Consider the following 133,885-nt stretch of genomic DNA (forward strand, 5'->3'; position numbering starts at 1 on the left):
CTGCAAGGAAGCTGAAATTGGTATGCTGGAGGCATGAATAAAAGTTACATTCTTAAATATTAACCTTTTAGCAAATGTGACTGTCAAAATCACATGGAACTGAAGCTTGATATACAAGTTGTCATTGCTAAGGTAAATCTTGTTCTCTTGTGATATACTTCATAACACCTTGAATTAAGCCTCTAGAACCTTTAGGAGGAGTGGTGGGCTTACAGCTTTCTTGGTATCTAGTTGACTCATCTCCTTGACCATTTTCAGTCTGGTTTCTTACCTAGGTGTGGACTGGAGACTACACTAGTTGCTCTGGTGGGTGATCTAAGGATGGGAGATCAGGTGTCAGTGCTTTTAATTACAGCTATAGCTGTCCTTGGTATCTTATCAGAGTGGTGTCTGCTTATTGGCAGATAAATTGGGGGATAGGGCTTGACAGGGCTACTGTAAAGTGGCTTTGTACTTCCCTTGCAGTGTTCTGTTAACCAGATGGTAAAACTGCTCCCATCTGGGAGTGTCTTGGGGAACTCCGGCAGAGCTCCTGTCACTCTGGTGCAGTATGTACACGATGCTCTTGGGAGGACAGTGAGGGGCTTAACTGTGTTCCTGCACCTTTTTCCAGTCTGGCCCAAATGGTTGAGTGACACTTGATGCCTGGGTGGCATCAGGGCCTGCAATGACACCCTGAACCTCTTTCCAGAAGAGAGATGGGGATGCAAATACCAAGAATATCAGCCTTTCTACTAGTTTTTTTACTTGTTTGGGTTTGCAAACTATAGATCTGTTTGCAACTCCAAGTACTACTAAATATCAGATAGCCATAATAGGACAACCACCTCACTTAAATGTGTCTAGGAGGCTGCAACTATTCATCTTAAAGGCAAACCTTTGCAATGGTCACCTTCTAATGTTCAGGCTAGACTGACATGAACTCTGAAGGAGCTATAACTTGACAATGTAGAAACTGAAGCTGGCACAGAATGCAGTGGTCAGCAGGGTAAGTGAAGTGTCACGCCATGACCAATAAGATTTCTGTGCTCCAGGACCCACCCTGGCTGTCAGTTGATGAGTGGAGTTCAAGGTGCACAAGGACTTTTTGACCTATAAAACCCTACTAACAGGATCTACCTGCCAAAGACCATCTCTAGACATGGCATGCTACTAGAGCGGAGAACGTTGTCTTAAGTGCCTTGGCTTCACTGGCATAAAGAATGAGCTTTGTGGCAGAGCATTTTCTGGGGCAGTCACAGCCTTGGAATGTGAGGTTTCTTCCCTGGTCCAAAATTTCCTAAAATCTTTCACAGTGGAAAGCTCATCAGATTTGAAGAAGGGTGGGGAATAGTTGGAGAAGTTGCTGCTGGTCTGTTTGCTTTTTAAGTCCTTATACTATCTTGCTGGTGAGATTATATTCTAGTCCATTTTAGTTATGCTGGATAGTATTGATCATTATCAAGAGTGCTGAGAGCATATGGATATGTACCCTTCTTGGCACTTGTGATAAAATGTTCAACCATACTTGGTTCCGGACACTGGTTTAAACCAAGTGATGACTCCTTTTGTATCAAGTTGAATCATCATCACTTTGCCTAACAATGGTAGTCCTCAAGACTAGTTTTTAAGGGTATGGCCTATAGTGTAATTAGACAACCATCACTGACCCATGCCAGCTGATTCAGGCTTAACACTGGGGGCTGTTCAACTGTGGTGTAGAGGTTCAGGCTTCAGATGGAGCCTAAGCTCTAGGATCCTCCCTTCACCCTAGAGCCTGGGCTCCAGCCTGATCCCAAACATTTACATTGCAATCAAACAGTACCTTAGCCAAAGCCAGAATCAGCTGCCCTGGGCCAGCTGCAGGTTTTGTAATTCTAGGGTAGATGTACCCTAGATTACCTCTCACTTTGGTTCCTGGGTGGATTTACTGAGTTGCATAATTAATGATTTTTCTCATCTTCTGTCTACACTGCAGAACAGTGCAAACTAAGTGTTTGAATTAGAACAGCAGTGGAAACATGGCCACTGTACCAGCTACTGACTGAAATTCAACCCTGGGATGCGTGTTAAGTTTGAATTTGAGTTGCTATCAGGAAGTGTGGGGTTGAAGATGAACTGAAAGCACTGCATCTTAATTCATGTTAGCTAACCTGAGTTAACTGTGTGTGTGCGCGCAGTTATATCCTAAATCTCGGTCCTGTTGTGGTAGTGATATACTGCACTTCTGTAATAGAAACAGCCTAATAACTAAGTGCCTTTTGAGAGGTGGGGAGTTCTGCTTACCCACAGGGACAAATGTTTCAACTGTATTCTACATTCACTTTGTTTATTTTTTAGGGCTGTTGATTGCTGTTAGCTCATACGCTTCTCAAATTAATCCACTAATCTCAGTTTTAATCACACTGTTAAACAATAGAATACCAATTGACATAAATATTTTTGCAAGTTTGTCTACAATTTCAGATTTTTCAATTACAACACAAAGCTCACTTTGTGTATTTGATCACAATTTGCACTGTAAAAATGAGTTTTTTCAATTCACCTCATACAAGTACTGTAGTGCAATCTCTTTATCATGAAAGTGCAACTTAAAAATCTAGATTTTGTTACATAACTGCACTCAAAAATGCAAAACTTTAGAGCCTACAAGTCCACTCAGTCCTAATTCTTGTTCAACCAATTGTTAAAACAAGCAACAAAGTTCAAGATTAACATGGCTACCCCTCTGATACTAAGACAAACAAGTCATCATAGAAGATAATGCTGCCTACTTCTTATTTACAGTGTCGCCAAAAGTGAGAGGGACTCTTGTATCCAGCATTGCAAGGTGTTTACATGCCAGATGTGCTAAAGATTCATATGCCCCTTCATGCTTCTGCCTCCGTTCCAGAGGACATGCTTCCATGCTGAAGATGTTCATTTAAAAACAAAATGCATTTTAAATACACTGACTGAGCTCCTTGAGGGAGAATTGTCTCCATCTTTTACCTACATTCTGCTGTATATTTCATGTGCTCAGTAATCATCTGAGAGAGTACTATAACATATTCATTTTAAGAACTTTCACTGCTGATTTGACTAAACACAAAGGTACCAATGTGAAATTTTTAAAGAGAGCTACAGCACTCGACCCAAGATTTAAGAATCTGAAGTGCCTTTCAAAATCTGAAAGGGATGAGGTGTGAAGCATGCTTTCAGAAGCCTTAAAAGAGCAACACACTGATGGGGAAACTATAGAACCCAAACCACCAAAAAAGAATCAATCTTCTGCTGGTGGTATCTGACTCAGATGATGATGAACATGTCGCTCTGCACTGCTTTGGATTGTTATCGAGCAGAAGCCTTATCAGCATGGACACATGTCCCCTGGAATGGTGGCTGAAGCATGAAGGAAATATGAATCTTTAGCGCACCTGGCATGTAAATATCTTGCAATACAAATCTACAACAGTGCCATCAGAACACCAGTTCTCACTTTCAGGTGACAATGTAAACAAACTTGTTTGGCTGAGTGACTGAACAAGAAAGCAGGACTGAGTAGACTTGTAGATTCTAAATCTGTGTTTTTAAATGCAGTTATTTTGTATACATGAACTTACAAATGTAGAATTCTTTCATGATAGAGATTGCACTAGAGTACTTGAATTGAAATACAAATATGTGCACTGTAAAATAGTAGTAAAAATATACATGTATTATAACTGAAATTGACCTATTTTAAAATGTAGAAAACATCCAAAAATGTAAATAGCTACTACTATTTAACAGTGTAACAAATTGCATGACACCAGTTTTTTGGAATCGTGACTAAAACTGCATTCACCTGTTTAATCACTTTCTTCCCTACATCTCCTTTTGTGCATCACTAACATTTTATTAACCAAACTTGAATCAGACCAAATTTTGCCTACTTTTAGACCTGTCGTCATATAGGGAGGTAAGGATGTGCAGAGATGACTAAAACTAGTAAGCTTTCCCCATTGTTAGGGAAGGTAGAATATATTTACTCTAAGAGAAACCTATCCATCATGAAGTAAAAGTCTACTATAGCCACTTCATGACTAGCTGTCTGACACTTCATGTCAGAATGTTCATCTCAGAAAAAAATGTAATGGGTGGTGTAGACAGTCTATTGCACCCCCATTCACCTAGTAGATGGGGATAATACATCACAGCTGACTACCCCATCAGAATAAGTGGATACAAGAGCTGTATTCTAAGATCTTTAAGGTATCACTGCATTTAGTTTGTTTGCAATGAAACTAGAGCAGGAGAATAGTATAGTCCAATTACTATATGCAAGTCTCTCTTTACTGGTTGAAGCACAGATTCTGAAATCTGTCAAAATGGAAGCATGGAGCTCTGTTCATCTATCACTGATGTCAAGATTTTATTTGGAAACAAATCAAATACCAATATGGGTGCGAGTGGCAGCCTTGCAGCTCAAGGAAGTGGGGGGAGGAAGGATAAATTACGTTCAGCTGTGATGTGAAATGTGAAGTAGCTTCAAGACTTGTATAAATCTTCTCTTATTCAAGACTAAACTTGAATTATGGCAAAATGGAGATGAAGTTACTCCTTACATTTGTTTTTACTCCTTGCTTTGAAAAGGGCACCCAGTTGTTGGTGGTTTGCTACATTAGGCATAGGCTCTAGTCTAGTACTGTGTGAATTGACAGGGCAGTCTTAATCAGAGTTGGAAGCATTCAAAAACTGACTTACCACCAGAGGGAGATGTTTAAGTAAAATCTGCTTATGGAAACTAATTTCAAAACTATTGCCTGTTTAAATAATTTACAAGTGACATACTTAAGACAGTGAAACAGCTGCTACTAATTTTCAAAATTAATCTCAATTACATTCTAAAACTCAGAAATAGGCCATCAAACTACAAGCTGAAATACATTAATCCTTTTTTGCTAGTAGCTCCCTGGATTACTTTTGGGAGAATAGCTGAGTTCATAGCTTGTACCAGTGGGATGATTCAGAGTTAGACATCTAACTCCCATCAGCTTTTTTTTTCAAGGGATAAGAGAGAAATGCTTGACTATCCCTAGTCAGAGGGGGAACAGCAGGCCCAGGGCAGCTTGGTCTATAGGCCTGCCCCAGCCCAGAGCCCCTTTCTGCACCCAAACTCTCTCCCAAAGCACCTCCCCCTGCACCCAGTGGTGCAAGCAGAAATCATTTTTTGCCAGTACTGCACTCATGGGAGGCACATGACCCTCAATGACTCCTCCTGCCCCTGCCCCCAGCCTAGGGTCCCCATACTCTGTCTGCCCCCTTACCTGTCTAAAATTTTACAAGTGTAGTTGTAAAATGATGCTTTGGGCCCCTACTGCCACCTGGATCTCCAGGTGTGATTGAAGATCCAGCAGCACTCCAAATTGTCCTTTCATTAAGTTTTCAATCACCCTGCTTTCCCGTAGCATTCCCTTATGTCTAAACTAAACTTCTTAGCCTGCCAAATTACCTTTTATCTATGTCTTCACTACCAAGGTTAAAGCACTGCCGTGGAAGTACTTTAACATGGCTGTGCTGTCATCGAACCAGTGCTGGGAAAGAGCTCTCCCTGGGTGGTGGTACACCCATCCCCACAAGGTTTTTCATGCCTCTGCGTGAGAACATTTCAGCACTGCACAGTGGTGCCTTTTAGAGAAGGTACTAGGAAAGCAAAGATGCTGTGCCATCTGGGTTTGATGGAAAAGAGGCACAGAACTGTGTGTGCTATGTGCATCTTGATAGACCTGCAGTCCAACTTGTGTTGTTTTTTCTTCAGCATGACATACAGGAGGAGCAATCAAAATCAGCTTGGCAGAACGTGCATGAGTAATCTCTGGACAGATAAGCAATTGCTCAAAATCACATTTTCTGATCTCTTTGGGCCAAATCCTGTTCCTATTGAAATCAAAAGTAGTTTTCCTATTTGGTTCTATGGGAATAGCCTTTGACCTTTAGAGAGGCAAGAACAAAACCAAGGGCTATGTTGCTTGTACCACAGGTATCAAAGGCTGCTGACTTGTGAGAAAGTTAGCAGACATCCAGAGGTGAAAGCAAGCTGGTCCGGTCCAGTACAGTGTACTGGCAAGAGCCAGTATGCAATGCCAGACTGCACCAGCTTCCAGGATAGGGATTTAAAGAGCTCTAGGCTGCCTGCAGCTGTGGGCAGCCCAGAGGCCTTTAAATCTCATCTGTGGCCCTGGTGGCTAAGCAGGGGCTGGGATTTAAAGGGCTCAGAGCTCCCACTGCTAGGGGCAGCCTAGAGCCTTTTGAATCCTGCCTGTGGCTCGGGTGGCCAGACTGGGGCTGAGATTTAAAGGGCTCAGATACCCCCCCCCCCCCCCCGCAAGCATGCTAGAGCCCTTTAACTCCTGCCCATGAGGCTCCAGCAGCCACGATGGGGCTGCATTTAAAGGGCTCAGAGCTCACTGCAGTGGCAGGCACTCTGGCCCCTTTAAATCCCAGCCCTAGCCTGGCAAAGCTCAGGGTTCCTGGTGCTGGCTGGAACCCTGGGCCTTTTAATTTTCCCCTGAACTCCAAGGGCCTCCAGCCACTTCCTCAGCGGGGAGCCTTTGGTTGATTTAAAGGCCCTAGGGCTTCTAGCCACAGCTGGTGCCCCAGGGCCTTTTAATCTCAAGAGGCCCCACCTCTTCTGCTAGAGGTCATGCCTCCCTCCAGATGCCAGCAGTACTGGTAAATCCTGTAAGTTACTTTCACCCCTGCAGATATCTGATCTTTGTCCAGTGCAGGGGAGAAATCAGCACTCAATGAGGCTCTAAGTGTCTCTGTATCACCGTCCAACTCCAAAGTCCATCTGCAAAGGCTCAAGGGAATATGAAGGCTTCAGGTTACGTTGAAGTCCTCAGACCCTTTGTTAGCATGCTCCCATCAGTATATGGCCAGAGGCCTGAGGCTGGAGCAGGAATCAAAAATACTGTTTAAACACCTTCTATCCCCATTTCCCCCCGACTCCTGACCAGCTATGCTAACAAAGCCTTGGTTTCAGGTGGTGGTAAAGCCCTGGAAAGACTGAATGTCCTCCCTAGCCGAGCGAGCTCGCGAGGCGGGCGCGCGCCTTGCCTCAGGTCTGCCCGGTACCCCCTACCCACTAACGCTCTCTTGGCAGTACGGCCTGCGGGCGGGTAGCGCCCCGTCTGCACCCCAGCCCCGGGAACGTGATGAGGGTGGGGGGAGAAATGGCGGGACCAAGCGGGGCCTCGGCGCCCAGGCGGGGCTAGATAACATCTAGGAAACGCAGCCGGCTCCGGGGTCGTCCCTCCAGCGGGTGCCTGGGGCCAACACCGCAGCACGGGACCGGCTCTCATCCGCCTGCCGGCGCCTGCAGCGGCGCTTCCCCCTCCTGTCGCAGGAGGGCGCTAGTCCCCAGCGCGCCCCCGTGCGGATCAGACCATTTACGCTGCGGAGGGAGGGGGCATTTCACTCCCACAGCCACCACCGGACGCTCTAGCCAGCGACGGGTTAATAGGTCCCCCCTCGGTGGGGCGGGGCTGTGAGTAGCGCCAGCGCCGGAAGTGAGTCACCCGCGTCAGGGCGGTTAGAATTGTCGCGGGAAGATTCTGAGTCAGGAGTGCGCGCCGCGGGGTCGGTTACTGAACGCGCGCACCCCGGCCCCTGGCGCGACTACTGAGTCTACCCCGAGCGCCGCCGCTCCCCTCCCCCCCCGCCCACCTACAGAACGCGGACGGGCTGCCGGCGGCCGATTTACTCCTCGGTTGGTGCGTGTCCCGCAGCCGCCTGATCACGAGCGGCCCGGCCTGGGCGGGGCGGGAGGGTAGTGGGGGTGTCGGAGTGGGGCTGCGTGCTGGGGCAGTAGGAATGATGGGGCGGGGCTGGAGCCTGGGAGGGGGCAGGGCAATGGCGGTGGTTGAGGAGGTGAGGGGCGGGCGGAGGCTGTGGCTGTGGCTGGGTCGTTATCCCAGCATCTTGTTCCAAGCCCCAGTCAGGCCCTGGTCGTGTCACATATTTGGCTATAGGGTGATCAGACAGCAAATGTGAAAAATAGGCACAAGGGGTGGGGAGTAATAGGATCCTGTATAAAAAAAAGAGCCAAAAATCCAGACTGTCCCTGTAAAATCGGGACATCTGGTCACCCTATTCGGCTACATCAACTGGATGCAAGTGTTTGCCCAGGCTCTTCCCATTAGCATTTGGGGTCCATGCTCAGCTTCCACTTCCATGTTGCAGCCAGTCTTTGCCACCCCAGCTCTCACCTGAGGCTGAGTACTCCAGCGTTTGTGTTCCAGGTCACTGCCTGGGGCAGTTGTTCCAAAGGAACCCAGGTTCTCCAAGATCATCAGCTTTCCTGCCTTGTTGTTAGTCTATAGCCTTCCAAAGCAGTTTTTCAGGGAAAGGGACATTTAGAGGCAAAGTTCTTTTTGGACTTCCACGTATTGGATGGTGTCCATGCAGTGGTTGTCTTGGATCATGCACCTGTTTTTTGTTTCTTTCTACTGAGGGAATCCTGCCTAATGGTAGTGCAGTCCCTGTGAAGTGGTATAGCGACAGATGAGAAGTCAGTTTCAAGGAATCTGTGATGATCCTACTCACTGATTAAGTTTGCCATTTTGTTTGCGTGGCTCAAGTGTGAGCATACTGGGGCACAGTACTCTGTAGTTGAGAAACACAGGGTGAGATTGTTTGCTTGGAGTCTTTGGGGTTAGTTTCCCATGTTATGCTGGCCAGTTTCTGGAGTACATAATTCCTGGAATTCACTTTTGTTTTTCATAGATTCATAGACTCTAGGACTGGAAGGGACCTCGAGAGGTCATCGAGTCCAGTCCCCTGCCTTCATGGCAGGACCAAATACGGTCTAGACCATCCCTGATAGACATTTATCTAACCTACTCTTAAATAACTCCAGAGATGGAGATTCCACAACCTCCCTAGGCAATTTATTCCAGTGTTCAACCACCCTGACAGTTAGGAACTTTTTCCTAATGTCCAACCTAAATCTCTCTTGCTGCAGTTTAAGCCCATTGCCTCTTGTTCTATCATTAGAGGGTAAGGTGAACAAGTTTTCTCCCTCCTCCTAATGACACCTTTTTAGATACCTGAAAACTGCTATCATGTCCCATCTCAGTCTTCTCTTTTCCAAACTAAACAAACCCAATTCTTTCAGCCTTCCTTCATAGGTCATGTTCTCAATACCTTTAATCATTCTTGTTGCTCTTCTCTGGACCCTCTCCAATTTCTCCACATGTTTCTTGAAATGCGGTGCTATCATAACCTAGTCCCAGATTTGGACCTTAGCGTCCAAACTATGGGGGCTAGCATGAAAACCTCCAAGCTTAGTTACCAGCTTGGACCTGGTAAAGCTGCCACCACCCGAAAAATTAGAGTGTTTTGGGGCACTTTGGTCCCCCCAAAAACCTTCCCTGGGGACCCCAAGACCCAAATCCCTTGAGTCTCACAACAAAGGGAAATAAACCTTTTCCCTCCCCCCCCCCCCAGGTGTTCCTGGAGAGATGCACAGAAGCAAGCTCCGTGAATCTAAACAGGGATTCCACCCTCCCTGTTTCCAGCCTTGGAAAACAGAAGTACCGAGAGCTAATCTCTCTTCCCCCGTCACCCAGAGGGAATGCAAAGTCAGGCTAGTAAATCTAACACACACAGATTTCCCCCTGACTTCTTCCTCCCACCAATTCCCTGGTGAGCACAGACTCAATTCCCTGGAGTTCCCCACTAAAGAAAAACTCCAACAGGTTTTAAAAAGAAAGCTTTATATAAAAAGAAAGAAAAATACATAAAAATGGTCTCTCTGTATTAAGGTGACAAATATAGGGTCAATTGCTTAAAGGAAATATGAATAAACAGCCTTATTCAAAAAGAATACAATTCAGAACACTCCAGCAACTACACACATGTAAAATACAAAAAAACACATAAATCACTATCTGATCTTTTGTACTTGCAACTGGGAAACAGAAGATTAGAAAGCAAGAGACAGAAATCCTCCCATAGCCGAGAGAGAGACAGGCAGAAGACCAAGAACAAAGGACTCACACACAAACTCCCCTCCACCCAGATTTGAAAAAGTCTTGTTTCCTGATTGGTCCTCTGGTCAGATGTTTCAGATTACTTCTTTCCAGGTGAAAGAGACGTTAACCCTTAGCTATCTGTTTATGACAGGTGCCCAGAACTGGACAGCTTCCTTTTGTGCTCTTTGAATGTCAGCATTTAGTCTAATGTGACCTCAAGGTATGCTGGATGTTTATAATGCTCAAGGATAGAAGCATCCTACATTATCTGGAGTTTTTACTTAGGCCGATGGTGTTTCAGGGCCCATACGTATGTCTTACTAGGGTTGGCATTCAAGAGCTATGTATGATGGCTTTCTCCAGGTACACTCAGGGAGCCAGCTAGAATGTGTTCAGTGTCCTCAGATCTTTCTGATTGGGTAGCAGCAAAGCAAGGATCATCTGCATAAATGAATCTTTGCAAGTCAGGGGATTCTGGTTGGTCATTTGTGAAGACATATTAAAAAAGAGAGGATGATAGCACTGAACCTTGGGGCAATCCATTCCGTTGAGTACTCCATTGACATTTCTGACTATCTCAACAGAGAATGTTGATTCTCAAGCAGAGAAGAGATGACCTGGACCATCTTGCTATTTCTCAAAATTCTTGCAGTTTTCAGTAGAAGTGCAGATGGTTCAGTGTCATAAGCTACTGACAGCCTCTGTAATTTTGTGGGTTTCAAAGTCATTTTGGGTTTATTGGGGTAAGTTTGCAACTTGACCACAGTATTGACTGTTAAGGAGCTTATTCCTTCACCCTCTCACTTCCCTGGTCCTTCTCGCATGAACAGAGAGCAACAATACCCGAAGTCCAAAGGCGCAAACAATTCGATGTTTATTGGAGTGAACTTCCAGCAAGCATGATTCCAGTTTCCTTCCTTAGTGTCCCCCTTCCCAGCTCTGATACCACAGAGCCATGCCTGTGTCCCTGTTCCTGTTCCCGTTCCCATTTTCCCCTTTAGCAAGACATGATTTTAATTCCCCTATCCCCAGTCCCTGTTCCCATTCCCCCCTCTTCCTGATTGACTGCAGACTATATAGTAAAACCTGAGTTTTGCTTAGCTATTCCTTAACCAATCATTTTACTGAAATTTAACTAATCAATCCTAACATATTGTAACATTGTTTATTTAACCAATTATGTTCCACTACCTTCATTGGTTTACACCCAGCAAAATTAATTATCCAGCAGACAGAAACAATTACAGAACCAGACAGAGACCGTGCAAGTAAACATACAAAACAATATAGAAGTAAGGATTTCACAACTGCATCTATACAGACATAAGGATTTTCCAGCTGTGTCTATTGATAAGTGAGTTCTTGCCAGACAGGATGCTATTAAAGTAAGTTTTCTTTTACATCTTCTAGGCTCTTCCCTTTCTCTGGAGGTGATAGAAATGTCAGGGCAGGATTGTATTCCTAATAGCCCAATAGCACCTGATTTCAATGTGACTAGTTTGGAATGTGAGGATGTGACCATACACTTCCCAGCTTATGGTTGCCTAACTACATCTTAGCTGAAGGCCTTAGCCTGTCACAGTAAGACAAGGCTATTACACAGACAGTGATTTTGATTCTTTCTTTTATGCCTCTATAGCTAGCTAAGTGATAAGAATACACCTAAATTCTTGAAGTATAGGCCTTTGCAGACAGGCCTGAATATCTATATCCTAACATTGACATCCTCGGTGGAAACCAGCTTGGTCATCAGGCTGCTGCCCTTCTGCTATTGGTGCTATTCCGCCGTTATCATCTGCTTTTATAGCTTGTAGGCTGAGCAGAGTAGGGATAGTTGTTGGTAGATCTTTGGATTTAATGTCTTCATGTGGTTTGAGTAGCACAACCACTTCAACTTGTCTCCACAGCCTGAGTTTCTGCGTTGTCTCCATGCAAGAATTAAAGATATCAAGTAGCCACTTCTATACTCTTATCCCAGAAGTGTAGTAATAGTACATGAGATATCTAGCTGCCTTTCAACATTTCAGAGTTTTTGAGACTGTTGTCAGCTCCTTGATGTTAGGCTGCTCATTGCGGATTTTTGTGATCCTGAGGAGCAAGCAAAGTACCTGCTTGACTTGTTTCATTATGTGCTTTGCTTTGTGGGCTGGTTAACTATTTCGAAGGAGTTGCTGTGCCAGTTGGTTGAGAGAGACTTCAGTAATACACTTTGATTGTTGCCCATTAGGGTTCAGCTCACAAATGATGGCCTGTGCTTTTTTGCTGATATGGCACAGGTTTGTTGTTTCAATCAGCTTGCTCCAGCTGTTGCACCACTTCTTTCTGATCTCTTTTTTTCTGAGCCCAATAGTTCACTGAAGGGATCTGAGTCAAATAGTCCTAAATATCTTTTTTATATTGTTGGAATGTTTGCTCTGAAAGCCCAGGTACACCTCTATCCCAATAGAACGGGACCCAATATAACATGAACTCGGATATGACATGGTAAAGCAGCAGGGAGCCTCGGGCCCTTTAAAGTGCCACCTGAGCCCTGCTGCTTTACCGCATTATATCCAAATTTGTGTGGAGCCCGGGGCCCTTTAAATCACTGCCCAAGCCCTGGGACTCTGGCAGTACTGTGCTATCATAGGGGCTGCTTTCAACCTTTGCAGCAATGTGCATGCCAGGGATGTTTAATGGGGTTGTCTTTTCCCTGCCAGAGATTCAAGTTTAAGCCAGAAGGGACCTGCCATAAACAGATAGTTAAGGGTTAATGTCTCTTTTACCTGTAAAGGGTTAACAAACAGGGAACCGAACACCTGACCAGGGGACCAATCAGGAGACAAGATACTTTCAAATCTCGGTGGAGGGAAGCCTTTGTTTGTGTTTTTGGGGTTTGGCTTTGTTCTCTCTGGGATCTGAGAGGGACCAGATGTACTACAGGCTCTAATTTTCTGTTCAAGTAGTAAGTGCAAATAGAAAGGCGGTTTAGTCTTTTTAATTGGTTTTCTTTATTTGCAAATGTGTATCTGGCTGGTAGAGTTCTAATGTGTATTTGGCTGGAAGTATTTTAAATTGTATTTCTGCTGGAGGAGGCTTTTTCTCCAGTTTCTATAAGCTGACAGACCCTGTAACTTTTACCATCTAAATTACAGAGATAACTTTTACCTTTTTCTTTCTTTTTTTATGAAAAGTTTTGTTTTTAAGACCTGTTTGATTTTTTCCCCTTGTTGAGGCTCAAGGGAATTGAATCTGTACTTAACAGGGAAAGGGAAGGGAGGGGAGAAGGGAGAATCCCTTTGTTTTAGATTCACAGAGCTTAAATCTGTATTGCCTCTGGGTGAGGGAGAAAGAGGAGGGGGGGAAGGAACATTCCTCCCTGTTTTAAGATTCAAGAAGTTTGAATCACGGTAATCTCCCAGGGTAACCCAGGGAGGGAAATCCTAGAAGAGGCATGGGTGAGGGAAAGAGTTTACTTTCCTTGTGTTAAGATCCAGGGGATCTGGGTCTTGGGGGTCCCCAGGGAAGGTTTTGAGGGGACCAGAGTGTATCAGGCACTAGAATTCCTGATTGGTGGCAGCTTATCAGATCTAAGCAGGTAATTAAGCTTAGAGGAATTCATGCTAGTACCCTGACTTTTGGACTCTAAGGTTCAGATTGAGGAAAGATACTATGACAGGACCACAGGATCATTTAGTCTGATTGCCTGTATATCACAGACCATCAGTACCACCTCATGAAACACAACAACTGAAATGAGACCCAAGTATTACAGCCCCCAGGAAGGACTGAAGCATACCAACACACAAGGCCTCCTCAATGGCAGGGACATGATTAAGTGAGATGCTTCAGAGGAAGGAGATCCCAACTCCCACACCTAGAATATGTATGGGAGGGGAATCCCTTCCTGACCCCTGCGAGTGTCTCTTGCAGGCATGTGGTATCTGCTTTATTCCAGACAGGATGTCAGCCTTCTCTACACAGAATTCTTACACTTTGAAACTATTTCCTTTGTCTGAGGCTCTCAAAGGATCTGTTTATGTCAAGGATTATATCTGGCAGTGCAAGGGGTTGGCAACTGGGTGTTGGAGTGTGTTGGCTGGTATGTGTGTGTCAGATATGTTCACATTATGACCCTGCTAATATCCCATTGCCACTAACTATGTGAGAAACCAAATCTATTCTTGTCTCAGTGCATATTGGGAGAAGGGGTGGGGCTGAGTGAGGGGGAAAGGGCTGAGGTGGGGGGGAACTGATTCTGTTTTCTTGCCTAGCTAAATCTGAGGTACTGGCTGCCTTTGGCAAAATCGCTCTGAACTCCCCATCCTGGCCCCTGCAGCAGCAGCTTGGATTAACTCCCTCTCCCCCCACTACCCTCACTCCCCTGGGCCCCAGTACTACCCTGTGCTGCATGGGTCTATGGACTACCTTGATTCTGTAGTGCGCTGTTATTGATGTACAGGTAACTTTATAGACACACATTGCGTTCCATGTACTCTTTTTAAAGGACAGGTCCCACGTTAAATGGAGACTAACGTGTCATTTCAGAAAAGGCATTTGAATACAAAACTTCTGCAAGTGATATGGATAAGAAAAGGAAGATGCATGGTAAAAGCCATATGCCTGCTCTGTAAGTAAACGATGCTGTAAATTTTCCTTTACCAATGAACTCCCATTTCTTTAACGTGAACTGAAACAATTCACCTGCACACACCTGAATTGAGACTGCTGAGGCTAAGCTTTTTTTTTTTTAATGGGTGCCTAAAGTCAATGGGTGCTGCTAAGTGCTCAGCACTTTTGAAAATCAGGCAATTTATTTAGGAGCTTTATGGCCTGATCCGGTGGCTTTTTCCTTATAGGCATAGGGGCTGCCCACATACAACCAGTTGCTGAGTCAGGGCCTAAATAAGGTGTTACGGTCCCTGTCGTGCAATTGGCTGTGCTTGGGTGAACTGCTGTATGCATGCATAGCCTTATTGACTTATGTTGGGCTCTTCTACACTGAAATGTAAGATCAAAACCTAACTTTAGTACCTATTTTAAAAAAATCTCGACCTTTGTTGCTTGTTCTGTAGTTGACAACTTAATTGCTACCTCTCACAGATATCACTGGGTTTTAGATAAAACACACTACTCTGAATTCTAACTTTGGAAGACAAGTTAAAAAAAAGATTTTTCAGCAATTTTTACTTAAGTATAAATTTGAAGACTATATTTTATATTAATAATTTGCAACTGAAAGCATTTATTAATGTAAATACTTTAACACTGTGTGGTAACAGTTCTCTTTTGCAAATGGAAAAACTATAAAAAATGCTGTGTGTATATGTATATAGTATGAAAATATAGGTGTTGTACATTATTTTTTTTAAAAGAACAGGAGTACTTGTGACGCCTGTTCTTTTTACGGATACAGACTAACATGGTTGCTACTCTGAAACCTGTCATTAATTTTTTAAGCATGAAATGGAACTTTTTCATACAACATACTTCTCTTAAACTAGTTAATTTTTAAAATTAAAATCGCCTGGCAAATATTAAGTAGAAAACAAACTATCAGAAAACCCTGCTCAAACAATGTTGCCACTAACTAGTGGAGGTAATGGACCATTTGTAATATACCTCTTTCCTACAAGTGCCCCAATTAGCATGACATTCAGATCATCAGTCAAATTGAAAATCCTATTCCAAATCCACAGGTAATAATTTTCAGAGACATGCTAACTATGAACAGTCTTGTAAGTGCTGACTGTTCAGATGTTCTGAATTAGCATATTGTATTAAGGTATTTTTGATTATTATGGCTTGCGTTCAAATTTAATTTTCTTTAACAAAAAAGTGCTAGTTTGTTTTTTTCCCTTTCATGTATGAAATTCACTTTGAAACTGCTATTTAATCATCATCTGTAGCAGCGGTAGAGTTTTCTTTTGTGGGGTAATAGAAGTGGTCCTAAATTTAATGCAAAATATCCAATGCCTAATTTTGGGCTAGACTGTGACTTGGATGAGACACCCAATACTATGCAGGCTACCTAGACCTTAGGTTTAGTCACGTAGAAGTAAGCAGGGCTACTCTCTCACTTGCTTTTTCTCTGCAGGGTGTGGGTAGGGAATAGGAGGTGAGAGATGGCTCTAATCCCCACTAATAACTGGCCAGATTATCTTAATCAAGAAAAGAGCAGTTAACTTCTTTCTGACAAATGCCCTCTGTAAACTGTTTACCCTTTGGAGAAACCCTTAGCACTGGGTTTATGCCGTTCATGCCCCTCCTCTTATTAAGTATTGCCTAAATAGAAGTCTGTTGAGAAGTAAGTCCTGGTTTTTTTTCCTTTAAAAAGTAAATATATAACATTAAATTAACTTATATTTGAGCATTTCCCTTGTCATTTGGGTTAAGCTCTGTTGTTGATAAGCAGCTAGACATGGGTGATGTAATAATGTAATGTAGCCCTGATTCTGATGCAGGAATGAAGAGTTAAAGAGAGTAGGTTTATAGTGGAGTAATTTTTAAATAACTTCAGTATATTCAACTGTACATTTAATTTCTTTTATACATATTTAATAGTGAGAAGACCTCAAAGAAAAAATTGAAAAGAAATAAACTGGATGTAAGTTACCTTAATTTTGCAGTCAATTAAAAAGAATAAAGTATAAATGTGCCATGCTGTTGAAGGTCTAGATCAGAGGAGGGCAAAGTACGGTCCACAGGCTGGATCTGGCCTACCAGCTGTTTTAAGCTGGCCCTCAAGTTCCCGCTGGGGAGTGGGGTCTGGGGCTTGCCCTGCTCCAGCTGGGGAGCAGGGTCAGGGGCTGCTTCACACAGCTCCTGGAAGCAGTGGCATGGCTTCCCTCTGGTTCCTATGTGCTCCAGTAGCCCCCTCCGGCACTCCAGTGGAAGCTGCAAGGGCAGTGCCTGTGGATGGGGCAACATGCAGAGCCTCCTGGCTGCGCATCTGCGTAGGAGCTGGAGTGGGGACATGGCTGCTGCTTCTGGAAGCCGCTTCAGGTAAGCGCTGCCCAGAGCCTGCACCCCTGAGCCTCTCCCCAGACTCTGCCCCAGCCCTGATCCCTTTCCTGCCCTCCGAACCCCTTGATCCCAGCCCAGAGCACTCTCCTGCAACCCAGCCCCACCCCAAAGCCTGCACCCCCGGCTGGAGCCTACAGCCCAACCCCTGCCCCAGCCCTGATCCGCCCTCTGAACCCCTCTGTCCCAGCCCAGAGCACCCTTCTACACCCCAAACTCCTCATCCCCAGCCCCACCCCAGAGCCCGTAACCCCAGCTGGAGCCTACACACACCCCGCCACATCCCACTCCCGTACCCTGAACTCCTCATTTCTGGCCCCACCCTTGAGCCTGCACCTCTTCCCGCACCCCAACCCCAATTTTGTGAGCATTCATGGCCCACCATACAATTTCTATTCCCAGATATGGCCCTGGTCTCACTGCTGGTCTAGATCCTGAAAGCTAACCCTTATGTGTGGGCATAGGGGTCTGCCTGCATGGATGAGCTTTCATCCTCTGTGGGAACTGTGTTTTGTAATCTTGCTGCTTTGCAGCTTTTGTGAGAGTGATGTGCCTTGTGGTAAAATGGACAGTTTGCTTGAAAATGTGATGCTAGTTTTCAGATCCTGACAAACATTTGATAACTATCCCATGATAAAAATAGAGACCATCCAGAACATGAATATTCAGTGCATTTATTTTCGTTGCCAAAGTGAAAACCTTAAAGTTTGACTTGGGGAACTATATTATGCTTGTAGACTAGAAATGCAGGTGATTGATGTTCCTTCATTCCCTGATCTTCATTTGAACCTGAACAACTCTTACTGAAATCAATGGGACATATATAAAACTGGCAGGCTGGTTGGGCCAACGAATTCAGCCTATAGGTGACTTTTAAGCATGCCTTTTCCTCTGTTCTCCTAATATAGAGCAGCTTGTGCTGAATGATCTACTTAGACTTGCTGTTTGGAACTTTAAGCAAATTAAAATAATTTCATTCTTTAACGTGCAAGTTTTGCAGCAGCGGAAATCCATGATTAGACACACAATAGTAATATGAATAACAAGGGGGTGGCTGAAAATGTCCCTCCTTGTCTGAAGAAAAAAAAATCCGATTTTTGAAAAGACATTAGTTCTTAGAAAGTGCTGATCTTTTGTGTCTTCTTACAAGTTTTATAATGTACTACTAAAACTAATAATATATGGAGATATACCTATCTCCTAGAACTGGAAGGGACCCCGAAAGGTCATCGAGTCCAGCCCCCTGCCTCCACTAACAGGACCAAGTACTGATTTTTTGCCCCAGATCCCTAAGTGCCCCCCTCAAGGACTGAACTCACAACCCTTGGTTTAGCAGGCCAATGCTCAAACCATAGCATAATACAAAATAGTAATATGTATCACTTCATTTTACCTACATTTTTCTCACAAAAAATAAGTGTAAAAAAGAAAATGCATGCATGTCCCCTTTCAAGTGTTTTGCATCATAGTTCAGTATCATGGATTCTATTTTAAATTTGAATTCTAAATACTATTCAAGTATTTTAAATTTGTTGTCATTATATTTAATTTGTTTTACATTGGAAAGTTGGATGTAGAAGACGTTGCTTTAATCCCCCCCAGGAATACAAAGCCAAGTCCCATCCTCGTGGTAAATTACTTCCATGTGAGGAACCAGATGTCTCAAGGATATTGAAGATAACTGAGACTGGGCAAGTTGAGGAGCCTGATGATTCATTTGGTTAGTATTTAACTGTTTAAAATTGTTTAATACATTATTTTTACAAGTTATCTTGCACATAAGTTATTTTAAAAACCATAAACAAAAGCCTCAGTGTCACTCCTTGCCTATGGGAATGATAAGGGAAAATTACCTCTTTGTTTTGGGCTTTTGTATTCTTTAATTTTGAGTAGTGCTTATCTACCACAGTGAAAGGTGCTATATAAAAGTTTAAGATAGTGAACCTGGAAGTGCATAGCAGAACATCCCTTGTAAGGTGGTGGTATATAAAACAGCAGTGTTTTCATGGTTCTTGGGTGTTTGTCATCTTCCTCCATTCTTGTGCTTGTAGGTGGTGAGAACTGTGAAGAGAAACTGTTCTGCAATCCTAAAAATATATGTGGAGATATTTTTAAACATTTGCAAGGAGAAGAGGCATTGTCTTAAAAAGGAAAGATCTTATTCTCAACCATGTATAAATTATTTTCTGGTGAAATATTAAAATCACTTTTCATGCTTCATGTGAGGCCCATTGATAGACACCCCTTGCTCTCCCCAAGTTTCTTCTCTCAAAAATTTTAAAGTGTATTTTTAAATAAGACTTTATTTGAAAAAGACACATAGTAGACATACAAATCATAACAATGCCCAATTGTATGAGAAATAGCAAAACATTGCTAGTGTAGCCAAGTGCTTTGCCTAAGCAGACAAAGTTGCAAACTTCTGTGTTTGTTTTTTCTGTTATATATAGATCACCCTTTACACAGCACTGCTGTAGACGCTGGAGGGAATGTGGAATTGCAGGAAGAGGAGCACGACATGTCAGCTAGTCATTCTTCTGATTCATTTCCACAAGAGAAAAATGCAGAAGCAAGGTGCAGTGAAAATAAAATATTTTCCAGTCCTGGAAAACTGTTAGACAATGTTTGGAAAACTTATGCTTTTTTTTGTATGTTTGTGTGATCTCAGGATCATCCCATTATTTCAAGAGAGACTTTAAATGGTGAAAAATGTCCTCATTCTATCTCAATTGCTGTCTTTTAAAATGCCCTTGTTTAAAACCTTCCAAGTAAGAAGCCAAAGCCCAAATCAGTCAGCAGGTCGGAGGGAAAAGAATTCTAGTTTGCATTATGCCAACCATGTACTGCTTATAATTTACATCTGTGTATGATAAAACTTTCTTACTGTAATGTTGTGGGTGTCAGGATTATGTTGGAGGAATTGAAAGGCTTTTTAAAAAAATTGATCCATTAGTGAGACTTCTAGTTGCAAATGTCTACTATTCAGCAAAAATGGCAAAGAAAATATTAGAAAAAACAATTGAAAGGGAATCCGATTTGCTTTGAGTCTGATATAGTTTCTTTGAATAATTCCTCTTCATTTCAAATTATTGTAAAACATTTTTTGTTCATACACTTCTGCTTTGTTAAAACAGATTTGGTATAAATAGGAAGTAATGCTTGCTTGAATGAACTTATCAAGACAAAACAAAAATAGTGGGTTTGCTCTTTCAGGGAACCTTTTGCATCCCTGTTAAACTCCTGAAGATCATTTTTCCCTAGGCTCTCCATCCCAGTTTCCCAAGTGTGCCCCATCTGCTTTTGGGGCCCAGGCAACACAGGCATCTTTATGGCCAGTCAGCACCAAGCTGAACTCTTTCAGAGCCTTTTAACTCTGTTTCTTAAACTGACGGTGGGGGTTTCTATTGAGGGATATGTGGCTGCCGCAGCACTTCTTGAAGCTGATGACCTGGGAACTGAAAACTGAGAAGAAATGAAACCTGGGATTCCTGCAAGGTTGTACAGAACCACCTCTATTATGTCACCAATGAACCCTTGGTTTTGTTGTTTAAATAAAGCATGTTGAGGACAAATGTGCAACCCATTGGTTAGCATGTAATGGGTTACACATGGATACAGATTTATTTATTTTTTTAATTATGTGTCAGGAAAGTTTTTTTTATTGCTCCATCTTTATTCTAGAAAAAATCAGTGTAGCTTGAAAATGCCTGAAGATAACAAATCAGAGACAGAGGATTCTGAAGATGAATCACTGAAGGAGAATAAGATACAGAAAAAGGTTTGTAAGAATATATCAAAACTTTTATTTAGAACATATTCTATGCCATATTCAGATTAGACAGAGGAAAGAGTTTACAACAGACTTGTAAGAGTAGAATTTTCAGTTAATTACTAAAACTAATTTTTAAAATTTATATTGGTGCTAATCAACTTCACACACTTATGAGTGGCTTTCCTTCAAAGCGCATACGCATTGCATTTCCACCACACTTAGTCTCTTGATACTTAAAAGTTCTCTTGTCACATTTTCTATCTTATCTTCTGTCAGCCTGGAAGCTCTCTATTAAAGTGGCAGATTTCTGCCAGTCAGTTTTTAATGAGAGAAGCTATGCTGTAGTGCACCATATAAGTCTTACATGTTAACCTGACTGGTGTGTTAAATTCACTACCTCACACAATCCTAGTGTCTTTCACGCTGAGAACTTCCTGTGTGGAGCCCTACTGTGTAGTTACTGCTGGCCTTCCAGAAAAGAGTCAAAACTAATGTTGACTTTTAGTGTTCAGAAGTATGTAGTGTGAATAATTGTTTTTTTTAAAAGACCTTCAAATGTCGTTTTGAAACCATCACAGGATACTGTAGTAGTTTTGATTGCTCATGACATCTCAAACTTCTAAAGGAAGTTCTTATTATAGTTTTAAAGCAGTAGAGTTTAGATCTTTCAGACTGTTACTGTTCATGCCTTTTTTCTTTTGCATTTTTTTAAAATGTGAAGATTTACTTTAAATTATTCTTTATATAGATATCAGGAAACGCCAAGACCAATGTGGAGGAATCTAAGTTACCATCTGCATTAGCATTGAGGAACAGCTCTTCAGAAAGCAGCATATCAAATAAGGTTACAGATTTAGTGAAGAAGTTGAATGCACAAAAGGTAAAAGTTGTCTCAACTACAAAATCTATCAAAAATGCCTCTAAAATCTTGTTTCTCCTTAGAATTAAGCACTAAAACACATAGTGATCTTCTCATCTGTTTAAAAAGAGGGAGAATGTATTCAAGAAAGAATAATAATTTTGGGCGTGAGGGGTAGGACAGAGGGAAAACTGAACACAGAGGTCTTGTCTACTCTAGCATTTCTCTTCAAAATACTCTCACCTGTGCAGCTTCATGTGTGATACCTGTCATAGTTCAAGATAACTGCACCCGTATTCCCCCTCTGTGATCCCTCAAGGCCTCAGTGCTAAGCTTCTGGCTTCTCAGCTGTCACCTTCTTGGGCAGAGATCCACATCTCTTCCCTCCTGACTGGGTTTTTTCAAGATGTCACAGTTCCCTGCCTACACTCTGATATCCTCAGCAAGCCAAACTGCCTAAACTGGCCAGTGTCTGTGCTTTGCTTTCTCTCCAGAGGTTATGCCCAGTGTATTGCCTGCAGTCATAAGTTACCACACAACTCTTTATAAGTACATTTATTCTTAAGGGGAAAGCATTACAGAGAAAACATGAAAAACAATAAAAGAACCTACACACATGCTGAAAAGATTAGCTGAGGTCACCCCAACTCCAACTTTGGGCTTAGTGGGTGTCAGTCCTTGAAAACCCACAACTAGGTTATCCCTGGGTCTACAACTTCAGAACTGTCTCAGATTCAGAACTGCCATGAATAGTTCAGTTAGCCCCTTGATCTTGGTCTCATGCAATAGGTTATCAGCAGACAGTGGCCCGCTCCTCAGGACTTAGCTTCAGAAGGCTAGGTTTTTGCATAACCAGGTGCCCCTAGAGCAGTAGTTTTCAAACTATTTTCTGGCGACCCAGTTGAAGAACATTGTTGATGTCTATGACCCAGTGGAGCTAGGGATGAGGGATTTGGTGTGTGGGAGGGGCTCAGGGCTGAGGCAGAAGGTTGGGGTGAGGCTGGGAATGAGGGATTCAGGGTGGGGGGGGCTCTGGGCTAGGGCAGGGGGTTGGGGTGCAGGAGGGGGTCAGGGCTGTGTGTGCAGACTCTGGGCTGGGGCCAGGGATGAGGAGTTTGTGGTGTAGGAGGGGGCTTCGGATTGAGCGGGGGCTGTCTCAGGCTGTGGCCGGGGGCTGGAGTGCAGGAGGGGACAGAGCTCTGGGCTGGGGGTGCAGACTCTGGGCTGGGGCCAGGGATGAGAGGTTTAGGGTGTAAGGGGGGCTCTGGGTTTGGAGGGTGTGGGAGGGGGCAGGGCTCCAGGCTGGGGGAGGCAGGCTCGGGTGGGGCCGGAGGTGAGGGGTTTGGGATGCAGGAAAGGGCTCTGGGTTTGCGGGGGGTGCTCAGGCCTGGGGCAGGGGATTGGGGCACAGGCTTACCTTAGGTGGCTTCTGGTCAACGGCACAGCAGGGGGTGCAGAGGCAGGCCTCCTGCCTGTCCTGGAAGCGGCCAGCAGCAAGTCTGACTCCTAGGTGGAAGTGTGCAATAGACTCTACATGGCTCTCACTCGCAGGCACTGCCCCTCCCCCAAACTCCTATTGACTGGTAACTGGCCGATGGGAGTGTGGAGCTGGTGCTTGGGGCGGGGGCATCATGCAGAGTGCTGTGGACCCCCCCACCTAGGAGCCAGCCCTGCTGCTGGCCGCTTCTAGGGCGCAACATGGTGTTGGAACAAGTAGGATCTAACTTGGCTTAGCTGGGCAGCACTGTCGATGGGACTTTTAACAGCCCAATTGGCGGTGCTGACCAGAGCTGCTGCAACCCAGTCCTTCCATTCCACAATCCAGTTCTGGGTTGTGACCCACGCTTTGAAAACCACGGCCCTAGAGAATCCCCAGGAAAACTACTTAACGCTCTTTGTTCCAAAAGTCTCTTATCTGATGCTTTGTTCAGTATTGTCCTCTGAACCCCCAGGTGCCACATCTCCACCCCTCAAGAGTGACATACACTTCTGGACCACAATAATAAATAAACCATTCATTTAATACAAGGGACCCCAAAGATGCATTCATTTCAATAAGGTCACCCAATAATATTGCCAGCTGCATTTCTCTTCAAAATATTCCCACTGATGCAACTTCAGCATTCCCACTGTTGATATCACTGATAATGCAATCTGGCATCTCTTGTTCACTGGCAGCATTATCAATGTTGTCAAAACTCTGCACAGAGCTAATCTAGACTACACAGTTGTTAAAACACCTGTGGTTGTTCTACACTAGTATTACTACCAATTGCTATAATTAGAAATAGTTAATTATATTTATGGGTTTAAAATGGTTGAACGTAATTGTTCTTGAAAGTTAATCTGCTGCATTTTGTATTGCAGAAGCCCAGGAACAGTGCTAAATCCCATGTGAAACCTAAGAAGTCTTCACAAAAGAGTGCATTAGAGCCTTCCGGTAAAAGGAATTTTGATACTTTTCTCTTCATAATTTTAAACTTCCTTGTAACTTTTCCTCATTAGCCATTAATGAGTTTTCCTAAAAATAGTTTTGATATCTGGTATTTTGCATCCCAATAAGGCTAGAAATGGGAGCCTTATAATTGGAATAGGGAGATTCTTATATAGTTGGACTCAGCACTCAGTCACTAGCACTGTAACATCAGGAGATACTGAGTTTCAAGATTGTGACCATTTTAGCTATAGACAAACTATTTGATATTGTTTTCAGATGTTTTTCTGACTCCCTCTAGATTCTGTCCAGTTGGGGTTATGCAGTTAGCTTCATATATGGAGATAAATATGTTCCAAGTTCAGTTCTTGAGAACCCTCTAAAATATTCATAAAGTAGTTTTCCCTTAACAAATGCAATATATATATGATGGTATGATATAAAGACTTCATCAGCATGAGTTTGGGAGGGCTATATTACTCATAGTGGCCAAGAGTGGTTTGTCCCAAATAAGTGTCTATATACCCTTCATACAACATTGTGCATGTTTCAGAAAAACTATAGACTTTAAGCTTTATATTAAATGCCTTGAGTGTAATAATGCAGACTTTCTTGCAAAGTAAAATATGTGCATCAGACCTTTTGTATATTTCAGGATTTTGTATTTTACTATCGAGCAGAGTTGGTGACATTCAGAATGTTGGATGTAAAAGTAAAATTTATTTTTAACAATCACCAATGTACCTTAGTTATTTATGCAAAACCCACCTTAAGGTTCCCTTACTGAATATCACTTGACTATGAAATAAGATGTATGTTACTTTTTCACACATTGTTTTAATTTAAAATTTGCATAATAAATTCTAGGTAGCTGGCATATATCTTAGACAAGTGAAATAACTACCATTTTAGAAAATTCAAATTTGTTAAAAGGTTAATACGCAAGTCAGTTTGTGTAGCATTACATTCTTTTCAAACACTTTGATTTCATATTTATTTTAACTAGTCATTTATTTTGTTTCAGCTGATGATAGTCCATTTTCTATACAGATTTGGTGCCCCAAAGGGCTGAGAAGATTTTCCCAAGATATTACAGAATTGGATGTTGTTCTGGCTGAGAATGAGAAGATAACTGCAGACTACAAGTAAGTATCTTGCTTTCCTTGTACTGAAAACTCCAAATTGACACAATGTATTTAGTTTGCTTGAAACCAGGGGATGTATTAGATGACTGTCTATAGTTTCTGTGATACAAATGGCATTTTCTTTAAGATGTGATCCTAGGGAGGTTGGCCTCAGATTTGGCATTGCCCAAATATAAATAATATTGCCATTATGGATAGCTGTTGTGATTGGGGTGCAATTTCTGAACACAATATATCTCAATATCTGCTTGAAGATGCACATTGATCTGTCAAGACCCAGGAGAGGCTGGAAATATCCTTCATTTGTTAAGCTGGTTTCATGGGCTCTGTTTGTTTGATTTCCATTGAAGCAGTCAGCTTTGAGGCTCACTTAATATGCGATTATTATTATTTTTTGTCTTAACAGGATTTTGATGTTCTCAATCTGCTGTTTAGGTCTCTTAATCAGAATTGAAGTGCTTATTCAATATAAAACATCTATCCTGTAGTTAATTAATAACTGTATAACTTCTTAATTCCTAGCATTTGTGGAAAAACACTGGTAGTGGTCCCACAAGTCAGCTAAATTCTACGTATTAGACTTGCAAGCTTGGGTGGATTTACCCCTAAAAAGAAGTGCTTCGTGATGTATTGTTTCACTAGGCAAGTTAGAAAAAGTGCAGAAGGGAAGCTCTATATGTAGTTTATTATTGGCATTACCTCCTGCTGCCCCGAAAGTCTCATTACTCTTAAAATCCCAGTGCTAATTTCTGTTGACCTTGCCTCCCTGAAGAATAGGAAACTTTTCTTTCTTCAAGTAGCAATGTCCAAAGAACTAACCAGTCCCAGGTGAACTTGGGATGAACAAAACAAACGAAAATGTTTGATTTAAAAACCAACCCAGTGTTTTATTTCCTTAGCTCTGCAGTAGGCATATGCGAATCATAAAAAAGGGCGGTAGGGGGAAACCTGAATGCACTAAAATTCTTGGCTGCAGAAGTCATCACAACTGGTAAACTCTTCAAGGGGAAGAGTTAGGCTGTTGCCAGTAACTGACAAGTCTGTCTCTGCCTCCTATGCGGAAAGTCCAATGTTAGTATCTGTAGATCTTGCTACTTGAAGAAGGGAAATACTCAGATAAGCACAGATAGCTTTTTCCTATACTAACCCAACTGTGGTTTTATTTTACTCCCTTCCTCCCCAACTTCCAGACAAAGGGTGGAGTCTAGGATTTGCAGAGAAGCTATTGCGGTCTTCTATTCCGGCTTCAAGGAGCAACTCACTAATACTGTAAGTATAGTAGTAAATATAAAAACATTTGTGTAGAGGTGGTTGTAAAATTTTAGTCAGAATACTTATACATATTCATATATAGTCTTCATATATAGTCTTACTGATGCATCTCAAGGCATTTTAAAATTAATCCACCTTGTGAGATATGAATGAATGAAGAAATAAAACTTTTAATCACTATTGCTCCAACTTGCTGCACATGGACAGACTACTGCACCTGTGCAAGAACTCCAGTGGGGTTCCACCTGGGCACAGCGGTTTGCTCACAGACAATAAATTACAGGATTGGATTAGCTTTTGGGAGACAAGGACCTTCTCTTGTGCAGTTACCAATGAGCAAGAAGTTCTGCAAAGTGGATGCAAGTTGAAGGGGTGAGACTTATAGAGCTGAATGTCTGCCAAGATACACACAGTACGTCTTCTATATCTACCTCAGAAGCCTTGTATTTGTGAAATACCTTTCCTGGTGCCTGCAGGGGGGCCATGTTCAGGGTTTTAAATTAGGGGTTTTTTTAAGGGGCCTCTGACGTACATCACATGGAGAACAGACTTTTGCAATATCATTATTCAGACCTATCCACTGACTGGAGAGAACAGTAATTATAACTGTGGAGATTAAGATTTAAAATAAAGATATATTTAGTGAAATAAATTGAGAATTTTGGTCTTTACTTATGACCATTGCCACAATCAATATTAAAATTATAATTGAACGTTAAACTTGTCCATGCTAATAAATCATTTGAAACAACAAAACTTCATGCATTTCTATAACAAGGTGGTAAAGAACCTGGGATTTTTAGATAGGGAACTAGAGAGTGATAGCTTTGCCTCCTGATGCTGGAGAGATTAGCGTTTTATAACAGTCCTTGTTCTGGGCTGGGGAAAGGACATGCCAGACAGAATTACCAGTGACTAATTTCTTTAAGCCAAAATGTTTCAAAAGTAATTCTAATAGCAGTGATTATAGAGTAAAAGGATGGGGAAGAAAAGATCAGAAAGGTTTTTCTGTCAGTACACAATATTTTCCTTTACCTGTAGATAACAGAAGTCCAGGAACTGAAGGATTTGAAAAGAAAAAATGCTAAGGTAAAATAGAGCAATGATATCTCTTTATAGTGTTTAAATGATGCTATGTTTTATTTAGAAACAGAAATGTACAGAGCCAATGTTCAGCTGCAAAACCAAACTTGGATGTTTGTTTTTTAAATTATTAGAATACAAATATACCTAGATAAAGTTTGTGAAACACATTTTATCTGGGAATAACACTGTCTGTAATATACTTAAAAAAATCAAACAGAACAAAAATCCAGTTTGAAGCTGTTTTTTGCCAGACTTGCTAGACTGTTAATCCGTTGTGCTAGTTCAGTAACCAGTGAGCAAACTGTATAAACCAAGAATTACTGAAAAGCTGTAAATATGCCAGATTCTGATCTCTGCTAACAATCTTGGGTGTGGGGTACAGTAAAAAAAAAAAAAAGTACAGTAAATAAATTGACACACACTATTAAGTATTTATTTCACAGCAGTGGTGTCAAAGTATCATTTAAAAGGAAAGCCAAAATGTATGCTTAAACTCCATTCAGTCACGATTGGGGCTGCCATTGATTTGCTACTGATGCATGCTGTGACTACAACTAAATGAAAAAAAAAAAACTATAATCAGAGTACTCATTGCTTAAGGTGGCGAGTTTGTCCGTGACCTCCATGACTTCTGCAGCTACTGGTGCACCTGGTGCAGGGGCAGCTCAGATGCAGTGGCTGCTGCGGGGTCAGTTTAAGCCCCCATCCTCCAGGAGCAGCAGAATGGGTGTGAGAGGGCGCAGGGCCACTGGATGGGGTGAGACAGACTCTGGGCAGTGCTTACCTTGGCGGGTTTGCCGGAAGCAGTGACATCCCCCTTGCTCAACTGCTAGGCAGAGGCGTGGCCAGGCAGCTCTCTACGCATTGTCTCCACCCAGAGCGCTGGCTTTGCAGCTCCCATTGGCCGGGAACCTGTCCATGAGTTTTTCTAAAAATACCTGTGACTAAAACATAGCCTTAATTATAGTATGGTACTCTGTTTTGCCTTGTGCTTCATTTATATGAAGGTGTACTCTTATTTGAGAGAAAGCGTGAGCACTACTGAACTGTGAATTGCCACTAATGAATAATTATTGGGACAGAGTGAGAATGACTTTATAGCTGTGATACTCAGACTGAGGCTCATGAGCTGCTTTAATGTGTCTCCTGCAGCTCATTGGAGCACATGATATTACACATTCTGATTGTAATTATTAACCAGTTGGGATGCTTTTACTATGTTATAACCAATAGTAGTTGATAAAATAATACTTGGTCAGTTCTTTTGCTGTGAGAATAATATCTATTTCCCCGTCATACTGTTTAAATATGAATATATAGTACTATACTAAATGAAACAATGAATTCGCACTACTGTGGCTCTTTTGGGTAGTGTTCATCGCTAATTTGACTCCTGAACCACTGAGATCCAAGTATCATTGCTTTATAGCTTGTAGTTTAGGGTGCTCATTTAGGAGAGATGGGAGACCTACATTCAAGTTCCTGTTCCAGTGGCTATTTAATTATTTATACAAAGTGGAACAGTTTCAGTACAAGAGGCAGAGAGACCTAAAATATCCCATTGGCCAGTGGTAAGGGCATTTTTCTTAATGTAGGATACCTGATTTCAAATATGCCCCATTGTTACTCAGGGTTCTTTCAACCCAAAGCTCTTGGTAACTTTTACTCTGTGCGAAGCGGTGTCAGGAAATAAATCAGGGGAGACAAGGCCATCTGACCGATAGATGGCTGACACAAACAGGACAACACGAGTGCTTTCACTTAAAGCTACATTTTACTTAGTGTCAAGCACTTACATATATAGATTCATAGATTGTAGGGTTGGAAGGGACCACGAGACATCATCGAGTCCAGTCCCCTGCCCTCATGGCAGGAGCACATGTCCGCAACAGATTAGTAAAACACCCCAACCCTTGATAATTACCAAAGCTGAGTGTGGCTCTTGAGTGAAACAGCAGCAGGCTTCTGGTGACCAAATCTTCCATCTGCTGGTGGGGATCGCCAGATGTATCCAGAGGGAAAGTCCAAAAGGAGTCCCCAAACAAGTCCAACTATCTCAAGCTTTTTCCGTTTATTTATACATTAGTAATAGAATGAAATGTCCCTTAAAGAAAACTTGTTAAGCAAGCAGTTCCAATGGGCAAGCAAGAGGCTCCTTCTAATTGAATTATCTAGGTGTGGGTTTTTCCAGAGTTTGGAGCCCTGAGACCCCAATAAACATTCATGAGGCACATCTTGCTCTTTTAAAATGCAGGTAGCAGCAACTTCAACACAATTCTTATCAAGAAGGACGCAGGGTCAAGCTGCCCTTTCTGTGGCACCCCAAAACTCCCCCCTCTTCTGCCTTGGTCATGCTGAGACTGCTGAATGGCCAATTTACAGCTTGCTGACTTGGCTGCCTTCAACAATAAGTCATAGTGCTTTTAGGCACTTTACTGGTTTGCCAAAGTTTCCCTGTACACCGACACACAGAAGGTGGAATTGATCCTGCGTCTCCCATGTTCCCAGTGAGTGCTCTAACCATTGGGCTAAAGTTTATAAGAGATGCCTCCTTCTCCTGGCATTTAAGTCCCAAAAAATATTCTAGGCAGAAACTACTTGATGAATTCACATCAAATTCACAAATAGTTTTGGGTTGATCAAAACTGCATTTGTTGTTAAGCTATTTGTCCTAAAAACGTTTCCCACCTCTAATTCACAAGCATGTTTTAGTCCAGCCCTGAAAGCAGCAGATCAATCTCACCCAGCAATTCTAGTATATTTGAATCGTCGTCTTTCCTTTGCGTTTTCTCATCAAGTGGAGCCAGCAGCTCTTGTTCTTTGTCTCCCAGCATTCTTGTAAAGTTCATCTTCCAGACACTGATGGCAACCTTCTCTGTGTCCTCCATCAGTGTCTCAAACCACCGTTTTCTAGGTCTTCCTTCTAGTCTTTGAATGTAAATTCAATATTTTTTGGAGAAGGAGGTTACTAGTGGAGTTCCTAAGGGATCGGTTTTGGGACCAATCTTATTTAATCTTTTTTTATTACTGACCTTGGCACAAAAAGTGGGAATGTGCTAATAAAGTTTGTGGATGACACAAAGCTGGGAGGTATTGCTAACACAGAGAAGGACCGGGATATCATACAGGAAGATCTGGATGACCTTGTAAACTGGAGTAATAATAATAATAAGTGCAAAGTCATGCATTTAGGGATTAATAACAAGAATTTTGGTTATAAACTGGGGAGACATCAGTTGGAAGTAACAGAGGAGGAGAAGGACCTTGGAGTATTGGTTGATCACAGGGTGACTATGAGCCACCAATGTGATATGGCTTTAGAAAAGCTAATGCGGTTTTAGGATGCCTCAGGCGAGGTATTTCCAGTAAAGATAAGGAGGTGTTAGTACCGTTATACAAGGCACTGGTGAGACCTCATCTGGAATACTCTGTGCAGTTCTGGCCTCCCATGTTTCAGAAGGATGAATTCAAACTGGAAGAGGTACAGAGAAGGGCTACTAGGATGATCCGAGGAATGGAATACCTGTCTTATGAAAGGAGACTCAAAGAGCTTGGCTTGTTTAGCCTAACCAAAAGAAGGCTGAGGGGAGATTTGATTGCTCTTCATAAATATATCAGAGGGACAAATATCAGGGAGGGAGAGGAATTATTTAAGCTTAGTACCAATGTAGACAAAAGAACAAATGGATATGAACTGGACACTAGGAAGTTTAGACTTGAAATTAGATGAAGGTTTCTGACCATCAGAGGAGTGAAGTTCTGGAACAGCCTTCCAAGGGGAGTAGAGGGGGCAAAAGACATATCTGACTTCAAGACTAAGCTTGATAAGTTTATGGAGGGGATGGTATGATGGGATAGCCTAATTTTGGCAAATAATTGATCTTTGATTATTAGCAGGTAAATATGCCCGATGGGATGGGATGGGATGGGAGTTACTACAGAGAATTCTTTCCTGGGTGCTGGCTGGTGAGTCTTGCCCACATGCTCAGGGATTAACTGATCACCCTGTTTGGGGTCAGGAAGGAATTTTCCTCCAGGGAAGATTGGCAGAGGCACTGGAGGTTTTTTGCCTTTCTCTGCAGTATGGGGCACAGGTCACTTGCTGGAGGATTCTCTGCACCTTGAGGTCTTTAAATCACAATTTAAGGACTTCGATAACTCAGACATAGGTTAGGGGTTTGTTACAGGAGTGGGTGGGTGAGATTCTGGCCTGCATTGTGCAGGCGGTCAGACTAGATGACCATAATGGTCCCTTCTGACCACCACCTATCTATGAAGGAGATTTGAGAGGGGAAAACAGGAAGGGATTCCTGGTAAAATTACATTTAATAATTTGGTAGATTAAAAATGTTTTTAATCATACTGTTTTTAAATAGTGATTATCAGTCCAAGTTGCATATTGCATGCAAGCTTTCTCATTTAAACTTTATAAAATCAAATTCTAAATCAGAACTTTTCTATGAGGTCATCTAGAACTTAGGCCCCAATGCTAAAAAGCTGTTCTGTGCAGAGCAACCTGCAGGATTAGGGCTGTAGTTTTAAGTACTTTAAATAACTGAATTAAAGAATATAGAAAAATCTTAAATGTACAGCACACCTTTCGTTCTGAAGGATCCTAAAGTACTACATAAACAACATCATGCTATTCTTACATGTAAAAAAAAAAAATCTGTGAAAGCATATGTAAGTGTATATACTGTGGTGTAAAGGTTTTTATAGATGAGAATGTGGGGTGCCTATATTATGATTGGCTTTGCAACTCCTGAGTTAGAGATCCTCCCAAATAAGTATTAGTAAAAAACAAATTTCTACACTAGTGTCTTATGCCAAATATTACTGAAAAGCTTGAAATTCTTAAAAAATGTTTGGATTTACGTGCCTGGATGAACAAGGATCCTGTACTACAGTGAGTTCAACAGTACACGTTATGGAGGAAGAGAGAAAATTCTAACAAATGTTAGAGACTTTATTGAAAAAAATACCTAAAATAGCACTTCCATATATTACATTGTCATGAATTGTAAGACTTGGTATCTCAAGATTTCCCATGTCTTGAACCCAGAGCATTGTCAATTCAGAATGCAGAGTTTGGGGCATGGGGAAAATCTACCTTGTCATTTAACTGTCTTACTCTTGAAAGACTGCTGTTTCACTTAATTATATTATAGGTGATCACAGACATCAATAAGAAAAGACGGCGTTTGCTGGAAGTTAGAGAAGAACTAATTCGGTAAGTTTCCATTTGCTGAAATTTATATTGATTATATTGATTTAAAGCATACAATAATAGCCTATCAGTGAAAATTGAGTCCTGTTACTGTCCAGAAAATCTAAGGTAACTCTTGCTTTTGTCATTAACTGACTTTATTTGTGTAAATAGCAGATGAAACATTTATGGCCTTCACCAGCTGAACATATGTATTCCTTCCTATTTGCAAAAGCTAAAATTAACCACTCCATCTCCACAGGAGTTGTGGAACTGCCTAATAGAAACAGGCAGTCATTTTCACAGACTATCTCCAGCTACTCTAAATTCTTGGGATAATGTCTGCCAGTTGGGCTACATGTTCCATAAGAAATACACCAGCTGCATGACTGGAGATGAGAACATGATCAGATAGGTTAAGATTACTTAAAATTTAACACACTCTGAGCATGGAACAGTGTGTGTGGCATTGTTCCCACCCCCAGTATAGCTCACCTTAATCTTGTTGGGTAAACTTCCTGATTCCCTTAATAGAACTCGGCCTTGAAAATGTGCACTACATTCTGATTTTAACAGCCCCTACAGGGGTAGGATATTTCCCAAGATAGTACATGCAGCAATCTGGTATGGTGAAGTCACAGAATGCCTAATGCCATATTCCATTACTATAAGAAATACGATATTTCTCAAAACAGAGGAAGAATACTGTTGGCTCTGTTTTACTTAAATGTAATGTGTAAGTCCATTTTAAATTATACTCCTTGGCAAAACCCATCTCCTAGAATCCCCTTGATCACAGATGTGATCACTGGATTCCTGTCAGAAGAATTACTGTATTATTGACAAGATTAAATATCTGTGTTCTTAATAGATAAAAATGTAAACGGTATGCACAATTTAAAGGACTATGTTGCTATCAATTAGTTACCAAAGATTTATCCTAATTGAGAAAAATACTAGGCTGTTGCACTGTCTGCATTTTACACTTTTATGACCCCATTAAGTCATGTTCAGTAGAAACAGTACATTCAAAGTAACTCCTGAAAGAGAAAAATTCACAACACAGTCCTTAAGTATTGATGTTTTTTAAGGACTGGACCACAACTGAAGCAACTACAAAGAGAATATGTTGAGCTACAAGAGAGAGAATCTTCTCTCAGGAACGCAACCCAGTTCCTAACTGATTTAAAGGAGATGCAGCAACAATATATAAATTGCAGAGAAGACCACCCACAAGAAAAAGTAGTTGTAAGTACATCTTGATTCTACAACGTTGTACTAGCTAATTCAAGTTTTGTCTCTTTAGGAGAAGAAACTAAATGATGATTGAGGGCAGACAGCAATATCATCATTATGTTGGTGTCTGTCAAGGCATTGTACCGCATGGCAAAAACTTTGGTGCTCTTGTATCCAGGACACACATGTAGTGTACTACTTTTTAAAAGTTCAGTGAGAAACAAAGTCAGTTTATTTTCTTATAGATGTAGGTCAAACCCTGGTGCCCAGGAGCTTCCCTGCATACAAGATGGTAGTGTTTGCTAACTTTCAAACCTCACAGTGAATTTTGTAACCCTCTAACGTCTGTTCAGCAGCATAGCACTGATAGTGAGCTTCTCAAGTATGTACTTTAAGTAGTGTAGGAGACTATATTCCAGTACAGGTCTCCTCTCTTCTAGGGCACTGCTGACCTCCCAGTCTAAGGAAGCCATCCACTTTAGGACATACTGCACCTCTACCCTGATATAACGCGGTAAAGCAGTGCTCCGTGGGGGTGGGGCTGTGCACTCTGGTGGATCAAAGCAAGTTCGATATAATGTGGTTTCACCTATACTGCAGTAAGATATTTTTGGCTCCCGAGGACAGCGTTATATCGGGGTAGAGGTGTATCAGTTTATGCTTAGTATAGCCAAACTTTAACTTGACTTAAACATGCAGAATAGAACATTTGAAGAGAGTGACATCAAATTATAATCCACTCTTTCAAATATGTCCAGTATGAGAGACAAATGGAAGACTTTGGGATAATAGGCAAGTAATTGGACAATATTTATTTGCAAAGAGTTAAAAGTAAAGCCTTGTAATTTTTTTCCTCCAACAACAGTACGGAACTTCCAGCATTCCTGCTCTTCTGGTGGAATCTCAACGAATTTTAAGAGCTGAAAGTCATTTTCAAAATATCAGCACAAGATTACAAGAGTGTCTGAATTTGCAGAAAAAGGAGCTGCCAGGGAAATTGTAAATGCTTTATACAATATACTTTCTTCTTGCAACTAAGCACAGTTAACATCAGTTAAGCGTATTCACATTCATATACAGATAGCTACTTCTTGTGGTAAGGTGCTAAATATACATGGTTATGACATTCCTACTCCATTTAGATTTTGGTATTTTGTGTTTGCACTCTAATTTCTGATAACAGAAGCAGCAATTTAACTACTACCATATGCATTTAATAAAACAAAGCACTGTGTTTAAATTGCTTTTGACTTAAATCTTTCACCTCTATAAATAAGTGATGTGAGCCTCTTGTGAGAAAAGTCGATAGTAAATCTTTAGAAACATAATTGTGAAGGGAACATGTGGTTTTTCACTTTGATGTATAGTAAGTTTGAGGTGAACATTTTTGTGCTACCTCATACATCGCATGTGTGGCAGCCTGGAATAGAGATAGTATGACAAACCATTAATGATCTCTCTGAATCAGTGATAAATCTAGTGCTTTAAAATTAATAGGATTTTATTATTGGATTACCAGAGTAATCATTTGGAAATACCAAAGTGACAGGAGTAGCCATTTTCTTTAGAATGAGCAATAACAGGTTTTTCACTAAATATCAGTTGTAATTCCAACTAAAGTAGCATAAAGATAAGCTTGTAACAGGCAACTTACAAATAGACATGTCTCAATTCTTAGCAGTGGCTTCCATAAATTATGGCACCATTATGAGTACTGAATAAAATATTTCTAAAACTAGTATGTGGAGTTTTTAAAACAGCTTAGTTATAACAAGTCATACAGAAGGTGGTGAGCATAATGAAATTCTCAAAAGATAAATCCATACTTTAGATACAAACTTTTGGCAGGCCCACTTATAAGTAAGAGAGCCTGCTTGCCCTTTGTAAAGTACAGTACAGACTGTAGGCAAAATCCTAAACATTTGGACATATGGGAAGAAACATGTTTTAACCACACTTCATCCCTCAGTAAGTGAATTATAACTGAATCATTGTCCATGAAGTTTCTTGAGTGTGTTAACACTGTCTGCTTAGCATCCTTTAAAATTTTGAATTTAGTGCTCCTGAGAAGTACCAGCTTGATAGCCTGTGTTTAGCTTTAGAACATTGCACAACACAGGTACCACTAGGGTAAACTGATCTACTTGGGTCTTCCATGGTGCTTCTTTCCTGTCCAGCAGCAGCTATTTCTAGGGGTGAGAGGATAGTTCAGTTTCTGTAGCTATTCAGTCTTTGGCCTCTGCAAAGAGAGGATGGCTTTTGTGCCATATGTACCGCTGCAGGTGGCAGAACCACCATTGCCTAAGCTAGAATTTAAAGCAAAAATTAAAAGTTGTATCCTCTTAAACTATGTAAACCCAATGTACAAAAACACAGCTAATGGCAAGTTTACTATGCACCTTCATATAAAGAGAGGATTCTGGCATGGTTCTGTCAGTTTCTTTTGGCAGTGTAAACAGCACTTCTGACAAACTTTGGGTAAATCAACTATGTCTTAATTAATCTAAACAGCTGACCTTAGCTGACAGCTAGTTGTATGCCTTGTTACCACAAACTTCTTGTTTTCTTAAAACCTCTATGAGCAGCTCATCAGGTATTTCTTCCAGGTCATAGTTCTGCTTAGTCAGATTATTGTCTGCAGCTTCTGCAAGTTCAGCATCCTCAATAGCTTCCAGAAAACAGGCATCATCAGTCACATTGTCCCATTCTGTATTTGAACAGAGCTTGTCAGGAGACTCCGTATTTTCTTGATGCATCCTTAATGATGTCCTTTCTGAGAAGTCTGTAAGGTTAGGTGACTTTTCTTTTTCTTCTATGTTCCCCCACTCATCCATTAAAAGTACATATTCTTCCTTTAAAAAAAAAAAAATTACTTATTCAACATGTAAGTGTTCATTATTTTTGGGGGGAGATCTTATTGTTGGCTTCATCATGGGAGCAGAGTTGGGCTAAGGCTGAGCACTTTTGAAAATGTCACCTCTAATGAACACTGTATAGGTCAGCTGGCAAGGCAAGTTTCTTGTGGTTTTGGATTGTGTGCATTTACCAAACAGCTAAACCCTAATCTTTTGAAAGTCAGTTTAATAGGACCAAAATTTAGTTCTTAAAAGCAGTGCCTTGTAACTGGCAAGCTTTTGAAAATCATGCTGCAAGAGCACTACTGAGTTTGCTCTCTAGCTGCATCTGTAGGGAGCTAACACATTTACATGCACCCAGAGTACGAGTATGGCCCTGGGAATGTTACATGAGCCATAGCTGTGTGCTGACTGGGCCTTAGGTGGCCCAAGGGCTGAGAACCACTGCTTTAAGTAGTGATGATTCGCTTACTAAGAATTTTTTGCCAAATAGGTGTAATTTACCAATAATCAGTTCTGCTTCAGGTAGGACTTCAAACTTGCAGTATACAGAGCAATAAACCATGAAAAGTTTGGTTGAGAGGTAATGCCAGCTATTAAAAAGCTGTTTTCTCTAGAGCTCCAGGTAGGGGTTGCATCACCAATAGTCTTATCTACAAAGGCTGACTATTTACATTAAACATTTTTTATTGCTTTACTACACTACACAAGCATTTTTCTAAATGAAGATTAACTTCAGTCTTCAAAGTCAGTGACATTTAATTGCCATTTAAAAAATGTGAATCAGTTGTTTCAGAATACTAAACCACTAATGCTAAGACAATAGGATTTACAATTGACTATGTATTAACTATGCTACCATCATATTGTGTGCTGCAAACACCAGTTGAAGTTTGACTTGTATTTGCCTAAGCATCAGAAAAATGGAAAACTGAATATTCTGTGAATCCTCCATGAAGTTTAAAGGTGACACGCATGTATTGGGCCAGTTAGACAGCATAGATGCAGCCAGGGAGATTAAAAGATTTTGTGCTAGACCACAAGGAAGATTTGCCTTAGTCTAAGTGAGATCTTGGTAACCTTGCCTAAAGCCACTCTATATTACCACTTCCCTTGGTGGTAGGAGTATTAATAGGAGAATTCTGAAATATGTGGTGCCCAATTATACAGTCACTACACTTGATGAGTCCCATTGCCATTCATGGAACTACTCACAAGTGAGTAAAGATTGCACTATCAATCAGTCCCTTAGCGTAGGCAAGACTTTTAAAGGGCTACCAGAGAGGACAGTTTGGAACACGCTTGAGTTACCATTTAGCCTTTTCTTTTTTTGTATGGGGAAGGGGAAAAGGAACAAACACTACATACCTCTTTGAAAAGAAAAGGGAGGCATATCTCAGGAGGTAATGGAATACCTAAATCAAATACACTGTGTTTATATTTTGTTTAAAGTTATTGTTTCTGAAATGGTTAAGTGTAATTTTATTGAAAACATACTTACTTTCTGATTTGAAGTTTTTAGCTCTGCAGACAGGGTCATAACATTTTTGATAGTAAACTTCTTTTTTTAGATCTACCAGAATCCTTAAAATACAGATGCACATGTTGGCTATCACTTAAGAACAGCATTAGCTACATTATACATATAGGGCAAGGATTTCACCCAGAGAATGAAGACACTATGTCCCTCCAGTTTCTAAAATAGTCTTTGTACATGCACTCTGGCCCATTTGCAACTGAAATTACATATAATATGCAATGTAAAAAAGAAATACACAATCTTACTGTAAATTTTACAGTAAGATTGTGTATCTTAAATGTACAGGGTTTTGGTATGTTGTTTTAAAGCCACGGTTTGGAAAGTGAGATACAATTATCTTGAGGCTACATTAATTCTGAACAAAGATAGATTACCTTAAAAGATAGTTATGACTTAAAACCCTCCCTTCTGCAATGAGTTTAACTAAAGCACTCATACAAACTCTGGTACTTACTGCAAATCTAGGTTATGCAATTGTGTTATGGGACAAATCTACCACATAATTTGATACTATACCATTTTAGCTGTGGTTGATAACAACAAAAGATGCACAATAATTTAAGTCATTCTTTTGAAAAATATTTACATTTAGAAATAGGATCCAATTGGAAAGTGTTTTGGGTTTTTTTTTAAAGCATGCATTTAATTATTCTCACAGTCAAGAGGAGACTGGCTGTTAATTTCTATTCAGAATAAAACGACAACTTACATTTAGAATTTGTAACCTAAAAAACTGTTAGTAAACTAAATATTGATGTGAGAGACTAAGTAAGATTAACTAAACATTTTGAGTGAAATGCTGACCCCACTGAGGTCCATACCTCCCATTATTGTTTGCCATTAGAACTAACTCCCTCAACAGGTATAAATGTATGTTCAGTTAAAGAGTAAACTGAACAAATTCTTTCCATTTCCAGTGAATAGCACCCAGTAAGGGTTGGGACGCTGTTGTACGAGGTGCTGTAAAAACACACTCCCTTCCTTGAACAGTTTTCAGTTCAAGCATTTCTGGATATTATAGTTGCATAATGAAAAATTCCTTATTAAAAGGTTAATTTGAAGCCTTTCAAAGTATAAGTGCCTATTAAAACTTTTGTAGAGAATGCTACATACTTAAAGAACATACATTATATTGTTACTTTTGTGGGCTCTTCCAATATTTTTACACCAGCGATATCTGGATATGTCATAAACAAGGAGTTCTTCCAAGGAAAAATAATTCCATCGTCGTATCCCTGGAAAATTAAGTACCCTTTTTAAAAATAATTTGTAACAGCTTGAGAGTATATGTCTGTGTGTCTTTAAAAAAAAAAAAAAAAGGGTGGTAGTCTGTACCTCCATGATTATCCTCTTTATTAACTAAAGAAAGGACAAAACAATCAATTTCTGGATAGGGTGAATATTGATATCCTTCTATGGGATCTGTTTAAAAACACAAAAATGAATTACAGTTACAGATTATACAAACTCAAACAAAATAAAAATAAGTGTACTTGAATCTCACTAACCATGAAGGGTCTACTTCTAGTCCTATTACCATCAGTAAAGCAGGACTGGGGCCAGTGTGTGACTGGTATACATCTTGGAAAGCATTTTTCATTATAGAAGAAGTTGCCCTTGCTCAGGAACTTTGGAGCCAGATCCCTACTTTTGGGAATGGCAGGTTACAATTAGCACATGCTCCCATACTTTGGAGATTGGTCAATGCTTACTAGTCCTGTGACCAAGAAAACTCTGCACTGTGGACTAGATTCTGACTTTTATTGAATACTCACTTCCACTACAAACAGCCCTATTGATTTCAATGGGGCTTTGGTGGAGTATGGTATTATGCAGGATGAATTAGGCTAGCAGATTCTGATCCTTTATTAATTTCGAGCTTTACTCTACATCCTGAATATAAAACACCTAAGTTGTTGCTCATGTAACTTATGCTAGAAGGGTCTGTAGACCAAGAAAAGAAACACACTCGCTCCTGCAGGCTCCCAATTTACTAGTGCATGAGTAAATAATTAGGCAGTCTCCCTAGAAAATGAAGGGCATGACTCAGCTAAAGGATATTGCCTAAATAAGCTGCAGCAGAAAGTTTCCACTGATGTGTAAGAACAACAGCCCAACAAGGATGCAATTTATCAGATGTACAATTTGAGATATAGTCCATAATTAGATCAGGTGCACTATAATACATATAGCAAATTCATGACAAACACTTAAGATAAATTTTTCTATTCAGTAAAGTCACATATTCAAAAGATGGCTATGAAGTACCTGAAGTGCTACTGGCAACTCTCCTGTCTGTTTGTTTAGGCATTTTTTCCTTCCCTTCTGGGCTGTCACAAGTTAGGGCTCTTTCAATTTCTGAGAACCTGATGGAGAGAGACAGTGGGGAGAAATAAGTTATAATTCTCAGACTTCTGGACATACCATACTTCCTTTTCACATTTACACGGCCCCTTTATTTCTTGTTCAGACATAAAGGATTCATTTTGACTTAGAAGTTTACTCTGATATATTGCAGCAGAGGGCAAAGTTTCCTCCTTTCTCAGCAGAGGCAGGAAGATCTACCCTCACCAAACCCAGGATCCTCTGCACTACTTCTAGCCCTATTTGCTATATATGTAGTGCTTGAAAAGTATTGTTTACTTTTGGATGGCTTTTAGTAGTCTTGCACTTTACCCTTTTAGAGTTAGAATCATCATTTGCAAAGAATTATGTTTTTTCTTTGCTGTGTTTCTGGCATGAAGACAAACCATATAGGGCCAAATTCTACAACAGATCATTTCTTGTCCTTAGGAATGAATCCACTGAAGTCTGGTTTGTTTGTTTTTTAATTATACTATAGGATATAGGCCTCAATTCAGCAAGATATTTAGGCACATGCTTAGAATCATAGAACTGGAAGGGACGTCGAGAGGTCATCTAATCTAGTCCCCTGCACTCAAGGCAGGACTAAGTATTATCTAGACCATCCCTAACAGGTGCTTAACTATTGTTGAATGGTGGAGGCCCATGACAACCAAAGAGTTACAGGAATTCTGAATGTAATATGCATCTTTAAAATATATTTAGGGGAAAATTACAATCAAAAGTCCAAAATAAATGTAGCTCAACTGAGGCTCAGTCCTGTGAGGTGCTGAGCACTGAAGTCATTAGCAATTTTGGTTGCCTCACATCTCTCAAAAAACACTCAGTATGTTGCAGGATTAGGTCCTTAAACTTTAGCCTCTTTTGATAATAGATTGTGTTGCATATATTTGTGCAGCACTAAAGAAAACTGTTGCTCACTAAAGTTTACACACAAAATAATGCTTTTCACTTTCTTCTGTGTTTAGAATGAGTGTCTAGAGTGGAGTTATTCTCTCTTAAATGGTTTGGTGGGGGCAGTTTTGGATTTTGGTCCATTTCAGAGTCCTACCTAATTTACAGTGATAGAAATGTAGCACTTCTCAGCTGAATAACCTTGAACAAGTCAAATTCTTCATCTCAAACAAAAATTAAAGAAACCCCAAAACACGACCTCCCTCCCCATAGAGTGCAGTTCAGAAACCATCACCAATGGCACAAGTTCTCTGAACTTATTGCACATTTGAAGTTAGGTGCAGCAGATTGGATGTCTGACAAATCTTTGCTTCAAGGAATAACCATCAGAAAATGTTACCTGCTGACCCCAATAGTTGAACTTTCTTAAAGCAGAAAGCATCAGTCTCAGTGGAATGTCAGTCCTCCCCTCCCCCACCCCCCTCACAACAGTAGTGGTTGCTACTGAAGTCTACATTTTAAAGTACTTTAAATACCACTGTAATTAAATTGTTACCTAATATTACAGACCAAAGAGGAAAGGAAATATTGCTCCTCAACAGAAATATTCTTTTGAGGTTTAGGAACAAACTTGTTATCTTCGGCTATTTTCAAAGTCACATGCTTTCCTGCTTTTGATGACTTATACAGCCGGAAATTTCTATTCTTTGTATAAACTCCTACAGGGAGAGAGAGGAAGGTTTCATAATGTATTTACAATTGGCTAGGTTCCCTCATATGTACTGTTTATACACTACATTTGGGTGTCTGAGGGAAAAAAGCATTTAAAGGAGTAAACAAATGGTTATATTTATCCTAGTTCATTTCTCACAGTAGGAGTTATATAGCAGAGTAAAAATGAATCATGCAGCCATATATTTATCCATAATATTCAAGTATAAGGACAATCACTTTAAACTGCTGTACAGGCATTTTAAGTAAATACTACAGTCATTTGGTACTATTTCAAAATCTCTGCAGATCATTCTCCAGTCTAATTGTTCTTTTTCCTAGAATGAAAGACCATGTAACTATTTTACATTGTAAACATGGTTTGGCAATTTATCAGTTTCCTGTTCTCTGTGTGACTATATCATAGTCGCACTTCAACAACAAGAGTGGTAGTTAGAAAAATGCAATTCACTTCACAATCTCAAAACACATATGGGTTGGCAAGTATGAGCAATTCTGCTAGAGAGAGAGAGAGAGTGTGTGTGTGTGTGTGTGTGTGTGTGTGTGTGTGTGTGTGTGTGTGTGCGCGTGCTGTTTAACTCTGAAGCTGAATTTAGTTCTCATGAAAGTTTAAGGACTAAGAGCATTGGGATGACCGATATATTCTACTCCAATTTTGTCTTGCAATATCCTGCTCCAGTTTGTTCTTGGTCTCTCTCTACCAATCATTTTGTAATTTAGGGTGGTAAGCGCACCATGTTCTAGTTCACTGTGAACTAAAAATAAAAATGGAAGTAAAAAGCCACATGTTATCAGCTTAGTGTGCCACATAACTGCACCCACCCACCTTATTTTTTATTCACTAGTCTCCACAGGAGTTACTGTTCTTAACATAGTTACAGTCACAGTGCACTTTGTTACTCTAGTTTTGGGGAACCAATGTAACAGTGCAAGCGAACTCCTGGAAGTTAGGTACCTGCTATTCAGGAAGAAAACTACTGAAAGTAGTTACAAAATAACGTTTCTGTGGCAAATACAAAAATAGATATGTCCAGAACACTGTATTATTGTCGCTGTACTCACCTGAGCCACCTACTAATAAGTAAAAACAAACAAACAAACCACAACACCCAGATTACCACCAATAAGCCAGTCTTCCAAAACTTCACAGGGAAAGATAACATAGTAAAGCAATTCAGAAGCCAAAATGAAAACTGTGGAAAAAAGTCATTGTTGACCTGTCTGTGCTTTCCAATTAATTTGAAGTTGTATTTTTTAAGAGAAAAAATGCTGCTCAATATACAGGAATTGCACACAGATCTTCACTTTTTTGAGGGTAGGGCAATTTACAAGCTACGTGTATGCCACTGACTGTGAATATATTTGAACAAGGCATTTCTTGTTGGTCATTATTTGATTTTATTCACATGAATTTTCTAGACCATTCAAAATGCAGCAGCTTGTTTGCTTACTAAAATTATGGATTCTGCGGTTTCTATTCAATAGGTTCTAATGGATTAGGCCTTAACTTTAAATTATCTCTAGATGATGTTCAGAATCATACATTCTTTATACTTATACACACCATTAAAAAGAAGTACCCATCCCTTGCTTTAGGCAGTCTGTGACAAAATCTTAAATACACAACTATCAAACAGCCTGCCCCTCTAGCCCCCATCTTCGTGATCAAGCCACTTCCCATTGAACTGAACCAATGACCCTGTGCAACTATTGCCCCCTTATCATCAAGGAGTGAGAGTTCCTAAAGATAAACTGAAGTCTCTAAGGGACAGAGTTTTTATTTACTGTGGAACAACATTATGAAACTCAAGTAATATTAAAAGTTCCACAAGCATGTCAATATTTAAGGTCAAATTTAAAATACACCTTTTAAGATCATTTGTTTGATTTTTATTGAAGTGTGTCCTGCATTTTGTTGTATGTTTAGTACTTTATATTACTGTACATTAAGCAGGAAACAGAACACTGTGCAAACAGTACTGTGATCAAAGCATAAATCATCTCTGGTTACTTAACCTTTCTTGCATTCCAGTACACAACCTAAACAGAAATACAATACACACAATATGGAGCTAAATTCTCACTTAAGATGTGCATGCAAATGCCTCCTTCCTGCAGGCCCCATTTTATGTGCATGCCTCAGATGGCAGAATTTGGCTCAGAATTCTGTCAGTAACTAACTTTTATATTTACCCAGATCGATGATAAGTTGCTTGCCTCCCTCCTTATCATTCACAACTAGAAAGGAAAGATCGAGATTTTCTTTCTGTTGCAGTTTTCCATTTTCCAGCGTTTTGTGCATATTAGATTGCCATTTCCCAGAAGCCTCCTTCACTGCACCAAGGTTTACAACAGTACCATCTATTTCAACTGTTGCTTTGGAAGACTGGGAAGCAACACTGTCCGCCCCTTCTTCCAGAATCAGAGCATCAGCTTTATTTTCAGTTAAAACAAGAGCAGGTTGCAAAACTGTTTTCACAAAATTACCTTAAAATAATAATAAGAAGAAAAGAAATGGATCAGGGTCTGTTTTAGTCACAAGTTAAAAAGGCATTTAATATGTTTTGTGCAAAGACTTTCAAATGAAAAACCAGGATAGAGTTTCTCTCTTTTTCCTAAGTCTGGTGCACAACCAATGCTTTAAACTGCTAAATGGGAGGCCCAAGTTTTGGCATTAATTTTAGTTGAAACTAAAGTTTGTGCTGCTGTTTTTTAAGACACCTCACTATGTTAAAACAGGTATGTAAGAACTGTCCATATTTCGGTTGTATCATTCTCTCACACCCTTCACCATCTTAATGGCTGTGAGCTCCTCAGGGAAAGAGACATGTGTTTCTATATATTTGTACAGCACCAAGCACAAGTGGGCCCTGGTCCTACTTGAGCCTCTTGGTACTACCTCAAAACAAACAAAATAATAATGAAAACTGAACATGCTGTGAATGACAAATGTGTAGTAATGTCACTACAGCATCTCTAACCAAAGTTTCACATTGAAGAAAAAATCTTGGATACCTGTTCAAAGTCTTAGTAAACAAGCCTTGTGCAGGGTTTCAAAGGAGAACCATATTCTTCTCTACCAACCTGACAGCAGGCCACAGGACACCCATGCTATTGCCCAAAGATTGTTACTACTAGTGATAAGAGTCACGGTTTGGTACTTCATCCATGATTAGAGCACATATGGTGCTGCTTTTAGTAATGAATGACTTTACCAATGATCAGCATGAGCCAGAATTTTGGATTTGACATCTGACTATGGACTTGGATCTCCCATTAGACTGCCAGATTCCCAGTGAGTAAAAGTGATGCTCCACTCTCTTAGACAACTGGAGTCTCATTGTGCGAACGCTTATACATATCACTTACAGTAATGTCAGTGGGACTACTCACATGCATAAGTGCAGGACTGGACAACAGGTCAGTACGGTGGCATATGAGGGAGCATCAGCCACTTCAGTTTGGAGGCTGAACAACAGGAGTTTTATTTGCATGAATGAGTGCAAGTCCACTGATATCAATGGAGTTGAACTTGCTTAAACCAGCTGTGAATTTAATCCCTTTGCTTTAATTGCTTCTTAGAGGTTGGAAGAAGAGTAACGTACTTAATATGTTAGGATATTACTTATTTTGCAGAATTTCTGACATAGAAAAATTCTAATAAAATTCTCATTACTTTTATTAGGATAAGATTGCAGTTTCATTTTCAAGTTTGTCCCAGAGAACACACAGGTTGTGATTATTTATACTGTAAACATAATGGATTAAATAATTAGTCATTAACTGCTATTCCACAATAAAGACTTGATTTAAAAAAAAGAGAGAGAAAATTGCTTATAGCTTTAATATCACTGGACAGTATATTTGAACTGTTAACCTTCCTCTCCTGTTCATATACAAAAATTCCTGATCGATATTTAGATGCTTGGATATCACTGTATCAAGCAAACTGAATTCATAGATGTTTTCTATGTAAAAATCCGTAGATAATTAGGCATTTTGCCCAGCATTTAAAAATTGAATTATTCAAACTATAAAGCTGCTAATCTTCAAGAGACAATCAACCAGTTTTGACATGTATATTATGAGATTAACTAAAGTTTAACTTCAGATTAACTGAGTTTCATATTTAATGTGATAAAGAGTAATATTGTTTACAAAACTGACACTTTGTATCACAAGCAAATTTAGTTTCCTATTACTGCTAGGAAGGCAAAATAATAATAAATAAACCATTTACTACTTACCCTGCCTACTGTCCTTATAAATCTATTATAACTATGACTGATTTTAAACACAAACATTTACTGTCCAGCAGCGTTAATAATTTAGTTCACAATGGTGATAGGAAACCAATGGGCTGGAAGCAATAGCTCAAGTGCTGTTATTGAAAGGGAATAGCTGATGTAATAAACTGAAAGAGTATGGCTTTTGTTCTACACTTAGCTATCTAGAGCACAAGGCTAAAATTAGTTTTAAATAAAATACTTTTGAGCCACACATTCTTTAATAACTAAGAAAGAGGTTACAGAATCAAACTTTTAGACTGATAAAGAGTTTAATGATCATATTTAATCATTTTGTTTCTGTGGTTGCAGTAGAAGAGTCACAGAGGGGGAGGTGAAGGGGAACATGGAGAAGAAATGGTTTTATTTGTTTCTACTAATCTTAATGAAAATAATGAGCAATATACTGCTTATGCTATATGCTGGGTGAGGCTAGTAGCACTGCCTAACATTAAGGTTGCCCAACACTTCCCATTGTAGGAATCTGTTTGCAGTTGTTTATAACTTTGCCAGTCTTTTATCTGTTTGGTTTGAAATTTTCCATATGAGGTGTCTGCCTCAAGCTGGTTTCTTGTTTTTTCTTTTTTTCTCTTTTGGAGTGGGGGAAAGAAGTTTCAGCCAAAACGATTTAGCTTATGAAACTGAGGTTAGGGGAAAATACGTTGTTGTGCAATATTAAAAAAAATTATGTTGTCCTTTTCTCTGAGAAGCTCTAGCACCCCCGTGTTTGGATCAGGGACTTGAAATTTGGCAGGGTGTGGCCTTTGAGCCAGGGTTGGTACTGTGAAAAATTTGGCCAAGTTATAACCTCTGAAAAAAATCTAAGTTCATTCATGCTCAGTAGACACATCTTACGGTTTTATTGCTAAATTTGCCAAAGATTCTGTCTTTGCTGAGCATGCTCCATCCCCTCGCAGTTCTCAGTGCTGACCAGACTGTATGTACTGTCTTCACAGAGTGACAGCACATGCTCCAGCCCAGGGCTGCAGGGGCAAAGTCAGACTTTCTCTGAAATTGTTGCTTTAGGCTAGGGTGAGGCCATGCACTTGACACTGAGAGCAAGGAGCTTGTCTCTCCTGTGCTCTCAAATCACTCCCAGGCAGCTTTTCTTACTCTTACTAAATGAAGAATTTTATTCTAATCCCACTGGTGTCAATAGCAAAACTCCCAGTGAGTTCAATGGGTGCAAGATAAGGGCCAACAGGGGCATTTAGGGCCAGATTCTTTGTTCCAGTCTGGCTTCTTTGTATCGTTCCGAGCAGTTAGTCACAAAGCTTCCCTGAAGGACAGCTGAATATGTTCCCCTTGCAGAACAAACATACTGGCTAGCCCAAAGCTAGCTATGGAAGCACTACACCACTTCCTCCAAGCCCCATAAGAGTAAGTGGCATGAGTGTGGCTGGAGTCCGCTGTGCTTTGGCAATCCTGGGTTGGCAAAATGGTCCATTAGGGGCTGTTGTAGCCTAGAAGACATTCCAACTTATGTCAAGAACCAGAGAGCTTCCCACTGTTTCCTAGATCAGGCTAATGCAAAGGCAGCTTTAAGCTATGCCTTTGCCCTTTCACTAAGGTCTTGGACTGAATATAGCTCAGCTGGACTCAAGAATCTGGCCAATAAAGTTTAACTTAGGCCAATTAAAAAAAACAAAAACAAAAAACCATACCTTAACCTACAAAATAAGTAAGCAACTGTAAAACCACCATCAAGCCTTTTACCAGCTTTTGTGATGTCTTTGTTCTGTAAATACAGCATATACGCACACACACACACACAGATAGTAGCTGTTTCCTTGAAGTAGAAGGCTGACGAGAAATTGCACAACTAGTCACAGAAAATAAAAGAAAATACATGAGCAGGAAATCAGTTGAAGCACAATAAAACACAAATATTTAACTGGAAATATATATTTGTTTCCACCTATGGTCCCCATTACCATAATATCTGAGTGCTTGACTGTACTATTAAGATATAAAAATTGCACACATTTCCTTTTTATGTACTAGAAATAAGAAAATATGCTTACCAACATGAATATTGTCCTTAAATGCTGTCTTGTAAAGCAGAAATATTAAGTGATGGCTAAATTTTTCATCAGTGCTGGAATCTAAGTTCAAGACATCTTCAATTGAACATTTAACTCCATAAAGTTCTTCCAGCTTTTTACTAACAAGCTGAAAAATAAAAATAATTAGGCTATTTTTTTTATTTTTTTAATAACTAAAAAGGTACTCAGATCGTAACAGAAGGGCAGATTTTATGTCTTCATTCATTTCAAAGATATTTTTGGTTTTGAACATACAGTTTTTTTAGACTATGAAGTTTCATGGCTTATTAAATTGTAACCAAAATACAAACACATATTTTACCTCATAAATTGCATAAGCGTGTGATTATGGTACCAGTAGCAGACTGTTGCAGATTTCCAGTTTATTGCCTAAAAGCCTAATATACCACCTCATCTATAATTTTTCTGTTACACTGCTTCCCAAGTACAGTTTACAGCTCCAGTGAAAACCAGCACTGAAGACTCTACAATCCAGACCTATGACAATTTAGTCACATTATATTTAGGGCCAGAGTGAAGACCTTAGATCCAAGGAGTCCAAAAGCTTCAGATCCTAGGACCTCAGATCCCTCCTTTTGGATCCAACAATCTTCTTTAATTTTGAGGATCCCTTAGATTTCAGAACTGTCTCTCATGCCTACAATGGAGGTGGATCCTCTAAGGACTCCTCCAAGAGAAAAGACCTCATTCAGTGTGTGGCTTCTCTCCTTTCTATCGAGAGGCATGCACATGGCTCTGAGGATGATGAACGCTCTTAAACCTCTGTACTTATCTGAGACAGGATATTTTACTAGAGAGGGAGGTGTATTTCTGAAAGTTCGTTTTAGTCTCTTTGTCTGCCACATTGGAGATAATGTCCTGACCCACCATAAACCAAACCAAATCCATATGAAAACATTTGTGCTAATTAATAAAACCAATAACTAACAAGGAGTGACTCTATATAACAATCAGAAAAGGCCTAAGCTTAATAAAAATCACACTGGGGAAAAAAGGGACTTGAAACAATTGGAAAAAGAAGAATTGAGGGAAAAATAGAGGGTGAAATCTTTTGTTAGAGCCCAGGAGCATGCCTGTATGCTTCCTAACAATTTTACTGCTTTCTTTGGTTCTATGGCTCTTGTATCAGGGCACATAATCCACCAGTGACTCTAAAGAGGCAATATCATGAAAGAGAAATTACTATGTCACAGGCCTATGGCGAACATGCTGTCATACCAACCACCATTTGCCTCTTGTTCCTCTAAAGCGGGAAAACCAGAAAAACTTTGCTTTAACTAGCAATATCTAAACACGTGTTTCTAATGTTCTCTAAAAATGTGTAATCAATTTTCATTTTAATTGTGACAACTTAAGAATAACTATAAGGAAAATTTGTTCACTTTATTCTCTCTTTGATCCACATTAAGGCCCATAACAAGACAGACAGACGTACAATATGTTATATTCTAATTATTGTTCCAGTTTTACCTCAATTAACTTTGCAATCATCTTTTTGCCATCAGCTTCAGGATTCACTGGTTTATAGAACTCCAAATCAAAATACAGTTTGCAAACAGCTTTTTCAGGAATAACTTCATAGCAATGCATAAGATTTGTTTTCTGTTCTTTGCTAAACAGAAAGTAGTGAAGAATCATCACGCATGTTTGTGAACAATAATTAAAAAAACTTGTTGAAATGTTTTAAAAAGACTAGCCCTACTATGTTCTGAACAACTTAAAGTATGAATTTTGTGACTAATTAAAGAAACACCATAAATATACATTTGGCTTAAAATTTAGATTTCGTAAAAAAATAAATTCTTACAAACACCTAAGACCAACAGATATGTTTTCATGAATAAAAATGGAAACAGTAATTTTACACAATAAATCCACTAGTGCTGAGAATCTTAAAGTAAAACTACACGTGAAAGTGAAACCAACTTCTTTGAATTTTGATATCCAAACTGAGAGAAATGCAAAATGTAAAGAGCTTAAATAAAAAAATTGGATTTTAGAAATCTGTCACTTAATAATCAGATGCTTTATTGCTAAAACATTTAAGATTTTTTTTTAATTATTTTTTAAGTTGACTGTAGACCTTTACTAGACATTTACTAGACCTTTACTAGACATTTCAATATCTGAACTTGATCATGTCGTATGTTTCTGTTAAATGACTATTAAGAATTATATATAAAATGGTTCATGGAGATGTAATTATTTTATCGGCTGATGCACCAGAATGATGATGATTGTTCACTATGGATACCAGTTCTCTTCAATGGTCAAGCACTGTAGAACATTTGAGGGGATCAGTGTCAGGGAGCCAGTTATGGTGCCCTGCTTTCTGAGAGCTGGTCTATACAAGCCCCAGCCCTGATGAAGTTTAAAGCAGCTGAGAGGTACTTTTTTTCAAAATACTCACTTGTAATAAAACCAAAACTCTGTATATGTGGTCACAAGATAATACCTTTGTCCATCTTCTGTGTTCATTTCCAAAGCAAATACATGAACATCCTTTTTAAATTAAAAGAAAGAGTTAACTTTTCCTTTTCAGATCACTAATCAAAATCTTTTGCTTGAAATTAATTTCTCAGATCAAAGGTTAGTAATTATTTTCTAATTAGTAACCTATCAAAGGATGGCTTAGGCTTTTTTTTCTTTAAAACGTAAGTACATTTTATTGTTTCTTAAGAGCCTGCTTCTTATTTAAATTATACCAGCGTAACTCTTGAGCAGCTGACTGAAGTAAATAAAGCTATTATGGATTTGCATTGATGTAACTGAGATCTGAATCAAACCCTCAAGTGGTATTTGCCTAGTAAAATCTTATTTTGATCAGCAGCACGGTAACATCAATGGGAAGAGAAACTGTGTACAGAGAAGAGGATTCTCACTGAAGAGAGAACCAGCATATGGCCCAAATCAAGCAAAATGATGTCCAAACCATCCTTTTGATTATATACTATATGTAAAACCAGAGTTGACCCTACAGAGAAATATGCTCCCAAACTGCAACATAATTAGGAAACAGCTTTGACACAGTCATAACTTCAATAATGAAATTCATGACATTTGAAGAGTTGGTTAGTAACACCTGTCTCAAAATATTTTACTTTGCACTTTGTCATATGCACTGTTCCCTGCTATAGTGAGTCAGACCCTGAACCTGCAGTGAGCTGCAGACCCTTGCACCAAGCTCCCTTTAAGTCAATGGGGCTTCTCAGAGAATCAGTCTGCATGGAACTAACTGCAGGATAGGATCCTTAGTCAGCTCTCCCTGCTATCTGTGTGGGTTTGATCTGCAGGTAAGAGTGGAGAGGAAAAAAGTCTTAAAATAAGATTGTAAAAGCAACAAAAACGGGGGGATTGAAGGAGAGATGTAATGCCAAAAACACTTGTGGCAAACTTGCCATGCCAATTGTGGCATTGCAGCAGCTGTGCCTCAGTTTCCTGTCCCCTACACATACATACTGTCCTGTGGCCTCTGACCATCAGAGTGATTTGGCCCTGCAGTCATATCACTTTACAGGGTCACAAAGTCCCCTATTAAAGAAGAACAATAACAAAATGTATTGAAAGCAAACCTTCAGCCTGGCTGTGTTCAGCAGACAGCAGCAACAGAGGTACACCTGTGCTGAGGACTGCTGCTCTTTATTGCTGTGAGCCATGCTCCCGGCGATAAACCTACAACCGCTTGTTCGGGTTGTTTTTTTCTTTTAATCACCATGAGAGCTGTCCCCTGGCGATAAAGCATGTCTACACTGCCCACGCCACAGTGCTGCCGTGGCCATGCTGTAACATGGGTAGTGTAGACACACTCTTAGTTAGTCCTGAACCATGCCCCCCGGTGCACCCCATCACATTACCTCCCCCTCAAGACTACATTCTGTCTGGTGCCAGAAGGGTCAAATGAGCTCTTCTCGATTACCTGTGCCTGCTGATAGGTGGGCAGCAGCGCTGGTAGCTACTCCCCTCATGGAGGTGGGTTTTTTATAGCGCTGGGAGAGCTCTCTCCCAGTGCTATGCCACGAATACACAAGCCACGTTAAGGCACTGCTGCTAGACTTCAGATCAAGCCAGGACTTCTCATGCTACAAAAACAGGGTGGGTGGAGATTTTCATTTAACTGCCATTCGTGTTTTTGACACTTTCTCCCTCGGTCTTTAGAAGGACAGATATAAATATTACCTGAAGTTTGTTACTTTGACTAAGAAAGTCAAGGTAATTCACCCAACATGGTACTTTAATACAAAATCCCTATTTTTAAATATAGTGAACTTTGGCTTCTTTCTGCCTTTCTTCCCCTTGCTGATTTTAAAGTAGTTAATGATCTACAATTCCTTACTACAATCGCCATGTGACAGGGACACCTGTTTGAATCACAACATTCCTTATCCCCTCTTCCACAGACCTGTTAGGGCTCCTCAAGAGCCTACATATGCCCTCATGCCTCCTATCACAACATAGCATCATTTCTTCGTTTAAGGTAAGGAGATGACTGTGTTGCTTTATGGAGCAACAAGAACTGGGCACAGAGTGTTGCAAATTCTTTCAACACCACTGGGTGCTTTTACTGGATATCGTTGACAGGCATTAAATGTTAGTGTAATGTACAGAAATAGGTCAGACCTGCAGAGTAATTGGGATAGCTGAAATGGCAGAAGGAAATTGCACATTCCACAGTTCTTTTTAAAAACAGGCAATCAAGTTGCAAAGTATGAAATGCAGGTAATTACAAATAAATAATTAGCTCATTCTTTCAAAAATGGTTACCCCTTAGGCTGAAGGTTCATTTCAGGTGATCTGGTTCTTCTTTTTCACTTCTTTGTGCCTGAGCAGTTGCCTGTCTATTGTGGGATATATTTTTGCCTTTATTTTCATTCATCTCTACCTCTTTTATATCTTACCTTCTTTGTTTTTCCTCTTCCTTCCTCATTCTCTGTCCTCTTCTCTCTCCTTCCTTCCTTCCTACTTGATTTTTACTTCTTTCCCATTCTTCTGCTACCTCTTGCCATTTTGGCTCTTTCCCTCACCTACATCATTTGCCAGATCTTCCTTGTCACATCCCACCACTTTGGTCTTTCTTTCCCACAAGCACTTCTACTATTACACGTTAAAAACACATCTAGAGTCATATGTTACAACTAACCCTCATTACATCTAATAACACAGTCTAATGTTGGAGCTACTGCGTATTATAACTTATGCATCATGTTGGCTTGTAAGGGAAAATAATTGCCTGATGTATCAGGACCGCACAACATAAGCATCCTGAAGCCTGAAGTGAACTTTGTAGGTCAACAAAACTTTACCAATGACGTTTCTAAATAGTGAAGACACCCTTCTAACAATTTAATATCTTACCTCCTTACAGGTTTTTGCATAGTTAAAAGCTTGAGCTTGTCGATGAAACAGCTTCCAAACAGAGCACGGTTGCCATATTTTGGACAGCTGTGGCCTGTAAACAGGGCAAAGTGGCTTTCTTTTATATCGAGATGCTAGTTCATCAACATTCTTCAGTCTTTCTTCCCATTTTCTCTTCATTTGTCCTAAAGCAGTCAGGAAATGAACCCTTAGTACTACATTAAAAATAACCAAATCATAAGCATTTTGTAGGTGCTTCAATTTCTCATATACCTGTGCATATCAATGTGGGTGATCTGCTGTATTTGAGCATACTCGGACTCTTTCATGACTAAGGGGAGCCTGTACTCCAAATCAGCACACAACTTAGCTGTGAAACACCCTTTAATACTAAGTTCCCTGTGCTGTTTTGAGAAAATATGAGAACATCAAGAATCAAGTTATGAATGCCCAGGCCTACTTTATTATCAACACAACTGAAACAATTTAGAATAGGGGAAAATCTCAGGATAATGAATGATATTTTGTTTATAGAACAGTATTTAATAATGCTTATATTTTCAAAATAATGTACACATTTATATTAATTCATTTTCACACCATCCTGTGGAGGTAGGTAAATATCAGACCCATTTTATAGATGAGGAAATCAACCAAGAGAAGTTAAATGACTTATCTGGGCCCACACAGCAAGTCAGTACCTGAGTGAGGATTAGATCTCAGTAGCTTCTAGCTCCCAGCCCTATGCCCACAAGGCTCCATTGCCACTCAAATAGATAACGCAAAACAATTCAAAACCAAGGGGCATCCTCAGACTATGACCCATATCAGCCATGCTTTCAACTGCTTAATAATCTCAATACTCTAATTTACTTATTCAATTGTCTATGTGTTCACTGTCAGAATTTTCAGGACTTTGAAATAGTTAACTTACCGGTACTCAGTAAAGACATTTTGCCCAGCAGTGCTCCCTGTCACTCAACCTTTGGACTTCTAATCACATAAAGTAAGCACATGGTAGGAACTCTGAAAATCAATGCAGAGTCAAAAAGCTACATTAAATGTAACATTAACATAACTACAGACAAGCTCCAATTCATTAATTTTTGTTCAGGGAAATTCCTTCCCCGTCAAAATTCTTCCAGATGGATAAACGTTAAGATTCTCGGGAAGCAGAGAGAATGGGAGGAAGGGAATTGGGGAAGATGTTAATACAGAAGTTGTTTATCTAGTCTACATGACCAATTACCAGTACTACTTTCTGTCCCCCACCCTTTGATTATTCATCTGCATTTTCCTCCCCCGGTTTCTCCACATCTCTTCTTCCCTTGGATTATCCCTCACTGACCGCCTCCCACCTGAGTCTATCTCACAGCAATTTCTCAAAGGCAGCAGTTGTAGGGGACAGAACAGTTTCCAGAAGGAATTTAGATGCAGTAGTAGAGAAATCATATCTTAAAAGCCACAAAATACAAATGTGTAGTTAATGTGGTTTCCAGCAGATAGAAGGAACTAAATGTAATCTCTCACACTTGTTGCTGAGTCACACTACAAAGTATAAGTTTTAGCCAGAAACAACCTGCTAGTTTTCAGGCTCAGTACAGCTAAGCAGTGGGAGATAAAACACATCATGAAGTGAAAACCCCACACTGTTATATTTGGACATATACATATTTACTTAGATTTACAGAAACCAGAGAAGGTGCTCGTCTCATACTCCAGAGACCCCTAACAATTATTTAAGATCATAATCAATACAAACAGAGAGGAAAGTAGCAATCCCACAAAATATAACAATAACTAAATAAACCAAAAATAAAGACGTACCCCATGCTCTTAAAACATCACTTCTCAAGCAGCACACAATATAAAAAAATTATCTCACAGTGCTGAACATAGTTTGACCTTGTCTACATTTGTGGCTAAATTTAATCTTAATTAATTAGGTCCTGTCTGAACTACATAAATTACCACGTTTAGTTTAGAGAGACAAGGTGGGTGAGGTAATCTTTTATTGGATCAACCTCTGGTGGTGAAAGAGAGAAGCTCTTTGCATTAGCACTTAGCATGTTTCAAGGGACTGTTCAATATAAATTGGCCCATTATCACCCATCCAGTCACAGGGAGAAAAGGAAGGGTAAGGGAAAAAGAGAGAGGGTGTAAGGGAAAAAGAGAGAGGGTGTGTGGGAGTAGGTGTGAGGTGAGTTACAGATAGTTGTAATAAGCCATAAATCCAGTGCCTCTATTCAGTCCATGCTTTTTCATGTCTGAATGGCTCCTTGAAATGTGTTAAATATTTATCCCAAACAATCTGTCCACCTTGTATTTAGCAATGACATTGAGAGCTAGTCTACACTAGGGGCTTGGCTACACTGGAGAGTTGCAGCGCTGGTGAGGGGGTTACAGCGCTGCAACTCAGGATGTGGCCACATTGCAAAGCACAGCCAGCGCTGCAACTCCCTGGTTGCAGCGCTGGCTGTACACCTGGTCTGCCTCGGGTGTAGCGATTGCAGTGCTGGTCATCAGGTGTGGACACCAACAGCGCTTTTATTGGCCTCCAGGGTATAAGGAGGTATCCCAGCATACCTTTTCAGCCACTCTGGTAATCGTTTCACACTCCACTGCCCTGGGCTCAGCTGACCCCCCCTTTAAATGCCCTGGGAATTTTAAAAATCCCCTTCCTGTTTACTCAGCCAGGTGTGGAATGCAATCAATCAATCAATCAGCGACCATGCCTCCACGCCCCAAATGAGCCCCAGCATGGAACAGTTCCGAGCTGCAGGACCTCATCAGTGTTTGGGGTGAGGAAGCTGTGCAATCACAGCTGTGCTCCAGCCGGAGAAATTATGATACCTATGGGCAGATATCAAAGTCCTTGCTGCTAAGGGGCCATGAACGGGACGCGTTGCAGTGCAGGGTAAAAATAAAGGAGCTGCGCAGTGCCTATTGCAAAGCCCATGAGGGAAATCGCCGCTCAGGAGCTGCCCCCACGACCTGCCGTTTTTACAAGGAGCTGGATGCCATACTTGGGTGTGACCCCACTGCCAATCCGAGGAGCACGATGGAGAGTTCAGAGAAGTGGGGGAGGGTGTAGAGGAAGCGGAGAGTGAGGCTACTGGGGTGGAGGGAGACACCCCGGAGTCCCAGGAGGCATGCAGCCAGGAGCTCTTCTCAAGCCAGGAGGAGGCTAGCCAGTCGCAGCAGCTGGAAGTTGTTGGTGAAGAAGAAGCAGAGGAGCGTGTTTCGGGTAAGCAGATTTTATGTTTTGGGAGAGGAGGGTTGGGGTTATGGCTGCCTGCCTGCATGCCTAAATGTGGAATAGCCCATTGATTTGCTCTATCACGTCTCTGTAATCGGCCTCGGTAATCTCTTGAAAACTTGCAGCCAGAGCGTGGGCAATGTGCTTGCGCAAGTTTATAGGGAGAGCCACCGTGGTCCTTGTCCCGGTCAGGCTAACTCGTCTGAGCCACTGTGCCGCGAGGGGTGGGGGGACCATTGGTGCACACAGGCAAGCTGCATAGGGACCAGGGCAGAATCCACATTGCTGTAGAAGACCCTCCCTCTCTTCCCAGGTAACACGCAGCAGTGATATATCTGGCAGTAGGAAACCCTGTTGAGAATGTAGGGATTCTGCTCAGTGCAGGGCCCCAGGTTCGCGGTCCTCCCCCCCCCCTTGCAGGTCGGCAGCTTCCCGGCCTGCCCCCCCCTTGCAGGTCGGCAGCTTCGCGCCCCCCCCCCCTTGCAGGTCGGCAGCTTCGCAGTCCACCCTGCCCCCCGCAGGTCGGCAGCTTCGTGGTTCCCCCGCCCCTTGCAGGTCGCCAGCTTCCTGTTCCCTCCTGTCCCCTGTGCAGGCCCCCAGCTCCTTCCTCTACCCAGTGCAGAGAAACCCCAGTGAGCCATCAGGCAGTTCCCCTTCCCAGATGAAGTCGGGGCAGAAACACTCACCCCATTGCTCGTCATGCCTTTGCTTCCGTGGCCTCTCTGTGCTATGTTAGGTATGTGGGAATGATGCTACAAAAAGTCTACAAACTCCTTCACTGTGTGATAATAAACAATGTAGCCTCTGTGTATTACATGTTTCTATCTATGTTTTTTTAAGTGACCTTGAATAATGCAGCCGGATCACTGCCTGCCCGTTGCTTGCAGAACTTGAGGAAAAATCCGCGAAAATCAAAAGAAGAATTGATCAAAGCAGTTATGAATCAGTACGCCAGAGAAAGTAGGAAGACGCAGGAATGGAGAGAGAAAATGCATGAGTGGAGGCAAACACAAAGCAGGAGAAAGGAACTGGCTACCAGAAAAACCTCGAAGCAGTTGATAAGCCTCCTCGCTCGCCAAACTGACTCTTTCCAGTCTCTTGTAGCCATGCAGGCAGATCTGTACCGTGGTAACCCTCACCCCTCCCAAAGCTCTCTTTCTTGTTCCCCAGTATTTGCACAAAACACCCTTCTCCAGCAGCCTGTTTCTTACTACCCCCAGCTGCCCCCAACATCTGTACGATCACCTACTAGCCCTGATAACTACAATCCTTACCCTGTGCACTCCACCCCCATGACGCTGCAGCATATTAATCCTGAAGTGCAGCAGACATTGAACAGCAATCCAAACAGGACATATTCAAACCTCTGAATGTACAGTCCACTACCCTACCCCCCTGCCCTTTTATGTACTGTATTTTGAGTAAAGGATTTCATGGCTTTTACGATAGTTTTTATTATTTCAGAAAGTGGTAAATACTGTACCCCAAGGGAAAAACGAGCATAGCAAAGGCACCAAACATTATTGTTGGCTCTCAGCATCAAATTGCTCCCTTAAGGCATCCCTAATCCTTGAAGCCCTTTGCTGGGCCTCTCTAGTAGCCCTGCTCTCTGGCTGTGCAAATTCAGCCTGTAGGCATCGAACCTCGGAGGTCCATTCCTCACTGAATCTTTCACACTTCCCTTCACAAATATTATGGAGGGTACAGCACGCGGATATAACAGTGGAGATGCTGCTTTCCCCCAAATCTAGCTTCCCATAAAGACAACGCCAGCGGGCTTTCAAAACGGCCAAAAGCACACTCCACAGTCATTCTGCACTGGCTCAGCCTGTAGTTGAACCGGTCCTTGCTCCTGTCAAGCTTCCCTGTATACGGTTTCATGAGCCATGGCATTAAGGGGTAAGCGGGGTCTCCAAGGATCACAGTGGGCATTTCGACGTCCCCTACTGTGATCTTGCGGTCTGGGAAAAAAGTCCCGGCCATCAGCTTCCTGAACAGGGCACTGTTCCGAAAGATGCGTGCATCATGCACCTTTCCAGGCCATCCTGAGTAAATGTCAGTGAAACGCCCACGGTGATCCACAAGCACTTGGAAAACCACGGAGAAATACCCCTTGCGATTAATGTACTCTGATGCCAGGTGGGGTGGTGTCAGAATAGGAATATGCATCCCATCTATTGCCCCTCCACAGTTAGGGAAACCCATTTTCGCAAAGCCATCCACAATGTCCTGTACGTTCCCCAGAGTCACAGTTCTTCTTAGCAGGGTGCGATTAATGGCTGTGCAAACTTGCATCAACACCATTCCAACGGTGGACTTTCCCACTCCAAACTGGTTCGCCACCGATCGGTAGCTGTCTGGAGTTGCCAGCTTCCAGATTGCAATAGCCACTCGCTTCTCCACTGGCAGGGCAGCTCTCAATCTCATGTCCCTGCGCCACAGGATAGGGGTGAGCTCAGCACACAGTCCCATGAAAGTGGCTTTTCTCATCCGAAAGTTCTGCAGCCACTGCTCGTCATCCCAGGCTTGCAGGATGATGTGATCCCACCACTCAGTGCTCGTTTCCCGAACCCAAAGGCGCCGTTCCATGGTGCTGAGCACGTCTGTTACTGCCACAAGCAATTTAGTGTCTTGAGTGTCAGGCAAATCAATATCATCATCTGACTCCTCACTGTCACTTTGCAGCTAAAGGAATAGCTCCACTGCCATACGTGATGTGCTGGCAACATTCATCAGCAAGGTCCTCAGCAGCTCGGGCTCCATTTGTAACAGAAATCGCGCTGCAGACTCACAATGCCGCCAAACTGCTCGGAATGTGTAGCAAAGCACCACGGGGCGTTGGAACAGGAAGCGGAAAGACCCACACCCTTCCGTCCCCTTCCCACAAGCCACAGCGCCAAAATGGGACGAGGTGCTCTGTGGGATAGCTGCCCACAATGCACCACTCCCAACAGCGCTGCAAGTGCTGCAAATGTGGCCACACTGCAGTCCTGGTAGCTGTCAGTGTGGCCACACTGCAGCGCTGGCCCTACACAGCTGTACGAACACAGCTGTAACTACCAGCGCTGCAGAACTGTAAGTGTAGCCATGGCCTAGAATTTCTACAGTGGCACAGCTGTACAGATGTAGCTGTGCTGCTGTAGCACTACTAATGCTGATGCTCTATGCTGATGGGAGATCTCTCTCCCCTGTGGGAATAATTACTCCACCTCCTCAAGCAGCGGTAGCTATGTTGGCAGGAAACACTCCCACCAACCTTGCACTGTCCACACTGGTGCTTAGATCAGTGTAACTTATGTCATTCAGGGGAGTGTCTTTCCCACGCCCTTGAGCGACTTAAGCTATACCAAAGTAAGCACTAGTGTGTACCATCCCTGTAGTACACACTACAGCCTATGTCAGCATAATGTATGATGCTTAGGGTGTGAATAAACCACCTCCCCACGTGACATAAGTTACATTGACATAAGCATTCATGTGCACAGTGCTGTTGGCAGGAGAGCTTCTCTCACTACACAACTTCTGTCATTAACAGAGGTGTTTTTTATGCCAGTGGGAGAGTTCTCTTCCTTCAGCATAGAACATCTTCACAAGTGCGGCAGCAGCACAGCTTCATTGATAAGCTCCGCAGCTGTGGCTCTGTATGTATAGACATAGCCTACAAGTTAATTGCCTAGACTTGAAAAAGAACTCTGTGTAAGCTTGAAAGCTTGTCCTTTCACCAAGAGAAGCTGGTCCAATAAAGATATTACATCACTCACCTTGTCTCTCTAATATCCTGGGACCAAGAGGGCTACAACACCACTGCAAATGTTTAATTTAAACATTTATAAAACATGACTGTTGCCAAATCATGTCATAAAATGCTCAGGAATTATGTTTAGCCTACGCAATATTATTTACACTAACAAACTAAGGACCTGTAATTTACCAGCAGTGCAGCGCTGGCGATAGCAACAGGAGTATTGCCAGCTCCATACATAAAATCATGAAACTGTCTTAAAAATTATGATTTATATATTTATTTGGGATTTTTTTTGTTTGCACCTTTTAGTTTTTAAGCTTTAGGGTACATTCAGGTCATACTTTCAGGCTTTGTCTGCAACTCTGAAGGCCAGAAATTGCCTTTTATTTTAATGAAAGCTGAAATTCTCACATAATTCCATGACTCCAGGAGCTTGGACTTTAAGAAAAACATCAAATATCACAAGACTAGCTATAAAATCCCAAGAATTGGCTTCAAGCTGTGACAGAGACAGGGTTCAGACATTAACATACTCATTTATCCCAGACTCATGAGCCCTATCTACATTATAGCATCCACCATCAAAGAATTTCAGCTATGACATTTATTAGCACAGATACAAAGAGGCTGCTGGGAAAGAAACCTATATGATAGGAAGTTAGCCTGTTGCTGAAAACAGTTCTCAGCAACATACACCTGAGCCTCATCGACACTGGAGACTTGTGTGTTTAAAGTGTTAGTATTGGACCATGTGTAGCTGACATGTTAACACTCACTATCTCTATTCACCATCAACCCTATTTCACTTATATTTATCCCCACATCTTACACATGCAGTTGTATAGTAAAGAGGGACAAACACATTGCCACCAGGGAAATTATTTCATAGCTCCCAGCAGGACTGATACGTGCAGTGGATTGTGGAGGATGTGACTGGTCCACTGTGTGAGGCAATAGGCGGAGGACTAACTGTACTGTGCTGAGGAAGTGTAATAAATAAAATTTGTCCCTGGCACAATTTGGTATTGGTAGCACATACGGACATACAACATGCCCTCTCAGATTTTTCTAACCCTCCCCTTTCTCCATTTGCTTGTTAGGTAGCTGTTTCCCTGTCATAATTTGCTGCTCTCCCCATCTTTCTCCATTCACTTGTTCACAGTAGCAAACTCTGATAGAGGGTGATCTTCCTTGTCATAATTTGCTACTCACCTTTCCTCATTCTCTAGACCAGGAGTGAGCAAACTACAGCTCATGATCTGATCCACCAGCTGTTTTAAGCTGGCCCTCAAGGTCCCACTGGGGAGTGGGGTCTTGGGCTTGCCCGCTCCAGTGTTCTAGCTGGGGAGGATTGGGGGCTGCTCCACGCCGCTCCAGGAAGAGACGATATGGCCCCGCTCAGGCTCCTACGTGTCAGAGGAGCCAGGGATGCTGCCAGGAATGCAGCCAGGCATACTGCCCCCACCCTGGGGAACTGTGGCCAATGGGAGCTACGGTGGCAGCACCTGGCGGACGGGGCAGCATGCAGAGCCGCCTGGCTGTGGCTCCGCGTAGGAACCAGAGTGGGGACATGGCCACTGCTTCTAGGAGCCGTTTAAGGTAAGTGCTGCCCAGAGCCTGCACCCCTGAGCCTCTCCTCATGCCCCAACCCTCCCCTACTCTCCAAACCCCTCAATCCCAGCCCAGAGCAACTTCCTGCACCCCAAAATCCTCATCCCCAGCACTACCCCAGAGCCCACATCCCCAGCCAGAGCCTGCACCCCTTCCCACACCACAACCCCATGTCCCAGCCCTGATCCCACTTCCACCTTCCAAACCCCTCGGTCCCAGCCCACAGCACCATCCTGCACCCCAAACTCCTCATCCCCAGCCCCACCCCAGAGCCCACACCCCCAGTTGGAGCTCTCACTCCTCCTCCAGCATCCTATTCCCTCACCCCAGCCGGAGCCCCTCCTGCACCCTGAAATCCTCATTTCTGGCCTCACCGTGGAGCCCGCACCCCCAGCCAGAGCCCTCACCCCCCTCCCACACCCGAACTCCAATTTTGGAGCATCGATGGCCCTCCATACAATTTCTATTCCCAGATGTGGCCTTCCTGTCAAAAAGTTTGCCCACCCCGCTCTAGACGAGTGATTCTCAAACTGTGGGTTGGGACCCCAAATTGGGTTGCAATCCCATTTTAATAAGGTCACCAAGGCTGGCGTTAAGCCCACACCCCACCACACAGAGCCAAAGCCCCAGAGCTCAAGTTTTAGGCCCCCCACTCGATGCTGAAACCCTTGGGCTTTCATCCCCCACCCAGGGCAGCAGGGCTTGGGCACTCCCACCTGGGGTGGCAAGGCTTGGGCATGCTCAGTCCCCACTCCTAGGGTCATGCAGCAACTTTTCTCAGAAGGGGCTTGTGGTGCAATGAAGTTTGAGAACCCCTGCTCTAGACCTGATGCCAGTTTTGAATTCAGTTTGACTAAACTCTGTCTCTCAATGCTCACAATAGCTACTGGGAATGGTGCAGTAGCAGTATTGCCATTATAAGACGACATGAGGCAGGTCTGCAAGACTGTGCCATTGTTTGTGTTGTGTTCCAGATTGGAATCCCAGCATTTATCCACATGCTCTAAGTGCCATTAACAGTGTTCAATGTCAGTGTATTAAATGGTTGAGGGATTAGTAGGAGCAGGCTGGCAGATCTGTCACCATGATACGAGGAGTAGTACATGTGTACAGGGAATGGATCACTTGATGATTACCTATTCTGTTCATTCCCTCTGGAGCACTTGGCATTGGCAACTGTCAGAAGACAGGATACTGGGCTAGATGGACCTTTGGTCTGACCCAGAGTGGCCATTCTTATGTTATCAGTTATGCTTTGAGCACTGAGTTCTGTAGGCTATGTCAATACAGAAGCACATGGTTCTCTTCTTGCTATAGGGACTATCAGCAGGCTGGTAGCATAGAGAACAGTGGCTTCCAGGACTTTGTGAGGGGTAAGTGAAGGCTGTGTCTCACAGGGAACCCTTGGAGAAGAGGTAGTGCCATTTCGCAAAGCAGGAGTGGTTTGTATGGAGTAGGCTTAGTTTTTGAGTGTAACCCAGCTTCTGTTTGCTACATATAGCTGATTTAAATCCAAATTCTGCTAGAGCAAAAATAAATGGAGTGAAACTACATTTACAGAGGATTACAGGAAACAGAGTATTACTGAGGCAATCAGAGCACCAGCTAAAAGAAATGTAGGAGCTGGCTATGAAGTTCTGTCCAGACGTTACCCTACATAACCTGACAAGGAATTCTTTTCACACCAAAGCCAGGCAGGATGCGTGTGAAGAGTTTTCGGATGGTGGGTGTGAAATACTGCACTCAGTCAAGTCTCCTCTGGCCAGGGGCAGCTCTCGGCATTTTGCCGCCCCAAGCACGGCAGGCAGGCAGGCAGCCTTCGGGAGGTCCGCCGAAGCCGCGGGACCAGCGGACCCTCCGCAGGCAGCCTGCCCGCCGCCCTCACGGCGATCGGCAGAACCCGCCGGCCCTTGGCGTGCTGGGGCCTGGAGCCGCCCCTGCCTCTGGCAGCTCTCGAGAGAGCGAGTCAGCTAAAGCCAAACCAGACGGCTGGGGCTGGGGCTGGGGCTACGCTGTACCTTCAGGACCAGGCTGGCGCGGGGCGGCGCTGGGAGGCTCCAGCCTGCGGGCGGAGGAAGAGCCCCTCTGCCCCTCACACCCTGTTGGGGCCGCCAGGGCAGCCCGCTCGCTCCACTTGGGGTCATTTTGGCGCCTCCCCGGCACAGTCCGGCCGCGCGTCTCCCCATTTCTTAGCCCCGCCTCCTGCCCCTGGGGCCGGGTTTTGTCCATCCCTCTCCCCGCCCGCCCGCCCTAGGGGACACCGCCAGCCCGACTGCTGGGGGCGGGGGACGCGCTGCCAGGCCGGCTCCCGGCGCGACCGAACGGGGCCCACCCCGCCAGGAGCGGGCGGCGGTAACACCGGCCTGTGCCCGGGGCTCCCGCTCCCGCTCCCGCTCCCGCTCCCCACTCGGCGCACACTCACCGCAAGGGGGGAATAGACTCACCCACCAGTCCTGCGCTCAGAGCCCGCCTGGCTGCGTTTGAACCTGCCGCCGCCCTGTGCCCGCCCCCCCCACCGTAAGGCGGGGCCGGGGCCGAGCGAACGGCCGTGTCCAACGGACATCCAGCCCGGCGCGCATGCGCAATCTCCTTTAGCCCGCTAGAGCGGGGAGGGGGAGGAGGCGGCGGCGGCAGGTCGGTGGCTGTGCTGGACGGGGAGCGCCTGGCAGGTACCGGGGCGTGGTGGGAGCAGCGATCGAGGCGTGGGGTCCCCGCGGGGTATGGGGGGTTGCCGGAGCCTGGCTGCTCGCAGGGTGGCGCTGCCCCCCCGCTTAGCCCGGGCAGGTCCCAGCCTCGCTGCCTTCGGGCGAACAAAGAGCCCGGGTGGCTCCGGCTGCCCTGCTCCCGGGCCGGGCTCTGAGCGGAGCAGCGGGGCTCGCTCAGGAAAGGGGGCTTGGCTCGTTCTCGCTGTCTGGCGTGGAAGCAACAGACGATCCGAGGTTACTGCCCGAGGCACCTTCCCCCCTCGCCCTTCCCGAGCCGATAGGCGCTGCGAGCCTGGCACCCGCCGCCGACATGCAGCCACTTCTGCGGAGCGGCAGGGTGGGGTTAACAGGGTTCCGGGGCTGCGCTTGTTGTCAAGTCCCCTATAGCTCTTCCGTAATAATTATGTGTTGTCGGTAGTTATTTCTGTATTAGGCGCTCTTATTCCAGTCCCAGCCCGTGAGAGCCTTTGTCCGGGTTCGCTTAACTCGTCTAGACAAGCCCGTACCCATAATGCCTACAGTGTCAAAATATGAAAGTAAAGTTCTATTAAAAGTTAAAATATAGATGCAATATGAATTAATGAATACGATTTTTTTTACTGCAGTGCAAGATGCTTTCTTGTAATGCAATGCAAGATGCTTTCTTTTCCCTCCTGCATGCACAGCTAGAATAGACTAACCATTTTCAGTTTCCTAGAGTTTGTTTCTGACTCTCCTGTTCTTACACGGTGCTGTGGGAGAATGTTGAAAGAAATCTAATTTAATTTACTTTAAGGTTTTGTATGGAAATAGTAATAGTAATTAATTAAACTCGCAGTCGAATCTTTCAGCTCCTCTCACTGTCAGCATATAGTAATACGAAATTGGAGTATATATGCCTGAGGGCATTCGGTAGGTTGAGAGGGATCTGGATGTGGGTAGCTCTGGGGATCCGGGTGCACAGGGGCTTGTTGTGGGGTTCTAGGTGTAACAGTAATGGGACTCTGTAGAGGGTCCAGGTGAAGGTGGTTGGGCTCAGTGGTGGGGGAATATTGGGGGGATAGAGTTCAGCATGGCTATCTGGGTGTGGGAGGCTCAGTGAGGGGTTCAGATGCTAGAGGTGTGGAGCTCAGTGGGGTTGGGATCCAGGTGCAGCTGGTTCTGGCTCAGAGGGGTGGAGATCTGGGTGTGGATGTCTCGTTGGGGTGGGCCAGGTGCCTGGGGAATGGGACTCATAGCAAGGGGAGGGGGGTGTCAGCTGAAGGATCTGAGTATGAGAGGGTCTGTATGCATGGGGGTTGGGTGGATGGGGAAAAGCTCCCTGTACAGGAATCGCTCCCCCTGCAGCTGAGGAGCAATGGTTGCAGGAACTGTTGGGGAGTGCAGGGGTTTGCAGAGATTCCTGCAGCTTAGGGAGAAATCTGAGGGTGGGTCTGACAGGCCCTAGATGCTGTGCAGGGGCAAGAGGAAGTCCCGTCCTCCCCAGCCCAGCCAGGACTAGCAGCTGAGCCTGGTGCAAGGTAGGAGCCACCAGCTGGGTCTTCCCAAGTTTCGCCTCTTGCTCCCCAGTGATTTACCTGTCTGCCAGCTGCCCTGGGCACCCAAAACATACTGCTGGGGAGGGTTGTATGACCACACTTGTGGCTTCCCTTTGTTTCCCTGTCAGAAAGTCATTTTTCTGCAGGGAAGCAAAGCAGTCTCTGCGGGGGACATAAATTTTGTGCATGTGCAGTGGCACAGAATTCCCCAAAGAGTTAAGTGTAGGACAGAAAACTGGCAGTGGCATTTACCCAAGTTGTTTACTAGAGAATCTTCAGTGACCACTGCTGGTCAGCTCCGCACATCAGTTTTAAGTCTTACCTGAAAAATGGTACCGCCTCAACTTGTTTCTCCAGAGCACAGTGTTGGGGCATTGGAGCTGTATTGTCTAAGGCCCATTCTGCAATCAGATCCACACAGGCAGCCATGTAGATAGGTCTGCCCACATGTATCTGAGTGCAAGATTAGCACTTTAGAAGGAAAAGGGTTAGTATCTGCTCTGTCACTGACTCTTTGTGATTGATTGACTGAAGTTATAACCTTACAGTATACAATTGGACCCAAGTGCCAATATTCCATTGGCTTTAGTAAGCCTCTGCAACAGAACAAAGATCCATCTACAGGGCACAAAACTTTACCTATCTGTCACTACACATCACCATAAACTACTACCAATAGAGCCCAGTGGTTTGAAGAGATCAGCTCATGGGTGAAGAACATCTGATTTAAAACTGAATCTGAGCAGAGAAAGGAATTTTGAAAATTGTGCAACCGTGGTGCCATCTCCTTTGGTTGAAGGTACACATCCACAATTGGTCAGTTCCATCTGTAGTTTAGGAGTGCTCCTGGATTCCTTGCTGATGCTAAATTCTCACATAGCAGTATCCATCAGTGACTTTTTACCATCTCTGGTTGGTTAGGAGACGGCCAACAATGAGTTATATACAGCTATACAGGTCTTTGTCACTTCTTCAGGCACTGTGGGACTTTCCACCATAAAGTTAAAACTCTTCTGTGTAGTATACAGGACTTTCTCAGGGGCCAGCTGAGATTGTAAAATAAACTCCCACTGAAACTAAGGACCATCACAAACCTCATCACCTTCTGCTCCAACTGCAAGGCACATTTCTTCAACTCTTTGCTAACATAAATTCATAGCCACATGTGCATTTAAAACAAACCAAAACAAAATACTACGGAGTACACTCAGTACTCTGGGAAGAAGATGAAAGAGAGAATAAACTACACACTGCGTAATGAACTACTGGAGTGGGCTTAGAAACTACATTGATGAGTTCAGTATAAGAACCTGTATACAGGAAGTTCTCGGACTTATAACACAACGCAATTTTGAGGAACGAATTGTAAGTCGAAACGTTGTAAGTTGAAACTGCTTTTCCCATAGGAATCAATGGTATGAAGGGGGGATTCATTCCTGAACTGAGGCTTGATACGCTATTTTCACCACAATAACCCAGATTTTTGTACTAAATTAATTATAGATTACTAATGTTGCAACATCAGTGTATTTACTAAAAAAAACAGGAGTACTTGTGGCACCTTAGAGACTAACAAATTTTATTTCAGCATGAGCTTTCGTGAACTACAGCTCACTTCTTCAGATGCATAGAATGGAACACACAGACAGGAGATATTTATACATACAGAGAACATGAAAAGGTGGAAGTATGCATACTAAATATCTCCTGTCTGTGTGTTCCATTCTATGCATCCGAAGAAGTGAGCTGTAGTTCATGAAAGCTCATGCTGAAATAAATGTGTTAGTCTCTAAGGTGCCACAAGTACTCCTGTTCTTTTTGGGGATACAGACTAATACAGCTGCTACTCTGAAACAATGTATTTACTGTACACTGTATTTTGTAAACAGCATTCAAATAAACATATACACTCACATGTGCTGCTCAGAATGCCAGCCTCCCAGGCTCAGAAAGCCAGGGAGAATGGGACACATGCTGAGCCTCAGCCAATCATTGTTCAAGCTTTCTGATTGGCTGAGCCCAGGGTCAGGAGCCAATCAAAAACAATTGGCAACCGTACCCAGCAACAAACTACCCTGCTGCTTTGAAGCCAATCAGAAGCAACCCTTTCCAGCTCCATACCAGCATAAAGCAACCAGGAAATATTTCAAGCGAACTTTATGCAAATTGAGCGTAGTAAGGGCGAAACTGGCAGTCAGTTGAAAAGTCTTGTAAGTGGCATCTGATGTAAGTCGGGTGTCATAAGTCCAAGGACTCCCTGTAGAATAGAAATAAGCCTTGAGCTATCTTGCTAAATAGAAATTACAGAGGAGATTCTATGGCAGGGATGGTCAATTATTTTTTTGTCAAGGTCCAAATTTCTTGGTGGAAAATCCAGACTAGCAAAAATAACAACAATAATGATAATAAGTAAATTAAAAGATTCTGGGGTCCGTTCAAAAGTATCTTGCAGTCTGGATTTGACCCACGGTCCGCCTGTTTACTACCCCTGCTCTATGAAGTAGCCTAAACCCAAATGTCCCCTACCTTAATGTTGTAATATCAATAGATAGTTATAAAAAATTTGCATTGAGTTCTCAAAAAACTAATGTAATGTAGCCACTGTGTTAAATGTTATGTGCTCCCTAAACAGCAGCAGCAGCAGCAAAAAATATGATATGGTGATGACATCAGTAAGATACTATATAACAGTCGTACAGAATACATGCCATCCACAGCCTCAGAAACAACCCTGACAGTATAATCAAAGAGGCTGATAAAGGAGGTGCTGTTGTCATCATGAACAGGTCTGACTACCAAAAGGAGGCAGCCAGACAGCTCTCCAATACCAAATTCTACAGGCCCCTTTCCTCGATCCCACGGAGGAATACACTAAGAAACTGTACCATCTACTTAGGACACTCCCTACGCTAACACAAGAACAAATCGGCATACCCTTAGAGCCCCGACCGGGGTTATTCTATCTGTTACCTAAGATCCACAAACCTGGAAATCCCAGACACCCCATCATCTCTGGAATTGGCACTCTCACTGAAGGACTGTCTGGATATGTGGACTCTCTACTCAGACCCTACACCACCAGCACTCCCAGCTATCTTCATGACATCACTGATTTCCTGAGAAAACTGCAATGCATTGATGACCTTCCAGAAAACATCATCCTAGCCACCATGGATGTAGAGGCTCTTTACACAAACATCCCACACACAGATGGAATACAAGCCATCAGGAACAGTATCCCTGATGATGCCACAGTACAACTGGTTGCTGAGCTTTGTGACTGTATCCTCACAGACAATTATTTCAAATTTGGTGACAATATATACCTCCAGACCAGTGACACAGCTATGGGCACCTGCATGGCCCCACAATATGCCAACATTTTTATGGCTGACCTGGAACAACACTTTCTCAGCTCTCATCCACTCACACCCCTTTTCTACCTACGCTACATTGATGACATCTTCGTCATCTGGATCTATGGGAAGGAGACTCTGGAAAAATTCCACCACGATTTCAACAGCTTCCACCCCACCATCAACCTTAGCCTGGACCAATCTACATGGGAAATCCACTTCCTAGACACCATGGTACACATAAGTGATGGTCACGTTAACACCACTCTGTACCGAAAACCCAGCGACCACTATGCCTACCTTCGTGCCTCCGGCTTCCATCCCGGACATACCACATGTTCCATCCTCTACAGCCAAGCGCTGAGGTACAACCGCATTTGCTCCAGCTCCTCAGACAGACACTAGCACCTACAAGATCTTCACCAAGCACTCTCAAAACTATGATCCCCGCATGAGGAAATAAGGAAACAAATCAGCAGAGTCAGGCATGTACCCAGAAGCCTCCTGCTACAAGACAAGCCCAAGAAAGAAACCAACAGAACTCCACTGGCCATCACCTACACTCCTCAGCTAAAACCTCTCCAGCGCATCATCAATGATCTACAACCCATCCTGGACAATGATCCCTTGCTTTCAGAGGCCTTGGGAGGCAGTCCAGTCCTCATCCACTGACAACCCACCAACCTTAAGCATATTCTCACCACACCATAGTAACTCTAACTCAGGAACCAATCCATGCAACAAACCTTGATGCCAACTCTGCCCACATATCTACACCAGCGACACCATCACAGGACCTAACCAGATCAGCCACAACACTGGTTCATTCACTTGCTCGTCCACCAATGTAATATACGCCATCATGTGCCAGCAATGCCCCTCTGCTATGTACATTGGCCAAACTAGACAATCCCTACATAAAATCATAAATGGACACAAGTCAGATATTCAGAATGGCAGTATACAAAAACCTGTAGGAGAACACTTCAACCTCCCTGGACACACACTAGCAGATTTAAAGGTAGCCATCCTGCAGCAAGAAAACTTCAGGACCAGACTTCAAAGAGAAATTGCTGAGCTTCAGTTCATTTGCAAATTTGACATCATCAACTCAGAATTAAACAAAGACTGTGGATGGCTAGCCAACTACAAAAGCAGCTTCTCCTCCCTTGATTTTCACACCTCAGCTGCTAGAAGAGGGCTTCATCCTCCCTGATTGAACTAAGCTCATTATCTCTAGATTGATTTTTTTTGCCTGCATATTTATACCTGTCTCTGGAAATTTCCACTACATTCATCTGATGAAGTGGGTATTCACCCATGAAAGCTTATGCTGCAATATGTCTGTTAGTTTATAAGGTACCATAGGACTTTTTGTTGCTTTGTATAGTTGATGTATTTTAAACGGAATCAGCTTTGTTTAAGCTAGGGGTCATATTGGTGTTGGGGGGGAAAGTTGGTGGTACTTTAAGCTCCATCCACAGCCCCCGTGTAGCAGGATGTTTTTGCTAAAATGGTCAGGAGTGAATAGCTGGGCCATGTCTACACTGAGAATTTATCCTGTTTCCAGCAACTGATTGCCAGTCACTGAAATATCTGCACCAATGCAAACAAGAAAGCTGTAATTTGCATTTGTGGAGTTTACCCCCATGTGAATCCAGTGGGGATGGAGTATTGGGTGTGTCTTGCCCCTTTTCTGGACAGTAGGGATAGGCACCATTATGGTAATTTAGTCTAACTTTCTACAGACCATTGAATTTAACCTCAAAATTTCTGCTTTGAGACTGAGACTCATGTTTGAACTAAAGCACATCTTTTAGAAAGATGGTATCCAGTCTAGATTTAAAGATGTTTTTAAATGATAGCAAATCTGCCATTTCCATAGGTTAAGATGTTCCAGTGATTAACTACACTGTTAAAAATTGCACCTAATTTCCAGTTTGAATTTTTCCAGCTTCAGCTTTCAGCCATTGAACATTGTTACAGCACTGTCTGCTAGGTTAAAGAGCCCTCCAGTATTGGATATCCTCTGTTTTTGTGTGTGATCAAGTTACCTCTACACACACTCTGATAAGGATCTGAAACTATTTACCTTAAGTCTCTCATTGTAAAGCATGTTTTCCAGCCCTCAAATCATTCTTGTAGCTCTTCTCTGAACTCTGTCCAATCCTTCAATATATGTGGAGTATTGCCTGTATTTTGTCTGAGCACATTTTCCGAGTATCAATTTACAAATAAAAATCATCTCAGATTAGTTTTATTGCAAGAAATTGCCTGTCAGTCTGTATTAACTTCTTCCACCTTAAATCTCTCTTCTTGTAGACTTGCCCATTGTTTAGTAGCAAGTTGCTATTATTCCCAAAAAATCTTTGTGCTTCAAAGCGTTCTGAAAATGGAGCCCCTGTGCAGTAAATACAAATATATCTGCATCATACTTCAGCTGCTCCTGGAAAATATAGCTTCTGCAGAATTCTGCAAATTGTGTTTTTTTTTTCCTCAGAATTATTGGGTTAAGGATTTTTTATTTTAGGGGACAGAGGAAGGAAATTTGAGAAGAAGAAAATTTGTTACTGTTCTGATCATTTCAATCAGTTAATAGGCAGTTTCAAATGCAGTATTGAAGAGACTTGCTGAATTTTGAAATATCATATAATATTTATTCATAGAATATCAGGGTTGGGAGAGACCTCAGATAGTCATCTAGTCCAACCCCTTGCTCAAATTAGAACCAATCCCTAGACTGATTTTTGCCACAGATCCCTAAATGGCCCCCTCAAGGATTGAACTCACAACCCTGGGTTTAGCAGGCCAATGCTCAAACCAGTGAGCTATCCCTCCCCCATTTTTATTAACCATATTGCATCATTTTGCTTTTTATTTAACTGACATCCAACGCAACTATTCGCCAGCTGTGTTCTGTGAACACCAACAGTTTGTGAAGCTTTTCCTTGATCATTCATACAATGAGATACTTTAAAAATTCTGCTTTAGGAGATTGGGAGGTCAGAAAATATACTTCTTTCCAGGTGGTATATGTATTATCAGTATTGACTATCAAGGACCAGTGTCATTTATTGTTGTCTTTCCATCCGTAGACAACAGGATGAAAATCTAATTAGAACTTTTCACACTGCTATAATTGTGTGGAAGTGGCTGTTGCAAAGCACTTTCCTTTTCACTTCTTGTCCCCCAACAGTGGGCCAGCACTGCAGTCTTTCAAAATTATTGGAGTAGAACTATTTTAGTAACCATTTTACAGTATTTATACACATTGTGATGTTAATCTTTTCACTTTAAAGTTGTCCTTGATGCTAATGGATGCTATGCTAGAAAATGGCTTGCATGACATTTTTCTGATCATGTGCTTTGTGGCTTGTGGTCTCTTGTTAGGTGAGCAACTCACCTAGCCAGTAGTAACCACAAACCAAGGTTTCAGTAGCATAATGGTTACCAAAAAGTGCAATATTTGGTACTGGTATAATTTCATATACAGAATTTAAATCAGTAGTTTAAATATTTGTAATTTGAGGTTTTAAGAGACAAATATTATGGTTTTGGTTTGGTTTGAGTTTTTTTCCTCATATACTAGCTCAGAGGTCGGCAACCTTTCAGAAGTAGTGTGCCGAGTCTTCATTTATTCACTCTAATTCAAGGTTTCGTGTGCTGGTAATACATCTTAAGGTTTTTAGAAGGTCTCTTTCTCTAAGTCTATAATATATAACTAAACTATTGTTGTATGTAAAGTAACTAAGGTTTTTAAAATGTTTAAGAAACTTCATTTAAAATTAAATTAAAATGCAGAGCACCCCGGACCGGTGGTCAGGACCTGGGCATTGTGAGTGCCACTGAAAGTCAGCTCGCGTGCCGCCTTCGGCACCTGTGCCATAGGTGGCCTTCCCCTGTACTAGCTATTCATTTTAGAGAGCTGTATTGTTCATGCCAGTATTTCCTGTATGCATATAGTCTATTTGTTCACATAGTTTACAATTTCCCACTTTACATGATTATAGTGGAACACCGGAAATAGTCAACTGTGGGAGGAAGTCAGAGAAATTATACAAAAAAAAAAAGACACTGACATTTGTTCTGAGACATTTATTTTACTCTGAGCAGAGCTTCATAACATAGCTGGCATATATTGAACATGTGCTGTCTTTGTCCCTTATGGTTTGCATATTTCAGGGGGTGTGGAGAAACCAAAGATAGTTCAGTTATTTGCTTCCAAGTCAAAGAAACTTTAATGTTGTTTACACTCTGATTCTCTATCATTAATTTCCCTTGTATGTTTCACAATTCAGACATATAGTACAAAAAAAAATCTTTGGTTATTTGCATTGACTTAAAACATGAATGCCATACAGTGAAGCATTGCCTGAGTGAGTTTAATCTCCTTAGGTTCAGATGGAGTTAGGGATTGCAGTTGCTCTAAATCATTTGACTATGGTCAAGAAATTATTTGATTAGTTGATCATTGTCCCAGCAAATGGGATAACTTAGAACAGCTCTGCTCATTTTTTAAAAAAAAATTTGAATAATATATTGTACAGGGAGACTGTTGCTGCAGTCATTTGTTGTAGTTTGCCAGCAGCTCTAATTTCAGGACCTGTTTCAACAGATTCTCTCTTTGCCCCTTCCGTCCTTAGGAAGCTCTAGGAAAAAGTATCTTTTTACCCATTTGATCATTGAATATTTTTAATAAAACAAATCAAATGATCCTAAAGGGTAAATCAAATGTCCCAAAAGCTAAGGAAAAAGGATCAGCATTCTGCTAGTAATCACGTCAGGTTTTTTTAAAAGTTTCCTTTGCTATTTAAAGTTCCTATTATCTGACTGCATGCACATAACTGATACTTTAAGACTCAGGAAAAAAAATTCAAAGAGCAGAACAATTATAATTAATTCTAAACATGTTCGCTCAAAGGTGCTTTTTTGTCCCCTGTAGCATGAGATCATCCTCCCTGGATAAATGTGCATTTTCCTTGACAGAAAATTACATCACTGCATGGCTAACTAAGGTGAGGTAATTCTTAGTACTCTAAGTCAGCAAGAATGAGCATTGCCCTCCGAAGAGTATTGCTATTATGTGGTGTTGGCATCGGTGCTGTGGAATAGAGAAAAATTGTTACTGACAGCGTGTGTCTGAATGCACAGCAAAAAAACAGATGTCTGCTGATGGGTCTCTGTGTCTGTTTTTTTTTTTTTTTTTAAGAAGTGTAGCTAACTTGCTTCATTAAGAGACTCAAAATTCCATAAACATTAAAGGTGAACTACAGGTCTCATTTTGAAAATGATATAAATGAATCTGTAGTTACTTAATGCTCAAATAGCAAAGGTAAATAGGACATTCAACACAACTGATCTTACCCTAACTTTCTTTCCCGGCACTTCAGCTTCCAAAAGGTGCACAGGCCATCTCCACTCAGATGCTGTAGAATGCATCTGACTGGAAATTGTAGCTGCCACTGGAACCATGCTGAGCCGTGGAATTGGCCGAAGGGGGTGTAGTAAGTGGCATTTTTATATTTTGTAGCATGGTTTTTCCAAGTGTTTTTATATTGTTTAAAATATTTTTATAAGCACTGAATCATGTTATAATTCAAAAGTAACACTTACTAGAGGCCCTATTGTCCCAAGTCAAGTGGGCTCTCACAGTAATTGTGATGTCACAAAAAAACGTAATTTAGAATCACTGGAGCAGACCAAACATCTCTGACTTCAGTCACTGTGAAGCTGTGAGGTGGTAAAGTTAATTTATGGTCATTATGTGCTGAAGGCCCACTTATTTTTCCTATCTGGAGTATTCATTGTTACTCTATTAATTGTATTAGTATGCATGCAGCAATCAGCTCTTCCTTCCCACAACACTGCACTGTGGGATGCATATCCATGGTGCATCACTCACCCTGTCAATTATGGTGTCCCCAGTGTGGACATGATCTGTCGACAGAGGAAGCAAGTGTGAACACGCTTTGGCAATTTTTCTTTTGTCAACTTTTAGGTGTTGACATAAGTTTTTGTCAACAAAACTTGGTAGTGTAGACAAGCCCTGAGAGAGTTTCTAATCCCTGCAAGCTACTTAGGAGTGGAGCTTGCACGGATTAGAAACACCAATTCAATAGGTGCTTAGATATTATAGTGTTGAGGGCAATAAATAATACCTCATTTTAAAATATTTCTGCAGTTTCATCTTTTAAAGACTCCTGATCTGTAGCCAAACTAAGAATTATGAAATGGAAAAATATGCACAATGGTGAAAGATTTGTATTCTTTTTTTGTTTCAGTCTACTAGCAATTTCTTTTTGCCATTTTCTGTCTCTTTTCTACCCCTTTCTTGTTGTGTGCATCTTTTTTCTCCTCTTTCCTTGAATCTACTCCTTTTTGTGTATGCTTCTGTTCTTCCTGGAGGTTCTGCAGTCCCCTAATTCCCCACCCTCCACTCGAAAAAGGCACAGAATAAAGGTAAGCCCTGCATTTGGCTCCTTAATCTTTTAATGCAGCCTTATCAGTTGGCCAGAGTTTGCTAGGGGCTTCTTCCTGGGGCTTAGTACATTGTCTACAAAGTCACACGGCACATGTTGTCCTAACATAAAGAACTAAATTTGGTTTTATGTGAACATGTGCTGCTATTAGACCACCTTCTCTCTATCTGTATCTGTCTCTTTCCACAATATTTCTATTCTCAGACCACCATCTTCTTTTCTTTTTTTCTCTATATTCTTCTCTTTGGGATTTAAAAAAAAAAAGACTAAAGCAATTTAAAATGATGCTCCTTGTCCAGTGCTACAGTATGTGCTCATAGTGCTGAGCAGGCAAGTTTAGCAGCGCAGACACATTTCCCCCTACATTTGATTGTCCTGAAGGCAACTGCTAAAATTTAGGGTAGTATTATGCCATATTTGATCCCCTTGCAGGTTCACATCCAGGGAATCTAATCTTCTACTGATTTCCAGGATCCTAGCTTTCAGGTCTGTAAAAATAGTCTAGAAACATTTAGTGGTCAAGGAGTTGTCTTAATTACATTAGAGCCCCAATTGATATAGAAAATGTACCCGGAGTATACATGGGACATCTTTTGAAGCCACTGAAAAATAACAGACTTTTTTCTTTAAAAATAGAGGTGCATGTAATGATGTTAACACTTTTGGTGCATTAGTAATTGCATCCACAGAAGATGGACTCACATGGTTCTGAGGATATTCACAATATATTAAGACACACATTGGCTAGAGCAAAGGGGGAAGTGAATAAAACAACAATATGGCTGTGAAAGGATCAAACTTGCATTGCCAGCTCCACGCTTAACCAAAGCAGAGAATACTATTTTTCTTCATCTTGTCTGATCAGCAACACTTGCAACTTGAGATCTTTCATTATTTAAAATTTTATATAGATCCATTCTATCACATAATTCAGAAGGTGATGCAACAATCCTTGCAATGGACGAATATGGAATAACTAGCTCATCAAGGAAGTTTCTTTCAAACTCTTGTCATTTCATAGCTGGCTTAGTCCGTGAAGCATGAGGGTTTATCGCTCTCACTACTTTGTCATCTCTAACGTGTAACGATAAATTTTCTTGCTCTCTGTATAAATATCTAACCCTTTTTTGAATGCTGTTAAATCTTGGACTTGATAACTTGTGACAATTGTTCCACAGAAACAATTGCATTGTGTGTTTTTAAAAATATATATATACATTTAATTGGTTTTAAACTTGTTGCCTCTCAATTTCCTTATAAGTTCCTTTTCCTGTGTTATGATGGAAGGTAAATAGGAACAGCCAATATATGCTCTCTATACTATTCTGTTGTTTAATCTTTTTTAAAAAAATATTTGTTACAGTAGCATCCATACGCTCACTAGGGTGAGACCCAGTTGTGCTAAGTGCTGAACCCATATGAACCCATAGGAAAACATGGTCCTTCTCTCAAAGAACTTACAATCTAGTATCTGTCTCCTATGGAAGTCTCAAATCATTTGTATTGCCTGTCTCTTTGTCTCTTTTGTTTCCCTTGTGTCTCTTTTGAGATGAGGTGATTGGAACTTCAAAGTGCAGTAATAACATGAATTTATATAACAGCATTATATTATTTTTCAGATTTTTTTTCTGTCCATCTGTTTCTACAGCCTAATATTTTAATTGCTTTTTTGAGTTGGTGGTTATCATTAAACCATTCATAATGAGTGGGTACAGTTAATAGTGGGTACAGTTTCTATAGAATCCAGATTCCTTCCACCCAAATTCCTTCTTTTGAATATGTAAACATTGGATTTTATCTATCATGCTACCCAGTTGCCTAATTTTATTAGGTCCCTCTGAACTTCCTCACACTAGCACAGCAACAGGAAACAGTTGTAGTTAAACTGTGAATAAAAGGAATTTGTGTCTTACTTTTCTATTTTCTTATGTTTTCAAGTTAACATAAGAACAACAATGGCGGATGTAAAAGATGAACTGCAATCAGGTCATGATGAGGCAGATGCAAAATCTCTCTTTGGTTCCCAAGGGTGAGTGTGGTGTTTCTAGTTTTCTTTAATACATTTAATATTTAATGTCCTGAGAAGGAGCCCTCTAATGAAATTGCATGGCGAAACTGCAAATAACACAAACTGAATAAATATCAAAGATTAGTTCATCAATATTGCAATGTTAGTAAATAACTTTTAAAAAATCAGATTCACACCCAATGTAACTTAGTCTACTGCAAAACTGAATGAATATATATATATAGTTTTGCAGTAGACTATTTATAAGACGCAAGGAATTAAAGAATAAAAAACAGGCTGGGGAGTCTGTGTCTCCCTAAGAGCTGACCAGATAGTTCCTTTTAATGTTCCAGTTAACATTGGTTTGGATTTGGCAGCCTTACAAGCTTTTGAAAATCAAGTTCTGCATAGGCAGATTACGGTTAAAGTGCAATGACACTAACGTTGTAATATGTACAATGAAGGTGAGGCTACCTTAATTGAAATGTTTAGTGGAGGGAGACAATGAGTAAAGCAAGGGATTCTCAGCAAGCATAAAGGTGTGTGTGTGTGAAGCTGTATGGACTTGGTGCTTTGATAGCTTTATCCAGAAGGCGTATAACAGTTTCACTATTGAGAATAACTTTGCACAGGACTTGTATCAGTTTTTGTGAACACTTTTGTGTAGCTTGTAAAGAGTGCAGACACTTGATAAATGTTCCACATTAGTCTTTGCCTGGGGCTCTGTGGATTTTGTATGTCCACTGAGCAGTAATATAAATTACTTTCATGGTCTCTATCTGGTATACATATGCTACTCAGAACTGCAAGCTGCTGCACATACATACCTATTGTTGTTGAGTTTAAAAAACCTGTTTATTATATTATTTGAAAAATAGAATGTGATGTGATCATATAGACTCCACTCTTGCAATCGTTTACATATGTGCTAACTTCAGGTATGTGATTAGTGACATCACTGTGAGTATTTGTATGAGTAAAATTTAAGCAGGATGAGAGTAATGGATTGTACTGCAATTAATGCGCACATAGGAAAAGAATTAAGGTTATACGCAAAGTTTTAACTTTGTCGTTTCCTAGCTCTTGGGCACTTAACGTGTGCAATCTTAACTTTCTGTTAATGTAGCTTTTTGATGGAATTGAATTTTAAGTTTAAACTCTTAGCACCAATTCTGCCCTCAGATACACACACAACTGTTGTCTATTGATGTAAGTAGGAGTTGTGTTATATGTCTGAGGACGAAAGGATACAGTATGAAGGATACAATTTTTGGTTGATGGTGCTTCTTGTTTTGGCCATCTGTTTTGGTAATTTAGGTTTTTATATTCCCCTTTGCGGCGTACTATCAGTTTAGACATACTTCTGTCTAAATATTTTTACTTAAGATTGGTACAAGTTGCATATTAGATTACTGAAAATGCGAGATTAAAAATAGATTTTTTTTTTCATTTTATTTCAGTTTGACAGAACTGTATGCAGTCAGTTTCACAGTTTGGAGCCTTGCTATGCGAAGTAATCCTGCTAGCTGTTGCTCCAGCACCCATATGGAGCCCTAGTGACTTTAAAAATCAAGGGGTTGATATGATCTCATAGAAGTACTTACAATATTTAAAGAGCAAGTAGTGAAAATTATCATCACTTTCACTAGTTGCAAAAGAACCTTTCCAAAAAAATATGGAGAAAAATTAGAAAAAGACTAAGCTTATAAATCAGTTTTGGAAGTTTGCTCTTGTTAAGAATGGTTGTTTTTTTGGAAACTCATCTGTTATATTATCTGGTTTCCATACAGAAAGAGCCTGCCTGTTAGCAAATCCATGGACTCTGAAATACAGCCAGATGAGAGTTACAAAATGGATTATCCAGAAATTGGGATATGTATAATAATAAATAATAAGAACTTCCTGCCAGCCACTGGTAACTGTTCATATTTCTATTTTGTTTTTAAAGCTCTTCTTAATTCAGAGAAATTGGTAAAATGTAATCTTCTTCAAAGTTAACTATGCAACCAGATGACTGATGTTTTTAATGTAAAAATGTAATGGTTTAAATGTGTAAATTCTCATGGTAGCTACTTCCAAATATCTCTTTGTGGGGGGAAATTACAAGTGTAGGAAATCATACTTATCAAGCTGATTTTAACAGCCAATATCTTTTTTATTTTTCGCAGTTTTAGAGATATTAATGTGATTGCTTAGGCCCATAGTCTGTTGTTGGTGAGGGTTTTTTGGGTTGTTTGTTTTTTTTTCAAAATTTTCATTTTGAAATGAAAAATCTTTTTGCTTTATTTGTGATAAATGTGTAGAGTCAAATTCTGCTCTGCTTCACTGGTATAAATCTGGAGTATTTGCTTCAGTGGAGTTGGTCTAGACTTGTCCTGGCATAACTGAGCAGAATTTGGCTCTGATACCTGAAATCAGCTATACTGTGTTTTTTGCATCAAGTTAAAGTGATTCTTCTTTTCAAATACAAAGGAATGTCATTCCGATCTGGTACTGATGCAGATGCTGCACACATCAGAGATACTTTTATGAGTTTGGGATATAAAGTCAACCTTCACAATGATCGTACAGGGAAGCAAATGTTTGACATCTTGCAAAATGGTAAGTAGTAATAATCTGGGTCTGTATTATTAAAATGTATCTATAGTCTAAAATTATATACTTTAAAATTTTAGATAAGAGTAAGTGGTCAGTACTACTTACAAGTAGGAAATTGTGGATGCTAAAAGACAAAAACAAAACAAAACAGGTTCTTTGGGCTTGATCATGTAAGCTGCTGAGCCCTCTGGGATGATCCAGCAAAGCACATGATTCACTTTAAGCATGTGAGTAGTTCATTGACTGCGTATGGCTACTGACATGCTTCAGTGCTTTGTAGGATTAGCCCCATATTCAGCACCTTGCAGGACTGAGCCCTATGTGCAATTTTTGCTGCTGTCCTCAGAATCTGAACTCTTTTACCTCCAGGTAGGTGTTCAGAACTAACTGAGATCATTTACATGTTACTTTTCTGTCACAATTCCTAGTTTGGAAAGAGAATGAAGGATTTTTTTAAAAATCTATTTTAGAATATAAAGTGTCTTTGTGTAGAGGTCTGCTTTACTGTCTATTTCTAAACTAGTTACTCTGCTTAAATGCCACTGTGTTTAACTAAACTTTTTCTTTTCATGTTTCCTAATACCTCCTTCCTGTTACATTCACAGTGAAACAAAGGCATATGTTTGAGGGGTTTTTTTTTCTCCTTACATTTCTGCTACAAGGCGGCTACCCTCATCTGCCTTTACTTCTGTGCACATCACCTATCACAGGTTATTGTGGCATCTTAGCAAGGTCTGCCCTTGTCCCTAACATTTGCTCGATCTCTGGGAGAACAGTACCAGGAAAAACTAAGTCCAGACCTGAGAATACAGTCTCTCATTTTGATTATCCCCCTCAACCATGCTAGAGAGAGAGAAATCTACATAATGATGCAGTAAAAGTGAGCTACCAACTCCCCCATCTAATCTGTAAAATTCTGGGAAGGAGAACAATAGAGTCAAGCTGGGAAGACATGTCAAGTGGGGTCCCGCAGGGGTCGGTCCTGGGTCTGGTTCTGTTCAACGTTTTCGTCTGTGATTTAGATAATGGCATAAAGAGTACACTTATATAGTTTGTGGACAATACCAAGCTGGGGGAGAGTTGCAAGTGCTTCGGAGGATAGGATTAAAATTCGAAATGATCTGGACAAATTGGAGAAATGATCTGAAGTAAATAGGATGGAATTCTACTTAGGAAGGACCAATCAGTTGCACACATACAAAATGGGAAATGACTGCCTAGGGAGGAGTACTATGGAAGATGGAGGTCATAGTGGATCACAAGCTAAATCTGAGTCAAAAGCATAACACTGTTGCAGATAAAGCAAACATTATTCTGGGATGTATTAGCAGGAGTGTTGTAATCAAGACCTGAGAAGTAATTCTTCTACTCTACTCCATGCTGATAAGACCTCAGCTGGAGTACTGTGTCCAGTTCTGGGCATCATATTTCAGGAAGGATGTGGACAAATTGGAGAAAGTCCAGAGGAGAGCAACAAAAATGATTAAGGTCTAGAAAACATGACCTGTGAGAAAAGATTGAAAAAAAAAATGGTTTGTTTAGTCTGGAGAAGAGAAGACTGGGGGAGAACATATGTTTTCAAGTACATAAAAGGCTGTTATAAGGAGGAGGGTGAAAAATTGTTCTCGCTAACCTCTAAAGATAGGGCAAGAAGCAATGGGCTTAAATTGCAGCAAAAGAGGTTTAGGTTGGACATTAGGAAAAACTTCCTAACTGTCAGGGTAGTTAAGCACTGGAACAGTTTGCCTAGGGAGCTTGTGGAATCTCTGTCTTTGGAGGTTTTTAAGGACAGGTTAGACAAACACGTCAAGAATGGTCTAGTTATTACTTAGTCCTGCCTTGAATGCAGGAAACTGGACTAGATGACCTATCAAGGTCCTTTCCAGTCCTACACTGCTATGATTCTATGAACAACACCATAGGAGCAGAGTGAGATGAGGAATAGGCCAATGCAAGGTTAGAGGAAGGGTAGAGCAGTTTATGAACAATTTTGAAAATCAGGAATGATATTTTGAATTGGATTCAGAGGTAGAAAGCCTGTAACATGGTTCCTCTTTCTGAAGGAAAAGAATATTCTGGGGGGGAACGTTCTGGATCACTCAACGTTGCAGGGTAGAATGATCAGAAAAATTATAAAAGGAATTAATTGCAATAGATGGGAGCTAGTGATCAAAGAATTAACGAAAGGAGATGTAGAGTTGGATGTCATTAACATAGAAATATAGATAGGGTACTATAGGTAAGAGCTTAGCTAGAAATTATGTCTTAAGTACGAGCTAGAATTGCTGTGTTGTCAATAGTAAAAAGAGCCAAGAACTGAGCCTTAAAATGCTCGTGTTAGTAAATGATGGGAAAATAAAAAGCCACAAACACAGATGAAATAGGAGTTGTTGAAACTAAGAGATACTGTTGTAGAACGCTGACTTCTTGTTTAAGAATATAAATTTCTATAATATCAAATATCACTAAGATAAAATTGGATGAGAAGATAGGGGTCTATAATAAAAGTTAAGTAGTAAATAATTAACCATTGAGAGAGTAGATAGATGATTATGAGGGATTGGTAATATGATAGTTGCCCTCTTATTACAGGGTCCCTGGTTCAAATATAATCCAGGTTGGTAGTGATCCAACATTACCATGTAGAAAGTTTGTTTTTTGTCTAGGTCTCATTGGATATAGTGTTTATATTACAAAAACCATCATCATCATAGCTGTCATCAATTTTCAACCTTGTTGACCCTCTCAGTGGAAGACTAAATGGACATAGAGATTCACCTAGCCTTTTACCCAGGGTATTGTAGAGTTAGCACTAAAGGCTTTGGCACTCTGTTCCACAAGTATGCAGCAGTGCAGAGGAGGTGAAGGATACCAGTAAAGGGGCAAACACCCACTCTCCCAAAGTTCTCCCATCTGGTGCAGGTGGAGGCGACTGGGTTGGGTTGCGTTGTTGATTTTTTAGTTGCTTCTTGCCCCAGATACGACTGCTGCTCTGAACAATGCATGAGACTTAAAAAGGAGCAGATCCTCAGAACCTGTCTTGACTGCTAGGAGTGTAGAGAACAGCCATGCGAGAGCCGCTCCCAAAAATTAAATGCCCAAGACAGCCAATTACATAGTCTACTCCTAATGTTTGCCATTGTTTGCCATGGGCGGTTTCTCATTGTCACAGGTGAGGCACAATGGCTGGCCTGTATGTGTATGTGTAAGCGATTGTTGAACCCAGTGTTGCCAAATAAGGTCCTTGTTAACATCATAATAAACATACTTTTCTAATACATGAGAAGTTTCAAACACCAATTATTTCTCTTATCTTTTTCTAGTTGCTAAAGATGATCACAGCAATCGAAGTAGTTTTGTTTGTGTGGTGTTAAGTCATGGTGAAGATGGATTAATCTATGGTACAGATGGTCCTTTTGAATTGAAAATATTAACAGGCCTGTTCAGAGGAGACAGATGTAAGAGTCTTGTGGGAAAGCCAAAACTCTTCTTCTTTCAGGTAAAGCACAGCTGAGCTGCTACATACTTGAATAATGCAAGTTTTCCATTAGATGATGAGGCAAAGCTCAGAATTTTATACTGCTTATATTGATTTCAAAGGGACCACTTGCAGAGTAAAGGTGGCACTGTCTGGCTTTATGTAAGTAGGCAGATGTTGTAATAGGTCAAGTTATGCGTTCTAACAGGACTACCCAGAAATCTTTGAAACAACAGTCAGAATTTCAATAGATTCTTATATGCAAAACCAAAATTTTAAATTAATAAACCCATCATTTAGTCAAACTGATGCAATCAATTACATAAACTCCGATTGCCGTACTTGGCATTCAAACAGAACTAAAAAATGTTAAGTATAGGAATCTCATTCTTTTTATAGTTCATTTAATTGTTTTTCACATCAGGGAGATGTCAAAGTTTGAATTAAGAGTGGACACCATGGTGCTGATTACTGCTGACCTTTACAGTTTTTTCAATTTGTTTCCCCTCCTTTCTCTCCAGGCTTGTAGAGGGACAGAATTAGATTCTGGTGTTGAAACAGACAGTAGCTCAGAGGAAAATACATGTCAGAAGATGCCTGTAGAAGCAGACTTCCTATATGCATATTCTACTGTTCCAGGTAAGAAAGGTTCATGTCAAAATTCGTCATTGCTAAAATACATAGATGTTTGTCTGTATTAATGTTAAACTTGACTTGAAGGTGGTTGAATACACTTTTTTATTCTTTCATAAAACAATTCTCATTGCCTTTCTTTTTTCACTTTCTTGTGCTTATGCACAAAGTAAGAGAGCGTGAAATGCCTATTCCTACAATAAATTGAATGTTAAGGTATTTTTTCCACTGTCAAACCCTCCAGGCTCAAACATTCATTTGCAGTAGTACTGTGTGCCCTGTTAATCAGATCTATGCAAATAAATTATGGCAAGATACAAAAGTATATTACTATTTGGGATGCCTTTGGAAGTGCCTGACAATCAAGTTTTCTTCTGATGTATATATTCCACCCTCACTTGTAGTTCCTGCACAACCCAGAAATAGTGATTAATACAAACATAATGGGAGGAGGTCATCTAATTCTTCCTATTGTCCATATGAGACATTGTATTAGAACTCCTCTGATGCCATCCACAATTTCAATGGCAGGGAATAGATTACTAGCTTTATTCCTGCATACAATAGATTGGAGAAGGGCAAGGACGGTGATGCTGAGGTCTGAGTAACTGGATCCTGAATCTGTCTATACTGTCCTCTCTTCCTGATGTATATGTATCTTTCAATGGTGTAATTAAATAGAAACTGCTGCTGCACTTAGAACACTGGGTGGTGAAAGATGGATTGCCCAGCTTTGACTCTTCCTTTGTCTAGAGTTTGTCTAGATTAGTAAAAGAGGTCAGGGTTAGGCAATCTGAAAACTCTGCGTTGTGTTTTGGAGATGGAGTGGTCTTGTCTATTGAAAGTATATTGTGTTTATTTAAATAACAAGCTAGAGTCATTTATTTTAAAACTTTTTTTTTTAATTATTTTAACTCTTGATTACTCTTGATTCATTGTTCCCAAGAAAATTACTCTTGCAAACAAACTATTTTTTCCTGGACCAATTAAGTGTATTTTACTTAACAATTTATTCTTCTGTAGGCTATTACTCCTGGAGAAACTCATCAGAAGGCTCCTGGTTTATTCAGTCACTATGTTTGATGCTGAAACAACATGCAAAGAAACTTGAGCTTATGCAGATACTAACACGTGTAAATCGCAAAGTGGCACAATTTAGTTCTTATTCAAACCAACCAGGTTTTCATGGAAAGAAGCAGATTCCGTGTATTGTGTCCATGCTCACCAAAGAACTGTACTTCGTGCACTAAAGAACTTCACCTTGTAACTTACATTTCTCCCACTAAATAATTTCACACATTTGTTTTTGTAATGTATGCACAAACTGTGAGAAAACAAAACTAGCATTGAATATCACTTACAAATCTGAATTAGTGTTTACTATTCTATGTAGGTAATATAGATGAGACTTTAAGACCTTACTCAGAGCTAAACTTGTCCATTATTAGAACAGTAGAAGTTGGTGTTGCTCTCTCAAACTCAGGTTCGGGTAACTAAATACGGACAAACTTGAAAGTAATTCCAGAGGATTACTACTAATCTATATTACCTACTTTCTGGAAAAATGGAAGAAAGAGACAGGTTGAATTGCTTATTGGTTCTAGTATGACATTACATTTCATTCTGGCTGGAGGAAGAGAGAGAAGAAATTAGTGTATTCTGAATAGTTTCTCTTTCCATTTTTTACATAATTAGGGAACAGATTCAGAATATGGCATATACCAGTGCCATTTTGTTATTTTTGGCAATATTGTATTAGTGTCACTACAAATGAGTGGGTTTTAAAAGTACTGCAGAGAAATGTGTAAACTGTAGAAGCAGGTTATTACATTTGTTTATACAATAGTGTATCTTATTCAGAGTTTCTTATTCAGAGACTAATTTTTTGTCCTACACTCTGGCTTTTTAACTTTCTATCAAATATGAAAAGTTATGAGACTTAGCTTGTCAGTGCTAACTACCCTGCTTAAAAATACAATTAATACAATTGATTTTTGGAGTTGAGGAATTAAGAGGCCTGTCTTGCAAAATGCTCTTTGCATTCCACCCTCAACTCCCTGGGATATGAGGGTTCTCGACACCTCTTACAACCACCTCGGTCTCGATCCTGCAGGCAGCAAATTGAACTGCATATCTGAATGGTAAATTTTCACTTTTCATCCGTATTTGATAGGATTTTTTGTTTTGCTTTGCATTCTATAAATACCACATTTCATCTGTCCCATAAAGTAGATTTGTAGTGTTGGAGAAAAGTCAGTGATTTTTGTCTAGTATCAAATTTGATAATTAACTTTAAAGGTTTGGTAAAACAGGCATATTGAGTAAAATATGACACAGTAAATTAGTTCTTTTGATTTTTCATTTTGTGACAGTAAACTACACTAATACGGGAGTACAGGAAATAAAACAAAAGTGAAGCAGATTTTTTGTTATATATTAAATCATAATTTTTTTTATCTTCATTGATTCAGACTGACAATCTGCACCTTTTGATTAATGAAAAAGAAAACTCAGAATTGTAATGGCTGCATTGAACGCTTGCAGATAAGACTTTTTAAAACTTTTTTTAAAATAAGTTGAATAACTAATGGTAGCAACTACACCTTGTCATTTCAATAAGGAGTCTTTGGATCTTTTTTACTTATTAAATTAAATATTGCCTAAGTTAAATACAGTGCTTTTCTGTCTTTATTCTACCATTCATTTTAAATCCGCAGAAATCATCAGGTTCTAACTTTTAATTTGTTTAATTGCTTTTTCCCCCTCTGTGTGTTGTGGTGCATCTTCCTCCTCCTCTTCACAGCAAAAGTTGAGAGGTAACTTCAAATACTATGCTCTGAAACTCAATTCTCAGGGATCTGGTATTATCCATGCAAAGTTATAAACCTCCAGGGAAATGTATGTGATTATTCAAACAATTGAGTTATTAGTGCAACTAATTTTCTGTCAGTTATTTCTCTGAAATTATATCCTCAGATGTGCATGTAATTTCCTTTAATTGAGTTGGTGGTGTGCAGATATATTTAAGGGCAGAATTTGGCCCTATGTTTATATGTGTTCTACGCCTTTAAAATAAGTTAGATGAGTTAGATATTGACCTCATCCAAGTGCAGAATTCTCATTTGTTGGATTTATGTGCATGGATTGAAAGCAGCAAATGCTTCTTTTTGTCATTCTACAGGGTATTTTTTCTTCATTAATTCATAGTAGTGCCTCTAGTTTACTACAGATAAGTCACCCCTTTACAACAAAATTAAAGTAATTGAACAAATATTAAAAGAAAAATCATTAACGCCTCTCTCTCTCTCCCTCCCACTGAAGTCAGTGGCAAAACTCATATCTCACACTTAGGGTATATCTACGCTACAGATGGGGGTATGATTAACAGCTTATTTACTCAGACTCATGCTAACTTTAATCTAGCTAGCTCATTAAAAGTACCTTTGCATAGCAACATAGGCTTCAACACTGGTTGCACAAGCGAGTATTTATCCAGGGAAATCAGACTGGCTTGTGCAGCCAGTGCTTCCATATCCTCATTAGTACAGCTAGTGCAGGTAAGTCTACATGAGCTGCAAATAACCCTTACCTTCCTCTCTTGCTCCACCCCACTGCAGCTGCAGTGTAGATGAATCCTGAGGACAAAACAGACTCATAACTGAGTTTGAAAAGAATAAACCAGACCAACTTGGTTGTAAGTTTTTTGATAACATTTCAAAATTCAAGCAAGGGATCACAGTACATGTTATCCAGGAAGGGGGGAGCTGATGGCTTCTGGCTCACACTAATGCTTCCAGAATTCTTCCACATTTACCTGCTGGCCCCCAGGCAAGATACATGTCCTAGTTTTTCATTTGTTAAGTGGGTGTAAACTAGCCAATAATTACTTGTAATAGAATGATGATTGGCATACTGAAAAGTTAAACTTTTCCTGTGGCATGGTATTAATAATTCATCTAAGTGAAGGAGTAGAGCCTTAACTAATGGGATGGAATTATCTAAGAGCTCTGCTTGAAAGGAATTGGATAGTGCAAAAATAAAGATCATGTGCCACACAGACATACAAATCACAGAACAATGCTTTTATTTTGGAACAGTCTGTTCTTTGACGTATTTTGGAAGATTTACTGATTTCTGTTGAGATAGGGCTTACTGCATTAATTTAGTCTGAGTGAGTAGCTCGTTTGTTTTGTTTTTTTAGTGTATGTGAGTAACTCACTTTTAATGCTAATAAGAATGAAGCATATGGAGCCCTCCAGAGAAATGGGGATCAGTGCCCTGTTCCGTCTTACTCCTTAGAAATCAGCATGGACTATTTGGTAAAGTTTATGTCAATGAAAGTTTTAGGTAGGAAGAGCTAGATTCACAAAGGGAATTTAGGGATTGCAGTGCCATCACTCAGTGAAATTCCTAGCCCCCAAGTTAGGTGCCTAAGAAAGGGAGTCACAGAAGCCAGCAAGCTGAGTGGGCGGCCACCTGAGCAACGAGAGACCTGGTTCAAGTCCCTGTTCCAAATCAGGTATGTGAGGTCTCAAACTTGGGTATCCTACATAGTAGGCAGGTGCCCTAACCACTGGGCTAATGGCTATAATAGGACAGGCAGCCAGTGCCAAAAATTCTCAGCACCAGCTGTCCTGTGTAATTTAGGCAGGCCCAGATCACACAAACCAGATTGGGTCCCACCCATGAGACTAGTGGGGTTTGAGAATCTTGTAGGAAATGAGGCCTGTGTTATACTGCGTGGCAGTATCAGCACTAAGACAGTTTTTTGCATGTACCCACTGGTAGAAACTTAGCACCTATGGGACAGTACCGGTAGAAACTTAGGACCCTATTGAGGATTAAGTCACAGCTGAGCAGGGTTTTATGAATGCCAGTGGTGCCTAAATGTTGGAATTAGGTACTTACCTGCCTGCTTAGGTGCCTAAGTCCCTTTGTGAATCTAGCCCAAAGTAACTTGGAATGCTCCTTAAACTTCTCTTAACTAGCAGGATAATGGTTCTGGTGTGTAGGTTTTTTCACTGAGTATAGCTTCCTCTCTTGGGGACAGAAACTCTGGCTCTGATCTTGCAGTGGGCTCTTAACTCCTATTCTGTATGTGTGTCAGGAGCTGCTTCATATCTTGTATTAGGCCCTCTGATATTCCAGTCATGGTTTCCCTAGTGGAAAGGGACAGGGAGTTTTGGATCCTGGTATCAGGTTCCCAGTTGGTTCAAGCAGTTAAATAACTAAATTACTTCCTACTTAGATAATTTATTGTTACTGAACCAACTTGTGTTGTGAAAGAGACACATTTTCAAGCTATACAGAGTTCTTCAGGTCTGGGAAAAGGTACTCAGAGCATCACAACTAAGTATGAAGTGGAATAGACTGTTTAGCATAAGTAGTTAAAACACATTCTAAAGACAAAAACTGTCTGTCCTGGTCACTCATCATCAGCAAGGGGGTTTGGACCAGTTGCCTCTGCCTAACCCCAGACTGTACCTCTGCAGCCCCAGTACCTTCTTTAGGCCTCCTCTTTCTTCAGCACTGCTCTTCCTCTAGTACCCTGCTCCCTGGCAGCTAGGTTCTTCTCTCTCCACTGCTAGAGAGGGACTGGACCAGCTGCCTCCTACTTGGGCATGGCCCCAGCTGTGGCTGCCTTCCCAATCAGCCTACCCTATTGGCTCCCTGGGGCAGCTCTTTCCCAGGGCTGTTTTAACCCCTTCAGGGCCGGAGCAGGGTGACTGCTCTGCTATACAGACATTTGAATTATTTTTCAGTTTGTTACAGCTTTTACTGCTACTTCTTGTAAGTATTCTACTGTGTATGCATTTCCTGATGTATCACTTTTTTCTGTAAGGAAGACATTCCCTTCTTCTGTTCTCACACAAGCACATACAACAGGATCATTGTGGACATTGCTCCACGCATCCAGACTCAGGTTAACAATTTTACCCTCTAGACATTTTGCACACGGCTCAATTTCTCTTTCATACACTTTATCCAGCAATTTGCCTGCAACATCTGTTCTGTTGGGTGGACTGTACCCTGGTCTTAATGACTGAACCATGTTAATGAAGTGTGGTTCTCAATCATACTGAAAGGAGAGTTTGTTGCATAAACAAACTGGGCAATTTTTTCATCAATTACCTCTTTTTGTAATCTGCTGGTTCTTATCACAAACTTCTCTATGATTGTTTCTGGATGATGGAAATTTTTCTTTTTGCTACAGGTGATATACTGTGGCTATGTGACATGCATGATGTGACTGAAACACTGTCACTGGCAGATAATTCTGAAACTGTAGAAAATGATAGTGATCTGGAAGGTGTGGATAGTCTTCAGAATCCTGTATGTTGAGGATGGATTCTCCTAAACAAAATAAGTCAATGCAGTTATTTAATTATTACCACCATACTGCTCATTTAGTATTACTCAGTGCATTCACTGACACTCAGTATTACATTAAAGGAGAAATTATAAAAGGAAGATTTGCCTATTTCAACTACAGTAACTCCTCACTTAAAGTCGTCCTGGTTAACATTGTTTCATTGTTATGTTGCCGATCAATTAGGGAACATACTCATTTAAAGTTGTGTAATGGTCCCTTCTAACATCTTTGGCAGCTGCCTGCTATGTCTGCTACTTGCAGGAAGAGCAGCCCATTACAGCTAGCTGGTGGTGGCTTGGAACCAGGGTGGACTGGCAGCCCCCTATGATCTCCCCCCTCCCCTAAATTCCCTGTGCAGCAGCTGCCTGCAGTTCAGCTGTGTCCCTTCCCCCACTGCCATGTGCTGCTCCTGCCCTCTGCCTTGGAGCTGCTCCCCAAGGCTCCTGCTTGTTGTTGGGGGGGGCAGGGGGAGAAAAGGAAGAGGGGGACTAATGTCAGGGTGTTCCCCTCCCCCCTGCTGCACCCTGTTTACCCCATCTTCCATAGAGCAGTGGGGACAGACCAGGACTCAGGACAGAGGGAGCTTGCAGCAGCTGCATCTTAGCAAGCTAATCTAATTAACAAGGAAGTGTACTTAAGGGAAATGCACATATCTCCCTCCATTCCTGCTGCCTTGTGGGGGGAGAGAGAGTTAACCCTTGAGGGCTCAGCCAATTGGTAGTTCATCATTTAGCAGTAAGGGAAATATCCCACCTTCTGACTCTTCCACCTCAACCAAGCTTCACAATCCTCATCGCTGTGTACCAGTATTAAATTGTTTGTTTAAAACTTAGTGTGTGTGTGTGTGTATTGTAGCAGAGTGGATCTTTGCTCCTGCCCGGAAGGGGTTAAAAACAGCCCAGGGGAAGGGGCTGGGGCTGGAGAAAGCAGCCTTTAAGCTGGGCTGATTGAGGGAGTGGCTGCAGCTGGGGGCCATGCCCCAAACTGAGCCAGAAGGAGAAAGAGTCTCTCTCTCTGACTGGAGAGAGAGACAGGCCTGGCTGCTCAGGGACTCACCCAGGGGACCTAAAGAAAGGCAGTGCTGGGGGAAAAGCCTTAGGAGTTGGGAAGCCCTAGGCCAGCAACTCCCCAGGCTGTAGGGCCTAGTTCTAGGCCTCCAAGGTATTGGGCTTGCAGAGGGGCAGCCGGAGGGTGGGTAAAGGCAACCAGGCCAAACCCCCTTTGCCTATGATGAGTGGCTAATACTGCAGTCTGCCCCAGGGCGTGGGGCTAGACAATGACTGGGCAGTAGCCAATACTGAGGCAAAGTGGGGATAGTGGAGTGGGGTTCCCCTGGGAGGGGGGGAGACCCAGTTAAAGGGGTAGTGAGGTCTGGGGAGGGGCCCAGGGCCAGCAGAGGGCAGGTGGATCACCGGCCTGCGGAGGGCACTCCGTGGCTGGAATCGAGCTAATTCCCTGAAGGAACCAGCAGGGGGCGTTGTGGGGGTGAGTCCACACGGTTACATGTATACACATATATAAAAAATATATAGTCTTTTGTTGAAAAAAATTTCTGTGGAACCTAACCCACTCATTTACATTAATTCTTACGGGAAAATTGGATTAGCTTAATATTGTTTTGTGTAAAGTTGCATTTTTCAGGAACATAACTACAACATTAAATGAGTTACTGTATTTATTTTTATATCAACTGCATCTAAAATGATAGTACCATACAATAACAATTGTACTTTTTGCTCAAACATGAGAATTCAAGAATAGTCCAGAAGGAAGACAGGCAGTCCTTAAGAAAGAGAAGTATGAAGTAAAAAAGTTTACTAACCTGAAGATCCTGCATGTTCAGACATGTTCCTTTTTTTCATCTTCAGCGCAGCTTCCTCAACACTTCTCATGATGTTGTTTCATTTGGGTAACCAAGCCTTGCATTTCGTTGTTGCACTATTTGCATTTTACCCACAGGTAGAGGAACTTCATTAAAATATTCCCAAACTGGGTCTCTTTTACAGCCTGCTGCCATTACAGGTTTTCCCTTCTAGTGAGAATGGTATGGTAGATCTCAAATCAGAAGGACCTCAAGACTTCTGGAATATGCTGCTCAAACAGTTTCACTTTTGTTTCTACTGCCTGTCCCTTCCTTCTCACATTTATCTCCAGACTTCTTCTCCTAGTCCAGATCTATTCTGCCCCCAATAATCTTCTATTCAGTGAACTTTTTGAAACTTTGCACCTTTAGAGAGAGGTAAGGGATTGAGTCTGTGTACACAAATTTGCAGAGGGACAATAGGGTTGAGGTCTGTTATCTCACCTCTGTATATTTATTTAAAAACATTTTTGCTGCTAACAAGCATGTTATCTCTGGAGACAAAATCCGCAAAGTTTGAGAACTGCAAAACTAGGCATCTCTGATGGCATCTTCTAGACTGAGCACTGAGTCCCATTGGGTAGATAGAATGATTAACCTAAATAATCTATACAGAAACCCCTGGAACCCTATAAGATTGGGTCCCTAATCCATGAACTATTGGAACTCGTTTACAAAACTTTTCTTAAACATTACATGAATATATTGTCTCATACTATAGAATTAGAATTTATAAACACTATTCCATGATGAGATACCTTTGAGCTATAAGGTATCTTAATTAAAACTATCTTTAGATAGGTTTTTTTTCCTCAATAAGCATTTTATCAAAAAAAAATCTGATTTAAATAAAAAAATCCTATTCATTTATTTATTTATTTTTTAAATCATTGATATTTATCCTCCCTGTTGTTTAATAATACTCTGTATGGGCTCCAGTATGAGGTGGTTCATGACAACTTTGGGTTTGCAACCAGAGGGTTGTTTGTTTCTGTATTGAAGCAGGTTCTCTCAGAGGTATTTGGGTGGTCCATTCCATGATGCTGTCTATTTCTGTCATGGTGTGTCCTTGTTTGATGAAGGTGGTTTTAAGTGTGTTTAAAATGTTTATCACCGATTTTCTTCTCAAAGCATATGCTTTTGTTTCTGAGTGCCTGGATGTGTGTAACTGATTTATTGGTGTGTTTGGATTGGTTTACTGGATTTGTGAAGGTAAGTGTGGTGATTGATGGGCTTCTTGTATATAGTTGTCTGTAAAGGTCCATTGCTGACACTGATTTTGATGTCCCGGAAGTTGATGCTAGTGCAGGAGTGTTCTAGAGAGAGATTAATAGGTGGGTGATGATGGTTGAAGTTTTAGAGTAAATCTATGAGGGAGTTTAGGTCATCTGTCCAGAGGATGAAAATATCGATGTATCTGAGATATATCATTAGTTTGATGGTGCATTTGTCCAGAAACTCTTCCTGCAGGTGGCCCATGAAGAGCTTGCATATTGGGAGCCATCCTACTGCCATAGTTGTTCCCATAGTTTGGACAAAGTGTTGTTGAATGTAAAATTATGAGTGAGAATGCAATGGATGAGTTTAGTATTGTGCTTGGGGTAGATATCTGAGTGTTGTCCATTGTCTTGTAGATATTTGAGGCAGACAGCGATGCCATCATTGTGATGGATGTTGGTATTTAGAGAGGTGGGATGGATGGTGTTTCAAGGGAGATTGTTAATATTGCAGAGTTACTGGCGGAAGTCCACTGATTAATGACGCACTATGCTATCGCACAAACAGCAGCTATAGATGCCGCCGGGGCCAGACCGTACTGCAGTTCTCACTTCCATTGGCATCCTCACACCCACTTCCGTGCTGATCACTGCTTGCAATTCACCCCTATGTGGAATACATATAGGGACCATCACCCAAAGAGGAGGAGGCAGTCACTTACCTGTAACTGGAGGTTCTTCTTCGAGTGATTGCTCACATCCATTCCAGTTAGGTGTGCGCGCCGTGCGTGCACGTTCGTCGGAAACTTTTTACCCTAGCAACTCCAGTGGGCCGGCAGGTCGCCCCCTGGAGTGGCGCCGCCATGGCGCCCAATATATATCCCTGCCGGCCCGCCCGCTCCTCAGTTCCTTCTTACCGCCGTGTCGGTCGTTGGAACTGTGGAGCGCGGCATAGCTGTCCTCCACGTCCCTAGCTCTCCTAGTTATCTATCGTTATCTATCGTTATCTCTAGTTTCATTATAGTTGTTAATTAGTTTGTTAAGTTGATAGTTAAGTTAATTAGTTGTAAAGTACTTCTTCGCCGGGGGCTTAGCCCTTCCCGGCACCCGGCACCGGGCTCATGCCTGGTTCGCCGGGCTTCAAGCAGTGTGCGGCCTGCAAGAAGCCCATGCCTACCAGCGATCCCCACGAAGCGTGCCTGAAGTGCCTCGGGGAATCGCACAGATCCGACAAGTGCCGCATCTGTAAGGCCTTTAAGCCGAGGACAAAGAAGGAGAGGGATCAAAGGCTCCGAACTCTCCTAATGGAGGCGGCACTTGACCCGACGGCTTCGCAGGCCGTGGTATCGGCACCGGCACCGGATCGCTCCGGCACCGAGAAGACTCCTCGGCACCGACCCTCTCCGGCACTGGAGCCAGAGCCAAGGCCGTCGAAGTCTAATACTCCGGCCAGGCAGACCCGGCTAGAGCGCCCGGCCTCGACATCGGCCGCGGCGCCGCCGGCACCGTCAGCACCGTTGACTCCGGGCCCGGCGGGTCCGTTGAGTCCGGTGCCGCCGAGCTCCCCCATGAGATCTGGGGTTGAGATAGTGGTCCCGTCCACACTGGAGACCTTCGCCTCGGCTCGGGACCTTATTGCCCTGACTGAGCCTACTCGGCTGCCACCCCCGGTACCTCCGGTGCGGGTCGTGTCCAGAGGCAAGCCCATGATGTCGGCACCGCCCAGAGACAGTCGTTCCCGATCCAGGTCCCGACGTCTTGGGTGCTCCAGATCCCGACGCCGCTCGCAGTCCCGGCACCGCTCCCCTCAGCGGTACCGGTCGCACTCGCGGCACCGGTCGGCATCGAGAAGGTCGCGGTCAGGCTCCAGTCGACACCGGCACCGCGACTCCAGGAGCAGGTCCCGACGCTACTCGCCGCACCGGTCGACCTCCCGGCACCGAGCTGGTGGCAGGTCCCGGTCCCGGTCTCGCTCGACCTCCCGGCACCGAGCTGGTGGCAGGTCCCGGTCGACCTCCCGGCACCGAGCTGGTAGCAGGTCCCGGCACCGAAGCGGCGCCCGGCACCGATCAGGATCACGGCACCGATCAGGATCACGGCACCGTGACAGATCCCGGTCCTGGTCCCGATCCCGGCACCGGTATGACTCCCGGTACCGGTCCCCGGCACCGCGACGATCCTCCGTGCCGGCCCGCGCAGACCCGTACCATCCAGGGTCGGCCCCACCGTGGCCCTCGAGACAGCTGTCCGTATCCTCCCAGACGGACAGCGGCTATGCGCTGGGCACCGACCGGCAGGCGGCGCTGTTTGGTGATCCGCCGCTGCAGGACCAAGGCCCACAACAGTGGGGATTCTGGACACCCTGGGCGTACCATCAGGCCCAGGGCCCCCAGCAGCTCCCTCCTAGGCCGGCGACTGCGGAACGTAGGGCCCCGGAAGCCTCGTTGTCTCGCCCCCCTCCCTCCCCGGAAGGGGAGGAAGGGTCCAAGCAGCAGGACTCCGCTGTGGCTCCGGAGGCAGAGGCGAGGGCTGAGGAAGACCCTCAGTTAGACACTCTCGTGCCGGGGGTCTCATCATCCTCCTCCCCGGATGAGGCGGTGGCGGGTACCTCCTCCAACAGTCCCCCCCCGCTGGATCTCAGGGCGCACCAAGACCTCCTCAGGCGATTGGCTCAAAATCTGAGTCTGCAGGCGGAGGAGGTCTCGGAGATAGAGGATCCAATTGTAACCATCATCTCCTCTGATGCTCCCACCAGGGTCGCCCTGCCCTTTATACGAACCATCCAGGCCAACGCCAACACCATCTGGCAGTCTCCGGCCTCCATCCCTCCGACAGCAAAAGGCGTCGAGAGGAAGTACATGGCCCCTTCCAGGGGATACGAATATCTCCATGTACACCCGACCCCGTGTTCACTGGTGGTTCAATCGGTGAACGATAGGGAGCGTCATGGCCAGGAGGCTCCGGCCCCCAAATCAAGAGAGGCCAGGCGGATGGACCTCCTTGGCCGTAAGGTGTATTCGGCTGGGGCGCTGCAGCTCAGGGTCTCCAACCAGCAGGCCCTGCTGAGCAGATATGCCTTTGATTCCTGGGTGGCAGTGGACAAATTTAAGGAGCTGCTGCCACAGGATGCTCGCCAAGAGTTTACGGCCATCTTGGACGAAGGCAAGAAGGTCGCACGCACGGCCTTGCAAGCCTCCTTGGACGCTGCGGACTCGGCTGCCCGTACCCTTGCGTCAGGTGTTACGATGCGTCACATCTCCTGGCTGCAGGTTTCCGGCCTTCCGCCGGAGCTCCAGCATACTATACAGGACCTTCCTTTCGAAGGCCAGGGCCTATTTTCTGACAAAACAGACCCCAGACTCAAGAGTCTGAAAGATAACCGAGTCGTTATGCGGTCCCTCGGGATGCACACTCCCGTGACGCAGCGTAGACCCTTCCGGCCGCAACAACAACAACAACAACAACGCAGGCCGTTTTCCCAGTTCCGCCAGCGGCAGGACCTTTACAGGCGCCGCGGCAGGAACGGGAGGCGCAGGCAGTCGGGGAACCAAGGGGGGCAGAACCAAGGCTCCTCAAAACCCCCGCCTGGTCCTAAGCCTTCATTTTGAAGGTGCGCTCGAGGGCGCAGTAACAGTTTCCCCTATGGATCCTTCCCCCCCGTTTTCCAACCGCCTTTCGTTTTTCCTCCCGGCGTGGTCCCAAATAACATCGGACCGCTGGGTCTTAAGCGTGGTGCAGACGGGATACCGCCTGCAGTTTGTTTCGTTTCCTCCTTCCCGCCCTCCTTCCTCGTCCCTCTTCAGGGACCCCTCTCACGAGCAATTCCTTCGGCAGGAGGTGCAGACGCTCCTCAGCAAAGGAGCTATAGAGGCGGTTCCGGAAAACGAGAAAGGCAAGGGGTTTTATTCCCGCTACTTTCTGATCCCCAAGGCCAAGGGGGGCCTCAGGCCTATCCTCGACCTGCGAGAGCTCAACAAATACCTCGTGAAGTTGAAGTTCCGCATGGTATCCCTGGGAACCATTATTCCATCCCTGGATCCGGGAGACTGGTACGCCGCCCTCGACATGCAGGACGCGTATTTCCACATTGCCATTTGGCCGTGCCACAGACGCTTTCTCCGCTTCGTTGTGGGGGCTCTTCATTATCAATTTGCAGTCCTCCCGTTCGGCCTGTCCACGGCCCCGAGGGTGTTTACAAAATGCATGGCAGTTGTCGTGGCGCATCTTCGGCGCAACCGTGTCCACGTGTTCCCTTATCTGGACGATTGGTTGATTCGGGGCACGTCGGAACAGCAGGTGACCAGCCATGTCCGCGTGATCACCGGCATGTTTGCGAGTCTGGGCCTGTTGATAAACACAGACAAGTCCACCCTGAGGCCCACTCAGAAGGTGGAATTTATCGGGGCCGTCCTGGACGCCACTGTGGGCAGGGCCTCGCTGCCTCTGCAGCGGTTCCAGACCATGGCGGCGATCGTTCAACGCTTGCGGTCAGCCCCGTTGACGTCAGTGAGGACATGTCTAACCCTGTTAGGCCACATGGCGGCGTGCACCTTTGTGACCGACTACGCTCGGCTCCGCATGAGGCCTCTCCAGCTGTGGCTTATCAGTCATTACAGGCCGGCAAGGCAACCGTTAGACATGTTACTCACAATCCCCCAGAAGGTCTTAGATTCCCTCGGCTGGTGGTTGGACCAGTCCGTATTGTGTGCGGGTCTTCCCTTTCACCCGTCTCAGCCCTCGGTATCCCTGACAACGGATGCCTCAGATCTAGGCTGGGGGGCCCACCTAGGGACCCTGCGGACGCAGGGCCTGTGGTCTCAGGAGGAGGTGGGGCTACACATCAACATGAGGGAGTTGAGAGCGGTCCGCCTTGCTTGCCAAACGTTTTGTCATCAGCTTCAGGGTCGTTGTGTAGCCGTGTTCACGGACAACACGACGACCATGTATTATATCAACAAGCAGGGCGGCACCAGGTCCTCCTCCCTGTGCCTCGAGGCGATACGACTCTGGGACTTTTGCGTAGCCCACTCCATTCACCTCAGGGCTTCCTTCCTTCCCGGAGTACGGAACACGCTGGCGGATCGATTGAGCAGATCCTTCCTGTCACACGAGTGGTCCCTTCGCCCGGACGTCGCTCTCTCCATTTTCCGGAGGTGGGGTTATCCCCGGGTGGACCTCTTTGCGTCCAAGGGGAACAGGAAGTGCCAAGCGTTCTGCTCCTTTCAGGGCAGGGAGCCGGGGTCGATAGCGGATGCCTTCCTCATCCAGTGGTCGACCCACCTGTACTATGCGTTTCCTCCGTTCCCTCTGGTTCACAAGGTCCTCCTGAAGGTGCGCAGAGACAGGGCTCGTGTGATCATGGTGGCCCCGGCATGGCCCAGACAGCACTGGTACACCATGCTGCTGGACTTGGCCGTAGCCGACCCAGTTCCCCTGCCCCTTCATCCGGACCTGATTACCCAGGACCACGGGTCTCTCTGTCACCCAGACCTGCAGTCGCTGCACCTAGCGGCGTGGCTCCTGCGTGGCTAACTGGTTCCGAGCTGCGCTGCTCCACGCCCGTGAGAGAGGTGCTCTTGAGCAGCAGGAAACCGTCCACAAGAGCCACGTATTCGGCGAAATGGAAACGCTTCTCCTGTTGGTGCGTAGAGAGAAATCTCCGCCCTATGGAAGTTTCGGTAACCGAAATCTTAGACTATGTTTGGTCCCTCAAAGAGCAAGGTCTGGCCTTATCGTCGTTGCGAGTCCATCTAGCAGCTATCTCCACCTTTCACCCGGGTGCGGACGGTCGCTCCGTTTTTTCTCACCCGACGGTGTCGAGATTCCTTAAAGGGCTGGAACGGTTATTCCCTAACGTCCGTCCCCCTGCTCCAACCTGGGATCTTAACCTGGTGTTGTCCCGGCTCATGGGGCCCCCCTTTGAGCCGTTAGCTACTTGCTCCCTGCTTTACCTCTCTTGGAAGGCTGCCTTTCTAGTAGCTATCACCTCAGCTAGACGGGTGTCGGAACTCCGAGCCCTTGTGGTAGACCCCCCATACACGGTCTTCCACAAAGACAAGGTGCAGCTTAGACCGCACCCTGCCTTTCTACCCAAGGTGGTCTCAGCCTTCCACGTCAGCCAAGAGATTTTCCTCCCGGTTTTTTTCCCAAAACCTCACTCCTCAGGCAGGGAGCAGCAGCTCCACTCGCTGGATGTCCGTAGAGCTCTCACGTTCTACATAGAGAGGACCAAACCCTTCCGCAAATCCCCCCAGCTTTTCGTGGCGGTAGCGGACCGTATGAAAGGGCTTCCTATCTCCTCCCAGAGGTTATCCTCGTGGGTTACGTCCTGTATCAGGACCTGTTATGCCTTGGCCCATGTCCCTACGGGCCGTGTGACTGCGCATTCTACCAGGGCGCAGGCGTCGTCGCTGGCTTTCCTTGCCCGTGTGCCCATCCAGGAAATCTGTCGGGCAGCGACCTGGTCATCGGTCCACACCTTTGCTTCCCACTACGCCCTGGTACAGCAGTCGAGAGAGGATGCGGCCTTCGGAACTGCAGTGCTCCATGCCGCGACTTCTCACTCCGACCCCACCGCCTAGGTATGGCTTGGGAGTCACCTAACTGGAATGGATGTGAGCAATCACTCGAAGAAGAAAAGACGGTTACTCACCTTTGTAACTGTTGTTCTTCGAGATGTGTTGCTCACATCCATTCCACACCCGCCCTCCTTCCCCACTGTCGGAGTAGCCGGCAAGAAGGAACTGAGGAGCGGGCGGGCCGGCAGGGATATATATTGGGCGCCATGGCGGCGCCACTCCAGGGGGCGACCTGCCGGCCCACTGGAGTTGCTAGGGTAAAAAGTTTCCGACGAACGTGCACGCGCGGCGCGCACACCTAACTGGAATGGATGTGAGCAACACATCTCGAAGAACAACAGTTACAAAGGTGAGTAACCGTCTTTTCTTTGAGGTGTGTGGTCTCTGTTGGTATTTCACTACCCACACTTCATCCCCTCTGCTTCAGATTGTATTCCATTATGATAAGAGGGAGACTGCAGAGGTGTTCACTTCCTCTTATACCCTCGACCGCAAGCACAAGGAGACTCACTATGCACGTACAGGTCAACGGACACTGCTAAAAAATACTTCCTGGACTCAGACACGTGGCAGAATGTGCACCCACATCTGGAATACAGATAGGGAGCCCACATCTCAAAGAACCTCCAGTTACAGGTAAATAACCTCCTGTTATGACTGTCGGTGCAGATGTGGTAGTGCGAGTGGTGGTATAACTGTTGTGAAAGAATTCTAGTTTTCCACATATTAGTATGGTGTCAAGTTCTGTGGTGGGGCAGAAGTTCAGTCCCTTGGAGAGTACAGATAATTCAGCTCTTGCTACCAGTGTCATCACCAGCCTTTTAAAGAAAAGCAGGGGAGAAAAAGTAAAATATGCCTTTGGCCATTGTGATACCAAGTGATGTTCCAATCTTGAAATTTTTTTATTAAAGCATAAATCTAAACTGAAGCAGAAGCCTAACTGTACTGCAGATATATTTGTCTTTAACATATCTATCGAGTAGCCCTTGTTAGATGTATCTAACACAGCAGAAAGGGTGAGGTGGATCCCAAGAGAGGCAGGTAAGTGTTGAATCACAGGCAGCATGGGATTCACTTCATACACAGCACTAAAATACAAGAGACATGATCTGCAATAGTTATGTGCTTTAGACACTGAGGAAAGGTTAAAAATGGTTTCAAAATTACTTAGGTATTCTATAATGTATTTCTTAAACTCAGAAGTACAAGTAGATGGTTCTTCTTGTACAGGACCCCCAGTTTTTATAATAAAGAAGATCCTCATCCCTGTGGCTTATGGGCCCAATTCTGATCTTGTATTGGTGTAAATGAGAATCAGGACTTACTTTGCAACATTCCAGAGTGAAGAAGAGTGACTGTACAGTTCTACTCCTGGATTTATAAAAGTATTTCCTGTATCGTACCTCTAAAATCTTAACTTGTTGAGCTATTTTTAGCAGCGGTGAGAATCTGGACGTGTCAAAGATGGGGGAAAAAAATAGAAATGGCAACCTTATAAATCCACATCATTAGCCAGTAAACAGCAATAAGACTTAGCACTTATAATGCTTTACATTTTCAAAGTGCTGTATAAAATAAGGGCCATATTCAGCTGTGGTAGGTCCTGACCCAGCAGAACCAGTGCAGTTCCAATGATGAAAAGTGGTGGAGGAGGGACTGAGAGGACCTCACTGGATCTCCAGTTACATGGACCCACCAGCTATTTTTCATGCGCTTTGACTGCAGGACTATTGCAGCCATCCAGTTACAGTGGTCACAAAATGGCTCCCTGTGCTGGAGGGAGGAATTCTTCCTCTCCAGCTGTGCACACATTACCAGTGCATACAGCCCCGCCACTTGGGCTTGCCATTGGGATCAAAGGTTTGGGCTTAAAGGCTAAAGCGAGGAGTCAGGAAATTTGAGCTCTGTTCCTAACACTAACGTGGTGTGATCCAGGACAAGTCACATCACTGCTCTGTGCCTCCATTTCCTCATCTGTAAAATGGCAGGATAATGTTCTCTATGGTACAATGCTGTAATATTTTGGATGAAAAGCCCTATGTAAATAGTAATTATATTTATTATTGTTATTACAGTAGCATCCTGCAATCTTCACTCACAGGAGTTGTGACACTGAAGTCCTAATTACAGATAAATAATGAAACTGGATTATTATTCTAAAAGAATGGGGAAAAGGAAAATGACTCCATGCCCCTTTCAAATCTTATGAAATAAACCAAAAGAAAATCAAAGTAAAGGTAGACCTCATGAGATTTAGAATGGTGAAAGAAAGTTATATTTGCTCTATAGGAGAAGATACAGCAAATGTTTGAAAAATGGAAAGCTACCAAGATTATTCTATAATATTGTCATGGTTTAACTGGTCAATGACAGTCCAGGGCCCTAAACATGCTCTCTGTTTCAAGGTTCATTCTCAGTTACCAAGATACTTTAGGTTACTCTTTAAATGAAGGGCAACATTCTGCTCTCCGTCATACCTGCCCAACACCATTCAAGTCAACAGTGTCATACATATGTAACTGAGAGGAGAATTGGCCCAATTACACCAGCTTTAGCCTTACATGCTTATATAAGCTCTCATAAGCCTTATATTTCTTTCTCGTATGTGATGGTTACAGTTATAGCCAGGTCCCTTGGTAATGCTATAGGTTAGTAATTCACACTTTGTACAGGTGCAATTTTCCAAGTCCTGCCCCATAGATTTTCATGACATCTTCATTGGCCATTAACATTCCATTTCCCTGTGAATGTTCCTTTGTGCCATTACCTTCACATTTTAATGGTTTTCTTTTCTCTTAAACTAACCCTGTCCCTCCCAAATAAGCAAATAAAAATTGCAAGCACACTTTTAAAAACCACTTTTGAAAACTTGCTCTGTTATGTTACCTGGTGTTCCCACAGCCATCCCTTTTCCTTCTCTTATTTATTTATTGTGATTATTTTAAAAATTAGGTAACTTTAGAGAAAACATGCTGTAAATAAAAAATCCAAAAATAAAGTTAGATATTTAGGTCCTCAGCACCCTGGCTGATGGGTAGGTTTTCTCCTTTGCACTGTCAGCTCTTCATTTTCAAACTATCTTCATTTTGTGTTTGGTACAATGCTGAGCAGATTGTCTGGGTTTAACAAATCATCAACAGAAACGATTAAAAAATCTGTGAAACAGTAACAATAAGCAGCAAAGAGTCCTGTGGCACCTATAGACTGACAGATGTATTGGAGCATGAGCTTTCGTGGGTGAATACCCACTTCACCCACGAAAGCTCATGCTCCAATACATCTGTTAGTCTATAAGGTGCCGCAGGACTCTTTGCTGCTTTTACAGATCCAGACTAACAAGACTACCCCTCTGATATTTGAGTAACAATAAGGTGTTTTTAAAATCACACCAGACATTTTGTTCCATCATATCATATACGTTTGGGAAGAGGGTATGCTACTAATAATTATAGGTCATACAATTGTCTTGTCAGAGTATCCTGTCTGTCTGTCTTGTCCAGAAAAAGATATTGCCTCACCCACCCTGTCTCTGCGCTCTGAGACAAACTTTCAAGCTACACAGAGAGTGCTCTTCTGCAGATCACAAGGCAGCATGTGAACCATTACTTCATTACCACTGGGTGTCACTGTAGATAATAGAATAACCCACACAGGCTAACATTAGCACAGAGACTGGGAATGGTTGGGTCATTACACTAATTTAATCTATTTCCCTATGTTAAGTTCTCCTCACACCTTCTATGGGTCATCTTAATTATCACTTCAAAAGTTTTTTTTCCTCCTGCTGATGGTAGCTCATGTCAATTGATTACACTCTCTTCCTGTTGGTATGCATACTTCCCACCTTTTCATGTTTTCTGTATGTATAAATATCTCCTGTCTGTGTGTTCCATTCTATGCATCTGAAGAAGTGAGCTGTAGCTCACGAAAGCTCATGCTGAAATAAATTTTAGTCTCTAAGGTGCCACAAGTACTCTTGTTCTTTTTATTAGCACATTATTGTTTTGTGATGTCAGTCAGCCTGTGTGTGCATTGCCTTTTGTGGGCCTGCATCTGAAAGTGTTTAATAACATCAGACTGTTGGATTTTGAAATGGTTTCTATGTGAATTTTTTTTTCTCTTCTTGCTACATAGCATGGCAAAAATTAATCAGAGGTCCATTAGAGAAATGGTTTTCTCTAGTAACCAAGCCCAGTTCAGACAGGCCTGATGAGCAATTGGCGCAGGGGAACTTAGACTTTGACTTCAGACAACAGTACCAAATTTGCAGACTCCTGCATTGTTGAGCCCCATCTTACCAGTGACAGGTTGAAAGACTAGTGCGGGGTCAGCAACTTTTCAAAAGTGGTGTGCCGAGTCTTCATTTATTCACTCTAATTTAAGGTTTCGTGTGCCAGCAATACATTAACGTTTTTAGAAGGTCTCTTTCTATAAGTCTATAATATATAACTAAACTGTTTGTTTGTAAAGTAAATAAGGTTTTTAAAATACTTAAGAAGCTTAATTTAAAATTAGATTAAAATGCAGAGCCTCCAGGACCGGTGGCCAGGACCTGGGCAGTGTGAGTGCCACTGCAGATCAGCTTGTGTGCTGCCTTCAGCACGCATGCCATAGGTTGCCTACCCCTGGACTAGTGAGATTGTTCCAGTGCCTGTGCTGTATGATATGAAGTACAAGCATATCCATACTGATTGAGAGCTCTGAGATTGCAACAACTTCTGCCTCTTATGAATTAAGATATATCCACCCTTTATTGTGGCCCTTGTTGGAGAATGTCACAGGTTTTCCCAACTCTACACTCGCCAAGAACCATCATCTACTGTTCACCTGACTTGCCCTGTGGAATTCATCCCCTCAAGCTGACATAAGAACAGCCATACTTGGTCAGACCAATGGTCCATCTAGCCCAGTATCCTGTCTTCTGACTGTAGCCAGTGCCAGATGCTTCAGATGAGATGGACAGAACAGGACAATTTGGAGTGATTCATCCTTTGTCATCCAATCCCATCTTCTGGCATTCAGAGGTTTAGGGACACACAGGGCATGGGGTTTTCCCTGACCATCTTGGCTAATAGGTCCAGCAATGGCTATCTTCTGTGAACTTACCTAATTCTTTTTCAAGCCCAGTTATACTTTTGGCTTTCACAACATCCCCTGGCAACGAGTTCCACATGTTGATTGTGCATTGTGTGAAAAAGTACTTCCTTTTATTTGTTTTAAACCTGATGCCTATTAATTTCACCTGGTGACTCCTGGTTCTTTTGTTAATGTGAAGGGGTAAATAACACTTCCCTATTCACTTTTTCCACACCATTCATGATTTTATAGACTTCTGTCATACCCCCTATTAATCATCTCTTTTCTAAACTGACCAGTTCCAGACTTTTTAATTTTTCCTCCTATGGAACCTGTTCCATACCCCTAATTGGTTTTGTTGCTCTTCTCTGTACCTTTTCCAATTCTAATTTATCTTTTTTGAGATGGGGCAACCAGAATTGCACACAGTATTCAAGGTGTGAGGGTACCATGGATTTATATAGAAGCATTATGATATTTTCTGTCTTATTAACTATCCTTTTCCTAATGGTTCCTAACATTCTGTTAGCTTTTTTGACTGTCATTGCTCACTGAGAAGCGCTACATGAATTTCAGGAGGAGAAGAGTATCAGAGGGATAGCTATGTTAGTCTGGATCTGTAAAAAGCAACAGAGTCCCATGGTATCTTATAGACTAATAGAAGTATTGGAGCATGAGCTTTCGTATTCACCCATGAAAGCTTATGCTCCAATACTTCTGTTAATCTATAAGGTGGCACAGGACACTCTGTTGCTTTTTACAGGAGGAGAAGAGAGACTGCACACTGGATCCTGGGCCTTGCACCTGCGGATCCTAATAAACAATCTTCACAGAGGGGCCTAAATTTGCTTGCACCATCCCTCCTGGCAACCACATCCCAATTGTATATTGTGGGGCCTATTTATTTATTGTTGATGTAGGGTTGCAGATTAAAGCAAGCATCACCTTAGAGTGTCATATTAGCATTATAATCAGGGGCGGCTCCAGGCCCCAGCACGCCAACTGCGTGCTTGGGGCGGCAAGCCGCAGGGGGTTTGCCTGCAGAGGGTCCGCTGGTCCCACGGCTTCGGCGGACCTCCCGCACTTGGGACCAGCCGAAGGCAGCCTGCCTGCCGTGCTTGGGACGGCAAAATGCCTAGAGCCACCCCTGGTTATAATATGGGATATTTAAAGGGAAAGAATGTAGTGGTTACAGATGCCAATACATCTCAACAAATGCTGCATAAGTCATGCTGCTCTTTTGACTTTGTCATACTGAACGTTTGTTTAATTGTACAGAAAAGATACTCTTGTGGTTGAGGTGTGGGACTGGGCTTAAGGACATCCAGATTTAGTTCCCAGCTCTGTCAGAGACTCTGACCCCGAGCCAGTCATTTACTCTTTCTGTGCCTTAGTTCCCCATTTTTAAATGAAGATAAGACTTTTTGTCTGTTTTGCCTGTTTAGATAGCAAAAGCTCCAGGGCAGCATCTGTCTCTTACCATGTGTTTGGAAAGCACCTGGCACAATGGTGCTCTGATCTTGCTGCTACTGTTATAATAAATAATCCAGCAATTATAGAAATGTAGTGCTAAAAATCCTTTGCAGTGTCTGGTAGTGCTATTTTAGAGAGGACCACAGTACAGTAACTGGCTTTCCAAGCAGAATAAATGCAGATGATATTATTAAAAACCTATGGTTTGGGCCAGAGAGAAGAATTTTGCCTCACATGTTCTAAATTTTGATCTTTATGCCTGTCAGGCCTACAAAGGTAACTCTGGAGCTAAAGCATCAAGCTGTGGTTGTCGTGGATATTAAAAAAAACAAGATAGATTAAAAAAATCAGAATTCAGTGGGCAGTTTTTTTGATGGTGCCTGCACCGCTCTGCAGTAAAAACAGTAGTACAGATGGCTGAGGAGCAACGTCTGCAAGTGTCTTTTTCCAACTACAGTCATACTTGTTGTTAAAGTTTGTTTTAATACACAGTGCTTCAACCACTGTTTTAACCCTGGCCATTAGGGATGATTCCCTCTAGGAGTTCCAGCCCCATGCCCAGTCGATCCTTGTTTCTCTGCTGAGACCACCAGCCGAAGTGGTGGCTTTTTTGGGGTGGAGACACTTGTCCTCTGGGAACTGGACTAGGGTTCATAATCACACCTTATCAATCATAATTAGGAATGAAGCCCTGTCTCAGCATTCATGCTGGGGTTTCAACCCCATATTTCAAGGATTTGGAGAGTTGAGGATTTGGCTCCAACCACTCCAAAGAGAGGGGGCCATGTGCAAAATTCAGAATCAAGTTCAGATTTCAGCACTTCTACCCCAAACATCAAAGCGCTGGTATGGAGCCAGACACATGTTGGCGACTAACAATAAAGAAACCCAAAGCATGCAATGGAGGCCATTCTGACATGTCCTGTTTCTTTCTTTAAAGGTAAGATTGCAACTTTTCCAGTATGTGGCATGCATTAAGATCTGTTAACATAAACTATGTTGTCTGAGATATATGGATGAAAATCACAGTATAAGCACTTGATATAAATTAAAAATTATCAGTGCTACTGATTTAACCATGACACCTTTAATGAGAGTGAAGGAAACTGTTAACACTCAGCACCTTATAATTTTCCTTAAGAAGATATAATTAATGCTGCACTTTGAAATCTATCTTGGAGTTTCTTTTTGAGGAGATGTTCTCAAAGTAAAAGTCATAGTTTCCTCTTTTTCTCCCTGTCATTGCGTCAAATTTTGGTGTTAAAATAAGAACATGGGTTCCGCTTTATCCAGTTCAGCTGGAAGTAGCTTTCTCAATCCCCCTCCCTGCACCCCTCCACACCTCACTGCATGACCTAATGCAGAAAGGCCAGCAAATGAAAGCTGCATCTTTGCCCTGTTGGTTATTCACATTTGCTTGTCTTATTTTTGTAAAAAGACACCCCTCCATAAAGCCTCTGAACTGTGCAGCCCTAGACCACCCTTCTTGCCACCCCCCTTCATTTGTTTTTGACACTCACCTGTTGTGTTGTCTCTACCAAGATAGTAAAGTCTTTGAGGCAACTGTCTTTCATGTTATGTCTGTACAGTTCCCAGCCCAGTGGGGTCCTGATCCTGCCTGAGTAGTATAATCATAATAAAATAATCTCTGATGTATATTTTTAATTTTAAAATGGGAGGCATGGGGATGGGAATTCAGAAACTTCATAGAACCTCAAGTTGCAAGAAACAATAGGCCATACATGAATAGCCAGAACAGTGTCTGCTCTAAGTCTAAAGGTGGTTGATATGATGCCTACTGAACTACATTGGAGAAAAGCATCCAGGTATAACATGAAAACCAGGAACAACTGCTCCTTTCACTTGTTCATTTATTTTATATTCATTATAATGCTCTGTAACCCACTAACCAGCCTCTAAAATAGTATACAATATATGCTGTAACATACACCATCTTGGTATCCTGCTACACATGAACATAATGGCTGGAGCTGGATGAAATTTTTCAGCCCCCAAAAATGCAATGCCAAAACCTTTCATGAATTCACATTGGTTTTGCTAAATTATTTGTGTTGGGGGTGGGGGGAATGACATTTTTGGTTCAAAACAACTTATTTAGAATTGTAACTTTTTTCAAAAATGTTTAAAATTGCTCAAAATCTAAACAAAATGTGGTTCAACTGGAAAGGCTTCCTTTTCTATGGCTGGATGTGTCAAAAGTTTGGAAAAATTTTGTTTTCAGTTTAACCCAAATGATTTCTTTAAAAAAATTTCACAGTTGCCAGAGAACTAAAAAAAAAAAACCCATTATTTGTACAGCTCCAGGTATGGCCTAGTTTGTAAAGGAATTTAGGCATTGTTCTGCTCAGCACTGCACAGCCTAAGTGCCATAGACGTCAAAGTCCCATTTTCAAAGATGAAGTAGGCACTTAGACTGAGCTCCTCAAAGATATGAGTGCCTAACTGCCATTGATTTCACTGGGAGATAGGCATCTTTGGACCTTTGAGGTGCTGGGCCTTAGGAGCTGCATGAGTCACTTTTATGTGCAGTAATGCCTAAATACCTTTAAAATGTGAGTCTATATCTGTGGGCTGCTGAGCATTCACCAATGTGAACATGACCCTGTTCTATAGGCTCTGAAATAAATCATTAAAATGACATACAGCAGAGCCCCGTTTATCTGGTCTAAGTGGGACCAGAGCCAGATTGGATAATAAAAAATTTGGATAATCTGGAGCATGGGAAGGTGAGAGGCTGCGGCACCATTCCGCAGTCACAGGAGAAATCACCTGCTTCAGGACCTGTGTATACTAGTTGTTCAGATATCGGAGGATTTGGATAAATGGGGTTCTACTGACTTGCCCTAGAAATGAACACCTATGAGAGGAGAAGTAGCAGTGACACCCTATGACTGCATGGCAGTATGGCAGCCCCCAGAGAACCTACACAATATGTTGCTGCAAAAACTCCTCTCAGGAGCAGTTGTGCTTCCTAACATTTGACAGCTTGCAGTACACAGCTTGCCAGGCAGGTCGATGGACCTGCTTGTGCAGGCCATGCCCCTTTGGTTTGGGAATGGAATGCATGCCTGTCCCAATAGGTATGCATTTCTTCCAGCACCCTCCTGTGTGCTGTGCAGGTGCGCTGTTCTCTTTGCTGTAGGTCTCTTTACAATAGTTACTTCCAGTGGACTTATCCCTGTAGTGCGTAGGAGCTAAACAGGAGTTAATTTAGCTTCTCAACCCTCCTTTGAGGTAGGTAAATACTGTTATCACCATTTCATAGATATGGAAACAAAGGTACAAGAGGTTAAGACCGAAATGTTCAAATCTGCATGCCTGTAGCTAGGCACCTTATCCATATGTAGGTTCCTAAAGCAGGGCCGGCGCCAGCATTTTTGCCACCCCAAGTGGGGGGTGAGGGAGCCGCGATGGGTGGCAGCTATACCGCTGCCACTTCATTATTCGGTGGCAGGCTCTTCCCTCCGAGAGGGACTGAGACACTTGCCGCCGAAGAGCTGTATGTGCCGCCCCTTTCCATTGGCCACCCCAAGCACCTGCTTCCTGCACTGGTGCGTGGAGCCAGCCCTGTCCTAAAGAAGTGGCTCAGTTTTAAAATGTATTGTGCACCCACCTCTCCCACTGATTTACATACACTAAGGAGAGGCACTGTATGAATGTACTGGATCATTATTAATATTTACTAGATTGTTAGCAATGAAGTTACAAGTAGCCACTGTTCTGTGCAGCCAGGACAGGCCCCTTTGAGAGAGAGGGGCTGTACGGGGGAATAATACAGTATCTCTACTACTTTTACAGAGTCTTTTAACTTGGACATTGACATTAGGAATGTAATTAGAGAGCTGATTATAAATAGTTTGTGCGGTTGCTGATGGGATTAAAATGTGATGTGGCAGCCAATTAAACAAGAAGTCTATCCCAGTGTAGAGGAGTGTGTCTCAGATACTGTATGCTCATCAATGGACAGCTGTGTGAGTCCCCCAAAAAATGCTCAACAGACCCAAGCAGTGGAGGAGGAGGGAGCAGCCTTAGAATGCAGATGGGTGAGGGGGGACTTGGGTTTGCAGGAGGCTGAGGTTAGGAAGGAGCAAGGAATCAGTAGGAGAGAGGAGCCAGTGGAAAGAAGACAGGGCAACACAACCCCAGCCTAATTCAATGTACAGGATACATGGTACTTTGGGAATGAATCAGGTAAACATACAGGCAGGCCATTCATCTGGTTTTGAACCAGACATTCCCCTTTTTGGATATTTTGTCCAGTATCACATGGAGGATGCCATTCTGTGCGTGAGAGGTCAGAGTGGTAGGGGTGGGCCCACACCATTGCTGGAAGTATTGAAATGTGTGGTATTCTGGGAATGTCTGAGTGGCCACCATAGTTATGTAGTAAATTAGGCTGTTGTCTATAGGACTTCTACTTCATTTGTTGTAGAAGTGTGTGTGGTGTTAGGGGCTGTACCTTTAAGGGCCAAGCTTCCCAGGCAGAGTCTGCGTGGGGTACTGTGAAGCTCTGTGCATAGCCAGTTGGTACCAGACATAGAATGAAGTAAAGCTCTTCCAACACTTTAAGACTAAGTAATCACTGAACATTCCAATGTGCAGTGATTGAGGCAGGGGCTTGCCAGAAGAGAAAGGATGGTCTCATGGTTAAGGCAATTGAGTCCCACCTTGGAGAATCGAATTATATCCTTATCTCTGCCACAGAGGTCCAGTGTGATGCCAGACAAATCACTTAAACCAAACTTTTAAGAGCTGATCACTAATAGTGTGTTCCTCATTTTCTGGGGCCAAACATGAGATACCCTGGGTAAGATTTGCAGCAGTACTGAGAGCTTACAATAGCAACTGAAGGTGAGTGGTACTAAGCTTTGAACATATAAAGTAATATAAAAATGCTATGTACTCTGGAAAATCACACCATAGCTGTCTCAAATTGGGCACCTAAAATTGGTGGATACGTTGACAATTTTGGCCTTAATTTCTGTGCTCAGTCCCCAGCCGTAAAATTGGGATGATAACAGCTAGTCTCACAGGGGTTTTGTGAAGATAAATTATTAATGTTTGTGAAGCACCATAGAAATGCCTCAGAGGAAATTAAGAAGTCTGTACTCAGTGCAAACTTTGCATGTGGTTAATGAGGCCTGGGACCTTATATTGAATGAGGAGAATAAAAAAAATTTTTTTGAAATACTCATTCAATGAGTGAGGCAGGCATACTATGGAAAAATAGTAAGTGATCATCTGATTAAAGATTATATCATAATGTATATGCACAAGGGAGCTGAATTAATATTGCACAGGTCATCTCTGGCATATCCTAATTTCTTGAGTGCTTGACTTTGCAGCTTAACTTTCTTTTAAGTTAGTATTTTTGAATGTTTACACACACACACACACACACACTGTTCCAAATAAATGCTACTTGCTCAATGTGCATGAAATGTCTGTAGGGAACAACAAAGTAGTTACAGGAATTTAAGATTAAAACTCTAGATTAGGAAAAATACTTCTCTGTGCTTCTGTCCATACTGTAGTTCCTGAAAAAAGAAGGCAAAATGCACTTTCTTAGTTGACTTGCTTTAAAAAAGAAAAATGTTTCCTGGTGGGTTGACTGGGACCCACAGAGTATGTGCTCAATAGGTATTGAGACATTACTGCTGAAAGTCTAAGGCCTGAGGGTGATCTCTCCTTAATATTCTTTGGGAATGTCTGATCGTGATGAGACTTTGGAATCTAGTGAAGTATTGTAGAATTAGCATGACCATGAAAGTGGCAGGACCAGGTAACCCTACCTTATGCTTCCCAGATCACAAGGGCTGTGTGACTCACCAGAGGTGCCTGTGACAGGCCCGTTTGCTGGCTAAGAATACAGGCAGTCCTTGGACTTACGACACAATTGGTTCCTGAAAATTGCATCGTAAGTTGAAACACTGTAACTCAGAACCGCAATACACTCCATTGCAGACTGAGCATCGTAAAGTCGAATCAGGGTGTCAATTCAGAAACTTCGTAGGTGCTGTCTTAAGTCAAATGGCGTAAAGTCACAGCCTGCCTGTATATTCCTGCAGTGATGCGAGTCTTCAGTGATATGGCAGCACAAGTGAAGAACTGGTGTGATCTGGCATCTAGGAGGAGAACAGGCTATAGAAGATGACAGGAGCTACAGAATTATTTGAAATTATTTGGGCTTTATTTCTTGAATTTCTGGGTTATAATAAAAAAGCCAGTAGTGCCTTGTGTCATTCTCGTATGCTCCATGAGTGTGAACCACAGTGAACAACTTAATTTTTTGCATTATCTTCATATGATCCTCCTGGGCAGCTTTTATTTCCTCGCTGGTTATTATTTTCTTGAACTCTTCTCTTTCCTCAGGTGGCTATTCTTTGCTTTCTTGTCTTTTTCAAGATTCTTTTTTTCTCTTGTTGTCTTTCCCAGGATTTTTCTTAGCTCCTTTTATTTGAAATATTCTGTAATGAAAAGAAGTTTAAGAAAAAGAAAGAAAGAAGGCTGTTGTCCGGAATGTGAGCTTCCCTTCCCTTACTTTTCATTTTAAATTCTAGTGGGATCCACATACCTCTCTTGCTAGGCTTCAGATAGAGAGGGGCACTGTACATTTAGTCCACCTGCTTCCTTCTTTGGGGGCTGCAAGGTGAGGTCACACCAGTATCCCTAATCCAGTCTGGGAAAATCTTCGAAGGGGTTATCCGGGCCAAAGCCTACTCCTTGGGCATACTACTAGGGTTATCATACATCTGTATTTTCATGGACATGTCCAGCTTTTGGGGTTTTAAATAGCCGTCTGGGAGGAATTTGTAAAACTCTGAAAAAGTCCAGGATTTCCCTCTCAATGCAGAGCGAAGCACAGCCGGATCGAGCCACTTGCATGGGGCCTCCAGCAGCCAGAGCTCCTTCCCCCCCCTTCCCTGCAGCCTCAGCGTGCCACTGTAAGGGGGCCACGGGGTTGGAGAAGGGGTAGAAGGTCCTGGGGGACAGCCAAGGGACAGGGAGCTGGGGGGAGTTGGATGGGCCAGGGACTCTGGGGGGGCAGGCAGGGAGCAGGGGGATTAGATGGGGCAGGGGTGTGGAGAGGGGTCAGAGCAGTCAAGGGACGGGGAGCAGGGGGGTTAGATGGGTATGGGGTTCTGGGGGGGCAGTCGGGGTGGGGAGTGGTTGGATAGGCATGGGAGTCCTGGGGGTCTGTCTGAGGGAGGGGGTATTGATAGGGGCCAGGGCAGTCAGGGGACAGGTAAGGGGTGGGGTTCTAGGGAGGCAGTTAGGGTGGGGAGGCCTCAGGAGGGGCAGCTGGGGACAAGGAAAAGGGAGGCTTAGCTAGGGGATGGGGTCCTGGGAGGGGGAATTAGGGGACAATGAGTGGGGGGGTTGGATAAGTAAATAAATATAAATAAATTAATGGGTTGGGGTTTCTGGGGGGGCAGTCAGGGGGTTGGAATTGGGAGAGAGTGGATGGGGGCAGAGCAGGGTTCCCCCCCCAAGTATCCTCTTTTTTTTTTTTTAATGTAAAGTATAGTATCTAGATAACAAGTGTGAAAAATCAGGATGGGGTGGGGGTAATAGACTATATAAGAAAAAGTCCCCAAAATCGGGACAGTCCCTATAAAATCAGGACATCTGGTCACCCTAATAGGATCCCTACTCTGCACAGTGCAGCTCCATTCACAGCAAGTTGCAGCATGATGTCTCAGCTACCTCCCTCCCTTCCCCCGCTTCCCTTTCGTGTTGATAGCAGCCAAGGGAATGCTGGGAAATGTAGTTCTTTCCCTGCTCCAGGGCTGACTCTTTAGGCAGGGAGCTAAGCAGGGAACTACAGCTCCCAGGGCCCCCTGTTTGTTCTAAGCTCCCATGCTGGATCCCTGCCATCCCTGCAAATAGACCACCCCAAGCACCTGCTTGCTTTGCTGGTGGCTAGAGCTGCCTCTGCTAAACTGCATAGAAACCAAAGCAACTGTTCTCATTATCCAAGCTGCATGCAGTGCAAAAAGGAATGCAATCAGCTTTAATGGGAAAAGTAAAATCAGATTGCTAAGATTTATTCTGTTTTAACAAACTAAGCTACTATTGATGCCTCAGGTAAAGATCTATATATTTTTAAAACTACATTGAACAGCATTAGTCATAAGCTTCCCAAATAAACCCTATTTTTCTTTTCTTTGCCTAGCAAGTATGATATAATTATTTTATGTTCAGTAAAAGGAAGAATTAATTCTGAGGAGTCAGAATGTGATCTCAGTCTGTGGAGTTAAGTGGAGGCACTCTGAGTAACTGAGATCAGAATCGGGCTCTGGATCAGTTGTTTTACTTATACTTGCAATTGAATCATATTTTCATAGAAATAAAAACGTGGTACTGAAACAAGTCTCTGTCATGAATCACATATTTTTAGATGCTATTATAAGACATCTTGGATTTATTTGGGAGATATTAGCATTGAACAATATCTTGCTACAAAACAAGGAGACTGCAAGAGATGTGATACAAAACTCATTGGGTTATGTCAGAAATGCCAACTCCAGGCCTGTGATTTGAAAAGATGTGAAAATAAAGAGGCAGGACTGGTAAATTTCTTCTGTTACAAATTTCCCCTTCTGACTCACATCCTGATTGCTGAATAACTGGAAGAGATAACATGTCTGCAGTATAGCTCACCATTTACCTACTTTCTAAGACACGGGATCATTTGTTTCACCAGGTTACAAAATACTGCAAAAGGATTAAAAGGCCAGTTGCAGAGATAAGTTCACTTTATCACAGATGCAGCCAATAAAGCCAGGCCCTTTTTACTTTAATGCTTGATTACTCACAGCTCTTATAAAAGACAGCAATTTGGTAACACAGATATTTATTGCACACCTATCAGCATTTGTTGACACTCAACAATGGATTTAATGAGGAAATGGACACTTTGATTCAAATCTGATTACCTTAAAGTGTGACTGGATTAGAGAAGTACAGTATCTATGTTACAATTACATGAGCCAGATCCTTATTCGTGCAATTAATTCCACTGACTTCTGCAGGGTGCTCATATGACTAAGGCAAGCAGGATTTGTCCCTAGGTGTTTACCATAGTACTCATTATGAGTGCAATAGACCTAAAGGCAGAGGGCAGGCCATAAGCCTTGCTTGGGGTGAATTTCAATCAATGGGCCTGATCTTCAGCAGGTATAAGTTGGTTTAGATGCACTGAAGTCAAGGGAACTATCCCAATTTACACCAGTTGAAGATCTGGCCCTTTGTGTCCTTGAGTCACACCTGCTAACTGTGTTGACGAGAGGCCTGATACTACAGTGTTCATTCAGTACTTGCTGAGACAAAACTCACATTAAAATCAAAAGGATTTTGGCCAAGGATGGGCCTCAAACTAACTCTGTACCCTGGTTAGCAAAGCCGAGCTATGGAAGAGCAAAATGGATTCTGCTACACCATGCATATCATTAGGGCTACCTGTTTGTCAGGGCTGGGACAGCAGTCATGGTTTTTGTGTTTGTTTTTTTTTTTTTAGATAATATTGATTTTTGACTTTTTTTATGGGGGGAGCATGCACTCATATATACAGGATGGGAAACAGTTATACAGTTTTCACCGAGAACCTTGAGAGTTGCCAGATTCAGCCTGGCTGGCTAACAGAGACCAAGAGTTCTGGAACAACAGCACACTGGCTAAAGCAGGGAAATTTCAGTGAGGTTTTCCCTTCCCCCAGGTAACAAAACAAAGATATGAACAAATATCCTGTAGAGATTTCTATTAGGGTTCCAAAGGTTGGCTCTGGTACAGTGATGATTCTACCCATATCTCTCTAGTGTTATCTTAGCTCAAGGAGTTATGTGCACTAATATGGGGAAATAAAGGTTGTCTGAGGTTCAAAACAATGCCCCAGTTATGGACATTTCAAAAAAATTCCACAGTTTTTGTTCTTTTCACCATGAACCTTGTGACTTTTCCTCAAGCAGCAGCCCTGCACGAGAGCAAGAACATGGTCTGTGTTCTTTATTACTGGTGGGGAAGTAAGAGATAAGAACAACACAGCTTGATTTTTTTTCTGTTAATATTGTACTCTTTTTTTTTTTTTAATCTGTGCTATCAAGTGTAGAAACAAGAGACACTGAAACTAAAGTCTTCTACTGTAAAAGCATAGATAGAATTAATTCTAACAGCAAAATTTGATTAAATATAGTAAATGAGTATGACTAGGAATAGTTTGCAAAATAGGCAATTAGAAAAATTGTCCTTTGACTTGCAAACTAAATGAATTCACTATGGAAGTCCTTGAAAGGGAATAAATATGTATCCCCACAATGCTAATTATAGTCATCTTTCAAAGTATAATCACACTGTAAAGGCCAAATTCAATTCTGCTCTAAGTAAACACAATCCTCTAGAAGTCAGTGAGTCTCCACAGAGCCTGCACTATCTATAGTTGGATCAAGTCTTATCAACATCTGTTGAGCTGTACACGGACTTAAAATCAATGGAGATGTGTTCACTTGCACCCATGCTGAATTTAGTCCCAAGAATTGTTTCCTACTGCCAGGGATTAAGCTTTAAATTCACTAACAAGGATTATTTTAAAACCAGCCCTTGTGGCAGGCAGAAGTTTTGTTAAAAGGTGTAACTTTTTGTACATCCACATTGTTGAATAATTACTGCTCAATGTCCAGTCATGTTCCTGGGAGCTTCTCCTGGTGAGAGTCTATTATGTGATCCAAACCTGGATAGTCATGTTCAGGTTTTTCTGGATACGCATTCCACAGTTTTTGGACTCTGTGCCATCTCCACTGAAAGCATTGTTGAGATGTTTACAATAGCTGACCTATCTTCAATTTAATGATAGGAAGAATATGTGAATAAAATCAATGGAAGCACAATCTAACCTCTTGCAGATTACACAAGAAGTTGTGATTTTATGTTTTGGTTTGGGGATAGTTTGGTTTTGTTTGTGGGGGCTTTGAGAGGGGGCATTGCTGAAAGAATTATTTATAAAGAAGGGGGAATTCATGGCTCACAGCCTATGTTAACATACAGCTTTTTGGAAAGTGGGGAGTTGTTTTGGAAGGGGATGTTGCTTTCAATTCAAAGTAAATTCAGTGCTCTTGAAAAATGCTTGATTGGCAGCACTTGAAACTGAAGTTCTCTTTTTATCCACAGTCCAGCACCATCTGTGGAAGTGAAAGGGCCCCATATTGTCCTGCCAATGTGCCTGAAATCTCTTCTAAGGGTAAGAGGTAGTTTTAGACTCCAGCTTCATTCAGATCTTGGCATTACTGGTGAAGGTCGTCAGTCTGACAGTAGAGAAATCTTCTGTGCAACAGAGGCAGGGATACCCTGTTATCTCTGCCAAGAGTGACAGGAAAAATGCCATTTAGTGCCAGTTTTATAGTGTTTTTTGTTATGTGGACTTATCTATTTCAGATAGTCCTAAATCCAAATCACGCCAAACTTTAAGAGAAGTTCAGCTCCAGATCCAAACTTGATGGCTGTTTTGTCTACTAGGAACAAATAATGGAGGCCACCAAATAGCCATAACCAAACAGTGATAACTTTCCATCAATATTGAACAGCTCCATTTCCTGAGAAACACCATTTTTAAGATAACTAGTGCTGAGGGTTAACATGATGGACAGTACCTTTTTCAAACAAAACTAGAGAAGAACATAGCTTCATTCGAGATTACCAAATGTAGAAGTGCACAAACATCTTTTTAGCAGATGGTTCTTATAATGGGAACTTTACTGGTGGAAAATAAAAATTTCAATCCAACACGAACTCATGCAATTTTCAAATATGGACACGGTCCATGTAGCTTTCTTTTGCATGTTTCATATTGGCTTGTGAAACTTGTCATAGCAATGCTTGGATTTTTGTAAGCACTTTTGCTATGCATCACTTTGTATAATGAATATTTCATTAAATACTATTTTCCTAATTTAATGGAGAAATGAATCCTGTGTTTTATGCTAAACAAGTTGTATCATCAACAGCATTGTTACATTGTCTTCATCGTGCATTTAGCTATAAATCAAAAAATACTTTTATAACACAATCCAAAATTAATATACAGAGGCCTGATCTTGCTTTCATTGAAGTCAATGGCAAAATACCACAGACTTCCCTGGGAGCAGGATTAAGATCCTGGTATTTAAATCAATGTATATGATCTTGCTTTGATTTATTTGATATGTTTGCCCCATATTTCAGCCATAAATCATAAGGAGAATCACTTGCACAAATTCCTTACTCTAGTTTTTTTCCCCTATGGTAATCAATAAACCATTATTGCCCTGAGTCAACCTAGCACTGAAGTACATTTAACTCCTAGCAAAGTCAATGAGACTTAAGGACATTGCCGAATTGGGACCTATAAAAGAGCTTTGCTGGATTCTTTTTTTAATGGGGCCAAATTCTCTTCAGGTGCAAATGGGCTCTGACCCATTGACTGCAGTAGAATTCCCCGAATACAGAGCAGCAGAGAATTGTGTCCAGTGACTTTTGTGACCGGTGCTTGCTGAACCAGCAAGTTCACCTTCATGCACGCTCCATTTGTGAGAGAATGAAAGCACATTTTTGCTTAGATGTGGAATAGTAAGAAGACGTCCTAGCATATGATTCATGATAGAAAAGAATCCCAGCAGCATTAAAGTAGTATTTTACCAGGCAAACTCCTTGTAAACTTGCCCCATGATTAATTCAGAGTTCAATAAACGTCAAATTCTGGGAACGGATGAATTAAAGTTAATTTTGGCATTTATACTGCTCAGTGAAGATATAGTTGTCCAAGCCCTTGCCACTGATTGTCTATACTGAACTTTTCTTGTATCCTGTGTATGAAATATGTCTTGCCTTTATTATATCAGTTTAGCAGATCTGAAAATGGGCAAGAGTCAGAATGACAGAAATGCCCTGTCATAAAGAGAAGTGCAGAGAGATGGGCTAAGAGAAAGATGACTCATCAGTGGTCTGTATTCCAGAAACAGCTCACCCTGGCCAGCTGTTTTACGTCATTATATTGCATCATTTCAGAAAATGAATGTGCTGTACTTCCTGTGCAAAGTATTGCCCTGGAGCACATGGGCACAAGATGCACTTAAATGAATGCAGTTATTTCAGTGGGAGGAGCTGTCCCTGCTTTTGTCAGGGCTGAATTTGGTCCCCTTCATATGGAAAGATGGGCAGTTTTGTATGCAAGAAGCTACAAATCTATTCCCTAGCTCCTTTCCTAGGGTCTCTCTCTCTCACAAATAGACAGACTCATGGACACGTTTGGCAGGTCAATGTGCTCTGTAAAAATACACAGGGGCAATCAACACAAATAACTCATGATTTAAAGATTTTTTTCTTTTAATTATTAAGTGCTGACTATGTGCTTACAGCAGCTTGTAAAGGTGCTTGCATATGGATTGGTAATATTTAATACCTATTTTAACATAAGGCAGAACTTTTTAAAAAAAATTTCTAAATAGAAGGGTTTTAAGTGACAAACTACCAAGTAGTCCAGCTCTATTCCAGTCAGGGAGATGGATCTCCCAAAAGAAAGAGCAACACCTTTGCTCACATTGGACAGAATGTGCATTACAAAATGGCCCCTTGATGCCACTAGAATATTAAAAAGGGTCTGTAAAGGGTACTTAAATTGCCCTCACAGAACACCCTCATTATAGATGCTGACATAGAGTTGGCATAATGGCTTTATGCTGCCCTCTCTAAGTCCCCAACATAGGGGGAATGTCGGGGGTGGCAGAGGAGGCAGAGGTGAGTGGCAGCATGGTCAGAAAGCACTGAACTCTGGCTTTTCTATGTCAACATAATAGTCTATAGGAGGGATAGGCAACCTATGGCACATATGCCGAAGGCGGCACACGAGCTGATTTTCAGTGGTACTCACACTGCCCAGGTCCTGCCTACCGGTCTGTGGGGCTCTGCATTTTAATTTAATTTTTAAATTAAACTTCTTAAACATTTTGAAACCTTATTTACCTTACATACAATAATAGTTTAGTTATGTATTATAGACTTATAGAAAGAGACCTTCTAAAAAGGTTAAAATGTATTACTGGCACGCGAAACCTTAAATTAGAGTGAATAAATGAAGACTCGGCACACCATTTCTGAAAGGTTGCTGACCCCTGGTCTATAGATAAGGCTACGTTTTAGTCATGGGTATTTTTAGTAAAAGTCATGGACAGATCACTGGCAGTAAACAAAAATTCACGGCCCATGACCTGTCCATGACTTGTACTATATACTCTGATGTAATCTTGGGTGATTTGGGACAGGGGCGGACCAGGAGTGCTTTGGGTGCTTTAGGGTGGGGATGGGGCAACCCTGGGATGCCATCGGTGCTCTGAGGGGTGGGGGCAGCCCAGGACCCCTGCTGGTATGGGGCGCGGGGTCTGGCGGGGCTGGCAGGCTCTCTATCTGTCTCCACGTGACTCCCTGGAAGCGGCAACATGTCCCTTGGATCCTAAGTGGAGGCGCAGCCAGGGGGGCTCCGCGCGCTGCCCCTGCCCCGAGTGCCAGCTCTGCAGCTCCCATTGGCTGGGAATTTGTTCATACTGCTCTATATAGTATATACTGAAATGTAAGTACAATATTTGTATTCCAGTTGATTTACTTTATAATTCTATGGTAAAAATGAGAAAGTGAGCAATTTTTCAGTAATAGTGTGCTGAGATACTTTTGTATTTTTATGTCTGATTTTGTAAGCAAGTAGTTTTTAAGTGAGGTGAAACTTGGGGATACACAAGACAAATCAGACTCCTTAAAGGGGAACACTAGTCTGGAAAGGTTGAGAACCACTGCTATAGAGGGTCATGACAAGATGGCACAATTTAGAGTATCCCTTGGTGCACTCTATAGGTATGTTTACACTGCAATTAGATACCTGCAGCTGGCCCATGCCAAACACCAGGTCCCAGAGCCTGGGCTCTAGCCTGAACTCAAGTGTCTAAATCACAATTAAACAGTCAATGGGTATGGGCCAACTGCAGGTGTTATATTGCAGTGTATGCTATGTAGTTGTAGCTGTGTTGGTCCCAAGATATAAGACAGACAAGCTGGATGAGGTAATATGTTTTACTGGAGCCAGGGATGTGTGCAAGAGGACGTAGGCAGGGACACCAGCCCACCCAATAATCATCAGGTGCACAGAACTTCTCTGGCCCCAGAGCCACAGAGGCAGGGAAGATTGAGCTCCTGCTGGGGCCAGGGCAGAGTGGAGGGAGGGGAGATTGAGCTCCTCCCAAACGGAGTCAAATTTAAATTCCTGCACACACCCCTGACTGGATCAACTTCTGTTGGTGAAAGAGACAAGCTATGGAGCTTTGGTAGAGCTCCTTTTCAGGTCTTGGAGAGGAACTCCCAGGATTGCAGCAAAACACAAGGTGGAACAGACTGTTTAGCATAAGCAGTTAGCACATATTGTAAGGGACATTCAAGGTAGAGTGAGTGGCTCATTAACACTTCTGGAGTCATAGGACAAAGTGTGTATGTTGGTGGAGGAGTTAGTGGGTAACAGATTGTTGTAATAAGCCACAAATTCAATGTGTCTGTTCAGTCCATGAGATTTAGTGTTTAGCAGAACTATGAATTTAAGCTCCCAGGATAATCTTTTGAAAGCATTGTGCAGGTTTCCTTCGAGGATGAAGACTGAGAGGTCAAAATGATAGAAAGTGAACGTTTTGTGACAAGTGTTCACCCGCAGCAGGTGATGTGGTGTCCCTGTCTTTCATCAATTTCCTGTCTGAGTTCATTTGAGAGTGTAGTGATTGATATTACCTCATTCACCTTGTCTCTCTAACTGCAGTGTAGACATACCTAGCGATACAGACACAACCAGAATTAAGGAGGCACAAAGGTAGCTTATAGTCACCTTTGCCCCCACTTCCTTTCCACCATACAAGGCAGGAAAGGAGGAACACACTGAGTTCTACTTCACTCCACAGATAGTCCCATTAATTTCAATGGGATTCCACATGAAGTATGCCCATTCAGGGACAGAAACTCACTCTCAGTTAGTGGTACCACTGATCGGTGTCATTGAAAAGATTTTTTTCACACCAGGAAATCTGGGACGGAGTTCTGGGAAACAGCAACTGATGCAGTACTCTCATCACTGCAACTACAAGTAGTTGCTCAAGAAGAGTCCTGATTAGCAGGAGCTGTGCCTACTTGGTGCATTGTAATGGGCTGAGAGGAGCCCCAAAGGTTAACTAACCCTTTACTCACAGGGTAGAAGAGGCACAGGAATGAAGTGCTGTGGAGGGGGTGGGGGAGAAAGTGGCAGGCTTAGCAGGGCCTTGGTGTTGCCATTGCATCTCTCAGGAGAAGATACCACCAGTCTTTCCCCTCCTTGGATCAGTGAGCTAAGGATTGTATGCAATTGGAAACAGTGCTGCACAAATTTGTTAAGGTGCTGGGAAAGAACACTGTGATTAAATTGTGCAAGGTGCTTGACCAGAAGAAGGTCTTCTAGTGGGTTGTGGCTAGAAAAGAGATAGGACAATGATGATGCCCTGTCACAGAATTTAACTGTAAAAAAAAAAAAAAAAAAAACAAAACCCCAAAAGCCTATTGGTGTTAGAAAAATGTTGAAAAGAAGAGAGAGTGCCTGATTTATGCACAGACAGCACTTCTGAATTGGTTAAATCAAAATCTTCATTTAAATCTAAAATTAGAGGTAAAGATCTTAATAATTCATTGTTTCTGGAAGATAAAATTTACTTTGCTTCAGCAGAGCGAGTGAAGATATGTCACTTATCCCTTTTATACATCACTCAATTTAGTTGGGAAAAAAAATGCCCTAGATGCGTCCATTTAGAGTGAAATTGTGTAATAAAATGCAAAAGCTTTTGAGATTAATTTCAGCTAAAGTGTATTGAAGCTGTTTGGCTCTATTCCCTGTTCTTTACACCAAGAACTACTTCATCCGTGAAATTTCAAGGTAATGTAAAGGTTTTAAAAGGGATTGATTTATCCTCTATTAAACTGTTCAAAATATGAGTGTCCAAGTGCCAAGAGACACAAATAACAAGCAAAATCACATTGTTGGTGGTATTTCTGCTCCCCTCATCAATCATATAATATCAGGGTTGGAAGGGACCTCAGGTGGTCACCTAGTCCACCCCCTTTTACTCAAAGGGAGACTAATCCCCAAGAGAGATTTTTGCCCCAGATCCCTAAACAGCCCCCTCAAGGATTGAACTCACAATCCTGGGTTTAGCAGGCCAAAGCTCAAACCACTGAGCTACTCCTCTTCCTTGTCAAAATGCATATGGAGAGTTTGTTTGATAGCAAGATGGAACTTCTGTACTGCTGCAAAGCCAAGAACATGACCAATAAAATGAAGAGAAAAGAGAGGCTAGACTTCAGTTATACTTTTCTATTTCATTGCTATGTTGTTTGCTTAAGTGCATGCTGATCTCTTCCCACTCCTCTACCCTACTGTTCAGTCAACATGGCAGGGTACATTCAGGCTGATAATGTACATGTTAAATAAAAAATGGCATCACTGCAATATAGCTTGCTTAATACCAATTGTGTGTGACATTAGCTATTATTTGTGTCTTCCTGGCCTACATTTCTTCAGCAGCTTGATAAAGTGCCACTAATGATGCATCTTATTTTTGTTATGAGGGGTGAAGGTGAGAGTGGGGGTAGGGAGTGTGTCTTAAGTTTTAAGTGAACAGACTAACCCTTGCATTTGATAGCTCATCAACTACCTTCCACAGGTGTTTCCCTGAACACTATTAGTTGCCGGAGAACTGTAAAGAACTGCAACTCTTTGGGGGCAGGGACCATCTTGTTGTCCTGTGTTTGTACAGTGCTTGGCAGAATGGGGTCTTGGCCAGGATTAGGGCTTTTAGGTGCTACGATGATATAAATAATAATCCAGATGTTGGCAAGGAGAGATGCTGTTCAGAGAAATATTTTTTATATGAGTGTAAAAACTGGCAATTAAAAAAATTCCCATCCAGAACATTTTTCTGAATGTTTCAGTATTAATTCAGATATGAATTAAGCCTCCCCTAATGTTAAAATAGCAACCTTTTTACCTTACCTTCGGTAATTATTTTATTAAAAAATGAACTCCTAGCAATTAGGAGGCAAAGTAGCCGAATGTTAGTATGAGCTGGGAAATATTAGGTACCATGACCAAAATTCCCACACTTTGAAGCACTCATAAAACTTTTAGGGAAAACTTTCCTCCTCTGTATAACTGCACTGAAAACAAAGGAGTTATGCCAGGCTGAATTTGACATATACTGTTTAAAAGAAATGGCTCCTACTGTGAATGACCTTAGAAATGCTGAAATCAGTACAAACCACATCTGCTGTAGGATTGTTCGAATAATATTTATTTTCTGTAACCTCATTCTAAATGTGTGCTTCTATGGCAATTTCCTTTGTTATCACTAGTTAATTTATTTTACATATGGGTGTCAATGTGTCCCCCTCAAAAAAAGTACAAGGCTTTATTTGCCTCTCAGCCACTCTGGCATTTGAAAGGAGTTAAGTTATATGGGGCAAAAATCCTACTGCCTTATGTGAGTAGTCCCATAGCAATCAATGAGCCCTATTCAGGGTTGCCAACCCTCCAGGATTGTCCTGGAGTCCCCAGACATTAGATTACTCTTTAATTAAGAGTATGTTATGTGATGAAACCTCCAGAAATATGTCCAACCAAAATTGGCAATGCTAGCCTTGTTCCTGCTTCCATTTAATACCTCAGTTGTGCAATCACATATGCAAAAGCTTAATTTTGTGCACAGGATTAGTCCTGCTGAGCTCAGCGGCTGACTTGCGTGAACAGGATTAACCTCTGTACAACACCTGACATTAATACAGACACTCATTAAAAATCTGATTCTACTCCCATTGAAGTCAATAGCTCCTCTCATCAAGAGTGCAGGCCTGAATCTTAACGACATGAGCCTAGCGTAAACCCTTACTTACGTGTGTAATCCAGTTGTCTTCCGTGGGATTACATGTGTAAATAAGGGTTGCAGAATCAGGCTCTTGCATCAGAAAGGCTAAAACCATTTAAAAAATGCTTAACATCTAAAATTGTCATAAGCATTTCAGGTTCCCTTTATAAATACTGTTGCCTCATTGTCCAACTGCAGTGTCCTGTTCTGACACCCTTTGTCAAGAAGTGGCCAAAGTCCAGGGCCTTGCAGGTGCCTCCCAGTAGAGGAGAAATCAATGACACAAATTCTATATTGTAAACATAACTTGTTTTAGTTACACATATACACCAACCCTGAAACAAAGGTAGTCAAACACCATGCAGGCAATCCTTTTTTTCAGGAATCTCAACCCAACCCAGGAAGCAAGTCTGCATCCAAAATTGATTATATTCAGAGACCTTAGGCCATGTCTACACTACATACTTTGGCCAACGCAAGTTACACTGGCACATATCCACTTGGGTCCTTGAGTCTGCGCTGTGCTTGTGTTAATGCACAGTGTGGTGCATCATCAGTAGGTATCATGGTATGGAATAGACCACTGTCCAGCACCCTGTCATTTGGGATGTTTTGGCAATGCATAGTGGGGCAGAAACAAGTTGCACAGATGTGACTGGGGGCAAGGGGTCAACTTCCCAGCATGCAACTTTCTCCATCCCATAATTTCATCCATATCCCATAATTTTACTGCCTTTTTTTAAAAATTCCAGGAATGCATGTGGTCCTTCTCACTGTTCGCCATCTCTGACCGATATATGTAACCTGCACAGCTCTGCACTAGTGTCATAAGCATTGCCAACACAGGATGCATTATCTTCCAGAACTGAATCAGCAGGGAACAAGACAATTTCTTGGAGGACAGAGTGCTGTGGGACATAGTCAAAGCCAGTTCAAAGCTGTTGGTGGCATTCGTGGAGCAGCTGCAAATGCTGCTTCCAGGCCTGAGAAATGAACACTGACTAGTGGGATTGCATCAGAATGGAGGTTTGAGACAATGAGCAGTGTCTGCAGAACATTTGGATCTGCAAAACCACATTCCCGGATTTGTGCACTGAGTTTGTCCCAGCTTTCCAGCACAGGGACACCACAATGAGATCTGCTCTGACAGTGGAGAAGCAAGTGCCAATTGTACTGTGGAAACTTGCAATGCTGGACTGCTATTGGTCAGAGGGAAATCATTTTGGAATCCGAAAAATCTGTTGTGAGGGGTTATTGTCACTGAAAGGTGTAGGGACGTTGATCATGGCTTGCTATGCAAGCCTGTGACTCTTGGGAATGTGCAGGACACAGTGGATGGATTTATAGCTATGGGGTTCCTGTCCCATGGTGGAACAATAGACAGCACACATATCCCTATTTTGGCACCAGACCACTTTGCCCCAGAGAATATCAAGAGAAAGGGCTAATTTTCTATGGCTGTACAAGTGCTGGTGAAACACCAGGAATGCTTCACCATCAGTGTTGACTGGTCTGGGAAAGTGCATAACACTTGCATCTTTAAGAACACAGGACTTTAAATCCCACAGAAAGTTGGGACTTTTTTTCTCCGACTGGCAGGTTACCACTGATGATGTTAAAATGCCAATATTGATCCTGGGGGACTCAGCCTACCCCTTGCTTCACTGGCTTTTGGAGCTGTTCAACAGCCACTTTGACAGCAACAAGGAAAGAATCAATTATGAGCTCAGCAGGTGCAAAATGATGTTGAATGTGATTTTGGTAGATTGAAGGGAGCATGGTGTTGTTTACTCACAAGACTGGATCTCTGTGAGAAAAATATCCCAATGGTTATAGCTTCCTGCTGGGTCCTGGATAATACCCGTGAGGCAAAAGTTGCCATTGGGATGAAGGGGCACTCTGCTGCGTTTGAACAGTCAGGTACAAGAGCTATTAGAGCTCAAGGTGGAACTATATGGTGGAGGGAGGCCTTGAAAGAGCACTTTAACAGTGAGCCACAGTAATGGGTTGTGGTGGATTGTTCTATACCTGGTTTGAACTCTACTGCCCTGCCCTCAGGTGACCAACTGTCATCCCTTTAAATTCCTTTGATATTTTGAAAGTCTCTGTCCTGTTTGCTTGGTGACGCATGCAGTGGTCTCAGCGCATCTTTCCAGGTGGTCACGCCAGCTCCACAGACCAGGTGATCCCCTGCTTGGAGCAATGCTGAGCTGCTAGACCTCATCAGCATTTGGGGAGAGGAGGCTGTCCATTCTCAACTGTGCTCCAGTCATAGGAATTATGATACCTATGGACAGATTTCATGATGCATGACAGAAAGGGGCCATGACCAGGACACACTGCAGTGCAGAGTTAAAGTGAAGGAGCTGTGGAACGCCTACCACAAGGCACAGGATGCAAACCGACATTCCAGTGCTGCGCCCACGAGCAGCCAGTTCTACAAAGAGCTGGGCGCAATACTCAGTGGCGATCCTACCTCCACTGTGAAGACCACTGTGGATACTTTGATGGCTCGTGTGCCAGTAGAGAGTGGACCAAGCCAGGAGGAGGAAATCTTGGATGAGGATATGGAGGGGGAGAGGGGCCCAGAGGCAGAGCACAACTCGGAGGTCAGAGATGCATGCAGCTTTTTTCTACCTTGGTGAAGGGTAGCCAGTCACAGCTGCTGTCAGATCTTGGCAAAGCAGAAACAGGAGAGGAGGCCCCTGGTAAGTGGCTTTGATTTTGGGAATCACTGAAGTGAGTTGTTGGAGGCAGGAATGTTGCAGAAAGCAGGCTTGTGTCCGTATGATGCGCGCACCACCACATGCCTAGGCTGAGTGGTGGAACAGGGTGTTGATTGACTCCCTCATCTCATGGGAATCTGCCTCAGATGTCCAGGAAACTGTCACGGAGATACTGGACAATCCATTGCTGCAGGCTCTTTGGCAGAGCTGCTTTGTTTCTTACCCCATTAAGGGTAACTTTCCTGTGCCACTCTGCTGTCACTGGGGAGGGACCATTACTGCACACAGATGAGTCGCATAACGGCCAGGGCGAAAGCTTCTGTCTTGGAGAAAACCTTTCCTTGATTCCCTGCTCACCCTGAGCAGTGAGATATCTTCCAGAATGAACACAGCCTGTGGAAAATGTGGGGACAGGAATGATTATAAGGCCCCCACTACAGTACTGGCTCTCCCCAAGAGCCATGTATTCAGTGCACAGTACAGTCCTGGAACACTGATTGACCCTGCCCCTGTGGTTACTCAACATTTTGGGAGTCTTATGGCTCATGTGTGCTTGCCTGGGGTCAGCCAGTTAGTGATAGGTATGTGAATAGTGACTGTGTTTTAAATCAGTGGTCTCTGTGTTACAAACAATGCTGCTTCTGTAAAACGTTGCATTTTGGCTTCACAGACGTGACCTTGGGAGTCCAGCCTCCCTCTTTGTTATGGCTGGCTGAATGGCTGCGCAGAATTAGAAAGTGGCCATGAAGAACTAAAAAGCACTTTCTGCGTGATGTTATGATGCACTCCGTGGCCGAAAAGCAAAAATTGAAGGAGTGGCGGGACAGCAAGAAGAGGGACTGAAAGGAGAATGTGGCGCACCAAAAAGAAGCCACGGAGCAGCTCTTAAACATTATGAAGCCCCAAGCAGACATGCTCCGGGCAATACTAACACTGCAAACCGAGCAGCTCCCGCCCGTCCTCCCTTGCAGCCACTGTCACAGAACTCTTTCCCACGTGCCCCCCCGACACCGCCAACACACTCTTATCAACCTCTTGGCTCCAGTCTGTTCCCGCTGCATTCCACTCCTGCCCCATCACAGTCCAGCCCTGTGGACTCCCAGTACCCACTGCGCTGAACACCCATCCCTCTGCAGTTTAGCTATGGTGAGGTACAGTACCCGCTGCGCTGTACTCCAAAGGAGAAGGTTGGATATGATACCTGGACATACATAAATCTTTAACCATCCCGGGACCCCACCTCCTCCTATCCCCTTCAGTGTGGATGTGTTTTTTTTTTGTTTGTCTCTCTGTCGGTTGTTGTTTTTTAATAAAAGAATTGCTTTCATACCAAAACAATCTTTATCCCATTAACTGAAAGTAAACAGAGCCCTGCAAAGCAACAGGCAACATTTTCTTATACCTTCATAGTGCATCATCAGCACCAATCACAATCACCTCGTAGCATTACAAGCACTGCAGGCCCGAGGATAGAACAAGTATTAATGGCTTTCAGCTTCAAATGGTTGCCTCAGGGCATCCCTGATCCTTATGACCCCACGCTGCCCCCCTCTAATAGCCCTGGTCTTTGGCTGTTCAAATTTAGCCTCCAGGCACTGACCCTCTGCAGTCTAGCCCTGAGTGAAACTTTCACCCTTCCCTTTACAAATATTATGGAGCATACAGCATGCGGCTATAAGCATAGGAATATTGTCATCAGCCAGGTCTAGCCTATCATATAGGCAGTGCCAGCGGGCCTTTAAATGGCCAAAAGCACACTCAACAGCCATTCTGCACTTCCTCAGCCTGTTGTTGAACTGCTCCTTGCTGCTGTCAAGGTGCCCTGTGTATGGCTTCATAAGCCACGGCATTAAGGGGTAGGCAAGGTCTCCCAGGATCACAATGGGCATTTCGACTTCCCCTATGGTGTTCTTCTGGTCCAGGAAGAAAGTCCCTGCTTGCAGCTTCCTGAACAGGCCAGTGTTCCGAAAGGTGAACCAGACCAGCCTGCATTAATGTCTGTAAAATGCCTATGGTGATCCATACGCGCCTGGAGAACCATTGAGAAATACCCCTTGCGATTAATATATTTTGTGGCTAGGTGGTCTGGTGCCAGAATTTGAATATTTGTGCCGTCTAGCACCCCTCCGCAGTTAGGGAACCCTATTTGTGCAAAGCCATTCACAATGTCATGCACGCTGCCCAAAATCACGGACTTCCGGAGCAGGGTGCGATTAATGGTCCTGCACACTTCTGTCAACACTAGTCCAATGGTCAGTTTTCCCACTCTGAACTGGTTAGCGACTGATTGGTAGCAGTCTGGAGTAGCCAGCTTCCACAGTGCAATCCCCATGCAGGGCAGCTCTCATTCTCATGTCCTTGCACCGCAGGGCTGGGTGAGTTCATCACACAGTCCCATGAATGAGACTTTCCTCATACGAAAGTTCTGCAGCCACTGCTCATCATCCCAGATGTGCGTGATGATGTGATCCCACCACTCAGTGCTTGTTTCATGAGCCCCAAAGTGGCATTCCACTGTGGTCAGCACCTCCATGAATGCCACAAGAAATCATGTTGTAGCTACCACAAGTGACAAGATCAATGTTGCACTCCTCTTGCCTTTGTAGTTTAAGGAATAACTCCACTGCCACTTGTGACGTGATAGGGTATGTCTTCTCTAGCAACATTAAGGCACTGCTGCGGCCACGAGTGGCCGTTGCCCTGTCTACACTGCAACTTTACAGAGCTGTAACTTGCAGCACTGTAAAGTGGCAGCGTAGACAAGGCCTTAGTCAGAACGAGCAGCATACTGGTCAACAGTGCGGGATCCATTCCTGCAGACTGAAGAGGTGGAGCACACAGTTCACAAATCATTGAAAGATGGCACCAAATACAGATGGAAACACAGGAATTGTTGGGATGCGAAGCAATGCATCACGGGGCATTGGGACAGGACCCAGGATGCCCTGTAACCTGCTCCGACTTCCCACAACTCTTAGCGGCAGAAGAGGAAAAGATGCTATGTGGGATAGCTGCCTAGAGTGCACCGCTCCGAATAGCGCTGCAAGTGCAGCAAGTGTGAACATGCTATTGCGCAGGCAGCTGACACAATTGTGAACACACAACAGCGGTTTTCTTTCAGCGCTCTCTGAATGGCTCTGTAACTGCTGGTGCTGTAACTCTGCCAGTGTAGACATACTTTAAGGTTATGGCAACACTACAGAGCCTATGCCTGCATAGCCTCCTGGTGTTGATGCAGCGTACGTTGACAGAAGGAGACGTTTTCCTGGTATGGGAACACCACCTCCCCAAATGCCATTAGAAGAGGGCTTCTGTCAGCATGACTGCATCTATCCTGGTGGTCTAGTCTGCACTGCTGCGTCACTACAGCGTGTGGTTTTTTTTCGCATCCCTGATCAATGTAGCTGTGGGCCAGTATAAATTTTAATAGACCGGGTCTCTGTGACCTGCCCAAGATCACACAGGAAGTCTGTGGTGAAGCTGGGAAATGGTCCTGAGTCTCAGGATAGTGCTCTAACCACTAGACCATGTCTTTTCCGACACAACATACTGAAAAGATCTGAATAATCCTAAGGCCTGTTCCTGCAAACCTTTACTCATACTCCATTTGAGCAAAGACATGTGGAATTGGGGCCCAAGATGGGAAATATATACTATTTCAGTGACAGCTGAAGCTTTGAATAAAGACTAACGGAAGGCTTGAAAATTAAACTTAAGATTTTCAGATGCAGTGGTCAAACTGCACATAAGATAGATCTTTCTGTGAAGAAATTGAGTATGTGCTGGCCATGAATACACTGGCAAACTGCTGAATTTGTACATACTCAGTTTTCAAAGTGGTAGCCGTGTTACTCTGTATCAGCAAAAACAACGATGAGTCCTTGTGGCACCTTAGAGACTAACAAATGTATTGGGCATAAGCTTTCATGGGCTAGAATGCACCCAGGAAAGCTTATGCCCAAATAAATTTGTTAGTCTCTAAGGTGCCACAAGGACTCCTCCTTGTTTTTGCACATACTCAGTGTAGTTGTAGCACAGACCTGAGTTGTGCTTGTCAAGCATACAGAATTTGTGGACCTATTTTAGCTTCAGCCAACCATATTGACTTGGCTTTTAATTTTGGTCCATTTCTTATGTACTTTAGACACTAGGTTT

At 42.6% G+C, this 133,885-nt stretch overlaps 3 protein-coding genes across 11 annotated transcripts; 2 read left to right on the top strand and 1 right to left on the bottom strand.

The window, feature by feature from the left end:
• The first annotated feature begins 7,525 nt into the window (after positions 1-7,525).
• Positions 7,526-36,486, top strand: CENPU (centromere protein U). Its single transcript, XM_030563137.1, is given in 15 exon segments — positions 7,526-7,715; positions 14,464-14,586; positions 16,521-16,563; positions 18,547-18,574; positions 18,577-18,699; positions 19,430-19,553; positions 20,661-20,757; positions 21,500-21,631; positions 23,978-24,050; positions 25,069-25,189; positions 26,380-26,458; positions 27,503-27,550; positions 32,716-32,777; positions 33,845-34,001; positions 34,855-36,486. Coding segments are annotated over 14 exon segments (1,272 nt in total). The 5' UTR covers positions 7,526-7,715; positions 14,464-14,539; the 3' UTR covers positions 34,993-36,486.
• Positions 36,487-36,504: 18 nt separating this feature from the next.
• PRIMPOL (primase and DNA directed polymerase) lies at positions 36,505-65,215 on the bottom strand. 7 transcript variants are annotated; one of them, XM_030563129.1, is made up of 14 exons: positions 65,138-65,215; positions 55,013-55,104; positions 54,079-54,263; positions 51,137-51,228; positions 50,197-50,338; positions 48,685-48,832; positions 44,568-44,861; positions 42,199-42,361; positions 40,653-40,750; positions 39,720-39,806; positions 39,511-39,619; positions 38,346-38,428; positions 38,213-38,259; positions 36,505-36,841 (listed from the first exon to the last, which is right to left on the bottom strand). In XM_030563129.1, exons 2-14 carry the CDS (start codon positions 55,029-55,031, stop codon positions 36,518-36,520), a joined length of 1,791 nt encoding a protein of 596 aa, XP_030418989.1. In that variant the 5' UTR covers positions 55,032-55,104; positions 65,138-65,215; the 3' UTR covers positions 36,505-36,517. The 7 variants fall into 7 exon arrangements, with proteins under 7 accessions (XP_030418989.1, XP_030418990.1, XP_030418994.1 ...); XM_030563130.1 differs by having other exon boundaries at positions 65,116-65,194; XM_030563134.1 differs by lacking the exon at positions 65,138-65,215 and adding an exon at positions 64,712-64,736.
• A 73-nt stretch (positions 65,216-65,288) lies between these two features.
• On the top strand, positions 65,289-88,137 carry CASP3 (caspase 3). 3 transcript variants are annotated; one of them, XM_030563139.1, is made up of 8 exons: positions 65,298-65,362; positions 75,214-75,286; positions 78,689-78,779; positions 80,549-80,673; positions 81,231-81,359; positions 84,680-84,855; positions 85,356-85,473; positions 86,491-88,137. In XM_030563139.1, the coding sequence occupies exons 3-8, from the start codon at positions 78,706-78,708 to the stop codon at positions 86,715-86,717; spliced, it is 849 nt and encodes a 282-aa protein (XP_030418999.1). In that variant the 5' UTR covers positions 65,298-65,362; positions 75,214-75,286; positions 78,689-78,705; the 3' UTR covers positions 86,718-88,137. The 3 variants fall into 3 exon arrangements, with proteins under 3 accessions (XP_030419000.1, XP_030418998.1, XP_030418999.1); XM_030563140.1 differs by lacking the exon at positions 75,214-75,286 and having other exon boundaries at positions 65,289-65,358; XM_030563138.1 differs by lacking the exon at positions 75,214-75,286 and having other exon boundaries at positions 65,290-65,362.
• Positions 88,138-133,885: the final 45,748 nt, after the last annotated feature.

This window comes from Gopherus evgoodei, chromosome 5 (genome assembly GCF_007399415.2).
Source record: "Gopherus evgoodei ecotype Sinaloan lineage chromosome 5, rGopEvg1_v1.p, whole genome shotgun sequence".
Classification (NCBI taxonomy): domain Eukaryota; kingdom Metazoa; phylum Chordata; order Testudines; family Testudinidae; genus Gopherus; species Gopherus evgoodei.

Coding starts and splice junctions, on each gene's coding strand:
- PRIMPOL (XM_030563129.1), bottom strand. Junction 44,862..48,684: donor TAAGGACAATATTCATGTTG/GTAAGCATATTT, acceptor TATTATTTTAAG/GTAATTTTGTGAAAACAGTT. Junction 42,362..44,567: donor GCAACTTATCATCGATCTGG/GTAAATATAAAA, acceptor CTCTCCCTGTAG/GAGTTTATACAAAGAATAGA.
- CASP3 (XM_030563140.1), top strand. CDS start 78,706: ATGGCGGATGTAAAAGATGAACTGCAATCAGGTCATGATGAGGCAGAT. Junction 84,856..85,355: donor CAAAACTCTTCTTCTTTCAG/GTAAAGCACAGC, acceptor CTTTCTCTCCAG/GCTTGTAGAGGGACAGAATT. Junction 85,474..86,490: donor TGCATATTCTACTGTTCCAG/GTAAGAAAGGTT, acceptor ATTCTTCTGTAG/GCTATTACTCCTGGAGAAAC.